Source organism: Uloborus diversus, chromosome 10 (genome assembly GCF_026930045.1).
Source record: "Uloborus diversus isolate 005 chromosome 10, Udiv.v.3.1, whole genome shotgun sequence".
Classification (NCBI taxonomy): Eukaryota; Metazoa; Arthropoda; class Arachnida; order Araneae; family Uloboridae; genus Uloborus; species Uloborus diversus.
In genome coordinates, this window is record NC_072740.1 from 39,492,189 (window position 1) to 39,636,367 (window position 144,179).

The window sequence follows — 144,179 nt, forward strand, 5'->3', positions numbered from 1 at the left end:
ATTAACTATGAAATTTCAGAATGAAATTAAATTATTTTGCTCATTTAGATAGAAATCTTCGTTAAAGAAGCGCAATAATACTATAACTAAAAGATTGTAGAAAACTCTGAATGTCGGAGAAGAATTTAAATAAAATTCAAATGAAAAAAAAACGCAATTACCTTCTTAAAATTAATTATATTTATTTGCGAAACTTAAATGCAATAAAAAAGATAAAAACGAGTAATATATCTTCTAAAAAGCATGCAATTAGTTTAAATTTTTTAGTCTATAAAAATTTCTTATGCATTGTAAATCGTCAAGTAAAAAATGAGCTGACTTTAAATTGAGCATATAAAATAGCAAGATTTCATAACGTACTAAAACAAAAAATTTTGCAGTAAAGAAAAGATTTAAAGATTTGAGCACTTCAACTATATAAAAACGTTGGCCAAAACACGCCAGGCATTAAAATTCAATATTTCTTCCCCTCAAAGACAAGTCAGCCACCTTTCTGAGGAATAGTGTGCTTATTATTTCTTTTTAAAGTACAAAAATTAGAAAATTCTTACATACATGCGTTTTGGATTTCAAAACACGGGTATAATGTTTTGATTATGTTAATATAACCTTTACTTTTCCACAGGTCATTATTTCATTGAAATAATCATTCACTTTATAATTAACACCAGAGCTTAAGTACCACATAAGTTTTTGCTGACTTTGGGAAAATGGCTAAAAGTTCTAACATTTTTGCATCACTTGGTATCAAAGACATAACTAGGTTCCACCCGCCCCCCCCCCCCCCCAAAGCCGTGAAAATACGCGAAGGCATCTTTTAGAAAGGTGAAATTCATTTCGGAAGAATGAACTGCGCGAAATCAATGAAGGACCATAATAGTGAACAATGTCATTTTTAAAAAAAAAAGAAAACTACATTTCTAAGAATAAAGTGGAATGAGAAAGAGAAAAAAAGATCCTAATGGTTTCGTTTTTAACACTTTGAATATACATGATATTTTGTGTTTACTATTATTATTTTCTTTTTTGAATTACCAAAACATTCCAATGTAATATTTTAACAATTGCAATAAAATGTTTTTTTTTTCTATTTTCTCCCATGCTAAATTTTTATTCAAAATACAAAGCGTAAAAATACACATAGCTAACTTTTTAGGCACATTTCCAACTTTCTATGAGTGAAATAAACTTGTAGTGATGTTAAAATGTCTATTTCGTATTTCTGGATGAGTATCCCTATGGTTAACAACAGAGGGATAAACTCTCATGTGCTCATGTTAATGATGATCAGACCTACCTAAGTGCTGCTGTTACTGTACAGCCATTCACATCATTCTACATGAATTTCTTTGTAATTCAGAATATTGTAGAAGTCATTGAATGTTCAAGTTCCTCCACTTTTTCAAACTACACTGCGTTTCGAAATGACAGGTCTACCTTTAATTAATTTATTTTTTACTTTTGGAGTGTAAAACTTTTTGGGAAGAAATAATTTTAAAGTCATCCTGGTAACGCAATTTCTGGAAACAAAAAAACTAACTTTTATTTTGTGCGTTTCAAAATGGCCGGTCCATTAAAAGAAACTTTTGCCAATTAGTTTTTTTGCTGTAGATGTACATAAATGTCGTAAATTAGTCTAACTAAGTCATTTCAAAGTTTTTCCATTCGTTGATTACTCTCTTTTCTTCTCAAGCTCAGCATTTATTTTCTTCGTCAGGCAATGGAAAATAGCACCGACGACTCATTTTGTTCGTTAAAACTTGCTGCTGAAATTTGTTTAAAAACAAGAAAGCGGCCAGATTAATTTTGCAGTTATATTAAACTATACTATTTATGAAATTTAGAGCAAATAAACCTATTAGCGCAAGAGATTATTTTCATAATTAATTGTAATGAGGATTATGAAATGTGTGTGTGTGTGTGATTTCTGTTAGAAAAAAATGGGTTCTTGTTCTCAGTCAGATGCCACGAAAAAATGCGAAGTGCATATCATTCTGAAACGCAGTGTAACCACAATAAATACTGGGTTTTTATAAAGTTTTGCGCTGATAAAGAAAATTTTATTAAAAAACTAATTAAGATTTATTTATAATTATTTTTTTAATACTTATCTTTTCAAGTTTTTCCCCTTTAGTACAATATTTGTTTTATTTTACCTTATTATTATTATTATTATTATTAATGAAAGTTCTTTTATCAGTGCATGATTTTATAAACATGTATAACTGCACCTTTTATATAGGTCAATGAGCAGAGAAACACAAATTTAGATTTCGTAGCTAAAACTATCCTTTTTAGTAATTTCTATATGTTTTTTGAAATGCGATGTAGAAGTCCGTTTTTCACTCCAGGTCAAAAAACGAAATTAATGTTTTTATGGTTTGTTCAACTACGAATAAATCTCTCACTTCTCAAGCGTTACAAGGGGAAATTGCAAACACTTCGCATGTGCGATCGATAAAAGGAAGTTCATCGACCAAAGATACGGTTCTAATAGTGGAAAAAGTTTCTTACTGATATTCGGAGCTTCAAAATACATTTTATTTTCGATTATATTAATGAATGGGCGTAAAGAAAAAAAAAAGAAAAAAAAAGTCACTATAAATGATCGACAATAAATTTCAATCAAAAATAGAGACAAAGGAATTTTTAGTGATTCTATTTTAAATGGTTTTTTTTCCTAACGTGTGAATGGATTTGTACATAGGACGTTGAAGATAGCCTGTTCTCAATTCTATACGACTTTAATTAGCAGAGATGTCAATTAAAACATCAATTAACTCCCTTCAACTTACATGAACCGCCTAAAGCGGCAAGGGAGTGAAGTCCCCTGAGTACACTATTGAAAGTGGTGCATTTCGTGTGAACAGGGGTGTATACCGAGAAACAAGAACGGGAACAAGGAAGCAAGTTTTTTTTACCGGGAACAAGTATTTTTGCGAAAACGCTTCCTGGATCGCTACAAGTTCCATGAGTGCTGTTTTCACACTTTGATTGAAAACATTTTTGATTATTAATGTAAAACTATATTCAGCTTCTTTATTACGTGGTACGCCTTCACTTTAGTTGTTGTCCATTTTTCACGAGAAGGCACTTCGCCACGCTTCCTCGAACGCAGAGTTCCATTTTACGCGGGGGTGATCGTTAAGCAATCCACGCGCTTCTAAAGGAGACAAACCCAGACATCCTTAACTTGGGCGTGCATTTTTAATGTGCAAAAAAGTCTTAGTGTCCTTTACATCACTTGCTTCGCTTGTCTGTTGTCATTTAAGTTATTCTTTCATTTTAAAAACTGCTGCTTTTACAACAAAATGCTATGATCCGAATATACCTTCTGCCGAAAACAGTGAAATAGAATCATCGGATACCACGTGACGAGAGAGGAGTCAAGTGCCTTCTCGTAGAAAACAGACAATACTGCCCCTCCGTATTGACAAAGCCCCAAACAAGACTGAAATGCAGTCTCTAGATATTTTAGTTTTGAAGGAATTGCAAGCAAATAAGATGTTCTGCATTTGCTTGCAATTCTATCTTAGCTTCGTCCGTATTTGCTGTAGGAGCATTCCTGGTAAATCAGGAAAACTCCATGATATTACTAAAAACATATATAAGTTTTTATTGAAGGTTCCTGAGTAATGACAGAGACATGACTGACATTGATTGGGAAGGTTTCTGAATTCTTCAGAAAAGCTCCAGTTTTTTGTCAGACATTTTATTGGTAGATATTAGGCACATTAGCTGCCCATAGTTTTTCAGGAACGTTTCGGAATTTTTTTCAGTGTTTGATCTTATTTTTCAGTTGCTTTCAAGTGCATTAAAGTCCGTTCAAACAAGTCTTAATTGAAAGACCTGTACTTTATAGATATTACTTATATCGTAATGTAATAGAATGTTTTATAATTCAGTAAATACATCCATTTTTCTCATACCACAGTATAAGCATATTTGAACTGGTTTACTTTTACATATTACGTTCTCCACATAAAACTCTTTTTTAAGCCATTCCCCCTCTCCCCCATCCCTTTCAAGGAATATAAAAGTTTAATTTTTTCCCACTAATTTACTCCTTGGTAGTAGCTATCGCAAAAATAGCTTAAAATTTGCAAAAACGATACTGAAACCGACAATTAAGCGGCAGAAATATCTGATGAAAGCGTCGAATAGCCTTATCACCTAAAATAACTATGATGTGGTTTGAATTGGGCTATCAAATTTATCTTGCTTTTAATTTTTACTTTACTTTTTTCCCCATTGATCTCTCATGTCAAAGAGTCAACACAAACAATTGAAATAGATAGCAGTGTAGCAAAAATTTAAGAATATGGTGAATATGTCACAACCCTCCGAAACACAAAGATATAAGAAGTGACAGATAATGCTATCTGTGCTTTATATTTCTTTTATCACAGGAAAAAGTGAATAGTAATGGTTGGGTGGTGAAGGCAGTAGAACGACTGAAATGGGTGTTACTGAAGAAAAGAAGAGTCTTCTTGTGCCAAGCAAAGACGATCCAAAAACTGGATATGGATCTATTCCTAACAAAGAAGCTGGTGTATCAGGATACCAAACAAAGCCCAAGTAATTAAATTTTTGGTGTTAATACCTATATAAGATTATACTGTATCAAATATATACGGGTTAAGTATACGGGAGGAAATAACACAGGCCTGCTAAATTAAAGATTTCGAAAAAATACATAATAAGTTTTCGCTGATATTTATGGTATTCGGTATGCTGATATCCAAAACGACCTCCATTTTTCGCCACCCACGTCAGGACTTTTTGTAAAATTGATTTCTATTTTTTCTGAAGTCCTCCATCAAAAAGAATTTACTTGAACAATTTTGCACGTATTATCTGGCATATGTGGCTTTTTTTCGTTCAAATATGTGGAAAATAATCTGTTCTGAGAGATATACATTGATTCTTCAGCAATGAAATATTTTGTATCGGTTTAGTTTATTTATGAGTTATATTTTTGTATTTATTTACTTAATAGACTTTGCGAAATATTCTTCACTTGTTGAAGGGTCAGACTCGTAACTGGAGGGTCCCGGGTTGAATGCCAGCCGATCGAAGATCGTTCGTGTTCACTAATGGTGACTGGAGCACGTTAAATAGTTCTTGGTTACAAAGGTCCCATTCCTAACCAATGCCCTTGGGGGTGCTGGATTAGGACTTGCTCGGCTCCTGAAAAGGATCAAGAAACGGAGCTCTTTTCGGGACCTCATCCAACTTGTTTAACCACGTGTAGAGATTGGTACGAGAGATTCTGGAGTGTAGTGTACAGCATCGGGGGGGGGGGACATGGTGGCCTGATTCTGAGTTCGATGCCAGCCGGTCGATGATCCTCCGTGTTCGTTAATGGTGGCTGAATCACGTTAAATATATTCGTGGTCACAAAATCCTCCAAGTCCCCATTCCAAATCAATACCTCTGGGGTGCTGGGTCAGGAGTTGGTCGGATCCTGTCCGAGATTTAAAAAAAAAAGAACAGAGCTGTCTTCAGATCCCGATCCAACCGGTTAATCCACGTATAGTGGTAGGTACGAAGGACCCTGGAGTATAAAGTGTACAGCGTCAGAAATGCGTCAAAGAGGGGTATTCTCTAAGTTTCAGCACTGTAGAAAAATTACCGGGCAGAAAGGGAAGAAATTCAACGCCGAAAAAAAAAATATGGGGTAAATTAAAATACACGTAAGGTTGAATTTTTCAAGAAAATCTGAGAGAGAGAGAAGTGATAGAAATATTTCATTACTTTTCCCGAAATCATCACCAATATCCATATAAAATTCAGCTATTACTTCGCTTGTATTTTTTTCATTCCTGGAATGTGTAATCTGGGCAATATCCAAGAGTCAAGAATTACGTAATAATATATAAACAACAAACTAAAGCCTTAAAATGCTCCCCCTTTGTAACAAATTTTCAGGGAGATAGCTAAAATCGCAATTAAATTATGCTTTTGTTTAGAAAAATCCTGCGTCCTCGCTGGCCTGTACGTTTAGCTTTCAAACATAATCAAATCAGAATTTCAAACTAGCATTTTTTAAGAAAATTTTGGAAACGATACTGTTTTCTTTCCTTTTCTTTTTTTTTCTTTATACTAGTATGCTTTTTATTTCTCACCTAGAGTTACTCGGAAGCACATTCTAATTCGTTAAACATTTCTGCTGGCTGGTACACGTAAAGCATGATCGCATGTTTTAGTTGAGCTATAGATTACTTGATAAATTATTTGGAACTTGACTCTTTATATAGTACATAATACCTCCAAACTCTTTAGCACTCCATCCATCTATGGGAACTACTCATGCTTGAGATTTCCCATCATACGTGTCCCGGTTGATTTTTCCTCTTTCACTTATTAATTTGTTTCTATATGAGAAAAAACGCAATCAAAAAGTATATTTTGGTTGAAGATTTTCTCTGACGCTAGCAAGAATTTATTACTAGTAAATGAAGGAAAATATTGTCAAGGTAGACAAATATTTAAAAAAAGACCTAATTTAAACTTTAAAATTTAACCAAAAACAGAAACGAATCGCGAAGAAATAATTCAACGATGATGCATGATACATTAAGTACTTTCAGTGCGATTTTTTGAAAAAATAGTCACAGCTCATAAGGCGCAACATTAATATATCGATTCGTCTACGTTCGTGTTTCGACACAACAAAATTCGTTTACTAATTTTGATTTAACGGTGACTTTAACTACATAAATACACTTTATTTCCACTGCTGCTTCGGATAGATAAAAAAAAATTTGTGGGGATTGAAATTGAAACCTTATTTTTTCTCCTATATCGCCATGTTTTACTGTGTAAACTAAGAATAGAAATAGCCTTAATTTGAATTGCTAAAACAAAACAATTTGAGCTTTACCTTTAAAAAAGCTTAAATTTAATTCATACTGATAAATCCATAATTTTAATTTTTACAAACTCTGATGAATTTTATTTTTTAAACTAAATAGCATGGTAAAACCAAATTTACAGTTTTTGATTTTAAAGTTTAGAACTTAAGTGATATTGAATCATTTCAATTAATAATAACTAGCGTTTGGAATCCTTTCGTACGGATGCAGGTCCGGATCTGCGTACTCGCAGACCCAGAACTGCGGGGAGGGGGGGGACATCCACGTCCTTAAGGGGCCCAACGGTCTACGAAATTTCAAAAAGAAAATGAAAAAAAAACAAGGAAATTTGAATTTTGGACATTTTCAATTCAAATTATGTTTTTCGCAATCACGAACGAGTGTGTCTTTGTGTATGCGTGTACGTGTGCTTGTGTATGTACGTGCGCGTTTGTGTGTGTATGTGCGCGAGTATGTGTGTGTAGGCGTTCGTGTATTGGCGTAACTGTATATGTAGGCGTATGTGTGTATATGTATGCGACAGAGTGTAGGCATTCATGTATGTAGGAATGCGCGCGTGTGTGTGTGTGTAGGATATGGGCGCAATCTGGAGACTTTGCTCGCTTGAGGAGCAGCATCGGGAGTTGCCGTTCGACGGTGATGCTGCAGAGGAAGGCGGGGGGGGGGAGGGGAAATAAAATCATAGGAACGTCATTCAAAGGTTAAATGAGAACAATAAGCAATCGTTATTGCTCAAAAAACTAGCACTAAGACTTATTAACGTTGCAAACATACATTACTGGCCTCTGGGGAGAGACCCTACAGATTTTGTTGCAGAGAGCAGGGGACCCAAAATTTAAAGATCCGGGCCTGACCGGTGCATTTCAAAAGTTACCTTCAAATGTCTTACCTACCTTCAAATGTCCTAAATTGAAGTTACCTTCAATTCTCTTGACTTCGTCTCAAGATATTTTTCACCATCACCGGGTGCCTCTAAGGGTTTCAAAAGTTTTTTACTTGCTCTTAATGGCTTTGTCTGCATAGACAACCATAATTTTTAATCAGGAAGCTTTCAGGCAACAATTAAAGTTTGGCCAGAAATATTATAAATACTTTCCAAATTGCATTGAGCTTAGGAGTTTTATTTACTTTTTATGAGGGAATTGATTAATGCTTAGTATTCGCATCAAAAAAACTTTTACATGCAAAAACCTGTAAATAAAAAAACTCACGTATTATCTCACTACCCGAAAGAAAATGCCAAATTTTGTTTAATTGTAAATGCACTGATAAACGTACTTAAGAGACTTTTTCTGCTATTCCAGATTTCTTTCCAATCAGGTCACCGCGTTATTACTGCTAAATGTAACCGAAATCCCCATGAGTCTATGTAGGGGATTGCGTGGGGCAAAGTGAAATAGTAAAGATGACTTAACTTTTTCAAAGTGAACAAATCGGAATTTTATCTTGGAAATTACAGTACATAACGAAAGAATAATGTATTTCTTACAAAACGTTCATTGAAGCATTATTTTTTGATTTTGCCAGAAAAAATGTGCCTTCAAAAAAAAAAAAAAAAATGGGGAAGATCTTCACTTCTTTTTTCGCGGGGCAAAGTGAAAAATGAAATATTTCTCGAATGAAATCTTTTATGTTCTACTGCAAAAAATACTTTTGGGAAACAAAGGAATGAGTAAATAAACGGATAGTTGAACAAATGAAAAGATAATTAAACAATTAGCTAATTAATTAATTAATTAATATATGAGGAAAAATAGGTGAGTGAATAAAATAGTAAATGAATAACAGAATAAGTGAAAAAATTAATAAGTAAATTATTAAACGAAAAATGCAAATAAATTAGTTAAGTAATGAATACGTAAGTGATTTAGTTAGATTGAATTAGTGAACGAAGTGAACCATTTCACTTTGCGCCTTCCACTTGGCCCCGCATTTATTTGACTAATCGTGAAAATTATTAAAAATACAAATTAGCTTAATATTAATCAAATAAATACTGTACCAAGTATTAAAAAGTCCCAATTAATACATAAAATGTTAATAACAAGCAATTTGTCACTTGATAATATCAAGAATAAGTTTTGACCTTCAATAAAATATTACAATTTGAGTATCGATTTCTGAAAATTGCTTGATTATCATATGCTTTAATCTTCAGAGGTTATTTTGTCCCGACTGTGGAATAGACTACATTGGTTACTACATAGTTAAAATATTTGAAGATAGAGATAGCGCAAAAAGAAAAGTAAATACTCTGTTTCACTTTGCTCCGCTATTTAACCTTGACCCACGTTCCCCTACTTCTATTTATATTATACTTCATGAATCTATAAACTTATTGTTTAGAAATATTCCAAAGAGTTCGGTATTTTAAAATTTTAGAAGCATTCATTCAGTTTTGCATAGAAGCTAATGAGGAAACAGCGTGGCATTCTCCTACATAACCTCTCTGCATCAAACACCAGTAGAGTGAGTTCCGCCTCCACAGTAAATTCATAAGAAATAATATATGCGAATCGTAATATACATGTACTTCAAAACAGAAATTTAGCAGATTTCTGCTAATAATAATAATTTTTAATAATGTTAGGGAATTAAAAATTGTCCGCATTAGAGGGGTGTCCGTTAGGGGGGGGGGGTTTACTGTATATATATATATATATATATATATATATATATATATATATATATATATATATATATATATATATATATATATAATGTTTTTTTAAACCGAAATATTGTTTTTTTTTTCTTACTTTGAAGAAAAGTCAAATCATACTACGATTGGACAATTGTCTTTCATAATAGTAAATTTACCGACACTAATAAAAACAATGCTATTTGGCAAATATTGTTTGACTGCACTAGCGGAGGGGAGAGGCTAACAAGAATGAAAAACGGGAAAAACTGCAGTCGAGGTTTCTTGGTCGACGAAAAATGAGATAAGACTTTAAAACATAAAACAAAGTTAAAATTGTATAAAAATTAAAAACATGTAGAGGAGAAGTATGGATACAGTGAGAGAGGGAGAACAGTGGGACAGCAGCAATTTATTTTCTGTTCGGATTTCTCTAGCCTGGTGAAACACTTTTAAAAGGCCAGGTTACTGGACAGGCTATGATACTGTGAACAATATCATAGGAAAAAGTTTGTTTTCAAATACCAATTAAGGAAAATAACTATGTCATCATAGTTTGAACCCAACGAAGTAAAATACCACCATTGTTTGTTGCACTGTTTTCTAAACTATTAGATACCTAAATTTTACAGACTGGTGTTATTTATGTTACATTAGCCTATTAACTAACGTTGATTTTAACAGTGCAATGATGTTGCTTATTTTCTTTGTCTGAGAATTGTAGCTTTTCAGTTTATATTTTGCAATGAGCGAACAGTGAGACACCATTAATTCGTTGCTCACTGCTCCCATGGCACTTTCACATTAAGTTTGAAAGCCTTGCATCAACAAATCCCGTTCAAGACAACGTATTCGCTTATTTGCTTCGATTGACGTTGTACTTATACAGTGGTGGACAAAATTATAGACTCAAATTTTTTTCATTTTGTTTCAATTACAACATGACTCAGTTTAAATTATTTTCATTGAAGTAAAGATGAATTGTTGAGGAAATGGTTCTAAAATTAGTACATCTCATCAATTAAATTAAAAAATTCATAAAGTTAGAAAATTTGCAAAATTAATATTTTATCATTACGTGAAACCTGGACAAAAATATAAACTCAAAGTTAAAAAATCCAGGATTACGAGAAAGTTTCGTTCGAAAATGTTAATTTAACGCCATAGAATGAATAAATGTTGCCATCAGTGATTGCTAAAAGTTTTGTTTTTGGAAATTTATGAGAAACATATGAATGCACCGCTGGACAAAATTATAAACTCATTTTTTTTTTCGTTTTTTCAATCATAATTTAATTCAGTTAAAAAAATTTCGTTCCAGTAAAGATAAATAACCCTCTCAGCATGGTAAAGCAGGATTGGCATTTCTTAATGGAAGATAGAGTGCTGAAGATTACCAATTAATACTGGAAGATCATCTCTTACCTTTTGCTCATCTGATTCCTGGAGGAAACTGGTTATTTCAGCCAGATAACGCGAGTGTACAAGCAGCGAAAAGTACAAAAGAATGGTTCAAGCGCTGGGGTATCAAAGTTATCAAATGGCCAGCTCGTAGTCCAGATCTTAATCCGATTGAAAATCTTTGGGGGACCAGGGTTCGCAAAGTTTATCATGATCGGCACCAGTACCAAACCACAGAGGAATTAAAAAGGGAAATACTTTCAGCATGGAACCATATGCCACTACAGCTGTTAGAAACTCTTGTGAAATCTACATGCCCAGCCGCATATTCGAGGTAATTCAGAAAACTGGGGGCCCAACTCGTTTTTAAAAGTTTGTAGTTTACACTAATGGCTAGATTTAATGCAGTGTTAATTTTTAAAACATTTCAAATCTTGATTTTTTTTTTCAATTTATCCATGTTAATAGCAAAATTACATTTTCCTAAATCTATGCTTTTGTTTTACTGAAGTAATTGCAAATATAATTTAATTAAACTCAAAAAAAAAAAAAAATTGTCAGCTTATAATTGTGTTTATGCAGTATTGTAAGTTTGTAATTTTGTAATTCAGCATTGGTTCATTTTTGGTTGTTAAATGATTAAGCATTTAAATAAAATTCTACCAAACTTAAGAGTTTCTTATTTTTGAGTTGATACTTTTGTCCAGGTTTCATGTATTATAAAGATATTAAAGTTGAGATTTTTTTAATTAAATTATTTATTTTATAAAGTTTATGAGTTATACTGAATTTAGGACTATTTAGTCAGTTATTTATTTTTACTGGAACAAAAAGTTTTTTAACTGAGTTAAATTATGATTGAAAAAACGAAAAAAAATGAGTTTATAATTTTGTCCAGCGGTGCATTTATATGTTTCTCATAAATTTCCAAAAACAAAACTTTTAGCAATCACTGATGGCAACATTTATTCATTCTATGGCGTTGAATTAACATTTTCGAACGAAACTTTCTCGTAATCCTGGATTTTTTAACTTTGAGTTTATATTTTTGTCCAGGTTTCACGTAATGATAAAATATTAAATTTGCAAATTTTCTAACTTTATGAATTTTTTAATTTAATTGATAAGATGTACTAATTTTAGAACTATTTCTTCAACTATTCATCTTTACTTCAATGAAAATAATTTAAACTGAGTTATGTTGTAATTGAAACAAAAGAAAAAAAAAATTGAGTCTATAATTTTGTCCACCACTGTAGTAACATTTTCAACGCAAAGTATTAGATTTTAATGCTTTGCTGCTTTACAAATGTGTCATACCAAATTATATGTGTAAACCTAAAGTAACTTTTGAGGACATTATTCAATAACTAAAGGCAAAAAGAATATTTTACATGCAAATCAAAAATTGGGGCATTTCCAGCAATTATACAAAGTTTTGAAAAATATTGTAATATCTTTTGATAAAGAAGTTCAGCGTAATTTTTTGCTCAGAAAGCGATACATATATATTTTCTATGACAAAAACCATGGTACAGAATGTTGTCGGATTGATTGAAAACGGACCCGAGATCGACCAGTCGATCGCGATCGACGGGTTGCCTACCGCTGCGCTACTCGATCCCGAGTTTTCGACGAGGTCAGCGTGGAGACCGACGAGGGATTGTGAGAGATCTAGCATGGCACTCGATTATCCCCATTGAAGAGAAATCTTTATCTTTATTATAGTAGTCTTGGGCCAGTGAGGCTGGCAATTTGATGTGCACTGCTTCACTTTTCCAACTGTATCGTAATTTGGTGTGAAGTCTAACTTCTACAGTACACACATGCCATAAGGACCCGTTCACAGGGTAGACAATCATTCACAGCACAAATTCACACAAAGAAGGACAAGAAGAGAGAGAAAGTACATCCATTTCCGGGGGGGGGGGAGGGGCAGGATTCAACCCCAGAACATCCCTTTCACAGTCAGAACTTTATCATTATGATACGCAAATTACTTTCCTTCAATTATTTCATTTCGATTCTTGTTTATTCAATGTTTTTACCGATTAAATTATTTGCATTATTTTTACGCATATCATTATTTTTATTGCAAGTTAAATATATCTACGTAAATGATGATGATAATTCTGTATCGCCTTAGTTTTCTTCTTTTTCTTTTAAATCTTTCACAAAAATTATTTATCCATCTACCTTTGTTACAATCGGGTCACCCCAGTAATAGAATGCGGAAATTAGAATGAAAGTAATTTTCTGCAATGTTAAGTTTAAATATCTTTTATATGGAGTATTTAATACTAAATTTTCTTGCTTGCTCATTTGTTGAATATTTAATTTTCGAATGTAAATCATAGACTTATGTTAATATTTTTTACAAAAATTTTGTATGAAATTTAAACATTAATATCAGTTATTGCTTCTTTACTATACAAAAAACTTTTATTTAGGTCCTTGCTATAATGTTATTCTGTTAATTGGTTCATCATAAAGTTTTCCATACAAATAAGTTATCCACAGAGATAGCTACAAGGGAGGGGCATGGGGGGGGGCAATTGCCCCCTGTCGGAAACGTCTTGCTCCCCCCCCCCCCCCGTCGGGGAAAATTTAGTACATCGTCTGGGAATCTGTTTGCTTTGGCATTATCGTAAATGATAAAAATTTTCTCAGAAGTGAACTCGAAAAAAAATTAGTAGAACAAAGTAGAAGTATCTTATATATAAAAAACGGAAACAAAAAATCAGTCCCTTTTGAGGCCACCCACCTTGCAATTTAGATCGAGTCCGTTATAAGCGTCGTCCAGATGGTGACAAAAAAGGTATACACTGGTGTGCAAAAATTAAGGACGAGACGGTTTTTTCAATATAACTTTGTACAAAAACTTTCCAAATCAACACATTTAATACCGTAAGATCCCCAATACGTAAGGACACGTATTGGGGTCAAGTATTGTAAGCAAAACTTACTAAAAGAGAAATCAGAGGGATACAAAGAAGCTTTATTGAAAAAGTAGCATGGAGCGCAATGTGACTGAAGGCCGAAACATCCCTGTGATGGGTGTCCAGCAAGAAACATCCGGTCTTTAATAGGGGATATGATCTCCCCCGACTGCTAGGCAGGTTTCACAGCGTCTGCCCATGCTGAGAATGAGGGTGTCAATGAGTTGTTGAGGCATTGCTGCCCATTCGTCTTGCAGCGCCAATCGAAGCTCCCGAATCGTTACTAGTGGTAAGGTACGAGCTGCCAAGCGTCTGCCTAGAAAATCCCATACATTCTCGATGGGATTGAGATCCGGAGATCGTGCCGGCCAATCCATACGTTCAATATCCTCACTCTCTAAGAGCTGTTCGGCAGCTACTGTGCGATGACATGGTGCATTGTCGTCCATGAAAAGGAACTGCGGACCCATAGCGCCTCTAAAAAGACGCACATATGGATGAAGAATCTCGTTACAATAACGGGTCCCGTTGACTGAACTTGCGTCGAAGATGTGAAGGTCTGTACGACTACCAAGCATGATGCCTCCCCAAACGAGAACACCGCGACCTCCATACCTGTCCCTTTCAATGATGTTCGAGGGATGATTGCGGCTTCCCCGCTCTCTCCAGATAAGTATGCGATGAGAATCGCTACTCAGACTGAATCTACTCTCATCTGTAAAGAGTACTCGTCCCCATTCATTGTCTCTCCAATTCCGGTGTTCCCGGCACCACAGAGAACGCCTTCTCCGATGGGCAGGCGTTAGAGGTACACACCGTATAGGGCGTCGTGCAAACAGACCACCACCGTGCAGTCTTCTGGCCGCGGTAAAACGCGATATCGGTCGTCCAGTCGCCTGTGTCGTGTGTCTAGCGATTTCTCCCGCTGTCTGCCGCCTGTTTCTCCTGGCCTGTAAGACAATATACCGGTCATCTGCGAGTGTGGTTCCTCGTGGACGACCACTACTGAACCCCTGGATAGCTTTTCTGTAGTTTGAAATTGTCTCCAAAGTCGTGAAACGATGCTGTGAGCAATTCCGAACTCTGCAGCCACACTTGTCACACTGCGGCCTTCCTCCAACTTCCCAATGATTCGACCTCGGGTAAAAGCATCCAGATGTCGTCTAACAGATTGATTATTCGCCATTTCTCGCTGAGGCAGCAACTCGGTGTGATTTTAACTGCTATACGGCGTGCAATCTCTTTGCCAGAAATACTGATCTTACACCGACAACATGCTTAATACTACTCAGACACTCCCCCATTACGTCTGCCTGCATATCTGCGCTTGTGCTACCGTACATCACCTTACTTAATCTCCTGATTGGTCTTTCTGTCCGCTCTGCCTCTTCGTTCAGCTGATATGCTAATTTTTCGATTTCGTGCTTAATTTTTGCATACCAGTGTATATTAAGCTACGGGGGAAATGGTGTATTTTCATCCTTGAAATTTCTGTTTGTCGATGAGCTGGTTTTGACACCTCAGGAGTCTGTCCATCCCCATGCCTGCCTACAGTAGTGGTGATTACCGGTCAGACCTAAGGCGTCGTAATCTGGTTATCGGGTTACGAGACAGATATGTACCGAATGACAATAGCCAGGGGAGAGACGGAGAGACGAGAGGGGGGGGGAGTAATCGGAGAAAAAACATGCATCCGAGATTTTTCCTTTTCTATCACATTCTGCTAAACAGCTTCAGCATGTCAAAAGTACTTTTTTATGTAAATAACAGCAACATTATCTTTTATTTTTACTCAGAAGTTACAAGTAAGTTATTACTATAGTTAGTTACAATTAATCTGATTATTGTTGGATTATTCTGGAGCAAAACATATCGAGGAGAAACGATCCTTTTACCTTATCTAAGGAAGTGTACAAATGTAGATTTAATGTTTTAATTTTTTGGTGTAATGATGTCATGTCGGGAAATGCTAAACGCAGGAAAAGACTTCTGAAGACTAATATAATAAAAGCAAATAGATGTTTAAAATCTTAAATACATTTTTCTCAAAAGCTCATGTTGATCTTGTTTGCAAACTGCATAATAGTTTTTCTGGAACTGGAATTGAAGCAGAATGAGAATGAATTACTAAACATCGGATTTGGCACAGCTAAGCAATCATTGGATATACTAAATATCGGGTTGGTAATCCATCGGGTTAGGGCTCTTTTTGAAACAAATGTCTGGGGAAGGAGGGGGGGAGCGAACCTTTTGCAAAGATTATAATTAAACAAATGAATAAATCATGTGTTAAAAGCAATTGAAAAAATAGCATTTTGCTTCCAAGACCAAGATGTTATTATGCAGTCGAAACTCATGTTTCTAACTTACAGTACAGTGCAGCCTGCAAAAGCTGCGCTTAGGCCAGACCGTTGTAATCATTTGATCGGACCAAGTCTAGTTTAAAAGTCAACATTGCTCTTTCGAACCAACAAAAGTCAATATTCGAATCAACTTACAGACTGGTACCAGACTCAATCTTGTTTAAGTTTATTTATTTAATTTTTTTTTTTTTTTTTTTTTTTTTTTTTTTTTTTTTTTGTAGCTGCAAGCTATGTTCTTCTTTTTCTTCTTTTTTTTTTATTTAAATATGCTTTTTTGCAAGTATGAAAATTGTAAAAACATCAGGGCTGTGGAGTCGGATTGATTTTGGGGAAAAGGAGTCTGAGTCGGAATTCGAAGGTTAAAAATTCCAAGAGTCGGTGCCGGAGTCATTTTAGCCTTAAAGTCCGTAACACTGCCAGTGATTAAGGAGTTGGAATCAGACTGAGGTTAAGGGAGTAAGTAGTAGTGTAAAGGAGTCGGAGTCGAATGCTCTAAAATTTCTGAAGTTGGAGTCGGCCATTTTCCCTTTGACTCCGCAGATCTACAAAAAATGTCCATGCAGAGAAATTTTATAGTATAAGACCTAGATTTCACATTTTCCCTCTCGGTCTGGAAAGTGAATTAAAACTTAACTTTTCATAGTATGATGGATTTCAACTGGCATGTTCAATAAAAAGTTTGAAACTAATGGTTATGCTTTTTCGAAATGCTTCAAAAAAATCCTCGTATATATAATAGCCGATGATCGAGTAACCCGCGTGTTTCAACAATGAAAATCGCGCCACGGCATGATAATTTGATAATATGTTTTGGTAATGTTTAACATGCAGGGCAATACTTTATTGTGACAAGGCTGAACTCGATCCGGTAACTTAACTTTTTTACTGGTAGGACAGACATTTTAGAGAAATAATAAATCAAAAAAGTGGTTGAAAATTAACGCTATCCTCTGGAGTTTAGGGTTAATCCACTGGAGTTAGGGTTAAAATTTCAATTGTACAAATATCATCAAACAGGCAATTGCTTCGTTCAAATGTAGAGGAGTAAAAGTTATTTTCACCCGCGTCCTACCTTGACGGGTGACTTTCTAGTTTTAGAATTAAAAAAGGTAGGTAAACAGCTAATTAAAAAAAAAAAAAAAAAACCCTTACACAAGAGAAATTGGTATGCAATTAATGTTGCACTTTGATTCTTAATAAGTTTGTTTATGGCGTGATATCGTCGGCACCATACTGAACTAACGAATGTGAAAATTTGCTCTTTTCTTAAGATCCAAAACAAATATTTTTGTCCACCAGACGCGTTAGTTATTTTCAATGTTATAATTTTTATCGATAACTTTAAGGGTACAACTTATTGTTTGAAGTATAGTTATAGACAGTAATACCCCTTTTTGAGTATAACGGCAAACCATTGAATTTGAAAAACGCGATTTGCGATTTCTCATTCTTTTTTTTCCCCTCCATATTCGGTAATTTAGCAAGTTTAGCATGGTGGTGCCGACCATATTATCAAGTTTCGTTTTTTTTTTTTTTTTTTTGACTACACAAAACACACACGCATTACTTTCGTTTCGTACATTCAAACACTTAGATCCAGGGCTGTGGAGTTGGAGTCGGACTGATTTTTTGAGGCAAAGAAGTCGGAGTCGGGAGTGGGTGGTTTAAAAATTCAAGAATCGGAGTTAATCAGTTTTCCTTTTAAAGTCTGCAACACTGCCAGTTCTTGAGAAATCGGAGTCAAAGGCTGTAAAATTCCCAAAGTCGGACTCAGTCATTTTTCTTCCGACTCCTGCTCAGAACTACTGGCGTGGCTATTCATTAAAGTAATTTAAATTTCGCTCACTGCATTTTAACTTTTTTTTTCTATTTCAAACATGCTTCGGCGGCCCACACATTTTCCTCCACATAGCTGTGAATTGCACGATGATATTTTTAAAAAACTAGGAATGAAGTATCTCAGTACTTCGGCGTCCCTCCCCTATGAAACTATCATGATTATTTATCTGATCAAAAGAAAAAAAAGAAATGAAAAAATCATAGATTTATTTTTATGCCATTTTAATACCATGGATTTATTTTTAATTTTAAATTTTAAAAGCGGCCCACCGGGAAAATGCCTGGCTGCTCGCCGACTTCATCCACCACCGGCTAGGCCTCATCTTTGTAGATCTTTTATTACCATAGAAAATAATTAAAAACTGTAAAAATTTGCATCTTTTCCAATTTTTTAGCTCAATTTTTTTATCCGTTTCCAGTTTCTGTTTGTTATCAAATAAAATATTTGTAAATAGTTGTAGCAAGCAAGACTTTTGAAAAGATTTTCAATTTTTTCTCTTAATTCTGCTTTTGCACTAGCAAAACTTAGTAGTTGTGATTATCTTCCCTTTTCCGTGCTTTCCAAAGTTATCTCGAAAAATAAAATAATGAAATAAAATATGAATAAATATATTTAATTTTATACGCATTCTGACCAGCAAACTAAAATTTGGCTATGTCCCCCTGTCGGACAAGCTTGCCCCCTTGTCGGGGATTTCCTAGCGCCACCACTGGTTATCCATGAAACTTTTAAAAAAATTGTCAATATATCGATTGTTATATCAATAATACTTAGTTTTCCCCTCTTTTGGGAATTTTTGCTGAACAATGGAACAACATTGTTTTTGTTTTCAATTTCGATTTCGATTCCGAGTCACAACTGACTACTACTGTATTTATGTCGAGGACTGCATACTAAGTGCCTTGCCTCCATTATTTTTTTATACCGATAGATGACAGCACCATCACCGGATCGAACAGTTAATGAGAATTTAGAACTAGACCAGGAGCTAATAGCTACCTGGTGCTAGCAAACCCAGAGGTATCGTTTCACTTGGAGGACATTGAGACCACGAGCATATTTATCGTCGCCCAGTCCCCTTTAATGACGACGGTGGATCTTCGACAATCGAGGTTCGAACTCAGGACCCTCCGGCCCCGAATCCGACACCGGGCTACCACGGCCCTGTTTTTTTTTTTTTTTTTTTTTTTTTTTTTTCAGTTTTTGTAAACATAGCTAAACTACGATGTTATTCAGAAAATAGGTTAACCGCAATATTTTTCAAATACTATAAAGATCTATACATAAATTTACAAACATCCAGATAATAATCTAAATCAATCATTTGATTTCGCAGATGAAATGATCGCTTCACAAAAAAATAAATATATAAATAAAAGAAATAGAAGCCTTGGATTTAAGACGAAAAACTAACGCAGGATGAAACTGAAAACATTCTATGTATCTTGAATGTGCTTTCATGGTAAAACTGACTCCATGTTTTCAATTTGTTAGATAATACATTTCAAAACCTTCGTTTTTATAGCGGCCGTTGAATTTCATTGCCAAATTCCTGCCATGGAGGTTTTTCCCCTTCCTTTTACTCCCTGGTATACTTAACAAATATTACTCTTAAACTGGCATCACTGATAAGGTGGCACTTTTTGAAAACAAACAAATGCTGTGGACGAAAAATTTCTTTTTGTTTAGGCTATAGGCTTTAAAGTTTCTTTTGTATTTCTCCTAAATATTTGTTATTCTGCATTTATGTGATTTTTTTATGTATGTTTTTTTTTTCCTCGAAGAAACTTTCAATGTAAAGAAAAACCGTTCTCGGAGTTTTCGTCTGCTTTTAATGGACAAAAATTCAGAAACAGTACTTATAATCTATTTTTTTCCGCTGAAACCTTGGCAGATTGAAAAAATTATTTAAATTATGAAATAATAAATTATATTGAATTTCATTGTGAAAAAAAAGGGTGAGTAAAATAGTAGAAATAATGAATCTAAATTTAGTCAATGAAAATACAACTGGAGGTATGCTGTTGAAGGGCAATTTGTATTCAGGGGGATTGAAACGGGAACGAAAAAAAATATTTTCGGTTGCAGAAAGGGACAGAATTAGGAAAACATTAATTCGTGTTATTAAGCAGTATGATGAACCAGTGACGACAATTCATTCAGGTGGATGGGGTTCTATTACAAGTTTAGGAGAAGTAAGGACACGTTAAGAGCATCCTACTGAAACATAAAACAATTTGGTGAGTTTAGTTATTTAGCTTATTATTTATATTTTAAGAGAAAGTCAAAGCTGGGATAATAGAATGAGGACAAGTACTTTCTGGGAGTATCGATTTCTTTGTAATTTTGTATTCTGCCCTATTAATAGTTCGAAGCTATATATATTTTTTTTTCTCTCTAAGAAGAAACTTTAAACTTAAAAAAAAAAAAAGCCAGTTGAAGTAAGAGCTAGCTATACATATATGCTCTTTCCTCTAGCAATATGGATTAATACAAAGGGGAAAAAAGTTAGTAACAATTTTGTTCTTTATTCATTGTTATGTTCTAATGCTGACAATTCAATATTGGATGTTTGTAATATATAGTGCTGTCATTTTTGTGCATAATTTGATATTTTAGTATTTGTTGACAGTTTAATTTTTGTTGTGCTTAAACTTGTGACTTGTGTTGGAGTTTTTGTATGTTCCATGCATTAGTCATCACCATTAGTGGGAAGGGGGGGACACCTCCAAGAGTAATATGCATTTTCTTGAGTTGGTGACATAAATGGGTTGTATATCCCGTTCCTGGAGTGGTTTTTGTAGCACCAAAAATGAAAAAAGAACCCCACTAAACAGGAGTTAATATCAGATTTTTTCCTGAATGATTCATTGCAAATTACATTTTTTTTTTTAAATCAAAAGCAGTGTTATGCTCTCTGTAGATATAATTGGCGATTCATTCAAGGTTTGGGAACAGAAAGTTGTAAGCCATTAAATTTGGAAAAATAGCCAAGAAAATCCAAAATCCTTTGCAGACAATGCTCTGCAGTGTTTTGTGGGAAATCACATCCAAATTTTCTTTTAATAAATGGTGGAGTGTTTTTTTCCTGTAAGTTTTATTGGTTCAGTTGCAAAAATGGCCAGCTAGCATTCAGGGATCATCCAAATATAAATTGTTGGGAGTGGGAAATTTTTCAGTTTGCTACATGGAACTCCAAGTTGCACCAAATGGTAAAATATGGCCAAATTTGCCAAATTATCAAACAAAACTTGCCAAGTAAGGACATTTTTAGGAGGTCACAGTGATTCCCTGCTATTATCAGGGTTGGTGTTTTGTCCACTATTTTGTAAAAAGCCTGGGATGCTGCAAGAAAATGGGCGAAATTTTTAAAAATAAATGAAAAATATGCTGATTTTCCACATGTGGGCAGTTCTTAAAAGGTGGGAGCAAACACAGACCTCAACTTTGAAGCTTTAACACCAAATAATTTTCATTTTAATTAACTCAAAAAATTTTGAGTTAAATTATAATATTGTATAGAGACAAGATTTGACATAAATGATAGAAAAAATGCTTTTCAAATACCCTTAAAAAAATGTTTTCTTTGCTTAGTGGCACAATTTTTTTTGGACATTCAAAACGTTGACTAAGCAAATGAACCATAAAAAAAAAATTTTTTTTTATTATTTCCCTATGTTTCAAAAAAAAAAAAAAAAAATTAAGGGTATGAATCCCTATTTGAATAACTTTTTGATAATATTTTCCACAAATTAAAAAAGTAAGGACATATTATTTATTTTGTAAACGATTTTAGAAAAAAAGGAAGTTTGATGTATGTCCAAAAGTTACGATCTGTACAATGCTACTATTTGAGAACTAAATATATGATTAATATGTTTAAAGGTATTTTTTGATGATCAAAATCAATTTTTGATTATTTTGAAGTGTTTTCATATGTTTTTATGCAATATCTTTAAAGCAAAATCATTTTTCTTAAACATATATGTGAGATGTCCAAATTGTGCGTTACGATCTGGGCGCCGATCATTCTGTCCATTTATTCATTTTTATAAATGATCCTCTGTCTTGTAACCTTAATAAAAAAGGCTATTATAATGTCAATTTCTTTAATCCATTGGTATTTTGCACAATTAATACGTTATGCATTGAACATTACATAAATAACAGTAGAAACACAAGCTTTGATTGTAACGAATGCATTCAAGTAAACAAAACGGCAGCAGCTCATAACTCTGCTACATTTAGAACATAATTATCTGTTATTTTGCATAAAATGTTTTCAAATTATGACAAAAAATCGATATCTAAACAGCAATTATTTTATAAATAATTTTTCAATGTTCTAATATTTAGATATTTCTCTCTTTGCACAAAAATCCCCAAGCAAACCCCAATTGGCGACAACTCACAGCATACGATAAGCAAAGGGTTACCAGCGGGGAATTCCGGTTTTCACCAACAGCGTCAGTTTTGGCAACTTTATCACCTGCGCTGGCAAAATGGATGGGGTTTTTTTTTTCGGATTCTACGAAACCATAACAAAATTTTATTATTTAAAGACCAGTATATAAAGTCATTCAAGTACTTTAAATCCTCTATTTTTCATTGCAGAATTTAAGAATAAATAAAATTTTCATTGGAAAAGTTCAAAAACTGTGTAACTTACATTATGATGTCCAAAATCTGTTACCTTTTCTACAACTATGTCCAAAATCTGTTACCTACAGACCGATCATTAAATTTGCTATTTATTAATTTTTATAAATACCTGCTGTTTTGTTATGTTTGTAGGATATGCTGTTCTAGGTATACATACTATGCAATTAAAACAAAATTGATGTCAAATTTCAAAAATTTAAAAATTGCTCAGAATTGACTTTTTTGTTCCCACCTTTTGAGAACTAACCATGTTAATTAGGTTAAATTGTTACTGTGATGCAATAAAATCATTACATAATTAAATTGTAATCTTGGTATTTATTAATTATAAAATATGTTTTTAACTAATCATATAATAAAACAAAATAATTCCATATTAATCATAATCTAATAAATACAAAAAAAATGTTAATTACACTTTTGTGCAACTTATTTTTTACTGTAAAAGTAATCAAATTCAACAAAATGAAACATTTAAACATAGTTGCATTACAATATTATTGCATAATACAAGAAAACGGAAGGATTAATTTCGCATGGTATTTATAAATATTTGTAAATAAAGTATAAACCCCGATTTAACGATTGTCAAGGGACTGGAAAAAGTTGTTGTTGAATCAAGGATATCATTAAAATGTGGAGCATAGACATTCAATGCAGTCAACTCCGGATCAGTGAAATATATCATTAATTGAGGAAATTGTTAAATCGGATATTGTTAAATTGAAGTTATACTGTATATAAATAACGCTAATGAATTTATTGTTTTCAAATTATTAACAATTTTTTCAGGGTGAAGTTGTATTTTTAATACAGAGACAATTTTAATTAAAGAAAATGTATTCAGTAATTTACCGCCCTATAACCAAAGCTAAGGCAGAAATACATGAAATACACCGCCAGCTCAGTCGATTCTAGCCGAGGACTGCAGTTTTGTGCTTATTAGCACCCATCAGTCCAGCATAGGAAGTGACTGAACTGGTCATTTCATGTAAAGAAAATGCGTTATTTTGAGTATTAAATTCATGACAAATGACACATTTTCATAAAAATTTTAAGTAGTTATTTAATTTGAGTCTTTTCTGCTATATATTCAACAGGGTGGCGACAGATCAGGGAGATCAGGGAAAAGTCAGGGAACTTTATTAATCAGGGAAATATCAGGGAATTTTGAAAAAAATACAAAAAATCAGGGAAAATTGATTTTATGAAGAAAAAAATTTTTTTTTTGCTTTACAAAATTAAGTACTTTAATTCCCTACGAATTTTCCGCCAATTATCTGTTCAAAAAAAAAAAAAGTAAAATTAATGAGGTGCGATTGTAAACTGCCGCATTTGTGCATCTTTTTTCCTCAACGTCAAAGTATTGAATCTTACTTATTAACCACAGGATGAACTTCCTAAGATTGCTTCTGTGTCTGTTAGGTTGTTTATTATACCTAGCTTGTAATTTCCTTTTACGCTTTCAATGCTACGTAAAATAAACAACCATACAGGCAAAGAGGAAGCCTTCATTAATGCCTTAGCTCCTTGACTTTATTCCATTGTCCAGTGTCTTTCGTCCATAAACTCATAACGTTTTGCATTGAGAAAGGCGTTCCCTGAAACGCCAAAACACGTGTCTGCTGAAATCGGCAATTTGTGCTTTTTTGACGTTTTTTTTTCTTACTTTAAATATCTTTATTTTTTATTGTTAAAATGCTGTATTCATTCATTAAAACCTATGTTCTTGATTAGAGAAAAGCTTCCTATTAATGGATGTCAAAAGGTTTCATCTGTTTTGCATAAATATGTCTATTAATTATATAAGAATAACTACATTACTTCTATTCTTTCACTATTACTTGTTATTATTGCAACAACTATTATACTGTTTGGAAACTTAGTTCAAAATAATTTCAATTACTTTTTAGTTCTATCATAAATACACATGTTTTTAAGAGTAATTTTAATAGTTTCTTAAAATTCTTATGCTAAATGGTTTCTGGAAGTAAAGTTTTTTTTTTTTTTAATTTTCTCTAATCTTTCCATGTAGAAAAATTTAATATACTGTTTCGTAGGGTTTTTTTTTTTCAAAAAAATTGACTTGATATGTTTACAATACTGCATTTTATACAAACATACAATGGATTTCAAGTAGAGCAAAGAAAGAAAACCATTATTATTGGTAATGTAAATCAGGGAAATTTGGTGAACTTAATCAGGGAAAAGTCAGGGAACTTTTTTTCACAGTTCCTGTCGCCACCCTGTTCAACATTTTGACTCGAACTTATACATAAATGTATATAACATACCATACCATTACATTTCATTTATTTATTTTTGTAGAAAACGGGTTGAAGCCAAACCTAAGTCAGAGGCTGAAAGTAGACCAACAGTATCGATTTGGAAACTAGTAAGACTTTCTGAAATTTTAATCCAGTATTAATTGTTTTCAAATTGAAATATTGATGTTATAAAATCCAAATTATATTTTCTCTTTTGTACATACATACAGATGGACAAAATATAGAAGCTTTTGTCAAATGCTTACCTTTGTTTACTTGTTTTCGGAAACAAGCTTTATATATATATATATATATATATATATATATATACAGTAGAAGACCGTTATAACGCACACCTTGGGACCAGAGCTTTTGCATTATACAGGTTTTTGCGTTATATAGATCATTTCAGAATTTTAAAACTAATATTCAGAATATATCTATACATTAGCACTTCAGAATGAGTTTTATCTTTAATGAGTATTAAAGCACTAATATTACAATTAGTTATTCACAAATAAATATGTTTCACAATCAAAATCCTGCACTTCTGCTAGCTTCATGGTTTACATAACAGCTGCATTTTCAAGAGCCATCTGGTATTTTCTGTTTACTATGAGTACTAATTTTCAATTTAAAAGCTTTGATATAAGATAGAAAGATGAAAAACTTTCAAAATTCAATTTGCCTAACAATTTTTATTTTTGCAAAGCAAAACAGAGGGCTTTTTTAAACTTCAAAACCTATTGTTTACTTCTTAAAAGTAGTGCGGTTTATAGAGAATTGCGTTATACAGGTTGGCGTTATAACGGTCTTCTACTGTATATCTTCCCTTTCTTACCAACAAAATGAAGCAGCTGAACATAGTTGCATTACAATGTTAAATTGTTCATTAAAAAAGAAAGAAAGGATCAATTTCTCATGGTATAAATATTTGAATATAAATAAATAAAATTTATAAGTTTATTTATTGTGTGAAACAAATAATCTCACATTAGTTTTTATGAATCATAATGCAATCTAATGTAATATTAATAAATGTCTGTATCATTGTAATTTTTAGTTAAAATATTTGTTAGAATTTAAAAAATATTGACTTTGAAAATAAAAGCTTTGACTTATTGGCATTCAAATTTCAATCCAAACTGTTGAGTCCATAACAAGGACCAAACTATAGTCTCTGGTTGTCATAACCGGGTGATTGGTATTTTGCGTGTAGTTTTGCCTTAGCCCTGGCTTTAGTATGGTTAGCTTACTGCTTTGTTAATCTTGATTGACTGATTAATCGCGGTAATTTATAATATGCTGAGACGAAAACGTACTATGTTGAATTCAGAGCCTATTAGTTGCTTAATATTTTTGTATTGTGTTAATGTCGAGTCTCTAAATATTCAGTTTAAAAAAGAGTTTTTTAACACTTCAGCGTCATTTAGATCAGGGGTCTCCAACCTTTTTTGCTCAAGAGCCACATTGTAAATTGTTGGAGGCAAGGCGAGCAACAATCAAACAATATTTCAATTCAGATGATTTAATGAACACTCGCTCCCCACCCCCATCACCCGCGTTTAAAAAAAAAAATTATTTTAATAAGCACTCAGTGGCATGAGTGTAGCCATGATTCACGTTAGGGACAGGCAAGCCAAGGTGCAACTAGATGGTGGTTTTTTCTATCCCCTTTGCCCAATGCCAGTTTTTGAGGTCAGGCAATAACTTTATACTGCTGCCCTTACCCATCTCGCTTCAATTTCCTATACTGAATTTTATTTTATAAAAAATAAATGAGTGAATTTATAAAATGTATTTGCTTTGAAGAAAGAATTGACACCAAAAGTTATAAGTCCTAAAACGTTTTATTCTGCCTTTGAATAAGACAAAGGACGGAGATTAGGGGATCTGATAAAGATCAAACCATTAGTTATTTTTTGACTTACATCTTGTTTTGTTTAAAAAGTAACATGGAGTTAATTGTTGATAATAAGTACAAATAGCAAGAAAACCGGATTGATCGTTGTTGCCATTCCCACTCAATAAAAATCCCTTTGTAGACTCCCACTGATCATCCTTAATGGACATACGTTAAAAAGATCGAGAAATTTTCCATCTCAGATTTTTCTATTTTTCATATTTCTTTGAAGATTGTAGCCAATATAAATGGAATGGGGAATGATAATTTCAACTGCCATCTTATTATCGATCTACAGAAGGAGCTAAGAATTTAGTCATAAAGAAACAGGATTAAAAGATTGAGAATAACTTTATTTATTTGGGTTTACTAAGCTCTCAAAAACCTTTTGGAACTTTGAGTTTATCTTTTGCTCCTAGATTGCAAAAAACGAAATATATTTTATAACCCATTTTGTGTTGAAGCTGCACCAAAAGTTTTTTGTCAGCAAAATTGCCATTTTTCTTTTGGAGGCATTGATGCATTTTTTTTATAAAGATTGGGAGAATTTCAGTGTCATACCATTTGGTAATTGTTTGATTTAAAAAAAGGAATCATGGCTACATAGGAAAAATTAAGAGATTTTAATGTTAATTTTTTAAAAAAATAGTCTGTCTCTAAAATAGTAAGGTGCATTTATTATAAAAGACTGGAAGATTTGATGTTTTTACTATTAAAAATGATTTTTACTACATTAGCTGCATGATAAGCAAATATTTCGTTCAAATGAATATTTATTTAATATGTTCAAGGAATAAAAAAAAACTTCCCAATTCAATTTGAAAAATTCTACTTTCAATTTTGGTCCGACTGGCAGATCCCACTTTACTTTTTTCTCTAGTATGAACCTTGGTTTTTAGTATTTAAATCTAATATAGGTCTTAATGAGATTAAATAAACGCAGTTTTAAGGTTCTATTAATAGTAATTTTCATTAATTAATTAATTTTATTTTTCTTGTTTTTAAAATGTTATTATTCCAATTTCAATAGACACCTAATGCTATGATGTTTTATATTCAGTTTAGTAAGTCAGTTGCCATAATTTATTGTAATGACAAATTACTATAAATTCTGACAACAAGTTCAAATAAGCTCTGGCAACAATAAATTCTGGTTTTGTTGCAAATTTCCAAAATAAGAGTGAGCAGTAATTTTTTGAAAAATTTAAAGTCATCTAAACAATCAAAGAATGAATAATTTCCTTTTCTCACTTTTTTTTTCCAGTAGTTGATTTTCGCTAAGAAAAAAGCAAAACTGTTAAAATATATCAAAAATAGAATTGACACAGAGTAATGTAAATGAAAAAAAATATTTTAGCATTAAAATGAATAGGAACATGTAACTGAAACATAGATTATTTGGGAGAGATATACAGTAAAATCTTAATTTGCATGAGGAAAAAATTCCATGACCCCACACAAAGTTAAAATTTCATGTTATGAAGTAGGTTACATATTCAACTTTTTGAAACTGCATCCGCAACTACTTAGACCCTTATTATTCCTCAAACTCTTTTAAACCATTTCCTAACTATTTATTAACATTCTCCTCATAAAGTAACTCAGGGTTTGAAATAGAGTTCAATTTTGGGGGGGGGGATGTCCCCTTTTACTTCAGATTCCAGGGGGGATTTTTTGTATTTGAGGGAGAATTTTTATAAGTACTGAAAATTTGTTTAGAATTTTTTAATAATTCATTTTTATTTTATTTTTCTATTCATTTTTAAATTATAACTTTTTAGTGTAATATCAACCCCATTTTCAAATAATTATTCGGTAATTTTGCCATTTTATTTTATTATTTCATTTTTAATAAAATATTTTACATCTAAGTAACACATACACATGCACTCAATTATTTTTTTAAGTAGGCCATTTTCTGGATCTAATTATCCAAATGGGGTTCAGTCCCCATTGATTGGAATAATATTTCTACTGCACAAGGACTTTTTCTCTGACGATCAAAAAGTTAAAGTAAAAAATTGCCTATACCTATTGAAAATGAACTCGTTTCCAGCAGCTTTCGGATCGCATTTCAACCGGCGGATCGGAATCAGTTGATGCCGGTGAATCGGAAGTCGTCGATGTAACTTGAATTGCTACGAATCGACAGAAGCTTTATTAAAAATTTATCCTTCTTTCCAAAATGAAAAAAGAGCTATGGAGTTTGAAATTTTTAAAATACAACCTTTAAACTCGCAAAGACAAAATGGCGAAAAGGATTTGACGCATTTCAAAATGAGCCGAGCACTTAAAAAACGGTTTTAACCTATGACGTCTCTTATTTCTTTGTATGAAAGAATGGATGACATGGCATTTCCAGTAGGACTGCTCTCTCAGTTTGATGAGACAGGGAAATCCGGATTGCGCCGTTTTCACTGGTGTGTGGGGGCGGAAATCGTTCGCTCTTGGCGGCCAATACTACCGCATGGATGAAAAAAGTTTTTCTCTTCTCCACTCCCGCTTTCTAGGGTTCGTTATCAAGTTTAAGAATTTATGGGGAGGAAATCCTGCACCGGCCTTTGGATTGCGCCGGATTTGCCAATTTTGTGCGCGTTTCGCTCATTCCCATGCTCTATTTCAAACCCTGTAACTAATAAGTACTGTATGTAAAAAAAAAGTTGTATAATATTGTTGATGCACAAAATTAATGATCAGTATGAAAGCCAGAGATAAAATACAGTATTTTACATATAGTATGCAGTATTAATAAGAAAATGCATTAGTTTTATAATAAAACTAAATTGTACAGTAATAATAACTATGACTGAAAGATTAAAATGATGATTGGTGCTGTGCAGTTGATGATATCATGATTAGTGTTTTAACCAGTGAGAAGAGATAAAATAGAGGGAGTGAAGACATTCATTCATGAAGCAAAGCATTGGAAGAAATCAGGTTTCTTTTGTTAGTTTCATGCAAAACATGTCAACCATTTGTTGTTCTTGAGTTATGTGACTTTGGGTTGTTGCCTCAGCTTTTACTAAGCAAATGATTGCACTTGCTCCCTCCATTTACTAATTACTGCTCTAAGGTTTGATAATTCATACATAGCAGGCAGCTCTTCAAGAAGAAGAAGAAGAAGGAAGTGGCTACTGGCCAGTTGAACTGCTTTTTTGTTGAGATTTTCTTAGTGCATCAATCTTGTTTATCATAAAGGATGTTATTTTTGGTTATCGTAGTTCTTTGGGGATGAAAGTAGCCAATCTTGAGTTGCCAATCACAAAGCTGATGTTTTCCTCCATGCTTGTTTTATAACAAATCTCATGTTGCGGAATTGGAATTTATACTAACTCGGAGATACGTACGTTACTTGTGAAAAATTTGCATAGTATTAATTTCATGTAAGATAGATCCCGTTGTAGTGTGAGTGCACTGTACTTCCTCTTACTTTATTATTCTGTTTTCAAATGGACTTTAAGAAAGACATCAAAATCATGTCAAACACATTCTTCTAAAACTAAATGATTGTCTTTTTAAATTTATTAAATTCAGAGTGACAATTTCATTTCTTATGCAGCCCTTGTTTACTGAATCATTCATTGGTTGGGATGCTAAACGTTTACTTGAAATGTTAACTTATTATTCAAAATGGTTGTTTTCAAAGTTTATTCTACTGATACAAATATTGATTAGTTTAGAATGATTAATCTTGGTAGCTTCTTAGATTGAAAAAAAGTTATCTTCTCAAGAGCTGCCTTATACGTTTATACAAATTCATAGTAAAAAAATTGATTATATTGTATTATTTTCTCTCAACTGTAGGAATGCATTTAAATTTTTTGCTATTTAATGTGTATTGCAAAACATAAATAATTTTCATGAATATTTTATGTAGTTCAAATACAGTAAAAAGGTGGATGTCTTCTTGATGTGTTTTGGCTCTTTATTTGCTCTCATTAATGGGGCTGGATGGCCATTACTTGCTCTTGTGTTTGGAGAAATGACAAATAGCTTTCTTCTGCAAACACCGGTTCCTCAACAAAATGAAAGCATTTTTAACTATACATATGAAAGTGGGTGAATTTTGAAATTTTATTTAATTTGCTGTTCATGATTAATTATTGCTGTAAGATATTAATATACCTGACATAATTTAGAACTTTCTCTTTCATACCAAATTATTTTATTTTTATAGCTCCACTTCTCCAACAGAGTGCTTTTGACAATCTTCCACTTGACCTCTTTGAAGAATACATGACAACTTATGCATTATATTATGTATATATTGGAATAGCAGTATTTGTTGCTTCTGTGATGCAAGTAAGTCTTTTGTGCATGCTCATAGTGTGCTTATAAATCTGAATAAATTTGGATAATGTAATAATAATTGCTGTAAAAAATACTGATTGATAACGAAATAATACGAACTCCCATGGAAAAGGTATGGTCCATTTCAAAGAAGCAGAATGGGCAATTTAAATTCAAGTATGCCTCTTGGTGACTATGAAGGATATTGTATCAGTCATTCAACATTAGTCAGAGGTGTTGCATGAGTTAACCATACCTTCTAAAAAACTCAATAATGGTGAGATCTGAGATTGTTCAATGATTGAAAACACTAATTATTTAGGGCATCCAAATAGTATTGAGTCAGCATTTACAACAACCTACACAAAATGAGGCAATGTGTTATCTAAGAAGTTAGAGCAGTGAACGGAAAACAATGATTTCGGAGAAGGAAAAAAGAGAATGTTGACCCACATAATGGTCCAAAAACACAAGATTACTTTGCCCGAGATAAAGTCAGACATAAAAATTCATTTCCAGAATCCCACTTCAGCAAGAATTGTCCAAAGGAAACTTTTTGCTTTGAAAATTCATGGAAGAGTTGAATTTCATAAACCAGTAGTGGCAGCCTGTCTGTATATTGCATTGTATTACAATAAATTTTAATTTTTATGCAGATACTATGCTGGTCCTTAGCTTGTGAGAGACAAGTTTATATATTGAGACAGGAATTTTTCTATCAAGTTCTTAGACAAGAGATAGCATGGTTTGATAAGCAGCAAAGTGGAGAGCTAACAACCAAGCTAAATGAGTAGGTAACTTTTTTGCTTACATAATTTACCAAATTATTAACATATTTAAAAAATATTTCTTCATTCATTATTAAATAACTTAACATTTATTTTTTAATTTACATCTTAAAAACAACTTACGTTTATTAAAATCTTCCATTTAAAACTTATGCAGAAAAATGTAAATTTAGGAAGGGTTGCACTTTAAGAAAATTTTTAAATTGTTTTATTGAAAACAATTTTGAATTAAAGTAAATTTTACTGTAAATTTCCTTGGAAATTTGTTAACTTATTTTTTGACAAAAGGAGCATGTATGTATTTTTTTTTTTTTTTTTCAAGAAGATGGTCATTAGTAAGAAAATAAAGTCCTATTAGTATCTTGTTTGTTACTTGGGAAGTATAGATTTATCTTGTAAGTGCAATAATATGTAGATTTTTTTAGTGTCCTGCATAGGGTTAATTCCATCTGGAAATAAGCCATAAAACATAAAACTGAAAGTTATATGACTTAATAAGAATGCTACTTATTGAGACCTTGCACCAAGTGACTTCCATCTCTTTAGGCCTTAAAAGAAACACTTGGGAGGTCAGCAGTTCAGAGCCAATGAGCAGGCCACCTTGGTTTTGGTTAACATTCTTCATGATTACTTTCATGCTGACCTCCTGATGTTTCTTTAACGGTCCAAAGAGTTGGAAGTCACTTGGTGCAATGCATGCAATTTTTTTTTTTTTTTTTGTTTTGAGATTTGTTTTTCTGTCTTTATGTGGTTTCAATTAATCATGCAGTAAACTCTCGATTATCCTCAGGCGGCTTGTCCACAACCTTTCACAATTTCAAAAAAAGAATTTTTTCGGCAATGATTAATTGTGTGTGGATGTAGATAAATGCACTCATTTTAACTTAATAAGGGCACATACTATTTTTAGGCGCTCCTAATGCTGTCTTCCCTCCCCCCCCCTTTCCAATTGTATTAATCCTTTTAAAATCATCAAAGCCTGACTAGTTCAAATCTGATTTTCAAACCAACACTATTTACTGCTTTACATCTTCACTACTTACGTGAGCAAATAAGTGACCGGACGAGTCTTGAAAAAATTCCTCTCCCCTCCCCTTTACGTATTTGGTGTAACCTAGTTGATCTGTTGCAGTTAATCTGTGTGCATGGTTTGTTGCATATGCATAATCCTTTTACAATAATGAACAATCTTTTTCTAGCTTTTACATAAACTCATAGTTTTGCTACAGTTTAAATGTATGCATGTGTTATTGATCTTTTTGAGCTCTATTTGCATATACTACCATCCTTTCTACCTAATTTGCGGATTATCTGTGGTTACCATGCCACCTAATTCCGTGGATAATCATTAATTTACTATATGATAAAAAATATTTTATTTGCAGTGATCTTGAGAGAGTTAGAGAAGGGATTGGTGATAAATTCAGTATGCTCATACAGTTTGGCTCTACATTTGTAGCTGGTTTTGTTGTTGGTTTTGTAAAAGGATGGCAATTAACCTTAGTGATAATGGCTCTATCACCATTGATGGCTTTGTCTTCAGCATTTTTGGGAAAGGTATGAATCTTCTGCTTTCATTAATTCTTCATTGTAGGTTGTAGTGATTTTTTAACTCAAAGCTACATGTATGTGTAATACAAGGTGTATCAGTACAGCATTTACAAGCTTTCAGGACAGATAGAGTATACCTAGACAATGGGAAATCACATAGCAATGCTTGGTCGGAAAAGCTTTCCTGGCGTGGCAGTGACAACACAAAACACCAGAAAGGAAGGACATGTACAAGGTAAAACAACATTTTTATTGATCTTTGTACAGCAAGATATTAAGAAAAAAAGAAGCATAAGAGACAATGATCCTTAACCAAGTGGTAGGTGTTTAAAATTACGACCTCATGCTGTGATACAGGCCTCACATCTCCAACTTATCGAAGATCTAACTTAAGTGAGAATACTGGGTTAGTCTCTAGCAGCTGCTACAATGTATGCAACAAGGTCCTCAGTAGGACTGGACGATTTCAGAATTTTAATACTGCGATATATCACTCTCCAAATATGGATATTTTCGATATATCGATACATTCTTGGGGGGGAGGGGGTGCAAAGGATCAAAAAACATTTCCAAATATAATATTTCTCTAATTCAAAACTTTCCTGGAGGGGGGGGGGAGGGCGTGTTCAATGGTACAGCTCAATGCATGACAAAAATGCTTCGCAACGAAAAAGTTTTAAATATTCAATTCAATATTTTGTTTAAATCTTTCAATTTGAGCAGTCTCAATAATTTGAATGTACTTTGAACTATATTTCGTATTGATGTCTTAAATAATTTGTTTTTGGTCACTTAATAGCTTTTGCTTTAAGAATTTTTACTTTTTAGTTGAGTAAGATTAAGTAAAATACTAATAATAAATCTTTAAAGAATGCAGCAATAAATGCACTGCAATTTGAGATGTAACTTAAATATTTTCGGGGGGGGGGGGGGAATTAAAATTAAAAAGTTTATTTATTTTGAAAAAATCTGAATATTATCAGAATTAGGGCAGTAAACTTTTTTGGAGTTTTTAAATAAATTTTAAGACATTTTTTTATTTCTATGAAATTTTTCATAATTTTTAAAATCCACAAATTATGTATATTATTCATTTATGTTACATTAGTAAATTAAAAAAAAAATGCTTAAAAATTGTATCAGCTTTTTCAATTATGGTACTTGTTACTCTTCCGAAAATGCGTAGAACTTTAACAAAGAACCTATGCCTGTGAATGTAGAACTCAATTCCATCTTCGTTAATGCATACAACTTTCACAAACAACACTATGTCATGTATGCATTAACGTTAATGCGTACAACATTCACGAAAAACACTATGTCAGCGCATTAACGGTAATGTCAGGGTTGCCGGCGATAAGGCATTAAAATTGGATTACCGGTTCAAATTGTGCCTCGTGTTATGAACGGAATAAAAATTTTCTCTCTTATTATCAAAGATGAATGAAAATAGTTTATTTTCATTCAGCAATGAGTGGCTTAAGTGAGATATGACAGCTCGGATGGAAATGATTGAGCTTGCGGTGTATTTTATTCAATCTCATTAGGGTTTTTTTCGTTTTTCATTTCTTTTTTAATACAAACATTTCTGTTCAGTATATTTTGCAAGCCTTTTATTCAACGTAATGTCAATGGTTTACGTTTAATTAAAATTATGAACCATGTTGATACCTCCATTGGTTAATTTTTAATTGTTGCATTAAGATGCTTTTTTAACCAACACGCATTCACTTTTCACGGCCCACGAGAAGCCATATCAGCCTTGTCAGAAACTAGAGGCACGGTCCTTAGAAGGGTCCCGCTCTTGAAAACTTTTTAGGGGAATGGGATCTAGGGACCTATCTGACAATGGGTCCACCTTGAACTTCAGTGGCCCATTTAATTTTCCCTTGTACTATAATTAAAAATAAAATAACTGATTGAAGAATGCAGTTAATTTCTTGAAATTTCAAGCACTCATCCATCATACAGAGCTATAAAAAGTTATGTATTTTTGAGTCAGTATTTCAGTTTCTCCGTAATTATGTCCCGTATTTCCATTTCAACCGATATATCAGACAGATAGAAATCTAAATATCGCTACCGTGGTAATAGTTACATATCAATATCTGACGATATGTCGGTATATCGCCCAGCCCTAGTCCTCAGCATTGTTAACTGAAGTTTTGTTGGTACATGTAGCGACATCTGTTGCATGTTCCAACCACAGACTTCCCAGAATGTTTGCTATACTAACACAAATTAACATGTATTCTTAACCTGTACATGTCCTTCCTTTCTGATGCTTTGTATCTTCACTACTGCACAAGGAAAGCATTTCCAACCTTGCATTGCAGTGTGGTTTCCCATCATCTAGTTGTACTCTATCTCTCCTGAAGTTTTGTTAATGCTGTACCTTGTATAAACATAATTTTTTTTCCACAAAAAATATTTTTATGTGATTTTTCTTTTTTATTTGAAAGATTATAACTTTCAACTTTTGTACTAGCTATCTTAAAATTTGTCAAGTACAATCTATCTGAGACAACATTTCAATAGTTTAAATAATGATGCAATTTTCTAAAATAATTTTAGATGATTGCTACATCATCAGCTAGAGAGCAACAAAAATATGCAATTGCTGGAGGCATAGCTGAAGAAGTTCTTTCAAGTATGAGAACTGTCACAATATTTAATGGGCAAGAAAGAGAGGTAAAGAGGTACTCAAGCATGTTTATTTTGTTTTTTTGTTTCTTTTATTTTATTATGTTAATTAAAACAAAAATATAAAAGTTTTTAGTACTATTATTTCATTTTTAAATACATTTGGAAAAACTTTCAATGATTCAATCCTGTTTCTGTTATTAATTTTTGGATGAAATATTTTTATGTTCCTTTAATTTTGTATTTTTAAGTATTTTTTCTTTAATGTTTCAAGAATGTAAAATGAAAACGTAAAAAAAAAAAATCTAATCAGAAATTTTACTATGGTGAAAATATTTGACCTTTGTATACCATAGCTAAAAATATTAATAATAGTTATGGAGTGCAGTAATTCAATTCAACGTTATTATTTAGCCAACGTTATTATTCTTGCCATAACTAGAAGAACATGTGTTTGTGTTTATACCTTAATATATGAAGTTGAAACATATAATGTTGTATATGAGTGCATAAAATATTAATTTGTAAAACAACAAATTGAGTGTACCTGTTAATTTTTTGTTTATTAAGTACTATTATGTGTAAGATTGCTTAATTAAATCATGTTCATACTTGCTAGATTGAATTCATATGGAAAAAAAAAACACAATAAGGAATTGTTAATCATTTTTGATGCTAAAAATGTTGAAAATGATTGTATATAATATTTGAAATGATGATATGTTGGATGTTTGACTTTTTATTTGTAAATTATGAAGTAATATAAGTCTAATCTGTATTACAAAAAAAAAAAAAAAAAATAGGGGGGATCTAATGCAGTTCCTACAGGCAATCAGGTTCTACTGAATTATTTGACACAAATTGATGCAAGAAAACCAAGTTTTATCTTTCATTTTCTTGCTGTTATGACATATTCGTGTACTGCAACAGTTATGCAGCTATGGTGTGATTAAAAAAAAAGAACAATCCACAACTGTTTTTGTTCAACATGCTATCCAACTGGAACTTAATCTTCAAGATTAACCACTGATTCAACACCAAATATTTTTGTATATTTGGCAAAAAGCAAAAACAAGTCTTAAAGTACATTACATTTTTTTTTTTTTTTTGTGCATTATATACAGTGGCTCCCAAAAGTGTTCGTACACCTTGAAATTTTGTAGTAAAACCAAAATAACGCAAAACTGAATTCGAATATGAAGTCCAATTTTTTATCACACCATTCCTATACCATTCTGAATAAAACTCAGTAGTTTTTTTCAAAATATTGCCAGATTTTATTTTTAAAATTTGTCAAAAAACGAAGAGAAAGAGAAAAGATACGCCACAAAAGTCATCGTACACTGAAATATTTTCGAATAAATTCATAATTAAAATTATCATATGTGGTTTATTTATTATTTTTGCATTGTGTTGACTCTTAAAGGTCATTTGGCTTTAATTTTTTTGTGTATTTATTCCTTAATATTTTGCTTATTACTTTAAAATGGCTGGTATTCGAAAAAAACCACAAACACCATTCGAAAGTTGAATTTTTTCCCCACAGTAGCGGTAAATTGGTTTGAAATGTCTCTAAATTAGTTAATTTATTCCATTCTATAGTAAAGTGCTTGATAAAATGCTTTAAAGAAAGGAATCAGATCGAAAACAAGGTAAGAAAAGGTCAACTGGCAAAGTTAACAATGCGTGATCGGAGGTTTACAGTTAAAAAAATTATGAAAAATACACATTTGAGTGCTGAAAAAGTTTCTGCAGAATTGAATGAAACATTTTACGTTTAATTTTCACCTAAAATTGTTCGCCAAGTTCTCTGATTAGCTGGATGAAATGGGACCTCATCCCGCAGAAATTTTCTTGTTCGTGCGAAAACCAGTAAGCTTACGCTTTTCGTCGTAATATCAATGATAAATAAGCTCAAAACGTTTTGGAACAACGTCTTACTTATAGATGAAAATAAATTCAATATTTTGGGTTAAATTGTTGTATAATTGTAAATAGAAGAAAAAATGAGGAATTTAAACTTAGGAACATAGTTGGATCAGTAATCAGGACGGTGAAGGTGTTCTAGTGTAAGGGTGCATTACAGCATCAGGACTTGGAAATTTGGAATTTTTTGATGAAATAATGAATCATTCTGTTTATTTAAATATTTTAAAAAACAATTTTAAACTATTTGCCCAAAATTTGGTAATCGGAAACGACTTTGTTTTTTTATCAAGATAACGACAAGAAGCACGCGTTTGCGTTTGGTGCCTCAAAAATTGTCCTTAAGCTTAGAAATATCTCCTCAATCGCCAGATTTGAACTTAATGGAACATATTTGGAGATATCTGGTAGCTGGATTACGAAAATACACCATTGAAACGAAAAGCTAACTAGAAACAGTAAGACTCGAAGTACGTCTGAACACTTACTCAGAAATTACCCAAAAAAAGAAAGAAAAACACAATGAAATCTATTCCCATACGTTTAAAAGCTGTTGTTGATACTGTATGATATTCTACTAAATAATAACTTTGTAAAAAGTTAGATTATTTACTAATTTTTTGACATTTTTTCAAAGTGTACGAAGACTTTTGTGAGATAAAATTTCCGGCAATTTTTGGTTTTTGATTTTTTAAAAATTAGGTTTTCATGTTTTATTAAAAATTTTCATGTAGTTTTGTTAAGAATAGATCATAGATCTTATAATAAAATACCTATTCCGAAATATTAATTCTAACCAATGGATAATGGCCTATTTCATTGAAAGTCGTAGGTGTACGAACACTTTTGGGAGCCACTGTATGTGAGAAAGTAAATTTAAAAATGAGAAAGATATTGGATGGAATGTCTATCCCCTTATGCATATCGTGATAGACACAACATACTAGTTTAGCATGTTGGAAAAATTGAAAGTGGCACATTTATTTACTTTTCTGCTGATTGCGAGCACTCTTCCCGAAAAGTTTAGCCACATCTGGTTTAAAGTAAGATCAGTAAAAAATATATTTTGTGTGTCCTATGAGCTTCTGCATTTTCACTTCATGTTATCTCAGTTATTTCAATGATTCAGTTTTAGAATTTTTCCATAAGGAGCCCTGATTTTTCCTAAGATTAATTTATTCAGCAATAATTGTTGCTGCTGGCTCTGCTCAGGTTTTAAATGCAACATATCAATCAGAAGGAGTGCAAATAATCCAGGAAAGCACCTAAAACAGCCATAGCTGGTTATTTTCTCTCTCGCAGACCATACATGTGACAACTATTTCATATGGGCTGTGCATAGTACATGGCAGGGGTCTCCAATCTCTGCCCTTGGACCTGTATTTGTTATTGCCATTTATTTATTTATATGTATTTTGTAATTTGACTGTTTTCAACTTCTTTCAATCTCTTTATAGGTATAGGGAAGCTCTCATCCAAGGAATGCAAATTGCAATCCGAAAGTATTTCTTCATTGCTTTTGCTTTTGGATTTACATTTTTAGTTTTGTATGGATCATATGCAATTGCTTTCTGGTAAATTTTATTTCACTACTTTTTTGGTTAAACTAAAATAATTTATATTATTGAGTCATTTGATCTGTATTAAACCCTTAATGACCTTACTTTTTCTCCAGTGCACAACTATCAAAAATAGTGTGTAAACATGTTTAAATTACGTCCACCAAAAGTATTTCAGTGAAGTAATGTTATGGCTGCTTTTTGTCTTTAATAAGTATAAATAAGATTACTAATTAATATTTCCCCTCAGGTTTGGAGCAAATTTTGTTTTGGACAATAAAATGACACCAGGTGATGTTTTTTCAGTAAGTAAAATGTTGCATAAATTCCAAACTGCTTCTTACTGCATCTCAATTTTTCACCTTTTGAAATTTAAACGGTACCCAATGAAGATTATTTATCGTTTAGAATTTTTTTAGTAAGATAATTCTGATCTTCATTGTTGTTTCATAAAATACTTTTTTTTTAAAATATGTTTTCAATTTAATTTTACTTTGCAGATATTTCTATGAATTTGCAATGATAATTAAGTGCTTTGATGTGGATTTTAGCATTAAAAAAATACTTCATTTATTTAAAAAAATATTAGTTAAATCATCTTATTATAAATAACAACAGTTAGAAAGAAAGAACGAAACAAACATTTTCTTACTGCGCTTAAATTGTGTATTATAAACTGTTGAAAATATATTAAATTAAAAGTACTGTGGAAAATTAACAAGAATTTAAATCTACTAGTGCACAAAAAGTACTGTAGCTTTAGAAACGGTGTTTGTTTGAAAAATTAACCTATTTAAATCTGACTTTTGTCAAATAATGCCTAGAGCTTGGTTTTTTTCAATCTGCAGTAGCCATAATTAAGCATTATCTTATCAAGATATGATTATAGTTCAAGATCTGATTATTTCAGCAGCAGAAAAGTCTATTCCTGTGAAAAGGTGTGGGGCGCATCAAGTCTCTTGGTGGTCGATGGAGATTTCTTGCACGAGAAAACATCTAAACGCTGCTCTAAGAAAATTTCAAAGGGCAATAAAAAGATAAACCGCAGCTGCGTATAATCTGCGCCTCATAAACTTTGCCTTTCTTAGCAGATAATCCACGGATTATAGTCAGGAAAATACGGTAATCTTCAACCCTGGTCCCACCATTAGATTTCAATGGCCTGCCTAACGATTTAGTTTAAGTACTTTTTCACATATTTGCTTCCATTTCAAAAGCCTCTAGTGCGTCAGTTCCCAACCGGTGGTTTGCGAACCCCTGGGGGTTTGCAAGAGGTATGAAGGAGGTTCGCGAAAATAATATTGAAATGGCAGAATTTTAATATTTTTTGAGATATCTTAAGTTGAAGTGTTTTTTTTTTCATTTGTTTCTCTCACATTTGATACTCGCATGAAAATGTTATCATACTTGCTGACATATTTTACATTGAAAGAATTACGTCAGTCATAACAAGCAGCTGATATTCATTGATAGTGATAGGCTGCATTCATTGATATTATGGTATTTTCTGGGTATCGATCTGTGTTAGTTTAATAATAGTTAAGTACAGAGTAGACCCTCGTTTTACGTGGGTTTATTTTATGCTGTTTAAGATTTGGGACACCTTCATTTTATTTTATACGGATAAATTCCGGTTTTACGTGGATGCGACAGTGCAAACAGATAAAATTTTCTCCTCTTTCAAAATCTAAACTCCTTAAGGTTACGCATAATAAACTGCATTTTGGCATGCTAATAATTGAGCTTGGGCCAGTGGGGACATTTTATGCGATTGGTTCCAGCGCTCTTTCCAGAAGTAAAGTTATTAACTCACACTGTTCAGAACTCACGGGAAAAAGAGCTTTTTGGAGTGATAAAGGAGGACAAAACCAACGACATAGCTGACACACAACCAAAAACATTCACATTGAAAATTTTGAGCTGTTCCTAGACAATAGAAATGATCTTTGATTTGTTAGTGAAGGAAGAATTTATTATGGAAATGACGCAAGTGATCATGGATGCGTCAATGCTCTGCAAAGAACTACAGAGAAAAATTCTAATGCCTGCCAATCAATTGGTGACTATCATAGCCAGCTCCTTTTTATAAACAGAACACGAAATTAATTTATGTTTTGTTTATTCAGGTTGTGCATAGAAATCAATATAAGTACACATGAAACTTATTGCACAAGTAGTCATCACTAGAATGAAGTATTTTTTTGTATCAACGGAACCTAACCCCTATTTTAATGCTAAAATTAAGTCTTAATTAACATGGTTTTGATTTACGCGGCATTTCTGTGGAACGTAATCCCCGCGTAAAAGGAGGGTCTACTGTATCTAAAATAAAATTTATTACATAATGTATTGATGTTTCACAGAAGAATCAGTACTATTCATGATGTACCAAAGTTTCCACTCAGGTTTCTAAAGCCATTCTTTAAGCTTATCTATAAGCAGCTTTATCTGTTCTGTAAGCATTGGAATTGTCTTTTATTTCAACTTTCCTATTTCTAGGTATTTTTTGCCGTAATGATTGGATCTTTTTCTCTCGGTAATGCTATGCCTCATTTAACATCAGTGGCAACTGCAAAAGGATCTGCGGGTAGAATATTCCAAATCATGGGACAGGTAATGCATCATGTTAATTTTGTTAAGTTTTTGAAAACCATGAGTATATGTATTTTTTTGCATTTAAACAAAAGTCAGTAATAAAAATTACAAAAAAAAAAAAAAATTATCAAGTTCTTTAAACTCTATACTCATTTATTTGTTTCAGTATTTCTACAAGCTGTGTTGAACTGTAATTAACTTTATATTTTCACTATAGTTTAGAAAAATTCATAACATAAAACTTGTAGTCAGATAGTAGCAGATGAAGTTAAAGAAAAAAACAGATTTGTAGAAAGAGAGAAATTAGTACTAGGACTAAAATGCTTCAATTGTTTGTACCAATTCTTACATTAGCAAAACTGATAATTTTTAACGAACCCATTATAGTTATTGAGTTCTTTCTGTCAGTAAGATATGAGAATTAATGATGTGTACATGTAAATTAGTGCAAATTAGTTGAAATAATCAGTCTGCATGTGAAAGTTAATCGTCATGCTAATAGAAATATACCAAGGAATAATCATTAAGTTCAATTATATATATATATATATATATATATATATATTAGGGTGGTTCTTATTTTTGAAGTTGTAGATATTTTACACGACGCCCCCTCAATTTGTTCCATTATATAAATAAATGATCCATGCAAAATTTTAAGTCAATCCATGAATATTAACACGTGCCCCTAGGTCCCCTTTTTTGAGTTTCGGAGGAAAAATTGCGGATTTTCTCATTTTTATGTAAAACTAACCCTAGGTTTCATATTTAAAGTAATTTTGAACCTCAATAGATGTTGCTGCTTCCAGACCAACCATTCTCTCACTTTCATTCTGTAAAATTTTACATATTACATAGGGTATATGTACACCAATGGCTTTGGGACAGACATACCGCTATTCGTTTCAAACCAAGCGGCAGGAGAACATTTCTTTCCACCAAAATGGACACAAGGGATTCAAAAGCCATTAATGAAAGACCTAGGCCATTAATGAATGACCTAGGCCATTAATGAATGATTTTTGACAACAACAAATTGCCTCCTCCAGGCTTTGGGGGTGTTGATTTAGAAAATTTTCCGTGTATGTATTAGGTGTGGCAAATAGGGTCACTAGGTTTCCATGCTATAAATATAAATAATGACAATTATATTTTAATTCACTGTTCTTTAGTTTTATACTTAAATGTTTATGCATTCTTATAATATAAATATTGAAAAATCCTCGATTACCCTACCATAAAAATAATATCTAATCCATATCTAAAATATAAATTTTTAAAAATTCGAGATCGGAATAATGTAAAAATCTATACTTTAAACTCTCTTGTATTTCAGTACATAGTCCTTTATTATTATCAAATTCCTCTTGCAATTCACAAGATTTAGAAACCGAAATGGGTATCTATCCTAACCTGTTGAACCTTTTTTCTATATCTGGTCTACCACAACGCAAAAAAGCTTGACAACTATTGAGATTCGCTCGCATTTCATCAATGTTAGACAAATGCCATATTACGGACAAAGATGCTGCTCATTTGTTAACTGCCTATGTAGATGCAGTAAATTTAAATCCAAATAAGCTTATGATCAATCGTACATCCCTTAAGAGAGCAAGAGAAAATCTTCGAGAGGTAAAATCAGATTTCATGAATTTAAATTTAGATTTTTTAGTTATTCCCTGGGATACAAAGCTACATCCAGATGTAACCGGAAAAAAAACGGCCGATAGGCTTACCATGATAGCTTCAGGTCCCAATGTTGAACAGCTACTCAGAATTTCTGAGATATTTCTTCAGTTGTATATGATATCTTAGATGATTGCTCTTTATTGATAACTGTTCAAGCTGTAGTGTTTTATACAGCTGCTTACAATACCGGCCGTATAAATTGAGCATGTAATTTTTTAGAGTAAAAGTTGAACGGTGATATACTGCATTTGTATTGCTATCATCATGCACTTGAAATCGTACTGCAGAGTGTCTTTAAAGAAGTTCTTTCCTTTCTTAGTTCTCTAGACTCGATATTCCATTATTTAAGCGCTTCAAAATTCAAAAAGTACACATACCACTTAAATTCTAAAAGAAGAATTTGATGACATATTATTGTTCGTAGAAAGTGGAATTAAGAAATATTACAATGAATTCTCATAACGTGTAATAATATTTCTTGTTGAAGTCCTCCCTCCTACAGGGATATGTTTTCGGCAACCTGGAGCTTATCTGAGAGCCAGATGGGTGGCAAAAGGAATTTATTGTTTGAATATTTATGTATTTAGGAAACAATTTAAATTGACCTTACATGAAGAGAATGCCCGTAAATGCTGTTTTACAGTTAAATGTTGTATGAAGATATAGTTTTTCGCAGAAACCTATTCTAGGCCTTTTAAATTAATATAAAGTCTAGTGTCTAAAAAACCTGTAGCGTACAAAATGATGACAAACATGCAGCAGAAGCAGTGATTGAAAAATTCATAAATCATTTATGGTACTTAGGGGATGAACTAGTAGCTTTGTCCGTATTGGATGAAGGAATTAACTTTGAAGATAGGAAAAGACTACCTAAAAATGCTTGCTGAATAGGAAGACGTGTCTGATGACTATAAAAAATTTCAGATAACAGTAGATGATTTGGAATACTTTCTTAGTAAAGATCTTCCTATTTATAGAATCAATTACAAGTCAATAAAACTGTTTGATAAGTTACAAACACCAAAAGAAGTTTTCCTATTTGATCCTGCTTCATGGCAAAATGAAGGAAACTATTTAAAGGGATATCGTTAAAATGCTGAAAGTTGTGAATGATACAACTGAAAGAGGAGCACAATTAATCGAAGAATTTCACAATCAATTTACCAAATATGAGTCACAGAAGCAATTTAGTATTTTACAGACAGTTCAAGACTATCGAAAAAAAAAATGCACACGATTGAGATACATTGAGAAAAGCGTACGATTAAGGTAAAGTTTCTAAAGCACTATTTCATTCTTATTCAATGTAAAATCTTTAGACGATATGAAGTAATTAAAAAGATTAATTTTAGTGATACCTCAACGTAAAAATATTTTGCAAACATAGGAGAAACGACGTACGGGGTCTGAAGTAAAAACTCGAAGGTTTGTGAGAAAATTATCAAAAGTGTTAAAGTTTAACGTCCTAGGGGCACGTGTTATTATTGACCGATCGAGTTCAAATTTTGCACCGATTACTTTTTATTATAGTGTCACAAAACTAGGGGGCGTCACTTGTTGAAATCCGAAAAAAAAATTTTTCCCATATAAATAAGGACCACCCTAATATATATATATATATATATATATATATATATATATATATATATATATATATATATTTCAAACATACAAGCTGATTTTAAAGTTTCTGAGTTTAAGTTTCTTATGCTGTTACACCATGTTCCGTAGCACTCTTTTTTTTAAACCTTTTTTTTTTTGTTTGTGATTGTTTTATAGCCTCTGATTCTTTGTCCATGTGCTGATTTTGGAACCAAACAGCAATTTTGATGTATTACTCCCTATTCAGAGCATCCACATAACTGTATAATTAGTCGCATAAACTGTTTTTAAACTATGAACGAAATAATGTGATTACAATAAGTAAGCACTTTTATAGTGCTATTTGATCATCTTTAAAAGAACTGCAGTACAAACAGGAATTGCTTTTCAGTGATTGACAGCCGACCATTAACATCACACTAGTGATCACACAAATCATTCACATTGTTTTGCATGCTGTTCGATTGTTTTATGCATTACATCAAGATTTATTTTAACTAAAATAATAGTTCTGTTGCATGTGCTATAAATAATGAAATCATAGTAGAAAAAGTTGACAAATTGTGTGTCGATTGGTGCCAATAAAAAAAAAAAGCATTATTCTTACTATTTCACAGGAAGTTGAAATGTTAAAAGAACTTCATTAAGTCTCATCAATAAAGTAATTACCAGAGTTTTTGGGATCAGTAATCAAACTGTATGATATATGAAGTAACAGGAAAATAATATTGGACTTATATACGAATTTGGATTCTTCCAAAGAAATGTAAAATCTTAAAAGATTGGCATGCAGCTCAAACAGATCACTTAGATGCCATTTTGTTTGAATAGTTTGAGTAAAGATGCTCCTAAACTATTCCCACAACTAGGCAAATATTGTATCAAAAAGGAAGAAGCTGCATAAAGAACTGAATGTTGAAACAAATTGTGATTAGTACACTGGTTGGCTAACTAGATTTGAAAACCGCCATTCATGAATTAGTTCAATTAGAATTTGCTGTTCAAAAGTTATAGATGAACAAAAGAGTAAAACATCAAGTTCAAAAGGGGACAAAAAAAGGGGGGTCACTGTACTTGTGTGCAGCAATAAAGCAGGAACATAGAAATGTAACACTTTTGATGTTGTTAACATGCTTTTTACCTAAAAGGCATTAATAGGCTACCTGTAATTCAGAAGAATAATAAAAGATCTTGGATCATTCATGATTTCTTCACTGAACTGTATGAGTAGACAGCTTCTTTAGAAATTGTCTATACTCACTGAAAGATGTCTTATAAATATTGAGAGAAGCATGGGATTCTTTAACTCAAGAAATGCTTATCAATGTGTGGCACAAAGTCTGGTCAGAAGCCGGTTTCCTAGCTCTAGCAAGGAAGAAAAAAAATAAAAAATATGTGCTCTAAAATCAAAAGTCCTCAAGCAAACAGTTATTGACAATTTGTTTAAAAAGCAGTTATAAGCTAGTGCTTTTGATCTTCTGATTGCTAATAACTTGTTATAAGTTTTTGAATGCTACTAAATTGTATGATTTGTATTGCTCTATTCATACTATGAAATTTATGTAAGCATATTATAAGTTTCCAATATCAAACTTGACCATGTATGTAAAGCTAGTTAATTTAGGAAATGATCTATAATATATAATGCAAAAACCTTTAAAACTTGTAATGCCTAGTTCTAAAGTGTATTTAATGGTCTTATATTCTAACAGTAATTTTAATATTTTTGTGCTGTCCTGTGTTTTCCACTGTTATCACAACACATGGTTTTTCATTGCTATCATAGACTATTTCTCGGTTATTAATTCTTTGAGAAAATATAGTTTTATCTTGCTTTATTTTTTGTCACTAAACACTTTTTATGCAAGGTTTAATGTTGAGTTTTTATGTTGATGACAGTATTGAGTTTTGATGAAATATATTTATTAATTAAATGTGTTCTGAAATTATTTGATTATTTTAATTGTAAAAAGCAAATGTATTTCTAGAAACCGAAAATTGACCCTTATTCCAATGAAGGTTTGCAGCCCAGTGAATTCTCAACAAATATTGTTTTCCAAAATGTGAACTTTTTTTATCCAACACGAAAAACTGTTCAGGTTTGTTACTTCTTTGAACCTCATTTTAAAAATTTGTCCAATGAATATTTGTTGCATAATGCTAATAGCTAAAGTTCACAGAATTGAAGTTTAACTAATTGAACATTGTCCAAAATTCTAAAATATTAAACACTTAAGTAACAATATTATCAGCTAAATTTTAGATTTTGAGAGAAAATAAAGATTATTGTTTATTTTTAAGCAACTAGTTTAAAGATATGCATACAGACTATTGTTCATGTATTGATCGTAATTTTGATTGGAGAGAGTAAATCTGTTGAGTCTGTTCATTTATTTTATAAGGTAATGTTTTCTGTTCTTACAAATTGCTATGTACGAGTTAAAAATTCTGCTACTTTTTCCCACATATGTAATTTAGATAAAAACTAATTGAACTCTCTTTAAGTCTTTAAAGTTGTCTTTAAACTTGTGGCATAAAATGCTCAGTAATAATATGAAGGAGAAGGTTCTCAAAAAGATTCTTGTGAAGGAGAATTTTTGAGACATCTTTTTTTTAAAGTTACTTGTAGTCACAACAATTGGACAACATTGAATGTGAAGGAATGGTTTTGAAAAAAAAAAAAAAAATACAAAATAAGCACTAACTTAAGGGTGTTAATAATAAAAATGCTATTTTGAAGATTTTCTGCTAGCAAAAGTAGCAATTCAAACAATTGAAACTAAATATTTGCACTATTTTGTTTGAGAACAATCAAAATTGTTCTTGAATATGCTAGAATGTGCAAAATTGGTCTCAAAGTAAGTGTAAAGTTTAGCTTTTACAGGATGTCTTTTCATCCAAAAACTTAAAACACCTGTATACAGTAATTTGCTAATTTTGTGCATCAAAACGTTGATGATTGACAGAATTGAGTTACATTTCTTCACAGAGGTATCTATTTATTTATTAGTATAAATTGTTATTAAAAGAACTTTTGACAGCTTTTTTTTTTCATTACATTTTATTTGGAAATGAAATTTTAAATGAGAGTATTAGTAAAAAATATCCAGATTTACATTAATACTTATTGTGTTTAACAAAACTTTTTTTACAGAAATTTGAATATTGGAATTAAATATATATATTAAAAAAAATTATAGCAATATATTACAACTTTTACGTGTGTTTTCCATAATATGTGTATAAAATTTTAATTTATTTTTAAAAATATCTTTATCCGACACTTTCAAAAAAACTTTTATGGCAATATGTTACATCTCTTACGTCCCCACCCCCATAATATATGTGCAAAATATTAAGTCATTTTTAAAATACCTTTAATTAACACTTTCAAATGATTATTGGTTGAAAAATTTTCCAGAATGGCATTATTGTAATACTTCATAAATGGGGCATTTTTCTGGTGGTGAATATTATAATATTCTTCAGGTTGTAACTGGTTTGAGAAAATAAATTTAATTGGTCTTTTTTGAGACAGGATGGGGAATATTCTTCTGATTTTAAAAACTGAAGTATTCAATGGTGAATGAAATATCCTTGAAAAGATGTTATCTAATCCAAAGGTTTAAAAAATGAATGTATTTAGGCATTTGAAATTGATATTGATGCATGGTAACTTTACTTCTCACAACTTAAGAAGCTGTTAATATACCATTTGTAATTAGATACAATCACATTTAGAGTCTCATCTGTGAGTTCTATGTTCTATATTGATTATTATTCATTTGTAAATGTATGTAGAAAATGATGCCAAAGTAATTTTAAATTAAAAAAACTAAGTCAACAAATTTAGCTTTGGAGCATTCATTATTAAAGTCAGAAGTTGTAAAAATCTTATTTACATATATTTGTGAACATTTTGTGTGATGAAATACTGGATGGTTCAAAAGTCATGCAACCTGTTATAAAATATTTTATTTAAAAAATAACTCTTCATTTTAAATGCAAGCTGTTTTACTTGTTGACTATATTTCAAAATGACAGGCAATCTTTATTTCTACTTTCCATGCACACTGACACTTTTAGTAGCTTTTTGCATATAGCATGATCAAGATAGATTTTCCTCTGAATTCGAAATTTTTGTCGAATGCAAAATCTTTTCATGATTAATGTGTGGATTTTCAGTGGATCAGTTCTTGTATTGGAACTACCATTAGAGCTTGTGAGGAGAAACAAGAAACAACCAGGCTTCATTTGTCAAGAGCACATGATCAACTTTTCAATTACATTTCCTTGACTTTTGACAATAACTTAATTGTTTAATTTCATCTGGAGTTTTCAATTCTTGAATGATACTAACATAATAAGTGTAAAGTTCTCAATTTCTTCTGAGCTCTGTGAAAAGCTTCATGTGATAAATACATCTGCAAGGCCAGTTTTCTGAGACCCTTTGAATTCAAGTTCAACATTTTGCTTTTCACCTTGTCTGTTTGTTCTGGCCTAGTAGAGATGGGCGTCAACTTCTCCGGTTCCAGTTTCCCAAAAACTAGGTATTTACTGAGTGATTTGTGTCTTTGGTGTAGAATTACTCATAAATTAGTGAAAGGATCAACCAATGACTTCAAATGAATGAGTTGGAAATTATTGCTCAATATTTTTTAAAAAATCGACAAAACGACGTACTAAAAGCTTCTGAAAGTGTCAGTGCACATAGAGTATGAAACTAAAAATGGTGTGTTATACCAAAATTACGGTATTGCCAGCAAGCAAAATAATATGGATTTAAATTTAATGTTATTTTTTAAATAAAATATTTTACAACAGGCTGCGTGACTTTTGGATCATTCTGTAGATGATAATTTTTATATAATGCAAAATTGGTTGAAAAAGAGTTAACATTTACATAATTTGTAAACATATTTTTATTTGTTAAATGGGGTGTAAAAATAGGGAAGTTTTTGATTTTTCAATTTTATTTTTATATGATAGAATAACATGTATGAACATCATCGGTGAAAATTTTTTTGCAATAAGATAATTTTTTTTTTCAAAATAATTTTTTAAGTTCAAGCGAATGTGACGTCAAATGGGCTAAGGAAGTGACGTCATCCGCTCTTTCGCCGCCCATCAGCGGACAAGGAGAAGCCAAGGAAAGTGCAGTGGCTTCGTTTAAGACGCACTTTCATCTCGTTTCTGGAACATTAAATCTCTTATCCTCTTTGAAATATTCAAACACCATCATTGATGTTACTTGAGGAAGATTATTAGACTGTGCTTTAACGAATCCGGCCTCCATAGTGTGTTGAAAAGGATTGTTAAATTTCTTGAAAATAAAAATAGCGACGTGCTCAAAATGTCCGCAGCGAAAATAGGGGATCTTCAGCTGAAGACTGCCCCCTAGAGCCCTGTGACGTAAGCTCATGACGTTTCAAAAGAGCGCACTTTTGTGCGTGGATTTTTAAAAAATTCATGAAAAATCAATCATGGTGTTTTAAAATTCGGTGATGGTGAATTTTTTGAGTTTTGAGGATCAATTAACAATATTGGATAGTCAAAATAGGAATATTTAACAGGTTGCAACTTCCCTATTATAGCTATTTTGCTCCCTTTTGATTCAGCTCTTAATTGCAGCTTTTTATTTTGCTTTTTCAATCCATTTTTATTACAAAAACATTACTATATTGACCCGTCTTTTACATAATTCCGAGAAAATTCTCTGAAACGAAATGATCATTTTGAGGGCTAAATAAAACCCAAAATCATTTTACTTGTAGGATTTGACCTTGATAATTGAATATTATTTTACATTATTATGGATGGTTGACTTTTAAGAAGGAAGGAATTTTCTCGCATGATCTCCAAATTTCACCTCCAGAAGAATGTTCTCATGAAAAAAGTTCTGGAGTTTAATTTCTACTTTTAGCTAATATATTACTTCAAACTCTCTTCAGTTGATCTCTTTCACTGTTAAATGTGTTACATTTTTCTCTAATTATACTAAAGTTTGTAAAATACTATTATTTGCAGGTTTTAAAAAACTTTACACTACGCATAAAGGAGGGACAAATTGTGGCATTATGCGGTGCTAGTGGAAGTGGCAAATCCACCATTGTGAACTTGATTTTGAGATTTTATGACCCAGCTAAAGGAATCGTAAGTAGTGTTATTCTGCAAATATCCTGCTTTCATTTCAAATAACTGCTACTCATAATAATGATCTTTTTTTAAATTTATTATTATTTTTTATTTTTTGATTGTACTCTGCAACAACAATTTCAAAACTGGGCTATCTTACTTAATTTAAAATCCGAATGAGATAAAAACCCCAAATTTTAAATTTCAACCAGCACCATATTGTGAAGTTGTTTTTTAGAATTAAATGGATGCTGAAATATTTTCATATTCACATTCCTTCAGTAGAAGGAAATGAAGCCTACTTCTGGTGTACACGTGTTTTGCTGTGTGTTGTCGAAGAAAGATGTAACCAATGTCTTTGTTAAAGCTTCCATAGAGATGGCAGATGAGCTTGAAACAGAAACATCATTTTATCATTTGTAGTAGTTTGTTAGTTATTATTTTGTAATAGATAGGGTCAGCAAGAACCCACTTTTACCACTTGGCACCTTCTAACTGATTCTACCTATTACAAGGCATGTTTTTAAAGTAAGGTCCGTTTAGAAATAAAAAAAGAACGAGTATAGATAGAGCAAAGACATTTATTGCACAAAAATCTACCACCCTTATGCTATATTTTTACACTGCTCCAGTGATTTTCCAAGCATTTGTCATAGCGTGGTACAGGTTTTTGTATACCTATTCATACGATGTTGCCGCCTGTGTAAACTATGAGGACTCTTACAGGGCTTTGGCTGGGACGTTTCTGAACATCCTCTGGTTCTGCCCCCACCTCGCTCGCAGCAACTTTCATTTGTTTCGGCATCTAAAGTCCTTCCTAGGTGGTCTGTGGCACAACAGCAATAATGAGCTCAGAGAACATGTTACCCCATGGTTGACTACACAGGCGGCAATTTTTTACGAATAGGTATACAAAAACCTGTACCACGCTATGACAAATGCTTGGAAAAATCACGGGAGCAGTGTCGAACTGTAGCGTATGGGTGGTAGATTTTTTTTGCTATAAATATCTTTGCTTTATCTGTTCTCGTTCTTTTTTTATTTCAAAATAGACCTTACTTTAAAAATGTCCCTCGTGCAAATGTTTCCTCTTCAAGGTCATCTGCCATCTCTCAGTGGTCAAGCTTTACTTGATTGTTCTTCCTTCTTATCTTAAGATTCATAAGCAAAACAATGTAAGTTCAAGCATAAGATTCTTCTGCAGACCTGCAGTTTTCCTTTTTTTTTTTTGAAACTTTACGTTTTTTTCTTGAATTTGGCTATTTTCTAATGTTTTTCCTGCGATTTTTTTGAAATAAAGTCCATAAAGTTGTTAATCTATCCCATGGCTAGACTGATGTTGAAAGAGGGATTTAACAAATAAATTTGAGACAGGAACTATAAAAAAAGACTTAGTAACTCGAATTGTTTTTATTTTATATGGGTAGGAGCAATGCACAAACATTTTTACTTTAAGTATTGTTTGTTTTGAAAAATTAACCATTGTCACTTTGTTACCACTCAACTAAAACTAAAATGTAGTTCTGTTTATAACTTTAAATCTTATTTAAAGCATTAGCTCATCCTAAGGCCAATATTAAAAAAATCCATTTTTTCTGCCAAATTGCGAGAGATTGATGGGGATTTTTGGCATTTTATTTATAATGATGTATTTAAAGTTTGTACTGGTTTTCAGCTATATGCAAAATTTTCCAAACACAAATGTCTGTCCTAACCCAGCTATTTAGTCTGATAAAGAACTAAGACTAACAAGAACTAAATCTAGTCAACTCCCGATTATCCGCAGGCGGCTTATCCTGGCCTTTCACAGTAAAAAATAATAATTAAAATTCAGCGATGATTAACTAAATGCAGACATGCACACATTTTCATTTAACAAGTAAAAAATCTCTTTCGAGACATTCCCATTTCTTTCTTCCCCTTCCGTTCCAAAGACATCAAACCTTCCATGGTCACGGAAACCTGTACTTGAAGTGTGATTTTTAAATATACCCTAGTGCTTACTGAATTTTAATTCTACACGACTAACTTGCGTAATTGAGTGACCGGTCCATTCTTGTCTACCCCCCCCCCCCCCTCTTCCTCTATGCATTTTCTGTGTAACCCAGCTTGACCTGTTTCAGTTAATCTGTTATGAACCATTTGCTCGCTTATCTATGTTATCCATTTGCAATAATGAGCGATCCTTGTTTAGCTTTTACTAACATTTTTTATTCACTGTTATCATTTTACCTATATTTTAAATGTACAACAGTGTTATTAATTCTTCTAAAGCTATTGGATACACTAGTATCGTTTTTTACTTACTTTGCAGATTATTCGCAAATTCGGTAATCTGCGGTGACCATGCCCCTCTATTCCACAAATAGTCGGGAGTTTACTGTATTTTAAAGTTATGTTTTAATCTTGTAAGTTCCTTGATGAATTGTAATGCTGATATATTTTTTTCTTTAGATTACATTAGGTGGGCACAGTTTGAAGTCTTTGAATGTTCACTGGCTGCGATCAAAAATTGGTATTGTTAGCCAAGAGCCTGTTTTATTTAGTGGTACAATAGCGAATAACATTGAATATGGGCATCAAGGAGTTTCACTAACTGATATCATTACTGCTGCAAAAATGGCTAATGCTCATGATTTTATCGTTCAACTGCCTAAGGTATCTATGCACTTTTATGTCCGAATGAAAGTATTAAACATAAAATGTCGTTTTGAATTATTATTTTTTTTTTGTTATAAATTTAGTTAAATTTTAATGTATTCATTTTTTCCCCTAATAACTGATAATTGCTTTAACTTTTGGTCTTAATATTTGGAAGGAAACTTATTATTTGTAGATTTCCTTGTTTTTGGTTAGATATCTGATGTACTATGAATGATTCATGATAATGCCTTTAACTGTATTTAGTTTGAAATAGAGGAAAACTTTAAATTTCTTTAAAAAACAGAAAAACATTCAGCATCTATCCATTATGAATTAATTGAATACTTTTTTGTTAGTAAGGAGAAAATGGCACTGCTTTTAGACTGTGTTATTTTTAAGTAAAAAAAGAATTCAATTGAAATACATTTTAATTTTCAAAATAATTTTGTACAACTTCTAGTATTGGTTTTAATTTTCTAGGGTTATGATACTTTGGTTGGGGAAAGAGGAGCACAATTATCTGGTGGTCAAAAGCAAAGAATTGCCATTGCAAGAGCTTTAGTACGTGATCCACGAATACTTCTTTTAGATGAAGCAACTTCTGCTTTAGATTCTGAAAGTGAAGCTATTGTCCAGCAAGCTCTTGATAAGGTATGTTTTAATTATCATTGTTTTTCATACATTAATGTATTTGTATGGTATTAGCAGTAGTTGTTATTTGTTTACCAAGAGATACTGCTACCAGTTCTCTCCATATTTTATTCCCCAAGCCTAAAAAGGAGGACAATGTTCTCCAGTCTCCATACTCATGGTAACTGCTATGACTGACAACAGGATTTTCAAGCTGATTTAATGATCTTATACCCTACAGATACTGAAATGAGTTTTATTTTATCTCTTTCATTGAACCCAGGACTCTCTGATCCTAAGTTTGATGCCATAACTACAATTATTTTACTTGCAGAATGTATGTTCATTTAATTTAGTTTGGTAGCCAAATTTCAAAATTATTATTCAAAAGAATTTTTGTGTCACTATTTCCTTCTGTAGAGTCATGAGATGATTTGGTTCATTTTATTTTACCAGCTTTCCAAAGTTCATAGGCACTGTAGTTTGGAATTCAGTAACGCTCTTGTAAGCAGTTAAAAATGAAAAAAAAAAAAAAAAAAAAAAAATGAGGCTGGATATACCTTGATATTTAGGATATTTAGTAAGTATCAGTGAAGATTTGAATCTTTTGATACCCATTTCTCATACCATTCCTTCCAAGGAATCAACAGTAGGATTTAGTGTGTGGGATTATCTTGAATACAGTTTAGCAGGAACTGGTGTTTCATTTCTAAAGACTAAAAGGAAACTTTGTTTCTATTAAAATATATGTTTGTTCTTTTTTTGAAATCAGATTATTTTTACTTCCTTTTACAAAAAAGGAAGTATTGTATTCGCGAAAAAATTTTCACTCAAAAATCGCCCTTAATTTCCATTTTGCTCACCCCCAAATGAATGTTGAGTTTTTTTTTCGATTCGACCACATGCGGAAAAGTGCCTAAGAATGTATATACACGCGAAATATCCATTTTGACCATCACCGAGGTAATTACAACGACTTTTCTCGTGACGTCTGTATGTATGTGTGTATGTGCGTATGTGCGTATGTATCTCGCATAACTCAAAAATGGTATGTCCTAGAAAGTTGAAATTTGGTACATAGACTCGTAGTGGGGTCTAGTTGTGCACCTCCCCTTTTGGTTGCTTTCGGATGTTCCTAAGGGGGTCTTTTGCACCTTTTTGGGGGGAAATCATTGTTAATTTCGATGTAAACTCAAGTGGCGTTATAATTTGTCGGACACTTGGCGATATATCGCCAGTCTTTTGGTCGCCAAGTTTTGTCGCCAACTTGGCGACAAATTTGGCGGAGTTTTTTTTTTTTTTTTTTGGTTTCAATTTGGCCATTGTTGGTGATATTTAGAGAATAAATATTGAATCACATTAAAATAGCGAATAATGGGGAAATGACATTAAATTGGAGTAAAAGGAAGTCATGTGATGCACACATCAGCTCGTTAATGTCCAATTACATACAAAGCAACAACCATCATAAATTATCTGCTAGCATTTTCTTTTGATATGCTGAACAAAATCTTTTTCTTTCTCAAGATTGGGAATGCTAATCAGACAACTTTTTACAATAATTCAAAGCTACGTTGACTTCATTCATTGTAGCACCTTCTTCTCATTTATCTCTTTCAGTGGCGGCTCGTGGGAGGGGCCAGAGGGGGCCTGGGCCCCCTCACTTTTTTCAAATAATAATTTGTAACTTTTATTTATTTTCCTTTTTGTGTGTACTACTTGCTTGAAATAAAAAAAATGGATTGTACCGTATTTTCATGCGTATTATCTGTCAAAAAAGTGTAAGATCAATGAGGTGTGGATTATACGCTGCCACGGAATATCTGTGTTTTTTTCCTCTCAACACCAATGCAGTGAACTTCAATAATTACAGTGAGATTCACAGAGACAGTTACCCACCAATATGTTGTTTATTTAGCATAGCTTACTGGTTCTTCCGCGATTCAGGCTATTTAAATTAAACAACATACAGTAAAGGAAGAAGCCTTCATTTGCACAATATTAGACCGTTTGCTCCTTTCTTGACTCGCTGTCTTCAAGTAATTAGTGTAACTACTATGATGACAATTTAGAGGAGAAATCATTATTTTTCATATTAATTTTGAATGTGCCTTTAAAGTTATTACTTCTTCACGTTTTTAATTTAGTTGCTAAAATTGTATGCTAAATCAACGCTTTATTCTTTTGCATCGTGTTATCCGTGGATTATACGAAGATTTTTTTTTCTTCAGGTCGATTTCAGGACTTCAATTTTGAAAAAAATTCCACAGGAAAGCTTCAGAACCTTGCCCCCCCCCTCAACTGGTTTTGGGGGGCTCACTTTTCTGGCCCCCTCACTTTTTCAAGGTACCAGCCGCCACTGATCTCTTTGTTTGGGTTTCTATGAAGCAGACATAGTAAATGTGGCACATTGGTAAAATTTGACACATCAAAACATTTCCTATCACGTTAAAATTTCAAAATGTTGATAATACTAAATAACACATTAATTAGTTGCATATTCTTGCAATAACAGAAAACAATGTTTTGGCTGCTTATGGAATTTGAAACAGCTTCCCCGTGAAGGACTCAGCATTATATATTAAGTATTATCTAACAGGAGACAAGACACTGGCCTGATATTAAAAATTTTGCCGATAACATGAAGCAGAAAACTTCTTTTAGATCAGTAAAATAGTTGATTTGAATTATAAATATTAATCAAAATTACTTGAATTGTAGTTAAAATAACATATATTTTGCAACATTTAAAAAGCAACTGTTGAATTAATAGTATATATTATCTTTCGAGAATTCAAAACGAGTATATCATGATTCATTTTTCTTCCTGTGTAATGTTATTCTAGAGCAATGCATTAGAATGAGCTACAATGTTCTTGTGAGTGTTTTTTGTATATCTATTTAACACTGTAAGTTGATGCATATTTATGCCTAATTCATGTTCTTTAATTAGGCACAAAAAGGTAGGACTACAATAGTTGTAGCTCATCGCCTTTCTACAATTAAAACTGCTGATGTTATTTGTGCAATGGAAAATGGTATGATAAAAGAACAAGGAACTCATGATGAATTAATGAAAAAACATGGCTTATATTATCAATTAGTAACGAACCAGATGTTCATTGATGAAGGTCATGAAGATCAAGAATGCTTTTCTGATGAAGGTTATCATTTTTATAATACTTTATGTGAAAAGAAATTGTATGTTTTATAAGCATTTAATTGACAAGCTATGTATGATCTCTAATTTAAATATAATTTTCAAGTATGTTTTCTTTAAATTACTAACTTTTAACACTGTTTATGTTTTCAGTGAGTAAAAGTGGGTCTGAAATAGTTGAAAGTCTCAAACTAGCAAAAAGATCTAGATCTAGATCAAGATCTTTAATTCATGAAAATCACAGACTATTAAGTCGACTTGAAAGTGAAGTAGAAGAGGTAAATATTTTTTTTCTACATTGTAATGATATTTTAGTTTCTTTGTTGTTAAGATGCATTAAGCTTCTAATTAATGTAGTGTTATTTTCTATTAGATGAAGTATTTTGGAAGTTTTCCTTAGAGAGCAGTAAAAATACTTTGTGTATTATTAATGTTTACTTTGCTTTGTTCTATGAGAAATTAGTCAAATTAAAAAAGAAAAAGTCGGTTGTCACATTTGTGTTAATGAGGCATCTGAACTTACTTTAATGAGATATCAAAACTATTTTCCAGCTTTATTGATACCATTAGTATGTTATATTAAGTATTGTGAGTATTTCCATTTTTGTTTTATCATTCATAAACATTTTTTTCCTTAAGTTTAAAAATCCATTTCTTTATTTTGTTAATTTTTCAATACTGAAAAGAGTTTCATGCTTATAAGATAAATTTAGAGGAGTGAAACACAACTGTTTCTTTAGTGCATGAACTAGTAGCCATGTGTAACATGGAATTCTGAGTAGCAATTAGCTTTTATTTACTACACCTAAATAGCAGACTTTGTTCGTGAAACAGATATATGAAATTCTTAGTGTCTCATTGTGTCATGTGTCTAATTGTAGCTCACCCAACCTTCTTAATATTTTCCATATTTCTTCTTTTAGCTTTTGAAAATAGTCTTGTTGAATCATGTTTAATGATAGAAATGTATTAACTTCTTATTCAAAGAATTCTTGACATGATTAATAAATGCTAATATTTATGTAGGAAGATATTGAAATTCCATCTGGATGGCGCATTTTAAAAGAAAGCAAGAAAGAGTGGAAAGAAGTTATTGTGGGATCTATAGCATCTATTGTTGTTGGAATAGTTATGCCCACATTTGCCATTTTTTATAGTGAGATATTTAATGTAGGTATTTTTTACCTTCTTGTAGCTATTTTTACCTTGAAAAGTTCCCCTTTATGTAATAATATATGATATGTTTATTTATTTTTTAGACTTTTACTTTAACTGGAAATGCTTTGAGAGAATCTGCCTTTTTTTGGTCAATGATGTTTTTAGCCTTAGCAGTTGCCACAGCTTTGGGACACATTTTTCGAGTTAGTTTTACTTTTTCTTCTCAAACTCTTTACCAACCAAATTGTGTTCTAAATTTCAATATAACTAACAAACAATTAAAAAGTAATTAAATGAAATTTAAGGAATATATTTTTGTACTCTCTCTGCAAAGGAAACTGAAAAAATCTATGAAAAACAAAAGATACTATTGTAAGCCTAAAAAGTAGTTAATTTGTACAAAATGTGTGAATATCCACTTTTGATTTCATTTATGAGATATAAAATATTTGCAAATAAAACAGATGAGTTACTGGAAATCAAGTGTTGCAATCCGAGCAAAATTGTGTCTGATAAAAGCAAACGCTGCTTGATGATGAGCTATACTCTAAAAACTGACCAAGAAAATTTTTAAGATTATAATTTTTGTATTTTTTTATTCCATTGTGTTTGATAAATATATGGAGACTTAAAATCCTGTTTAATCTTTCATAAATGGAATGTGTTCTTGACAATCCCAAATAATTTAATAATTGTAGTGTCAGGACTCAAGCTGCTACACATTTTAATTGCAATAACCTATGAAAGCACTTTTTTTACTGTGTGCTCCAAATTTAAAATTTTTATACTTGAATACTCAATTAATGCTTCTAAGTAAAATGTCTTTTATTAATGTATGTCTCATTGTTTGAAAACTTGGCAGAAATACGCAGCAGTTTTTCCAGAACAGTCATAGTGTCTGGTAATTTAATGGTATACTTTCTGTGAGTATCATCTTTGCCATGTTTAAGATCTGTGTTATGTAATTAGGTATTTAAATAATTTCTTTAACTATGAGCATGTAGTTTGAATAATACTCTTATGACTTGGCAAAGTCTTTATTTGGTATTTAGGTTTAAAAACAGCAGTTTGTATTATTATATCTAGACCCAGAGCCGTGTCCAAGGGGAGGGTTTTAGGGGTTAAACCCCTCCCATTGGTGAAAAATGATAAGGGAAAAGAAGAAAATATATGTTTTTTTTTTCTTTTTTGGCTTAAATTAATTTTAATGTAAAGTTTGTGTTCAGCGGGGGTTTTTTTTTTCTTAACTTTCTCTCTTTTCTTAAGTTTTTCTGCAATTTACAACTGTTAAAGCTTGATCAACTGAAATAATATTTTGGAAAAACTAAGGTGGAAGAACTGCTGAATGATCTATCAATGCAAAGCATTAGTATTGCTTATTGTAAGGAGGTTATGATGAATTTAGCATATGTGCTAGCAATGAAAATGCATTAGTGATGGTGTTTGGTAATGTAATTTGCATCTGCAATAACCTCTTTCTTCTTTAGTTTATTAAGCATTATTTCAGTTATTTAGAACATAAAACCTGGTATCAGTGGTTGGAAGTTGCGCGCTACAAGTAGCGACTCTACTGTAGTAGCTACATTTTTGAGTAGTTTGTAGTGTAGCGCACTACTTTTTAAAAAAAGTAGTGTAGTGAGTAGTTAACTACAAAAAATAGTAGTTTGTAGCGATTTCTGGAAACTACTTTTAAATAAATTAAACAAACAAAAAAAAAAGGTTCAAACGAATTTGACTGGCACAAATTTTACACAAGTACATCAGCGGAGGCAATTAGAAACAAGACTCATAAAAATACGAGCTGACCTCAGGCATTTCATTTTTACATCATACGTTATATCTGTTTGACGCCATTAGTTTGTTTGCCGTCGTAATTTTCATATTTCACCAATATTTATATTGAAAAATGCATTTATTTTCGCAAAAATGAAGATATTGGTGATTTTGCGAGTTGAAAATATTTGTGAATTTTGTATGAACAGACCGAAGATTGAAAAACAAAAATATTTTAGCAAGGCTCAAGTTTTCTATAGTATTCACCAAATAAAAAGAAGCTACTGAGAATGTTATAGAAAAGGATGAAATTGGACTGTTCTGGAAGACTTACAATACTTACGAGCATTAGAGTGTTTGAGAGTATGATAACGGATATTTTTCTTAGTGTCTTCTGATGAGCTAATTTATCAATTTTTTTTTTGTTCAATCCTCTTACGGTGTGTGTGTGTATTAAGGTGTACCCCCCTCCCCCCCCCCAAATAGAAAGTTGAATTTTCAAGTCACACACTCTCTTACATTTTATCCTTTTTCGTCAAAAAAAAAAAAAAAAATCATTTAATTTGAACAACAGCAACAAGTGCCGATTATATCTGAAAGTGCGAACCAGCGCTTGTGTAATGCTAACTACCAAACGGCACGACCTTGAGGGTCACGGATTTGGACAAAATTCTAGATATAGCTTTATTCCAATTAGATATGAGCCCAGGTATAGCGGTTTGACTGCATAGGCCATAGTTCGGCTGCAACGAGGGTCCAAAGTTGATAATTTGGACCCAGAATTGCAATGGTATTTCCTGTAAAATTACCATTTTTATCGCTTTTTCTGCTATTGTACTGCAGAAGGAGCCGTTTGCATGCTTATATTTGAATTAATTAAGTTGAATACTAGTTTTTAATAAGCAGTTCTCAAATTCAAATTGGCTCTTACTTTTAATTTCAATAACTTGAATGCCGAAATAATATAGTAACAGGATATTTATCGTTTGCAAATGAAAAACTAATTATTTTCATTTTATATTAATCATCTGCTATTAACAAGTATTTATCGTTTGCTAATAAAAACATTTACTTTAACTGGATATTTATTGTCTGCTATCAAAGATATCCCACATTGATAAGCCAAAAAATGGGAGAAGAGAAAACACTCTGATTTATTGCACATGGCACACAAAAGAACAAAATTACAAGATTGTTTCGACTTTTAAACTAACTTAGATCATGGCCATAAATAAATACGTGTCCTCCCTTATACACAATATATTTACAAAAGATGAAAAAGATGTTGGGAGATCGAACATAGTAACAAATTAAGAAATTCCAATGAAAACGCCATTGCATTTCTGGGGCCAAACTAGCAACTTTGGACCCTCGTTGCAGAGAAATTAGGGCCTATGCAGTCAAACCGCTTTACCTGCGCTCATATCTAGTGGGAATGGACCTATAGCTAGAATTTTGTCAAAATCCGTGACCCTCAAGGTCGTGCCGTTTGGTCGTAAGCCAAATTAAAATAAAATGTTTTTTTAGAAACTCAAAATTTCTGTTGATAAAACGCTGCTCCTATATGCGCCACATATGCACCACAAAAACATTTATTCAAATTAAAAACTATTTAGATATCCCACACGAGGCCTAACATTTATAATTTTCTTGAAAAAAATAAATTTTTGATACATATTTTCAGAAATGTAAGATTTTACGAAATTATCAGCTGAAAAATATAAACAGTGAAGTAGAAAAGTAGGTAATTAGCGTTAAATAGAAATTTTTGTTTCCTGCATTTTTTAAGTCTCCCACATAGTACTCAAAGATATGGATTTTTTCCAGGTTGAGTTAAAGTTCTCATTTAAAAAATATTATTTTTTTATTATTCGTTTGTTGTTGATCTGTAAATGTGTTCGCCAGTAATTTTTTAACTTGATATTCTATTTAAATTTATATGTAATTTTTTAAAAGATAACTGAAAAAAATCAATTTTTTAAATATAATTATAAATTTTAGGTCAAGTATGGCATATCTAAATGTTTTTTAATTTGAATAAATCTTCTTGTGGTTCATGTGGGGTGTTGGATACAGGGGCAAAGTTTTATCAACAAAAATTTCGAGTTTCTAAAAAAAGTCTTTTTTTTTTCGATTTGGCCTCGCATACAAGTACTGTTTTACACTTTCATGTGCAAGTCGGCACGGGTTGCTGTTGTGCAAATCATATGAAACTTTTTTTCACGATTGTTTTGACACAAGAGGAAAAATACAAGAGTGTATACGACTTGAAAAATTGACTTTCATTTTTTGAGGGACAACCTATTGTGTATGCTTTTTATTTACTTATTTTTTTGGAAAGTAGCGAAGTAGCGACTACATTTCAAAAGTAGTTTGTAGTTGCTACATTTAAAAAAAAGTAGTTGTAGCTGTAGTTAACTACATTTGTAACGAAGTAGTTGTAGTTGTAGTTCGCTACAAAAAAAATGTAGTTTTTCCAACCACTGCCTGGTATACATTCTACATTATAAAAAAAATTGTGGAGAAATTTTAATATTTATTGCAATGTACCGCGTAGTAAGCAGGTTTAATTAAAAAGAAACAAGCAAGATTTGATTAAAGTGAACCTGTGAAATGAAGGATTACTTTGGTCACCTACGCAGCCAAAAGTGTCCCTCAAAAAAAAGGGGGTGGGGCTTCAGCAGCCCTTCCAGGTGTAAGAACGCCATACTGGGATCGGCAATTTGTCGTAAACTAAAGGTTGCGGAGGGTTCAATTCCCCCTCCCGCAGGTAAGATTAAAACCCCTCCCTTTATGAAAGTCTGGACACGGGCCTGTCTAGACCTAAACCTATTAATTGTGCTACCTGTTTGGAAAGCCTTCAAAAAATAAATGAGTAAAATCATAGTAATAGTGATTATAATAATAATAATTTATGACTATGAGATCTCATCTCTTTCATATTGGCATCATCGGTTTCTCAGATTGCACTCTTTAATTCTCACTAGCCTATAACAACCAAATATTTGGACGGATGCCTGGAGCATAGCCAGAGAAAAAGTTTTGTTAGGGGGATATGGTTAGTTTTATTTTTTCTATGGTCTAAAACGAAAAATTTCTGCTTTTTGAAGGGGATAATCCCCAAATGACTCCTTGAATATGCCACTGACATATGCTCTACACTAAGTGGTATTAGTTGCATTGTTGAGAAATACTGGAAAGCTCTTATACTGATTGCAAAAGTGCTAATTTGTGTGTGACTTTGGTTAGATAAATAACAGTAATAATAATAAATACTTTACTATATATCTAATTTAGTACTTATCTAACAAATTTGTGGGTTTGCTAAAATTATAGGGTATATTTAGTTAAGTTATAATATCATTTGTAGCCCTATTATCTCTACATGCTGGCTAATGAAAATAAACATGTAATGCACAAACTGTAAACTGTGTAAAATATTTAATGACCACCTGATATCTAAGGAGCTTTTCGTGCAAAGGTTTTTAAATGCATGCCAGAACTGTTTAAAAAACTGTGATTGAAATCGTTATGCGCTTTTTTTTTTTGAGAATTTCCTTCTTTTCCGAGGGGGTACCATGAATAGTGCTAGTTTGTTACATTTGAAAGTACATAGTTAAACATTTTCCTGATTCAGTAAGTCATGAAAAAAAGTAATTAAATGCTTAACTATTGATTTTCAAATCAACTTGTTTACTTCCACTAACTGCAATTTGTTTAAGATGTTCACTTTTTACAAATATACAATTACGAATTAAATTTATTTTTTGCTTAATGTTACAGACAATAGGCTATAGCATAGCTGGAGAAAGATTGACAAAAAATTTGAGAGAACAAGCATTTAAAAATATTTTACGCCAGGACATAAGTTGGTTTGATGATGACCGGCATACAACTGGTAAAATTACTACGAGGCTTTCTACTGATGTTCCCATGGTAAAAAGTGTAAGTTTTACTCTTATTAATATTTTCTTAAAAGGTGTCTTAGCACACACGCACACACACAAAGCTTTTGAAATGTGGTAAAGTGCTCAGATTAATGAATATCTCAAAGGTAATTTTCTTACCATTGCACTTTTTATTATATTGATTGTAAATATATTTTGTGGCAAATTTTTGTTTCACAGTTTTAAAATCATATTTTATTTTCAGGCAGCAGGAATTCGCATTGGTACTGTTATTTCTGCGGTTGTTACATTACTTGCTAGTCTTGCCATTGCTTTTGTGTTTGGATGGAAATTAGCACTGGGCCTTATTGTTGTTGTGCCCATTCTACTGGTTGCTGGTGGCATACAACTTAAAATTTTGAAGGGAAATCAAAAGCGAGATGCTGAATTGATGTCTGATGCAGGAGATGTAAGTTTTGGTTCCATTTTTCATGAAAATATTTTGTGTTTTTGACTAAGATATAATTTACTTAAATATAAGTTCATATTTCATTGACCTATTTTGATGAATAATTTCAGCAAATTAATTTCTTTATTGCTTAGTATGACTCAGAAAAGAAGATTGTTTCAAACAAAATAAATTTCCCTTTTTTTGTTTTTATGTTTTATTCTCTGGCATTTAAATTGGAAATAAATTCTTTTTTTCTTGATGAGGGTAAGGGAGGGAAAGAATAAGGTAAATTTCATTAATCTTTATGTGTTTTAAACAACAAATTGGCAAGATTGTCATATACAGTTAATTTACTTCATTTTCGTTCATTTTTTTATGCAGTTAAGTTTACATTTATGATATTTAATTTTTATTTAGCTGCGTTTCAAAAAGAAATATGTTTTTCAAGTCATTTATTCATTTTATGTTCTAACATAGGTTGCTTGTGAAGGTCTCGAGAACATCAAAACCGTTCAGGGTCTGACTCTCGAAGCTGCTTTTTATGAAAGATATGTTGGTCATCTTCTTTTGCCTTACATGTAAGTATCAGGATAAGTTAGGGTTTTTTATTATTAATAATAAAATTGATGTACTTGTCATAAACATGGAAGTTTGTATTAGGCGCTTATCGCGGGAAAATAGCCGGAACAAGAATGATGAAATTTAGTGTACAGGTGTAGTTTTTGCTGAAATTGTGCTCCTCATTGCCCAATTCTTAATAAATTATTTAAAGAAAAGTTATTTTTTGTTTTTCTGATTTGTTAGTATCTTTTAATCTCAAGACCCTAAACTAATGGACCCTACCCGTAGTGCAGCAACGGTCCATTTAACTGCTCTTCTGTGGGTATTTTGATTCAGTGTTAGCAGTGCTATCAGACATGTGAATTTTCAGTCTTTTTACTGATTTCAGTATTATTTGAGAGAACAAAATACTGTATGCAGAAAAAAAGAAGGGGCTTTAGAAGTTAAATTCAACATGTTTCAGTAAATTTAATGCATCCAATAAAATAATCTGCTATATAGATGCAAAAGTAAGTGGGAGAGCTTCCAGTTGTTGTAAAATATACTAAGTGTAGTGTTAGTTCGCACAGCCATGCAATTTCAGTATTTTTCATCCTGTTTATGTCACATGTCTGTGCTATAGAAAACCATTTTATATAATAATCACAAAACTTTATATGCATGACCAAAACGTGCAGGGCTTAAACAAACTTAGGATTGCTTAAGAAATGCTGAGAAAAGGGATAAATATTGGGATGCTGAATAAGTTCTTGCTGTTTTGTGGTACAATTAACGCTTTATTTTAACACTTGAGGTCTGTGCCTGAGCATCACTCGGGTTGCCGTTTTTGGTGAAATTAACGAAGCCCGAGTGTCTCTCGGGTTCCAATATTTACTCTCTTAGCTATAAAAGTACGAGTCATATACGTTTTTAGCCTTATTAGAAATTATTTTTAAAAACAATTAACTAAAATTTCAAATGATGTGGAATCATTGTAAAATCAAGAAAGAGAGAAAACTGTGAAACGGTAAAACAATATATTTCAAGAAAAAGAAAGCATAAGACAACACATTTAAAAAATGCCTGCCTCTGTTTGATAATTAAATGCAATTTAAATTGCTGAAGGAAAATTGTAGAGAAGAATTTCTATATCTTTCATAAAGTCAACCCAATTTTGTATCAGTAAACCTCCAGAGGATGTCTCCCAGTGCATGTGCTCCCCCCCCCCCCCTTTCATAGTGATGAAATTGCGTTTCATAGAGGAAATATATTTTTAATTATTGGCGGACATTTTCTGAATTGAAGGTATTTATATTTTTCAAAACTCGTAAATCCACTTTGGGTGTCAACCCCCCCCCAGACAGGTGACATCCGTGTCGAACTGCCCCCCTGTATCGACGCCACTGATTATTCTGTTTGTGTTCTCAATCATTTTCATATTATATATGTATTCATAGTACTGATATTTATTGGTATAAATTCTTACTTTATAATGTTACAAACAACATTTCATTTTAGGGAGAACAAAAAGAATGCTAAAGTATATGCATTTGCGTACGCATTTTCTCAAGCTATCATGTTTTTTACATATGCAGCTGCTTTCCGCCTTGGGGCATACTTGGTTTCATTAGGTGATATGGAGCCAGTAAATGTGTACAGGTATTTTAAATTTTGTATTCTTAATGAGCTATTTAAATTTTTGTACATTTACTTCATGTGCTGTATTTATTATTTTGTTTTCTTTGCGTGTGTTTGTGTTTGAACATTTTTAACTCATTAAAACTGCAGTTTTTTCAAAATATTTTATGTAATCGTTTGCTGTTGAAATATGGCAACTGGTAATGCTTCAAATTTGTTAGGATTTTTCTCTCTGAAAAATCCAGATGATGTGCTTGTCACTGTTTCATATTCCCTTCACTGTGTTAGCATTCCTTATTCATCTTTGTTACCTGAATCACCTCAAAAATAATATTTATCATGCTATTAATATGTGATAGCTATCAAGTATGAAGGAGGGAATTGATTTCGATGTATTAAAAAGAAATCTATTGGGGACAGTCTCTGAGTTCCATCACTTACCCTAACATCAATAAATATAGCCTGTAATTGCATTGATAAGGCTTCAATCTCTAGAAATTTCCGCTGAGATTGCTGTACTACTCACCCCCCCCCCCCCCCAATATGAGCAAAGAAAGTATAAAATTGCGTTTTTAAAACCAAAAGTTTTAAAATTTTTAAAAACACCCAGACCCCCTCTCTTCTATCAGATTTAAAAATAGTTTCAAATTGGAATTTGTTTTCAATTTGCCTCTCCCCCTCTCAAAAAAAAGGAAAAAAAATTCTGGTTGTGCCACTGTACCAGGTGTATCTTGAACACATCCTGCTACCACAATGATTCTTCCCACCAAGTTTTCCAGCTTTGCAACAGGTATTTCATACACGGGTCTTTTTAAAAAGTCCCCACTAGCAAAGATCCAGTGGAGACAAAATTCGTGATCATGGTGGCTATCCAATTAGCCCTCCGCGACTGTGGCTCTAGCGCCCTCTACAAGCATTTATGACCCTGCGTTCCTATGCAACTGCTGATCCTTGTTGTATGACAAATCTGCCATATTATTTTTTCCACCGTTTTTTGAATCGCTCTGTTTACTGTGTAGTGTACAAAGTGACTTATACATCTGTCAACGCTCATAGTAAAAACAGATAGTCAATGGTCCCTGATTAATTTGATAATTCAAATAAAAACAAAAACTAATTTTAAAAAATTATTATTTGCTTTTTTTATTAAATAAAATGCTGTTTATTGATTTTAAAAGTATTTAATTAAAAATGAATATGAGGGTTTTTTTTTTTTATTGGAGAGGCGCAGTCTTCTCTGGATGCCTGTGAGCCAAATTTTATTCCCAGTCCAACCCTGACTAATATTGTTATTTTTTGCTTTTAAAAAAGATAAAGTAAAAGTGCAAACTGCTTTGGAAGAAAAATGTTAATATTTTCTTTTGTTTATGATGGAAAAAATAATAAATCTTCAGGAAAAATTAATATTATTTTTGACACTATTTGATTAAAAACTCCTTTATAAATGGGTTTCTTGCTTTATTTTATTTTTCATTTCAAAGTTATTCTATTCAGAAGTTTTATTCTAGATACAGATTTTTCTTTTTAAAATTTATTTACAAAATTTGTTTTTGCTATTTCTGTCCATTTCCATTTTGAGGAGGGAAAAAAAAGAAACGAAAAAAATCTTGAATTTGAAATATTCTTGTTCAAAAAATTTTTTTTAAGTGTTTAAATTTTTTGGAACACGATATCAGTTTAAATTAATTTTTAAATTAACTTGCTTTCTTTTCACACCAGTCATGTTTTGTTTACAAAATTTGCTTTAGCTCTTTAAGAGGTATATTTGGATAAAGGTATATTGGAGCCTCAAGCAATCAACAAAGAGGTGTGGCTGCTGTTAGAAAACTAATGTTTACCTATGGGAAAATAGGCTTGTTTAGTTTTGGCCGATCTTCTTCTTTTTTGTATTACTATAGCACCAATGTTTTATGTACATTTGTTGATATGGCTTCTAAGATTTAAAAAATAAATAAACTTTCTTAGCCATTATTATATAAGTACAGTCAATTCACGATAACTCGAATCTAGCAGGACCGCAGGAAAACTTCGACTTATCGGAAGTTCGACTTACCGCTAGCTTCAGTTTTCGACATTTTGATATTAAAAACCATTGAATATTTTAATTAGTATGTGCATATAACAGACAAAATTACAGAACTTAAAAGTTTTTAAGCACAATATGCACAGTTAAATATTGAGAGAAAAAAAAAATCAAAAGCATGGTTTTGATTTCGATACTGCTAGAACCACTTGAATAGAGCTGATTCTACTTCACGAAAGGTGCACATCTTCATTCGTTTCAAATTCGGATTCATGTATTTTATTCAGATTCACGTATTCTACCGCTTTAGAAGTTTCTCTTTTTCTTTTAATATCATTGACAGAGTACTTGCTTAGACATCTTTAATAGTAAAGAAAATTCACTCTGTCTCTCAAATTATCAACAAATGATCGAACTAAAGAATGAAGAGGAGCGCATCTTAACTAAGGTCAGCCTTTGAATAAAGGTGCAATCAGTTGACTTGACAGCTTAAAAGTAAATTCGTAGTCCAGCAACATGTCAAAGTGTAAACAGTACAGTACAACAAAAGCAAACAAGCTAACTCATTTCCGCACGTGTAACTCCTTTGCTCAACAGGTACTCTTCGTGCTTTAGAGGTCTATTCTGCAGGAATTGCCAGTGAACGTGAATTAATTTTTCTCTCATTGTCAATTGTGTCTTTCTTTTTCGTTCTTTCAAAGTAAATTTCGCGTCAACTTTGAAAAAACTTCAAATTAAAGGAAGTTAACTTCAAGATATTGAGAATAATTAGCATATAATTTAAGAAAAAGGGGTCAAGACTTGATAAAAACTTCGAGTTATAGTAATATTTGAGTTATCAGACTTCGAGTTATCTCGAATTGACTGTATCTAACTATGCCTTACTTTAGCTTATTAATGTTGGTAATATTCTTCCTTTTTTATTTTTCAGAGTATTTTTTGCTATGGCATTCAGTGCAGTTTCTGTTGGTCAGTGGTCATCTTATTTGCCAGATTACACTAAAGCAAAATTATCTGCTGGACTTGTTTTTCATCTTATAAATACAGTACCAAAAATTGACAGCAGCAGCAAAGGAGGAATTAAACCCGTACGATTTTAATTTAATGCACTATTTTGTTAGCTATTAGAAAGAGCTAGATTCAATACTTAATAGCTATGTGTGTTTATGGTATGTGTATTTAAATGTGTACTACTTATAATTATTTAATTTTCAAAACTTTTAATCTTCATCTCTGAACTTGAACAAAGATGAATTTCTTAACTTCGTGTCACATAATAATGCTCCAAATGTTTATGCTAATTGTCCATTTTTTAAATCCATATTATCACAAAACGTCTTTACTCTGAATTCATGTTAATTTAATACCTTTCCCCTGAAATAATGTATAGTAAATGTGAATTTTTTCATCTTACAGATTTCATAGTTAATTTTTTAAGAGGTCATGTCTCCATTTACCCCACCACGTCCACTCGATAGACCAGCCCAAGTATACTCGGATTTACTACGAGTAATTTTAAACTGGAGCTAATTTCGTTAATACTAAATTTGTTAAAAGTATTGCTTCATATTAATTTTCTCTGCAATATAATTATTTTTATTTTCGCTGCTCTTCTATAATTTTTACAAATATTTATTTTAAGAAGGTTTTTTTCCTCTGCCATACCTTTATTCCTCAAAATTCAGTAATATGAATTATGCAAGAACTGCTTAGCAGTCAATGTAAGTTTTTCTTTATTAGATTAAAGTTTTTTCTTTAGTCCTGAGTATGGTCTCTACCTTATTTAACCTGTTACATTTTCAAAGAAATAATTCATAAGTTTTTAATAATAGTTTTTATACTAATGTACTTTTTTAAACAACAGTTTTTGTGCTAATCTTTTGTGAAATTTCTTCTCTATGTTAGTTTTTAATAACACTTGGTCAACTACTTCATTACATTAGCATAAAGTATTTTATTTGGTATTATCTATGAAAAATATTTAATCCTTTATGTGAATTATATATCAACCTCAACACAATTTTATTTTAAAAGCATTATTTAAAAGAACCAGTAGGAACGGGTAGTTGAATTTTTCCTTATTTGGTAATCTGTCTTACCTATCCACTCAGGCATGTTTTGCTGTCAAATGATTCAGAGCAGTAGAAATTATAAAAACTGTGTTTAATTATAACATTGCTCAAATTTGTATCAATTGTTTACTTCTAGGATGTCTCTGGAACCATAACCTTTAAAGATGTGTTTTTTCGCTATCCAAATCGAAGAAATGTCCTGGTTCTTCAAGGTATTAATCTTACTGTAAAATTTGGGGAAACTGTAGCGTTAGTTGGACCTAGTGGTTGTGGAAAAAGTACAATAATCTCTCTTATTGAGCGTTTTTATGATCCAGAGAGAGGGCAGGTGGTAAGTTGATGATGCTATTTTTTTAATAATATTTTTAGCATTTAAATGATCTTTAAAATGAACTTGATTGTAATCATTCTAATCAACATTCTTTTGCAGTTAATTGATGATTTTGACATAAAAACTTTGAATCTAAAATACATGAGAAGTTTCATATCTGTAGTTAGTCAAGAACCAGTGCTGTTCAACTGCTCAATAAAAGAAAATATTATTTATGGCATTGAAGGGAAAGTAACGCAACTTGACATTGAAAAAGCAGCTCAAGTTGCCAATATTCATGAATTTATTGCACAACTTCCACAGGTGAGAGCTTTTCTTCTTTAAATATGTGTTTATGTTTATCATCAGGTTACATGTTGCTATCATTAAAATATACAACCTAAACTATGCCTAGATATTGCTAAACTCAACATTATTCAATGACTAGAAATATATATGAAGTGTGTGGATTATTCAAGCAGAAGTTACTTGTAAGAAATATGCTAGAAAATTTCCTGTTTTAAATGCAATGATTCCAATATTTTCATGGACATTTTCAGGTCTAGTTATTGCAGTTTCAATATCTTCAATTAAATATTGATAATTTCATATGCTAGGATATTAGTATTGCTAGTTTAACTGTGGAAGAGGACATAAGATTCAGGTGAGAAATTTATAAAAGATGAGACATTTACAATTTAATTGTCAGAGATAATAATTCAAACTTCAAATACCAAGGGAGAAGATATTCTCATGGTTTTGCTACCCATTTCAATACATCATAAAATCATTTACATTTCACCCAGTTCAGATGCTGGTTCTTTGCCAAAATTCAATTTTGTAAAATGTCTGTCCCTTCTTTCATAGTTTAATGCGTTTTGTAATATACGATTTATCTTCTAATCTGTCTAAAAAGTTACATGCTGTCACCTTAATTTATTCAGTGAATTTTGTAATAAATGAATAGGGGTCACAAAATTTTTTCAAATAATATCCACAACTTTGATTTTTATTTATCAATTTCAATATTTTCAATCAGTTTATCTAACATGTTTTTATTGAATCTTCATTTATCAGTGTACAATAGCATATCAATGGTTTCTATATAAGTAATTTATGAAGAAAGAAATTTTTTTTTTGTCCAGTTTGTGTAACAGAGTAGACAAAAGCCTTGAAAAATTCTAATCATAAAGAAAAAACACAATCATAGAACAAGCATAAAATAAATTAGTGATTCTAAAGTATTATTCTGGTTGCAGTTTTAAGATAAAAACTTTTTTTGAATTATTATTACAAATTGTAACTGAGTAGACATTCAACAATTTAAATTAACTATGAGAGAAACGAATAAGACTTGTCTTGTTTGTTAGCCATAGAATTCAAAGTGACTAACTAGGCACAGAAGTTATACTACTTAAACCTCTTTAAAATATTACCAGGATTATTGTAATTGTTTATTTTATTTTCAAAATAGAAAATTTAAGGACATATAAGGTCTGTTAGAAAAGTATCTGACTTGTTTTGTGAAAATCTGATGCACATGAATCAAGCAAGCTTGCATGAGCTGACCTTGAAGCTTCGCTTTTGTGTGAATTTTTCCACAGGTCCATTGCATCAATTGCTGGCAAACTGTTTGACTGAGGTAATGTGTAGTGCTCTCGTCATTTTTTTTACTATTATTTCAAGAAAAATAACTGAATGACCAGAACAGTGCTACTAGATCTAATTTTGCCTGAAACTGAACAATAGTCAATAGGAAACCTTTTGGAAGATGAAGATGGCTTTTGGTGATGATTTGGCTCAGACATCTTTGAACTTTGAGAAAAACTCCTCTGGTTCAGCAAACTCGATATTTTATATTGTTGCATTTCATCGTGATTTCATATCATATTTTAACTGCTAATGATTTGTTGCTGAGACACCTAATATTCTCTTTCTTTATCGAAAACTAAATATTTTTAACTCTTCATAAATTACATATGTAAAAACATTAATACTTGATTAAGTAGAATTAAACGAAAACTCAGTAAAAAATATGATTTATTGGTGGTAATTGAAGAAATTAATTAAAGGAATTCAAAAGTGTTGGCATGATTTGTAATTTTTTTTGTGAGCATGACCCACTCTTGTTTTACTTATTTCAATCATGGTATCGTAAATGCTTACCAATACTAACCATTATATTAGCATTTGTGCAATAAATTTATCTTACTAAGCTGATATAGTAGCTGTGAAATGTTAAGAAAGAAATGAAATTTCCCAACCCTATATAGCGAGGGTGGAGAACCATTTTTGCTCATTTTGCCACAATTTGGGTGGCATCATCCGACTGAAATGAATAAAAGTAAAGGCGTCTCTTGTGAAGTGGATAAGCTTTCATTGGCTATGATAAGCAATAATTTCTTTCCCATAATATTTGGTGTGTGTACATATGTCTGTTTGCATAAAGTGTTAAATAAATTAGTTGTTTCTTTAACGGATAGAAAATTTTTCAACTGGGCCCCTGAACAGTTATGAGAATTCACCTAAAGACGGTGAAAGATCAGTGATTTGTAAATAATGTTATGGTGTTTTTTTATGAGTATATTCATAATGAATTTATTTAATATTTACCACACACAAAATAGAACAACAGTACCAGCAGTTATTTTGTAGCAGCTGCTGAAAACTAAGGATCTAGGGGGACTACCTGTAAATGCTAAACTGAACTAAAATAGTGAAGGAACTGAATTTTTAACAGTGACGGCGACTCGGGGGGGGGGGGGGGGGGCGTCTGCCCCCGCACTTTATTCATCATCAAAGATCACCTAAACGTTAAGATTTTTATTTCAAAACGTTCTCTGTGAGATCACCGGAACTGTAACGTCAGCTAATATACTTTAAAATTTCAATTTTACTACTTCAATTTTGAACATTTTCCGCTGGAGATCTCCAAACGCTCTCCCTCCTACTTTTAATTTGAAAGACGACCTAAATTTTTGTTACTACGACTCCGGTTTCAGAAAGAAAAAAAATTAGGAAGAAAATTCTCCTCACCCTTAGAACAGTAAAGATAGCGTAAAACTACATTTTTAAGACTCCAGAAGAAAAAAAAATCTGGAGATCTTTCTCTGGAACCCCAAAGGAAGTTCAAGACTGAGTTCTGAGGATTTCTTCAGTTCAAAAAAAAAAAAAATACTGAGAGAACCTCTAAACCGTTTCGTTCCTCCTTAAGTCAATAAAAGAGAAATCTGAAATGATGTTTTGAAAGACATTTGAAAAACATTTTAATCTTTGCAAAATTTCTGGAAGAGAACCCCAAACCCCTTGATCTGATGGCTTTAACTTGCGTATTTAAGACGAGTCAAAAAAAAAAATCCGGGAAGAGCCTTCCTTACCCTTACATTACCAAAAACAGTCCAGACTTCTTCAGGTTTTTAAAAAATATTCGTATTTTTTTTATTATACTTTATTTCCAAAAAAATTATGGGGGACAACCTTCGAAACTCCTCTCCATTTCCCAAACGTTTACAAAACTATACTAAAACAGCATTTTTAAAACTACAGTTCCAAAACTCTTATGCAGGAATAAAACAGAAGCCCCCCCCCCCCCTTAGTCTCTCAAAATATCATAAAATAGTCTTTAACTTCCAAAAAAATTTTGCCCCTGCACTTATGAGCCCCAGTCGCCGCCTCTGATTTTTAACAACTTGAAACTATCTTCTTAAAATTACTTATGATTTTTTTTTTTAATCACTGATTGTACTCTACACATATCTTTATTTATTTATTTATTTTTAGATTAATGTTATACTTATATTGTTACTTTAGGTCAGTTATTGTCAATCTGATTGTTACTGCCTGCTCACTATTAAAGATTGATTTTTATTTGAATTGCTCTACCTTTTTGTTCTGGAATAATGCTCTTTGATACTTAAAAAATGTTAAATTTAAATCTCACATTAAATTTGACATTATAATATATTTACTGCCGTAATGTAATTTTTAAGATATGAATTAAAATTAAGCGTGAGTTTGCAGTGTTCATTGAAAGTTTTAAGAATCATCATGGTTCAATTAGTTGTTGTCAAGCTTTTAATTAGTTTCTCAAAATGCTTTTTTTTTAGTTCTTTTTATATGTGCTTTTACTTCTTTGAAGGGTTATAATACAGTTGTAGGAGAGAGAGGGACTCAACTTTCAGGCGGTCAGAAGCAACGAATAGCTATTGCAAGAGCTTTAGTGAGGAAACCAAAAATTCTTTTGTTGGATGAAGCAACCTCTGCCCTTGATACTGAAAGTGAAAAAGTAAGTACATTCCCAAAACTCCTTTAAAAAATAACACTTAATGACTCAAAAAATGAATAAGTATTCATGAATCAATATTTTAAATTTTAAGTGTGTGTTTGAAGTTTAAATTATTTATTGTCAACTATGATTTTTTTCTGTATATCAGTACATGTCTTTGTATTGCTAAATCATGTTCAAAAGCTTTAAATTAGTAAACATATGCCATTTGCATGGCATGGTATATTATTTGAAATTGTTCTTTTTTTTTAAAAAAGCTTTTTGAAAATGTATTATGTGTACTTAATATTATTATTTTCAGCTTTAGTTTGTCTTTGCATCTAATAATATTCTACCTGTGAGATTGTTAATCGTTTTGCAACACAAATCTAATTAAACAACACTAAATTTTAAATACTTCAGTTAAAAAAAGCTCTGTTAGAGTTTCCATTTCAATTTGCTTGCTTTTTTATTTCTCCCATAGAAAGTGTCTACATTGCTGTTAAAATATACCTTTTTTTTGGAATCTCTCCAATAAATTTCTTTATTTTTTACACAACTTTTTCGTTTCATGTTATTATTTTGCTCTTTGAAAAACTAAATGCTTTGAACTAATTACTTATGTATAAGTATAACTAAGCAAAATTACACTTTTGCTTACTGTAACTACTGCCAATGTGCAATGAACTACTCTGTTTTCGGAAAGAACAACTAGAACTAAACCCTAGCATATGCTGTTATATGTTCCCATACTTACTTTCTTTTCTATTGATTAACTTTGATTAAAACTTTACTATGCTTATGGTCATTTTCTTTTCTTACCCTTGCTCAAAACCAGTTTTTTAGAGGGAGACTGTCTCTTTTCAATTCATGTCTTTATGAAGAAATTATTTCTATTTTCTTTAATTTGGTCTTGAAGTAGTAACAGTACAAAAAATACCTTATTATTCTTATTGATTTTTCCCTCTGTTTTATTTTTTGATTCTTAGTCTCTTATTAATAGGTATTTGCCTATAATTTTGTTTCTTACTAATAGGAATAATTCCACGTGATTAAGTGGTTCTGTATATTAGAAGTTTTATCTTTAAGGTTGAAATCTTATTTAAAATGTTCTTCAGTAGAGCAATGTATTTTTTTCTCAAAAATATGCATGAACGACTACATTTCAAGAATTAGTATTCTCAATTTAAGTTTGTTGATGAATGGAACATTTTCTCTGATTAAAATTTTCCTCTTTAAAGTTAAATTTAGTTTTCTTCTTATGCTAAACATATATAATAACAGCATCAGTCAATTATTACAGTAATCATGCAATGATAGGTGTATTGATGTTAAACATAATATTACAATGTTATGTATTATCTATATGACGTCTTATTATTAATATAATGTCATTTATTTGAAAAGTATATATGTTCTCATAGTTATCAGGTGTTTGAATTATAGTTTGAGTAGTAATAGCTAGTGCATTCCCTCTTCTTGAGTTATCTTGAAGCAGTTTTGTCATTCATATTTTTCAGTATTCTAATATTGTATTTCATTTGTAGCTGGTACAAGATGCATTAGATCAAGCAAGAAAAGGTAGAACATGCATTATTATAGCTCATCGGTTGTCTACTATACAAAATGCTGATTGCATAGCAGTTGTAGATCATGGAAAAATTGTTGAAAAAGGAACCCACGAGGAATTGATGAATCTTAAAGGAACATACTACAACTTGGTCAAAAAGCAGTGCATGTGACTTTAAAAGAATTTTCTCTTCTGTTGATAAGCTAAATGCAGTATAACTATAGGTTTATACTGTGAACCATTCTCAGAAAAACATTAAAATTATTTCTTATTAAAGTACTCAATTAGTTAATTTTTTAAATTCTGAAATTGTGAGGAAAACAACCACATCTATAATGATCTTTTACTTTATTGCCGTACAATTGTAGCTTCAATATTTTTGTGCTTAAATTATTAAGAAATATAAATAACATTTTCTAAAAATACATTTGAGGCAGTGAGAAACAAAGGGATGTAAGTGATAAAATTAAAAATTTGGAGATAACCAGTACAAAAAGTAGGTGAATCTTTCCTCTGTTTCGGAGCAAGAGATAGTGCTAGTAGTCCTAGTAGGTGCTGCTGTATAGCACAATTTAGAAAAAATTCAATGATAGCCTACCTAGGACTGCAACTTTAAACATGTTTTACTCAACACTTGAAAATGTCCACTTGCATCTCCACTGCATCATTTGTTACCATTTTATGTCTGAAAATTAAGATGGAAGTGCATTTTTTTGGTATTATTGATTTGAATGCTCAGGTTTTTCATATGAAATCTACATGTAATATTGATGTGCAGTCACTTTTGAAAGAGTTTTGTCGCAGCTCTTCTTTGTTTTTTACTCTGATGTTCTTACAAATGTGATCTATATTTATTTACATTTTTATATGAAACTCACCTCATCTTGACATTGTATTATAGCATTTTATATGTGATGTATTGTTTATGATATTTGTTATGCTATGACATTTACTTTGGCTTAATTTAATGTATTACTACACATTTTATAGAATGAAAAAATATCTTTTTACTGAATATTATTTCAATCAAAATTTTGAAAGCATTGTTTAAGTAAGCTTTTGAATGCAATCACTTTTATAATGTTAAGAATTTTTACCATCAATTGTTTGACTTATAAATTTTATTTTAATAAATAATGTTTCTGCAAAACATATTATTTACTAAAGCTAAGCAATAAAGATTCTCTGCAGTTCAGATTATTCCTTTAATTTATAAATGTAAACTAGGTTCAAGAACCTTTCTTGTTAAGTTCAGAGAACCATTTTTAACGCAATATTAAACCAACACAATATTTTACAGCATTGAAAATAATTTGTAACAGAGAACAAGTAGTATAATAATATTTGAGCTTTGAAATCTATTTATTTGTTTACTTTTAAATTTAGAGGTAAGTACATGCTCTAGTTTTATGATAATTCTCAATATTACTATTCTACGTATATGTGTAATCTTATGCTTAATAATTACATCTTATACTACAATATACAGTTGATTCCGGTTAATAGGACCACATTGAGAAGGGACCATTTTGGTTCTAAGAACCAGCTGGTCCAATTAAGCAAACAGGATCTGCATAGCTTGACTGAACATGCTGTACACAAAACATATAAATTCCCTTATGATTATTGTGAGCTCCATATGTATAGTAAACATACAAAAAAGAAAAATTGCTGTTTACAAAATTTTTCTATTGAAAAATAAATTAAAATAAAGGGAGTAACCTTTTTACACTCATTCCAGACCAATACGGTTTTAGTTATTCCTTCCAGTCAATAATGATTCAATTCAACAACCAGAAGTAACTAAAAATGTGAATGTGAAAACATAAGTACTAAAAAATACTAATCGGTCATTAAAAATTTCCAATGAAATGCAAATGACGTATTTTATAACTAAATTGAAGTATTTTAAAATTTCACTGAAATTTTGATTTCTGCTGGAGCAGTTCCGCCATGAAATGGAAGTTACGTTAACCACAGGATTGCCACACACCTGGAAAATATGGAAAACCTGGAATTGTCAGGAAAATAAAAATCACCTAAAATGATCAGGGAAATGTCAGGCAAAATCAAATTATTGAAATTTCTGGAAATGTCAGTGAATTCCTTCCCAAATTTTCCATCTGATGGGCGAAACTACTTTACCCCTTGTGCAAAAATGCGGAAGTGCAGTGCCGCATTCTGTACATGCATATTTTCCTAATAATTGAGCAGAAGAAAATCAAGCTCATTTTTAAATACTAAATGTAATAAGGCTGCAATAAAGTCTCAAAATTTTAGCTTTTTCATGTTCACTTATAATTTTGGAAACATTTCAACATTGGATGTGGCTTTGTCGAAAATTGATTTAAATGTGTTTAAGATTTCAGTCAACTTTTCCATTACTTCAATGGTTGGAAGTTATTTTAGTAAAATCTGGATTAGAATGGCTTTTTTTTAAATTAATTTTTGCGAACTTTAACTCTTACGAGTTAATAACTAATTTCATATAATTTCATACTTATTTCTGAAAATACTAAATTGTAAAAAAATAGCATTTAATTTTTTTAGTTCTTTGTTTGTTTTTAAATCTAAGGATCTGTAAAAAATCTTTTGAAATAATAAAAATAGTTCTATATGAGTAGTGTAATAATTTGCTTTTTTCTATAGTATAAAGAATTTAAATTTTAAATTTAATCACTATTAAAAAATATTTAGCACATGTTTTTATTTTTGAGAAACTGAATGAACTGTGATTTCTATGGATCCTTAGTTGCAGACATGTTAGGATTTTTTCCCTTTATCACAATTTTGATAACTGTTTCACACATTTATGTTTCAGTTGAGAGTAGTGGTGTTACACTGATGTTGCAGTTTTGGAAACTTCAAGGTTTTTTTTAAAACATCCATGTTTTAATTTTGAGCATCTATTTTTTTTAGCATCAATGTTTTTTTTTTTTTTTTTTGATGTTGTGCTACTAGTTGAGATTGTAGTATCAAAAATGGAATATTGGTCAAAAATTTGCAAGAAAAGGCAAGCATTAAGAACTGACAGAAAGCAGCAAGGGGGAAGTGAACTTGATTTGATTGAGATTTATATCAATATGCTCAGTTGTGCGATAATGGTTCCCAGCACATATTATCTTGCCATAGAAAAGGTTGCAAAGTAAAAAAAAAAAAAGTAAAAATGTGCTCAGAACAAGTTTTGAGTAAAATAAAATGTTTGCATTGAAAGGGAAACAAACTTTTGGACAACACAATGCGGAGATTAAGGGGGGGGGGGGGGAAGTATCAATTGGAAATTGCTGTTATTTCAAAGCATTTGTAATCAATGTAATTAAATTTTAAATTTGTCTTAAGTCAAATATTGATAACAATTATTGATAATTTTTAAAGCATTATTTGGTCAATAAATTAATTTTATTTACAATAAAAATTATATTGTATTGATTTTAAATAACATATGTCAAAGTTCATTAACCTAGAATTTTTCCTAAAATCAACTGGGAATGTTAGGGAATTTCATTCTTGAACTTTTGTGGAAACCCTGTAACCATTTTTTCCTGTAAATATTGCTGGGTTTAATTGAAAGTTACAAGGAACTTTTATTAATTTTTATTGCACTAACTATTAAGTTTGTGGACCCACTTGAAACTCGCTTCAAGTGGGCGATTTTTGATTTTTTTTCCAATTTGTTATCTTGTTCCTTTGTCCGATTAAACATATTTTTGGTCCCAATAAGCGAATAATATTAGACTTATGTAATGGGAATTGTTTTGATTCTTAAAGATTTGGTCCAAATAAGTGGCAATTTCCATCAACAGTTGGTGAATTAAGAGGGTATTCTAGTCGGCTTATTTTTAAGGTGATTTTACAGTCGTAATAGAAAAAAAAAAAACAGCAGCTAATTTCACTATCCATTTTTATCAGTTTTTATTAAACTTTAAAAGTATAAAAATGCATGATAGTTGAAAAAAAAATCAAAATTGTAGTTGGAGGAGGCTGGCAAAGTGGGGACTCTAAAAAAAGAGGAGTCTCCTGGTTGACGTGATTTCAATCCTCCAGGTGATCTGAAACATAAAGCCAAGAAAAATTCTTTTTAAACAAGGATGTAGAATTTCCTGGACGTAGCCGATTTGAAAATATTTTTTTTTCACAAAATGGCGTCTTTTTGAAAAAAAAAGATCATTTTTGGCTCCTTTTTTAAACTTTGGTATTTTTTTAAAAGCAATAAAAATCAAAAATTTCTTAAACCCCCTACATGGGGACAATTTTGATAGTACTAAGAAAGTCTGTACCAAATTTCAAGTAAATTGGTGTATAAGAACTTAAGATATCTTATCAACCGTATCGAAAAAACTAGTTTCGAGAAAAACGCTTTTCAAGTTTGCAGTCTCATTTCAGCAAAAGAGTTTATTTCAACAAAATTAAGTGTAACCCAAAAAATAATTTGAATTTCTATAAATCCTCTTAGAAACTTATTCTGAAAGGTCTAAACTCAGAGAATATGAAGGAAAAAAAAATTCGATTTTTTTGAACTTTTAGACTAGAATACCCCCTTAAGGGGATTCCACTGTACTCTCAAACTCAATATAACGCCACCACGCAATCTGTTCTGACAGTGGCTTTATATAAGAATTGTTAGGGCGTCCCAATAAAGTGAATGTTAAAATTTTCATTGTATAACCTTTTATTTTTTTCCTTATATGTATAAAACAATTTTAAAAAAATCATGTAATTTGCATAACCGCAACTTGTGGCAACTTACGTCTGAAAATATGAATGGGCACTTGTGTACTTGGCCAAGTAAAAGTTTTTTTTTTTTTTTCGGAATTTTGAAATTTTAAGTTGATGAAAACTTGCCCCTATATCCCTATTTGTACCACAAAAACATTTACCGGATTAAATAAATATTATGTATCCAGCAGGAGGTATAAAATTTATGATTTTCTTCAAAAAATTTATTTTTTTCTACTTATTTTTTAAAAATACAAATAAATTAAAAGAAAATATCAAGTTCAAAATAGCAAATGAATATTAAAAAATAATGTGTTAAGAAGGAAAATTTTAACTTAACCAGGGTTGTAGTTGTCCTAATTTTCCTCAAATTGTTATTTTTTTTAAAATTTATCCTAATATTTTAAATTTTCTCCTAAAAATTTTTAATATTATTTGCCATATTTTTAAAAAACAATTCAAACTTTTTCTAATTCTCTTGTTCACTTATTGCTTAAATCTCACAATTCCATTTGAAGTACATACACACTTGTGTGCAGAGGCAAGCTCAGAGCTCAAGTATTGGGGGTACCACTATACGAGGGAGCTTGGGGATTTAGATACCACCAGAAAAGGGGTACAGGGTAGCGAGGAGACAAAATTAGGTGAGTGTAGGACATTGGTGGCATCTGAATTTTTTCAAAGGGGGATTTTCGAAATGGAGTCAGTGAATCAAAACTAAAACTGAGAATTATAAATATGAACCTAATCGGAAGCATAATGTTCACTCTGGAATGAGGGTTCATGGTTTTCTCCCCCGAGGATTTTTTGAAATTTTAGTCTTTAAAAATGCATTTTAGATTATCTTTGGTAATGTTAAGGGAAAAAGGTTCAGCGACGCTTCCCCCATCCATTTTTCAAAATTGAAACTTTTAAAAACGCAACCCTCTTTGGGAAATTTTTCGAAGTCAGGTTTTTAAAGCTCAATTTTTGGAAGATTTTTGGTAATGTTAGTGGATGAGAAAGTTCTTGAGTCGCCTCGGTATTTTCCATAATTGAAATTAAATAAATGCAATTTAGATGATCTTCAATGATATTATCAGGGAGTTTGGGTATGCTCCTCCGGAATTTTTTTTGAAATTGAAGCTCTAAATTATAAATGTTAGATGATCTTTGATGATATTAAGTTGAGGGCGGTACGGGGATTGCCGGAAAATTTTACAGATTGAGGTCCTGAAAACGAAATTTTAGACAATCATTAATGGTGAATAGGGTGATGTGTTTCTCTGGAATTCAGTGGGAATCTTAGAAGCTTTTTCAGAATTGATGTCCTAAATATCGTCCCCTCAGAGCAACAGTAAGATATCTAATCCCAGAAATAACACTAAGATATGTTACTGTTGCTCTAAGGCAACGATATAGTATAAAAGCCATTTCTGATGCCAATAGTGGAACGGATGGGGTTTGGGAACTCTCCCCCAACATTCTTTTAAAATCAAAGTTTCAAAGACGCTTGAGTGTTTTTTCATTATAAATAATGAAATTTTCATTTTCCGTCTGATATTCTTATTTGTTTGAAATACAAATTTGTGCGGTTTCAGTAAAAATACTTTTAACATTTTAGACTGTTGTGATACCTTTTAGTAATACACGAGTGGCTCTTCCCCAGAGTGCAACAGGAAGTGGAACCGTAATTTGTCAAGATTATTTCGAAAAAGTATTATGAGGATTACTTAAATGTTTTTTTTCGAAGAAAATTTGTTACAATAGAGCTTGAAGAAAAAAAATAAACACTCACTAACCCCCCCCCCCCCCTAAAGGGAAGAATTTTGCATGCATGGCTTATCTCCTGGGTCTACTTAATAGTTGTACATTGTAGTGACGTAACTGGAAGTGATGAGGGACGACTTTCCGCCCCGAATAATCTCTCACTTTCGAAAATGGGAGGAGGGAGGGCATTTTTAACTCTCAGTGTTGAAAGAAATGTTTTGAAACATTATTTAAATAAAATACAATGTATATTACACATTAAAAGGGGAGCAAACTCCTCCCAGAAATATTACGAGCCAGTTTTATAAGAACCGGGCAGAAATGGGGTGTTCGGATATGCACCATTTTTGATTTTGCTCAAATTTTTATGGTGGATTCGTTTAAAGATTTTAGAAAGCACATATTTTTTCTTTTCTTCCAAAAAATTTTTTGATGACCTGTAAAACTTTGTAAAGTGGAGCCCAACGTTGAAGTTTTTACAAATCAGCATTTTTTAAAATGTTGTTATTTCTGTGTATTAAGCATCAGCCAAAAAATTTCTTGTGTTGACAATATGATATTTAGTACCTAAATTGAAATATATCGTAAATTTTGTGGCTGACCTTCAGTGCAGCCTTTCAGGGGTCGCCAAACTTTGTCGGAAAAAAATGAAAAAGTGCCATGTTTGAGGCCCTCTGGTTCCCTGCATTCAGGGTCAACCATGGTTTTTGTAACGTAATTTGTGTAAGAACATATATAAATTATTCAATACCCTCATTAGCTGCCCTCTGCGCTGCTAGTCACAGAACTATGGGCAAATTCATTTCAAGAACACAATACGAATTTCAGAACAGTAGAATGAACTATTCAGTTTTCAATTCAGTCAACATATTCAGGTTTAAACTTTCCTCCAGGACTTTCAGATACTATTTAAAAAACTAGTAGGGTCAAAAACTTACTATAAAAGAGTTATAAACTTGCAAATAGACTGATTATGCTTACTTTCATTCTTTATAATGTGATAACTAGAAGCAAATTGAAAGAAAAACATCAAAATATGATGCAAAATGTACTTTTTAGGGGCCTGTATCTCAGTGCTCTGTGGGTTATTATAGAACATGATGCCTATATTTCAAACTAGAGTGTATGTCTTTGTACAAATAAGACTACTATGGACAATGGTTCTGCAGGCTCATAAAATGCACTTCAAGGTGAGGAAATTGCATAAGAGTTAACAACACATTCAGTTTGTTGTACTCAAGCTACAATGCTTTGTCTTGCATTTTTTTATTGTTCCACTTGTCAGTTAGGCAACTATACCCTTGTTTTATAATGTCATTTTATTGCTTTTATCATAAGTAATAAAATATGACTTAGTAATTGTGTTTGCTATCATGGTAATTTAGTTCAGAGAAAATAATTTTTGTCACTATAATGTATAGTACAACCAGAAAAAAGCTATCTTACTTAAAATAACTTAAAAAATACCTGAAAAAAACCTTCAAAAAAGTGTTACAAATAACTTTCATTTTTACCGCAACAATAACCTTTTTTTTTTTTTTCACTTTGCTTCCAGTTATTATATTATAAAGTATGCGAGTAAGCATAATCAGTCTATTTGCAAGCCTGTAACTCTTTTATGGTAAGTTTTTGATCATACTAGTTTTTTAAATAGTATCTGGAAGTCCCTGGAGGAAAGTTTAAACCCGGATATGTTGATTTAATTGAAAACCAAATAGTTCATTTTACTGTTTTGAAATACGTATTGTGTTCTTGAAAAGAATTTGCCCATAGTTCTGTCATTTGATTGTGAAGATACACCATACTCTAGTTTGAAATGCAGGCAGTAAGTTCTATACTGACCCTCAGTGCATTGAGATACAGGCCCCTAAAAAGAACTTTTTATCATATTTTAATGACAAAACTGCTATTTTTTGCAGCAGTGAGCATTATTCATGCATTTAATGAGCCTATTTAATAATTTATATATATATCATCACACCAATTGCTCGCAAAAACTATGGTTGAACCTCAGTGCATGGAACTAGGAAGCCTCAAACAGGACACATTTTCACTTTCTTCGGCACAGTTTAGCCACCCCTGCCAGAGTCCACTGAAGGTCAGTTATAAAATTTGATATATTTCATTTGAGGCACTAAATATCATGTTGTAATCACAAAGATACTTACGCAGAGATAATTGAATATTAAAAAATGTCGATGTGAGAAAAACCCTAAGTTGGGACCAACTTTCGGAATTTTTGTGAGTGACTAGAGATGAAAACAGTCGGGGAAAAAAAACGGAAAATTTCCGAAAAAAACGGAAAAAAACCTTTTTTTCCGAAGGAATAAATTTCCACTTTGGAAAAATTGAGAAACAAAAAAAAAAGAGCTTTTTCAACCTTTCAGGGTTTTAATTGAAATTTTCAGCAAAAAGTGACTAGAAATTTCTTACGCTTAAATTCTGAAGCAAATTCCTCCCTCCTCCCGTTTTATGTTAAAATACTGTGTAACGTTAATGCAAGTTGTTGTGTGACAATATAATTTGCATATAGATCAAAAAATGTTTAATAATACTTTTTACAAAAAAACTTAAACCAATAACCTTAGTGAGGAATTTATTTTCCTTCTTCATAAAACAAACAAGCATAACTTTAATCACAAAACTATATTTCTGCTGACTGCGAACCAAATGTACAGGGTGCGGCAAAAAAACCCGGGCAAGCAATTTTCCAAGAAACTTTATTAAAAATAAATAAACTAACAGAACACAAAAAATAATATGAGAAGACCTTTAGCAATCATTAAATTTAATTGGTTTCAAACTAGCAGCCTCTTGCAGTAATACAGAGATGCAACTGCTTATTGAAATTTTCATTCAAGGGCAGCAAGTCCTTTTATCAATACTATTCCTTATAAAGCAATTGGTTTAGAGAGTTCAATTTTATGTGCAGTTTAGGGTAGACCTTTGACTCTAAAATAGGCCAAGCAGTGTAATAAATGGGATTGAGGTCGAGCGAGTAGAGCGTCCACTCAAAAGATGATATCTTGTCAAAAACAATGCGCTTTGCACCACTCTTGTCTTTTTAGCCATATGAATCGGTTTGGAGTTAAAGGAAAATGTCCAGTCTACAATGCTAAAGTGCTCTTAGGCCCACAGAAGTACAGTAACTTCTAAAATGTCCTTCTGGTTCACTTTTTGATCTATTTTACGGCCCTCATCCACAAAAACTAGAGATTTTTTGTCGCTTGTCCTGATTCCATCTCAGACCAAGTCTGACTTCGGATTTCGGCGATATCTAACTCTTTCTAAGGTGCTTGGAGTGTCTACCAAGAGCGCCCATATGCAAAATTTTAAGGGGGGGGGGCTGATATTTTCCCCATGGTTTAGCAGGATATTTTCCCCATGAAAACCGACTTTAGTACAGATTAGAGCTAATAAAATTTAACATTTTTGATAACTAATTCATTAATGGCTAGAGAAAAAATGTTTTTACATTTTTACAAAGAAAAAAGCATTAAAAGGAAGAGGAAATTCTCATTTCCAAAGGAGGGCAGGGCTGGAGCCCCCACTTTCTCCCCTATATGGGAGCCTATGCTGTCTACAGACCAAATCCTATGGTTCTGGGAGATATGAACCGGTTGAACGGTAAATCAGTGAAAGGTATCTCTTCCAGCATGGACTTGCGGGCCCGTCTCAACAGTTTCTGGCATCTTTAGAGTCATACAAATGCCTAAATTTTTGGAACTTGCAAAACTTCTGTTTGAGCTGTTTTTCCCCTAAGTCGCACTTATCGGTCACAAATTCCCACAATCGACTGCTCTCGCGCAAACTCGAGGATTTGATTGAACTCACTTTTGGATGACCTGACGATTAACTGAAATGTTCACAGTTCGTTTTTGTACACTTTCCGGCATTGACTATCATTTCCAAGCCACTTGAAACGGCATGCCGTTTCAAATACTGTTTGTGAAGGCCCAACAAGCAAACGACTGTCGTTCTACTTGGTTAAACAACTTAAAATAGCAGGTATTTCGCTTGTAAGAAAACCGAGAAACAATACATAAACTAGGTAATATATTGTAAATTATTTCCTAATAAAGTGAGAAACAAAAATAAATTATGTACTCATTAAAATTAAATTACCTTTCTTCCATTCGATAATTTTTGTCTGGTATTTTTTTTTACCGCACCCTGTATATTGCCGTGCTAAGCAAAAAAGGGGACTCAAGCTGAGATATTGTATTTTAAAGTGTGGCTCTTCCATATATTTGATTTAGATTTCTTTTTTTAAAGAATTTTTCAAAACAATAGCTCTTGATCAAATGACCCTAAAACATTTTATTTATTAAGTAAAATACGAAACAGAACAACTTGGTTATAATAACTCAAATTTGTTCAAATGGGCTGGTATGACTACTTTTACTACTGTGCTTAGCACGGCCGTATGAATAAACTTAAACTTCAGTTTAATTTTGGTTCAGCTTAAGAAAAAACAATTTAGTTTTGATTTGGACTTAGACTGGATTGGAAAAAATTAAAACTCAATAGTTTTCATTTTCAGACTGTAACATTGTATTATTTTTCTTCCAAAAAAAAATCAGTCATGTTTGAAAGTCGAAGATTTCAGAAGTTTCAAAGCCAATCTAAAATAGAAAATGTAATTGTTATGATTAGACACACATTACCCAATATTATTGGTTGAGTGACGACTTGACTTATTTCTGGGTTTGACCATGAAAGCCTTCTACTCAGATGTAAAACAAAAAGGTTTTTTCTTCTAATTAATCTTATCTTTATGTGTATTTCTGTCAAGCAGAAAAAGAAGATGTGTGGATAGCATATATTTTTTAATGCTTAACCCCTTATATGTTACCAGAAACACAGAGCTATTAAGAAACACAAATTTTATTCTTAAAGAAATCAAATTTTCCAATTTTTCCCGAAAAAAACCGGTTTTTTTTTTCCACCACTTCAAAATTTCCGGAAATTTTACATCTCTATGAGTGACAAAAAAATTTTTTGGAAAAAAAGAAAAAAATATGTGTCTTCTAAAATCATTCAAAGAAACCGCTGTAAAATTTTTAGCGAAATCAAAAATGGCATGTATCTGACCTGCCTGACTCTTATAAAAACTTGCTCTTACAAAAGATGAGATTAAACCTGCGTTTTTAAAGCAAAAAGTTTTTCTCGTTCATTCAAGATCGTCTTAAATTTTGACTTCAATTTCGTAAACGTTCCGAGTGAGAGTCTCCGAAATCTCTCCTCCCCTAACATTATCGAAGGTCGGCTAAAACAGGATTTCTGTAGCTCCACTCCAATTTTGAAAAGTTTCCAGAGAGGACTTTGAAGCTCTCCTCTCTCTAACGTCAACTGAAATCGTTTAAAACTACATTTCTCGAACTATAACTTCGAAAATTACAGCGAGAGAACCCTTGTAGCCCTCCCCCACTTTAAAATTGTCGAAGGTAATCTACAATTACATTTTTAAAAATTCAATTGCAAAATTTACCGGGGGAGGGAACCCGAATCTCTCCCCTCCCGAGACCTAACACTATCAAAAATCATCTGAAACTGAGTTTTTACTACTACTGCAATTTGGAGACTTTTCGAAATGAATCCCCTTACTTCTGCGTGGATATTTTACTTACGATTAGGTTCTTATAATTTCATAATGAATTGCTAATGTTATTTTCAAATGAATTTCTATGAAACAGTATGGAGGGAGGATGCTATTCTTTAAGTCACCAAGGACGCTTTAGACCACATAAGTACGCCACTGAGCACCTTAAATTTTCACACGAGCAACTTTATTCTTCTTTCATGAAAAGCATGATATTCGTTGATATTTTTACTGTGCTAAAATGTTTTGAACTTCTTTCGTGTAAAAAGGGGGTAAAAATTCGTTTGAAGGGTGTCAGAAAGAGCTCCCCCTATTCAAATTTAGAACCTGACTTGATTTCGTGAAACATTAGTTCTTCCTGATGAATAAAATATGACAACGTGTATAAGTAGAAATTGAGAATGAAAAAAGGTTAAAAAACCAGCAAACAGCTGTTTCGGCACTCTAAAATACAAGTGCCATCATCAGTGCATTAAAAACGAAGACAGGTTCGACCCGACTAAAGTTATCTTCCGCCAAAGTTATTCACGAGTGTTCGTCCATTCATGATTTAGATTTTTGGGAGTCATATTACATATGGAAAAATGCCAATTTAATCGTCAATGATTTGTCTAGCACTCCCCCCTTTTCCTATTGCTTGGAAGTCTGTTATTTGATTTATTTTTTGTCCGTGACGTTTCTCCTGAGTGCAACTGTCCTTTTGAGTTCTGACGTAACCTTGACGTCATCGTTTCCGGCACTGCTCTCATATCTTTTACAACTCGTCTCTCATTCCATTGTTCGCCTCGACTGTGTTTTAGTCGGGTCGAACCTGTCTTCGTTTTTAATGCACTGATGATGGCACTTGTATTTTAGAGTGCCGAAACAGATGTTTGCTGGTTTTTTAACCTTTTTTCATTCTCAATTTGTACTTATACACGTTGTCATATTTTATTCACTATGCAGTACAAAGTTTTCGACTACTTTTTATGTATTAGTTCTTCCTCTTTGCATCTGTTGCACCGTTTCATGAAAACATTTTTTTTTTGAGTAATCACGATTGCTTATTGTTCTCACTTGACTGTTTTTGGCGTCCTATCATTTTATTTTCCCACCGCCACCCTCCGCACCATCACCGTCGACCGGCTCCTCACGATGCTGCTCCTATAGCGAAGCCGTCTCCAGGTTGCATCCATGTCCTACACACACACGCATACATACACAACTGCACACACACGCACACACCTACACACACACAAACACACAACTACCCACACATTCATGCCTGCACACAGACACAAACACATATGCCTACATACACATACCCCCCCCCCACACACATTGATACACACAACTACCCACACACTTATGCCAGCACACACACAAACACACATGCCTACACATACATACACATACCCCCTACACACAATCACACATACCCCCCACACACAAACACACATGCCTACATACACACACTCGTGATTGCGAAAAACATAATTTGAATTCAAGATGTCAAAATTCAAATTAATTTTTCTTTTTTAAACTATCATAGCATCAATGAAATGCATACAAGAAGAAGAAATGATGAAAGCTATGTGTGTGTGATGTAGAAGCTGGTTAAGAGTAGCTTCTTTGCCAGTCAACCACAGCAAAACATTATGGTGCTCTAAATTTTTAACCTCTTCGATTTTCTTTTGAGCTAATGCGAGTACCACGGTACCCCTGGTGACCCACGTGCGCACGCCTCTGCTTGTGTGTGACAAATTTGTCTGTCAAAATCTCCTTCCACATGTTACGATGTCACTCCCTGGACATTCGAAATGGCAAATGGTTGGCTGAAAATTCTGCTTTTAGTTAACAGCCAATGCTCAATTGACTTTTAAACCGCATGTTTTCTGAGAATTAGCCACTTTATTCAGGATATACTCTTTTTAACGAAAACGATGAGGTAATCTTTAGGCACTAAACGATTTGGTTTGGAGAAAAGTATGGTGTATGAGACCCATTACTACATTGTATGCATACTATAAAATGGTAAAAGGAAATTTACAAATTCATAATGTGTATAAAAGTTTTCTACTCGGAATATTTCCCCAATAGGCATGGAGAGCTTAGGGACTAATTGGTTTCTCTTTTTCGAAACTTCCTACTGTAAAAATGTTTATTTTTTCAACTTTTATTGAAATAACTTTATTTTAATTTGTTTTATTTTTTGATGTATTTTTACAAGATATTAAGCTTATAGTTTTTTTAGAGGGAATATGGGTAACTGTGTGATTTTAAGTGGATTTTAATTCCTTAAAATATAAATCTATTCTAACCCTATGATGATTCATAAAATGTGGAGTGGAGGGCGCGTTTATAATCACATTGATGGCATTTAGTTGGGTTACTATCTCAATGCAACTATGAAGGTAACGAAAGGAAGGTAATGCAGCTCCAAACACAATTCCATTTTCCAAAAAATCCCCATAAAAAGGTATTCTTTCTTTTCAAATTGTGTTATCACACATGGTCCTCTACCTATACACCGTGAAAAAGTTTAAATTTAGAAAAGTACTTCCCTGAAGCTCGTGTAGTTAAGAATTATTGTTGAAGGGGGAAGGGAAGCAAAGGGTATATAGTCAATGTGTATCAAAGGGTATGTAGCACGAGAAACAGCAAGAGGGGTGTCAAATGCATTTTCTAAGTTTTTTTTTTTTTTTTTTTTGCCACGCAGTAAGCTACAGAGTCATAAGAAGAAAGTCAGAGCAACCCTAAGGTTAATTTCCTAATATCCCTCCCATTTATGATTCAATTGGCTCCAAATTTTGTACACTCATCAGCCGACGCATAAAATATTAGAAAAAAAAAAGTTTTATGTTAAATTTTAATTTTCAGCAGTTTTAGCAAAGAAAGACGATTTGGCTTTATTAGGAGTACGGGCCTCCATAAGGCTAACTAAAGGAAAAGATTACCTCATGCAGAGTTGAAGACTAGAAAAAAGAAATGCCTAAAAGTGACATTGAACTAAAAAAAAAATGATAAGTTCTTGAATGTCAAGATAAAAACATATTAAACCACATGTGGTAAACTTTACAACATTACTTAAAACACTGCATGTTTATTGTTTACTTCAATTGAAAGGAGAAAGAAAAATCAATCGTGAAATTCGGGGCTCTGGTAATTCGTTATTTCTTGTTTTTTGTTCTTCAATTTTTATGCTTTGTGCGCATTTTGTACATTCATATTATCGTATTACTTATGATAAGGGCTGAGAGCAGATTTTTCTCTTGTGCTATTTAAGCAACAAAGCAGAAGAAGAGAGAGACAAAACCTTCAAAAGCAGATGCTGATATTGTCCTTTGTTACTTAATCTAACTTTTTATTGCATCTTGCTTAAAATATCTTTGTCTATATTTCATACTTGCCAACTGTACTGTTTTTAAACTGGAGACTCCCGTTTTTTGCGTCCATCTCCGATTTCCCGTTTTTTACGATTTTCTCCAGTTTTTTCAGTCAATCATCGAAAACTTTCACTTTCTTCTCAACAGATAACGCCACTATGCCAGGGAATAAGAATTTTTCATATTAATAACTCATTTAGTAAAAATTTATTTTTTTGGAAACTTTCCACATTGCTTGTTCATTGCAGGTATTCGACTACTCCAATATCAAGCATCTTAAAAAATATTATTTTTTAAGATGCTTGATACTGGAGTAGTCGAATGCCACAGCCACAGCTTTTAAGGAAGATGGTATTGAAATTGACACGGGGTTTTCAGTGTCAAGTATTATGTTTTTAATCCTAAAAACGTTGTTTGAATCACGTGTTCTAACACAGTAAATAGCTGGTACGCAATTTTATGTTTTGGCGTAGGTAGGCTACGGTTTTGGGGATGTCCCTAAATTTCCACTCACAAGCAATTTGTGAGGTGCTGCCATCTATGCGTGGAAAGGGTATCTAATAACTCACCCGAGGCAAAACCTTATAACCTTTTACCGAAACCATGTGATCATTAACTCACTCACGAAAAACTCACTCTTTTCTAAAAAGTCTTTATGATTGACTACATTCCTTTAGTTTTTAGTGCGCGAATAGATCGTATATTTTCGTTAAATTAATCAAAAATTCGATTTTTTCACCATTTTTTTTTCTTACGCAAATTGCGATAATTCTCCTCTTATGATCCAGAAAGAATTTTCTTCTCAATAAATATGCACTATGCATCTATCTCTTTGATGGAAATGCAAATATATTTTACTGCATAACAACCGAGAACCCAAGACAAGGAGGCTGCACTTCATGCTCCACTCTGCCCTTCCCGTCCACCCAACCAAGAAGGTTAGTCATTTAAAGGACTTGGCTTTACACTTCCTATACGATTTTAAACGAATTTCAATATTTGGACCAGGATTTGAAGTTAGAGTTATGATTTAGTTTTGGCATTATGATCGTAAGTATAAAATTGCTCTAATAAATCCGTCTCTTGAGCTTTCTGAGGAGCGGCAACGAAACTTGAACGCGTTTTCCCAATAAGTAAATCATGCTTTTGATCTTTTTTTGGAGTCAAAAAAAAAAGGGTCTTTTAATTCTAAGGTTGTGCTACGTCTACGATAATAAAATTACTCAAATACAAAACATGCGTTGTTCTTGTGGACATCTCAGCATTACCGGGGCGCCGACTTGCAAAAATCATTGGGGGGGCTGGCCCAGTCATCACCGGGGCTTTAGGGGGTTATGTAATCCCATGGAGGTTCCCCCACCAAATGAAGGTCGATTGTTGTGCCTTGAAACTGCCAATTTACATATTTTCTGGTGTGTATAATTTAAAAAACAAACAGTATGTGGCATGGCGTTTTCAAAGTAAAACAATCCAAAAATTGGTATACAAATTTTTCTGGTTCAACTAGATCATGTCACTTGTCTTAGTAAGAGACATTTTTTTGTTCTATTTTATGGGGAGTCATGCAGTGCCGTAGCTAGGCATGGAAAAGGTAGGGCGCTTGACTTGCATTGAAGGGCACTGCCAGAGACGCCGACTTAAAAAATATCGGGGGAAAGGGGGTATGCCGCAGGAAATTTTCTAAATTTGAGATGAAAAATAGTGAGTTTTAAAGTTTTTTTTAAATCATATAATCAACATTAGAACCTCAAAAACTCGACAAGCCCGACACATATTTTTTGGCTTCGAAAAACGGAAGAAATAAATACAAACACAAACAGTATTTTTGTAAAAAGGAAATTTAATTTACGCATGCTTTTTAAGACCATTTGTTTTTACATTAGTGACATCGGCTAAATATTCAAGTGTAAACGCAGTCTCTCAATGTCTAGGTCATTTTTGAAAAACTCAGTTGATTTTTCAAAATGTTCTCTTCTCTTTCACCTCTGTTTAATAAAAGCAAGCACTCTTGTTCAACTGCAATGACCTGTGTGCGTCCAGTTGATGTAAATCGCCCAATAATGCAAAATTGCACCATTTTACAAACCTCAATGTATATTGCCTTGTAGTACAGTCAACTCCCGTCTTACGCGAGGGATGCATTCCAAGACCTCTCGCGTAGGTCGAATTTTCGCGTTGTGGAAAAGGGTATGTGTAAAATTTTTTATAAACGTACCCAATTATTTTAGACACTTGTAAACACCCCCTCAAACTGTTAAAAACCATTTCTTAACTAACTGTACATTACTGTCTCTTACATAAAGAACTGAATGTTTACTTGTATTTAAAAAAAAACGTTTTATTCAACATAAAATACTGCTACGATGTACAAAATCAATGATTAATGGGAAAGAAAGAAAAAATAAACCGGTATACGGTAGACACAGTATATAGTAAGAAAAGCAAATGCATCTTTAGTTGTACTGTACAGTCGATCAATTAATGATATTCGTACACAATACATGAGCAGTTTCCATTTTCATAAATTTTTGCAAGACACTACTCGGTAAATTTTTACGGATTTCCTTTTCTTGACTTATAATTGTATGTACGGAAGAATCACTCATACCTAATTCTCGTGCTACCTTCAACGCATTTTTTAGTTGACCATCAGCTTTTCAAGAAGCTCTAGCTTTTCTTTAATTGTCATGAAACTTTCTCTTTTCATCTTCACAAACTTTAGACGAAACAACGCTCTTAGGTGTCATTATATTTCATTAACTTTCGCATTTAAAATGAAAAGGGAACTTCTACTCTCAACGATGGTAAAAGGACAAAGATACATTCATGAAAAATTATTTTTTAGTAGCCAATAACAAAGCTCTTACGAACACACCACGATTCCCTTCCGAGAATTTTCGTGTTGCGGTGAGGAATTCGCGTTAGGTCTGAATACTGGAGAAAAAATCATGTTATAGCTATTTCGCATAAGTAGCGCGAGTCAAATGTTTTCCTTTGAGATTTTGAAAGTGTGCGGTGAGCTGCCTTCATTGTTTTCATACTTCTTTGGTACACGTCGATTCCGAGGAAGGGAAGGATCATCGTTTTGTGAAGGTTTTCTTTTAAACACGATTTCCAAAAGTATTCAAAACTATCAAGCCTCCCATTTTATATACAAATCAAACTCTCATATATATTTTTCCAGATCAGCAACACTTAGGTGAGCGCGCCGCAGCGCTGCCCACCGGCAACAGACTTGACCCGTAAGTTCGCGCACTGGGACAAATTTTTACAGTACTCGCAGCACTGTAACACTATCATCATTCGCACCACTCGTTTTCAGTTAACCTGCTTACACAACCGTAATAATTATTTGTTTTAACTCATTACTGAATATATTTTACAAGGTAAACTATCTTCAAACAAGGAAAATAAAAGATAAATTTATGAGTTTAGAAAGCATAATGTAACTTATAATTTTCTTGATTTATTGGGGGGGGCTCTGCCCCCTCAAAAATATTTTTGAGGGGGCTCGGGCCCCCTCAAGCCCCATGGAGTCGGCGCCACTGCAGCATTATATTGTTTGTTTTTTCTCTTCCTTCGTCTGAAGCTACAGACTGAGGGCGGTGTCACATTTTTCGGGAAGAGCAACCGGAAAAGCCTTCCTATCCCTTAACGTCACCAATCAGCCTAAAAGTGCAGTTTTAGCCTTGAGTCTCGAAACGTTTCTAAAGGATAACGCCCACCCCATACCTTTGCATCTCATCTTTCAGCCTAATATTGGAGTTTTGAAATTTCAATACCAACAAATTCCTGAGGGCGGTCAAGCCCTGACCCTTCCTTTAACGTGGATAAAGGTAGTCTAATATGTGTATTAAGGACATCAACTTCGAACTTTAAAATCCCTATTGCATCCAATGTCTCCAAAAATAGCTTAACGTTGGATTTTTGGAACTTAAATTTCAGAAAAATTCTAAGGTAGTGACCCCAAATGTTGCTCGAACCTAACGTCATCACAGTTGGCTCCAAATTTCTTTTTTAGAAATTTCTAAGGGAAGATCGCAAAGCCTTCTTTTCTCAGTGATGAAGAGCTTAAAATGAGCAACAGTTTCGAAAAAGATTTCGGGTGGGAAACCCCCCTCCGAACTCTCTCTCTCTCATGACGTTGTCCGTCAAACAACGGCTAAAATCGCGTTTTTAAGACGTCATTTTCAAAAACTTTCATAGAGAGAGGGGGAAAACCATCTGACTTCCTAACATTTTTGGAAATAGTTGGAAACTTATGCCGTCAAAGATAGCCTACAATTCTGTTTTTGAAACTTCGGCATCGGAAAATTTCACGAGAGCTCGCGTATTTTCCCTATTCTCTTTAACGTCATCAAAGATAGACTGAAATTGATTTCAAGTTTGAAAATATTTCGGGAGAAAAATCACGTCTTTGTTGGAGTTAGGGGAGGCCCTTACACCACAAGATACCGCCTACATTTACTTGCTTATCAATTTAGTTGAAAAGCTTTCCGGACAGCGCCGCCGAACCTTTCTCAATGTCTTCACGTATCCAAAGATAGCCTAAAGTTGCTTTTTTAAGACTTCTATTTCCGGAAAATTTCCTTGAAAACTCCCAATTCCCCTAACGTCGCCAAAGAAAGCGTAAAACTGATTTTAATTTTGAAAAAAAAAAAAAAAAAAATCTGGAGGGTGCTCAAAGATTCTTTTTTATAAACCGTTACCAAAATTTGCTTAAAATTCCGAATTTTGACTTAATTTTTAGAATTTTTCGGTGGAGCTCTGAATTCCCCCTTTTTTTCTGTAAGAAAAATAAGAAGGAAAAAAAATTGTTGTTGTTTTTTTCTTTATTAAAGTCTAATTAAAACGCTTTTGACTCTTTAATGTATTAACTATTTCCCATCGAAAGGGCGGCAAATTGAGGAATCGCCCCGGGCGGCAGAAAGCGTAGCTACGCCACTGCTCTTGCGTCTACCTAATATTTTGCCTCGTATTCCTTTCTATGATTCAACTGCTCTATATTTTGGCTGTCGCCTACTACAATGACAAAAAACAAGATCTCCAAATTGGCATAGTAGCCATTTTTTTTGGCTGACCAGATCCACGATGTTTAGGAGATCATCAGACAAAAATTGCTTGCACATATATGCAACTTTCAATAATTGTACAAGTCAATGTTTCACTGAGTTTTTCATTTTAATTTTTGTTATATGGCACGATATGAAGAGTAATATTAGGTATGACTTAAGAATATCTTTATATTGTTAACAGTTCGTGATACAACTTCAAACTTTTTTGAAATGACGACACAGTTCTTGAGAAAACACAGGAGATTTATTTGCAGCTATGTACAGGAAGCGTAGTTACAACTGCTAAATCAATCACCAGCAACTAAGCAACTATCAATTAACACCGTAAACTCAACGGTACACGTATTTATATCCAAATACGCAAAAAACCAACGCAAAATGCCTCACAATAAACAGAGCTAATACACATTCTCAGCGCAACCGCGCTCAGCCGAGACTGACTTTTTATAATGTGGCACGGTTATTTATAGACATCGAAAGAGAGCTTCTCAGATATTCCAGAAAATCCTACACCGTTCTACCACTTTCTTATTTCTTTCCATTCACAAATTTTATCATTCAGAAATGAGGGGGCCGTATACTTCAGCCGAATGTACGGGGGCTGTATATTCATTACAAGAAACTTTTTACGGGTTACATTACTACAATAATTTCAGATGAAAGATAATTTAATAAACGCCAAATTTAGCTAGATTACGACAAAATAATCACAAAAATAAGTACTATTTATAGAATTTGTGACAATATCTTATTAGTTCAGCTTAAAAAATGCTCAGCTCTGTTACTCCATTAGCTCACGCAAAGAACGCCGATGAGTGAAATGTCATGAATTTTTTACAGCAAGATCAGGGTGACATTTTCTTTCTGTATTACAATGACAATATCCATCAAGTAGAGTTGATGATAACATAAAAACAGTTGAAGCTTTATCAAAGATTCAACAAATATTCTCCTTTCACACTCCGGCAGCTGACAGGGTTATGAAACTGGTTAAAGAGTAGGTAGATTGGTATTTAGAGACGATAAAAGATATGTATTTATAAGAAAAACATTGTACTCGTGATTATCAATTTTAAAACTGACTCTAAAGTCTAGTTTCAAACATGTACTCAAAAGTGGAAACGTGTTTAAAGTCACATAGTAATTGTAAATACGTAAACTTATAACTTGGCTGGGTGGATGGGAATAGCAGAATGGAACACGAAATGCAGCCACCCTCCTTGTGGTGGTTTCAGGATTGTTAATGTACTTGAAATATAATTGCATTTCCAACAAAGAACTACATAGTACACATTTACTGAGAACAAAATTATTAATGGACTAAAAAAATATTGCCATGTGCGGAAAAGGCTAAAAAATTGATTTTTGGTTAATTTCACGAAACATATTAGCTTATGTGCGAACTAAAACCTGTTAAGGAATAGAATTTTAGTCATAAAGACACACAAAAAGAGTTTTTATGAGAAAACATTTGAATGGTATTAGAACAAACAATTTATGTATTTGTGTTTTATGAATTTGTAGCTAAAATTGCATAATGCACATTTATTGCGAAAAAGATATTACTGGACCATAAAAGGAGAAATATTGCAGTGTACAAAAAATGGTTTAAAAAAATCGCATTTTGGTTAATTTCACGAAAATGTACCTCTTATTCGCGCACTAAAAACTGTAAAGGAATGTAGTTAATCATAAAGACATGTGAAAAGAGTTAAAAAGAAGCATTTGAATGGTTTTAGTACAAGAAATTTTAACATTTCTATTTTCATATTTTTTGGAAATTGGCCACTTTTTATCTTTTTTCAGACCTTTAAACTCGTTTCCCGATAGCTAAACCTTAATATTTTTCAAAAATACTACTAAAAATTAATTTCTCGGGTGCAGATACAATAGCTCTCAAATTCGCAAAGCAAAGTTTAAAACGTATTTTTTTATGACATACCCTAGTGATCATTCCCACGATGCCCAGAAGTTTGGGGCCCGAAATAAAAACTTTCGGAGGGAGAAATTTTCAATTTACTGAATGAAATGGTGAGTTTTACCAGACATTCAAATGCGGTCACACATATGTGTACCTAAATGAAATAAAATGGGACATGAAGCATAATTAAAAAAAAAAAAAAAATCCCAATTTGCGAATCGTCAATCAAAATTTGCCGAAAATCTTTTGAGAGGTCACAATGACCTCCTATCGGGTTGCTTCTGTTTAGGCACAGTAGTAGATGTTAGGGGGAGCGCAGGGACACGCACCACTCAAAAAGAAATAAAATTGTTAACCTATCCCAGTGGTGCCCAACTTACACGAGGAACTTGCGTAACTCATTGGTTTCGAGTTCAAGAATAAAAACTATTGCGATTCGACCATTAATTTTGTTTTGATCGGATCAAGATCAATAATAAACATTTTAAAAAATGAAAAAAGTTGTATGTGCACTAAGAGGGGTCATTTCAATTCGGACTATTTAGAAAAACTAGCTATCTCTCTGTATTAGCTTCTTTTTCATCATGAAAGACATGAAAAGTGAAAGAAACAACACGGTATGAATTTTCCAGGGAAACCCATAATATTAAAGGAAATTGTGTACATCAAAATGCAATCTGAACTGCATCTTATGCAATCAAAACTACAATGGCTTCAATATTCGCTAAGAAATATAGTTTCTGAATACTGTAATAAAACTTGTTGCTTTGAATCTACTACTTCCATAATTACGTAACATTTTTAGTCTAATAAAGCCAACGCGGTGCACTAACGGATGGGGGGGGGGGGGGGGGCGGGGGGGATCATAACTCTCCTCGTGAATGGGAAAAAACATAAATATTTACATTGATAAAAACTCAACAGAGGATGCTATGGGTCTGCTTAACAGGCCCGGATCTATGAATTTTGGGCTACCCTGCAACAAAATCTGTATTGCTTCTTCCCAAAGGCTAGCAGTGTATATTTGCAACGTTAATAAGTCTAGTGCTAGTTTTTATCATTTTTTAAAAAATTTCTTGGGCCGCTGGGTCCCTTAAGAACGTTCCCTCCCCCTCACCTGCATTGTGAGGTGTGCGTGCTTAATTATCTAATCCTCGGGTCATAATCTTCATACAAATGTTTCTAATTACAACCGCTCATTTTTTGGGAATTGGGTGCAGGCAAGTCATTTAGAAGGGTCAAGGCGTCAATCTCCCCCCCCCCCCCCCAGCTTTGGTAAATCAATATATTTACGTGAAAGTTTGAGTGGTTTTTACTGGTTTTTGTTTTATTTACATTGAGTATATACCCTTTCCCCCCTCCCCCTAGAAATGTTCGAAATGACGGTCTTGTTTGGAGGAAATTATACGTTGGGTTCAGTATTAAATTGGTTTAAGTCGGAAAAGATATATCACGTTCGCATTAGAATAAATTAGCACTTGATATTTCTGTACTTCAAATCAGAGAGTTATTTGCTATGTATAAGGAATCCTAAGAACAGCTGTGCCCCCTCCCACTTCAAAACAAAGAACGAACCTTTCTCAAAATGAGATCAAAACTCCTCTTTATTCAACCCAACTAAAAATTACAACGGCGCTGTTCGTGTCACCAACTTTCCCTTTTGAAACCCCTACAAAAATAAATAAATAAATAAATAAAATAAAAGACCTCCTGAAAACTTTGTCATGAAAATTTTAACACTTTTCACTATTTGGTATCCCCTCCAAAAGCTATTTCTGTTATCCGACCCTGGTCAGGCCCATCATTTGGATACGGCCAACAGGAGACTATGTCAGCCTAATCAGAAACTATGGGCTCGGTTGTCGGTTCGAAAGGGGGGTAGTGAAAGTTTTAATAGTTTTATGGCGAAGGGGGGAGAGGGGGTCCACGGTCAAAAATGACAAGAGCCCGCCATGGCTCTCGGCGGCCCCTGCATTTGGGGAATTAGGGGCTCAGTCAGGCGCACCCCCCTGGATTTTAGAAATAAAATGCAATTATATGCCTTTGTGGATATATTTCGTTACTTTTTCCTTTTTTAAATGTATTATACCCTCTTGGAACATTTTGAATGAACGTGCCTGGGTTTGGTACCTGAAAGAAGTGTTGCAGAATTTGTGGCTCTAGTAGTAAGCTTTATTTTGATATAAAATGAATTTTCAGAGTTCAAGAACTGAAACTGCATTTTTTTGAAGAAACAATTTTTTTAATTTGCGTTTTTTCTTTCTTTTTTTCAATCATTCATAAGCGATGGTTTCTAGTATGAGCTGCCATCTAGTGACAGATATTCTAGTATGAGCTGCCATCTAGTAACAATTATATTAAATATTCATATTTAAACATTGAGATAATATTTGCAAAAGTTTTTATATGTATATGATGCTGTGGTTGAAAGCGCACTACTTTAAAAAAAAAAAAAAAAAAAGAGTAGCGAGTAGTTCGATACAAAAAAAAGTAATTTGTAGCGATTTCTGGAAACTACTTTTAAATAAAGTAAAAAATAAAAAATAAATAAAATAAAATTAGTGTTAAAAAAATTAATTAGTGTTATAGAAATGCATGACAACGGAAATTTTTCCGTTTCATGCAAACTTTGCCTGCTAAGCAAAAACTTTCGGTATCAATGTCATCTGCAGAAACAGTTGACTCTCAACTAATGCGAGGGATGCGTTCCAAGACTTCTCGCATAAGTTGAAATTTCGCGCTGTGGAAAAGGGTACGTATACGATTTCTTATGAACATACCAATTATTTTAGACAGTTAAAAACACCCCTCAAACGGGTTTAGCCCATATTTCTTATCTTCACATTACCAAATTCGAACATAGAGAACCAATTTTACTGTACTTAAAAAAAAAGAAAAAAAAAACCGTGTTATTGAATAAAAATACTGTTAGGAAGCACAAAATTAATAGGATAGAATGGCATAAAGTAATAATAAAATGCAGCACTACAATAGTACTGTACAGTAGATATAGCAATTATATTGACGCACCTTATAGTTCGAACATATCGAAAATCTTGACATTTCTTTAGTAGTCAGAAATTTTCTGTTTTACCTTCCATTTTCAAACTTTAGGTAAACTGCTTGCTTATGTGAAATTATGTTTCTTGAACTTCATATTTAGAATGAAAAAGATGCGGAGTGGTGATTTGTACTCGTACATTAACAATGCGATGTTCTTTCGATAAGTACGGTGTGAGGAATTTTTCTGATTTCAGTGAATCTCGTAAAATGCAAAAGGGAAAGTAAATTCACGAAATTAATGTTTAGTACCCAATAAAGAAGGTGATACTTAAGCCCTGCGATTCCGTTCCGAAAATTTTCGTGTAGCAGGTGAGGAATTCGCATCAGCTCCTAAATTCGTTACTCGAGAAAAACGCGCTATCTATCCATTTCGCGTAAATTGAATCACGTTGTAGCCCGAGTCCACTGTTGTTTAAAATTGCACATTGAAGTAAAGTAAGCATCTTTATTTAAGTTTCATCTTTCGGATAATTATTAATATTTCATTATTAATACTAGTACTGTTTGGGATATTTTTCCTATTTCTTAATTTCTTCTTTATTACTGATTGATTGTTAATACATTAACTTAACCCAAATCAATTATTAAATATTGTAAGTTGTTGAGGTTATTCGGTAAATTTGAAAAATGCGTTTATTTCATTTTATCAGTAGCGTAAGAAAGGAGATGGTGTCCAAGTCCGGACCCCTAGCTTGAAGCTCAAAATCAATTAATTAGTTCATACAAATGATAAGTTCCTATAATAATTAACTCCTGAAAATTAAAGTTTTTCTCTTTGGTATAAAAGATATTTTTCATCATCTAAATCAATTATATGTATGTGTTATGTATATGTATGTCTATGTAACATGTAGATCAAAATATGACTGCATCTGTCTACTTTTTCAAGTAGACGAGTTGCACTTCTTGAATTAAATATTCACTGTCAGGAAAGAATAAAAAATTTGAAGGTTGAATTCTTTCAACTTTTAAGTCCTTCCTTTTAGTGGATATTCGAAAAAATCGTAAAAAATGTTTGAAATGACAAATTGGCTCAGTGAAGGAACGAAAGAATAAATAATTCCTAGTAATATTTCATGTTTAAATGAGCCAATTAATAAATTTTTCAAAAAGTAGCGAAGTAGTGACTACATTTGAAAAGTAGTTTGTAGTTGCTACATTTTGAAAAAAGTAGTTGTAGTTGTAGTTAACTACATATGTGCTAAAGTAGTTGTAGTTGTAGTTCGCTACAAAAAATGTAGTTTTTCCAACCACTAGTATGATGTATCGTGCATAAAACATTTTATGCACAAAATAGAGGCTTTTTGAAACAGCAATTGAAACTGGACATTATTTCATGTCTTTAGAGACATTTCTGGGACCAACTTTAGACACATTAAGCACTTAGAAATTTTCCATAGTTAGTCTTTAGTTTCAGATTCTGTCTTGTTTTCTAGCAAAGAGCAGTTATCATTTGAAAATTATCAACTTCTTTTTTTCTATCCTTTAATTTTGGACCATCCTGCCTTCTTCCCCCTCATAAAAAGAGGAGACAAACTGAACTTTTCTCAGAAAATCCAACAGAGTACCGCAGAGCCCGCTTGACGCCTCCACACTGCTTAGTTTACGATACATCTTCTATTAATTAGCTACTCTTTATATTTGAAAAATATTTAATACCTGCGACGTAGGGGAAAATAAATATCAGTTAGTAATAAGAAAAGCACGTCCTCGTGGAAAATAAAAGTTTACGGATGTTTTGCTTTGAAAAATAGTAAAAGTGTACAGAGTAAAATTTGTCGCCCCCCCCCCCCCCACAAGAAAAACAAATGTTAACTTAGGCAGCTGCGTACTTTGCAGTAACCGCCTCAGCCTTTATATCACTTTGAGTGATAAATGTTAAAATATTTATCACTCAACGTAAAAAAACGCACACATAAAAAAGTATAGAAAATGTTTTCAGTAAGTTACTGCCCAATAGCCAGGGCTAAGGCAGAATACTGACTGAGCTGTCGGTGTATTTCATGTATAGAAAATGTGGTTAAGAATTATGTTAATAATTTTATTCTTGAGAAAATTAGTGTCTCCTGGCAAAGTGACACTAAAATAATGGTATTCTAAATCAGAACAAGGAAAGTTGAAGTGAGAAATTGATAATCTCACGTGAAGAAACAGTGTTTGAGGAATTTAGCAGTATGTTTACTAATTTTCTACTCTGAAAATAATAAAAAAATAGGGATATTTCTCGATGCGCAAAAAATTTTCTTTCCATATAATGTTATTTCCATTTGCATCTAAACATGCTACAAATGCAAATCTGTCTGTGAAATGCACTGTTTTTTTTTTTTTTTTTTTTTTTTTTTTCAGTACCGTCATCTACTAACAAGAAAATTATCTAATACTGTGTAGTATTGACACATTTTATTTTCCTTTGCGGCATTTTCTTGTAAATGTTGTTCAGTGTCTCCTACAAGTGAAGCCGAGAATGCGGAGATTATTGAAAATTTTGTATTGCTACTGGGCAAACAGGAGTAATCAAAAGTATTAATTTGTATTGCTTCTCTGTATATACTCTGATCATTTCAACTTTGTTTGACCGAAATTTTATAGTCAAAAACGCGTTTTTATTCATGTGATATCATAATTGGTCGCAAAAAAATTCATTCCAGCTTGGTACTTTTATTTATATCTTGGTAAACATAAATGTCTTACAAGCCTCAAATTTTGATACGAGGCTGTGAGTAGCAAAGGGATGTAAGTGGACAGGTTAAAATTTTGATTAAAACGCGTTTAAAGTTCAGATCCTAGGAAGACTTCCATTGATTTTTTTTTTTTTTTTTGAATCTTGCTGTATAGCAACATCTACCAGAGATACTAGTAACATTTCTTGTCCCATAACAGAGAAGAGGTTCTCCTAACATTTGCATTTGTTGTCTCGAAATTTTTAGTTTTGGCACTTACATCCCTTTGCTTTTGCATGCTGAAAGATCATGGGACCCAGATTTTATGAATGTGTTCAATAAATATAGGTGTATCTCACCATCCTAACAATTTCTTCCTAGTCAATGTAAACTCATTTTGAAAGGTAAATACTTTAAGCCAGAGGTTCCCAAGCTTTTGTGTTCTGTAGAGACCTTACCGATATTTTCTGCTTTCCGGTGGACACCCTTACCTAATTCCAAAGTTAATCAGGCAATGTAACTTCAGCGTTCCAAAACAGAGTGAATCAAATGCCTAAATTTTCTCTTCAGTGTTCTAAAATCATCAGATGAAAGCAGAATGTATGAAAATGTTACGGGATGAATCAGAAATTTATCCCAATAATCAGAAATTTAGAATATTTATCCCGAAAGTTTATGATAAAGATTTTGTAATGCTGTATTAATATTAAATTGAGCAATGAGTAACTTCATTCACATTTTTGATTACTGGCTGAGAGACTACTTGTTTCTGCAAAAGAGATAACTTGCTTGATCATATTTGTTCTTCAAAAAAAAGTTATGGTTAAAGAGATAAAATTTAATGTAATTTACCTATCAAATGGTTAAATATAAAACCCATTGTTAAAAAAAAGTGGTTGCCATGAAACAATACTATTAATAGTAATCACAATGCGAATTGTGTTTGAAGGCTTTTCTGAAGCAAATATGAAATTCCTTTTACGATCATCGCTCTAGTGGTATTTTTATCTTCATCTATGCCAATAATAGATAGCGGGGCCAAGTAAAAAAGGGACTTGATTTTTATCACGAGTAACTTATATTATTTCAGAACATAAATAAGTTTGGAAAACCGTTAATATTTAAATGGTTCTGATTAAATTTGTTCACAGATGAATTCCAGAGAGGAAAAAGAATATTGCCAAGCGCTTAAAATTTCAGACGCGGTTTTTTTTTTTTTTTTTTTTTTGTAATGGAGCATTTGTATGAAAAATTAAGGTGAAGCTTTGTTATGGTTAATATTATTCTATTTCTGAAACATATTTACAATTAACAGTATATAATAGGAAGATTAAGAAAAATAAAAATATAGAACCGACTTGCTGTAGAAAGTAAAAAATATCTAGTTTTATTTGAACACCATTGATAATAAAAAAAAATCTTTTTTTTAAATCGGTGCAAAAAACACAGGGCTGCGGAGTGGGAGGGAAGATGGCCGACTCCTGGATTTTGAAACGTCCGATTCTGACTTCAACTCCGAATCCCTTTTTCTTTTCAATCCCCCCTCCCTCGTCCTTCATGGGAAGGGGAAGAAATCCCTAAACAGTGATTGACATATTAGTTACTTTTTATGAATTTTTCGCGTCGCGTTTTATTGCAGACCTAAGATGTTTTATTGCAAAGTTGAAAATTTAATTTGAAAATCAAATTTTTCAATAGTTGTGATTTTTAAAGTAAGATTGCTCAAAACTTCATTTTTTTAAAAGAATGAGAAGGATTAATTTGCTCTCCTTTTAATGTTTAACAAATTAAAGTTGATCAAATCGTGTGAATTAAATTTTTGAAAGCTGCAACTTTAGAGAAAGCAACTTTCTTGCAAAGCTCCCGGGTGACAACCATCTGGGGAGGGGAGGGGGTACCCCAAGTTAGTTAAAGAGTTTGTAAAGAATTATACGTACTTTAATTCTGAAATTTCCCCCCAATAAATCTTAAATTATACTATTTCCTCTATAATATTTCAATAAAAATAGGATACTTAGTTCTTGGGAGAGGAGGGCACATATTCGTCTGGAACAAATTCTACATAGAATGCGGCGGTACGAATAGCTTTGAAACTAAACCTATATTTCTTCTTCTCTTATTTTTGAATTTAAATTTCATTGGCTGCTTTGGAATTAACCTTAATATAAAGCTTTTTAAGATTAACTTCTTAGCGTTGCAATTAAGAAATCATATACTGATTTTATTTCTTACCTTTTAATGATAATCAAGTTTATAGAATAGTCTTGAGATTTAAAAAACATTTGTTATATTTTATTGGATCTTTTGAATTAGTGCTTTCGCGACAAAACTTATTTGAGTTTGCCGCCCCTCAGAAGTTTCCACCCCAGACTATGGGCCTCACCTTGCTCCAAGGATACATTTCTTTTATTATTTTATAACTGAAATCAAAGTAAAAAAAAACTATATTTTTTAATGGCTATTACTTCTGATTCAAAAACTGCATCTACTTACAAAATATTAGGGAACAAAACTTTTACTGACAGTTACTATTAGTTAAATAAAGTTATAAAAACAAGTAGGATTGGGAGGGCCTAGTTGAGCATAGGGGCGCGTTGAGCAATCGGTATATCCCGAAAACTATTCATCATACGTGTAGGCACCAAGTGGCGGAAAGAAAGGGTTGTGGGAGGGGAACTCATCGCGCGATCTTCAATTGCAGTTCGACAAATGAGTGAAGTATGCGTGTACATTATTTATTTAGGGACAAAAAAGTAAAAAAACTCATTTGCCGCAAGTTTTTGCTTGTATTAGTCCAATGTTATCTGTTTTCTGTCAGGCAAATTTTATTCTTTCATAAATTGATGTACTTTTGATAAAATACTTTTGTACTTTTGCTATATTTTTAAACTTTTGATATGTGCTGTACTTTTGATATGTATAGAGATTCTGGGTATAATTCATACCGCTTTTTCGTAATCGCACTTTTATTTTAAGACTTTGATTTGGGATTAGTTGAGCAAGTATTGCTTAACTGACCCCCGCGACTTAAAACAAAAATAGTAATATATTTTTTTGCTTTTGTTAGGATGCGGACTTATAAAAGGAAAACTACACGATGTTTTTACACTACTCATGACTTGAATAATGCAGCAAAGGCTTTCAATTATGAGGGGAAAAGTGTGACTGCCGTCGCAAAATAATTCGGTATCAAACGGATTACATGACTTTGACAAGATTTTTGAAGACATTGAAAAGTGATGATTCATCCATGGGTTATGCAAAACCGAGGCAAGTTTTTTCTTCTCAACAAGAGGACTGACTCTATAAAAGAAATGCTTGCTGCAAATGGCATCAATCTATTTTGTATATTCCTCAAAAGACGTTCGTCGCCTTGCCTACGGATGTGCTGTTAAATTTAGCATTAAAATTCCATCCGCGTAGACTCCAAATGGGATCGCCGAAAAAAATTGGCTTACAGAGTTTTTAAGGCGAAATCTGGAACTATTCATCCGAAAACCAGAACCATTTCAGTAAATTCGAAAAAATATACTTTTATTTTGTTAATTTGTCACTGAAAGACAATAAATAAAGAGTTGATTGTCAAACAGAAATTTTATTTCATCTCCAGGTATTTATCCTATGGTTTGGCTAGACATTGTAAGTGCTCAACTTGTCCCATACCCTTGCTTAACGTACCTCATCTATGGGGTACGTTGAGCAAGTTTGACTTTTTGCATTCCGACAGCTGTAGCTCTTAAACATGTGCTACTAGCTACAAATTACTATGGATACTTTTGAAAAGGGATTACTAATCCATCAGGTTACATAACAATTGATTGAAACTTATCGCTGAATAGTTATATCTGCTCAAGTGAAAAATTGCTCAACTAGCTCCGCCCTACACTAAAGTAGCGGGTCGGCGGAGGTAGCCATTACAAAAAGTGAAAGTTCGATAAATAAAGATGCCAGCTAGTTGCCAATAGCAGTTGTTGTCTTATTAGTAGGTCTTCATACATAAATCGAACCGATTTTTAGTCAGTTTTTTTTTCTAAAAATATAAGGGAGAGTCAGTGAAAATTAGAAGAAAAAAAAGGTCGGCATATTTTCCAACGACTCCGACTCCTTTACCCCGAAATCCCGATTCTGCAGACGTGGCAAAAGCAACAGATAAAACCATACGTAACAATAATTATACCACAGATATCTATCTTATTTGATCCAAGTTTTTCAATAGCATTCGTAGGTATTACATTGATATCAACATATTTGTGTGACGATACATGTTTCGTTCCTAATTTTGAGTGATTTTTTTTGAAAAGTATAAACGAAATCGGTTACATATCATTTTATACCCATATTTTGGCCGACTTCAAAAGGTATGTTTGATGCTGTTGAAAGAATAAGATTATTTTCTACTTTATGGAGCAACTTCCAACAAGCTTTGAAGTCGGTTCTTTTTTTTTTTTTTTCTTTTGAAAATAATTCTTACATTCTTAATTAACGTTCCTGCCAGTGCTTTCATTTTACATTTTAAATGCTATTGAGTTATGAAGAAAAAAAAAATTGCTGGTATTAATTAAGTCTGGTGGGTGCGTCAAAGAAGACCATGTAGACCAATAAAGCAAACCCCCATTTTTGTGTGTGGGATACCAAAAATTTGCCAGATCGTGATTTATCGTAATCTGAAAGCCTGACTGATGATAAAGCGTTATGAACAAGCAGTGTGCTATCAACAGGCAAAAGTCTAGCAATATTTCTTGCAAAAAAGTATTGTCACAAATTACCTGAGCTTATTTTACATGAAACTTTATTTTCTCATAGTTCACTGTAGTTTAGTAGTATTAAGAAAAATGTTAATTGTTCTAGATGGCCTAATTTATGTAGTTGACGAATTCAAGGAGAAAAAAATCTGTGTAACGTCAGTTTTTCCTGTGAGTTGGTGATATATTGAGCTTGTTTCTGAAACAATTGTTCTTAAAAATAAATATAAATAATAGACCACAAAAGTACAAGTACTCACTTTTAAATACTATTTAATTTTTTTAGTGTGTATACCAATCTGCTCTTGATTTCTTTCTTCCTACTTAGGCTGATCGTCTCAAGCGACTTCGCGAATTTGCCGAACCAAGTCCGAAATCAAGAAAAGATCGGACATTGGCCGGAAGTTCACAGCAAAGTTGACCAAAACGCGAATCGACTGGACAATTCGCGAGCTGGCCAATTTTGGGCTTTGACCGTAACATATACATAGATATGGTCTGTTTTTATGGTTATAGATTATGATTTTTGTGTAATAGGTCGATTACTGACAAAATCTCTTATTTTAATTACTAGCCGCCTTCGGCGACCAGCTGGTCCGCCTTTTTACGCCAGGGTTGCCGCCTTCGGCGGCTGCATAGACAATTTAGCGACAGTATTAATCAATGTTTTTCTCTATATATCAATATTATCATCTGCCTTTTTACGCCAATGTTGCCGTCTTCGGCGGCTGCTTAAATAAGTTTCGTGGCGGCATCAATCGATCTATATCTATATCATTATTAATTTAAATAAAATATTTTCTAGATCTATCTCCAGTTCCGTCGTTTGGAATATTTTTAAAGGAGGGGGAGGGGAGACACAAACTACTTGCACTTCATGCAAATTCTGTCAAAAAATAACGAAAAACACTTCCACTTTTACTTGAAAGCATTGTTTTTTCAAAATCATGGTGTGTGTGTGGCGGGGGGGGGGGGGAATTGACACCCCGTTGAAGTTCCTTAAATAACGGGCATGGCTCTTTCTTGCTCTTCATCTACTATATCGACCTCTGCATTCGTCTATCTATCTATCTATCAATACGATCGATGCGTAGCTACCTCCGACAGTAATTAACAATGTTTTCAAATCGCAGCGGCGCCCCCCCCCCAACCCCCGTTGTTGTTCTTTAAATAACGGGGTCTGTCTATCTCTCACTGTACATCGACCTGTAGATTTATCTTTCTCTAGATCCATGGAAATTTACCTCTGATAGTAATTAACAATCTTTGAATCTTTTTTCAAAGAAAAAAAATATTAATTCGAGAACAAAATTAAAAAAAAAAAAAAAACATGTTTTGTACACTCAATGTATATCTATCTACCTATTCGATCCATCTCTAAATTTTCTCATCTATATTTATTTTGATCTAACCTCCAATCTTATTCCTTAACAAAAAGAAAATCATGCAAAAAAAGCGCGCTTACTTATTTATTAAAATGCACAAAAAATTTATGTCTTTGTGGTACCCGGAGTTTGCCAAAGTATAAAAATCATTGTTTTTATTGAAATTCAAAAAAAAAAAAAAAAAGTGACTGGGACCAAAACGATCCGATGTGGTCCGTCTGATTAACCGAAATCGAATGTTTAGCAAAACATCGGGGGGGGGGGGGGGGGGGGGGGGGGGGGGGGGGGGGGGGGGGGGGGGAGAAACAAATGAAATACATGGAAAGAAAAAAAAAGCAAATGAATCCTTCGAAAGGAAGAAAAGAAAAAAGCAAGTTACGCACTTCAGTTAGATCACGTGGTTGCGTTACGTCATATTCGCAGCAGTCAGCGGACAGCAGATTTCGGTGAAGCGATAGCTCATATCTTCGTTCTGCCTTTAAAAAATTGTAAAAAAAAAACTTTTGAATATTTTTGAAAACTTTTTTTTCCTGTAGAGGGCGAAATGTTCTGGCTACTACATAGTAAAATTGTAGGAAAGCGGTTATTATATTTTTCACGGGATGCGTTTAGAAAAAAATTAAACCCAGAAAAAAATGCAAAATAAAGGTTTTTTCAAAAATTCATAAAAAATACAAAAATTGCTCTATCTTCAAAATTTTTTTGTTCATCATATTTAAAATTAAATTTCGGACACTATAGTGCAAAAAATATTTGTCTGGCGCGATTGGTTCGGGGTCTGTGAGGTTAAAAGTACTAAAAAGTGCTAAAAATCACATAAAACATTAAAAAACTTTTTTTCTAATTAAAATATCAAAAATCGAAGCCCGAGGTGCACATTTTCAGCAAAAACTGCACCTGTGTACCAAATTTCATCTTTCTAGGCCTTACCGTTTTCCCGGGATGCGCGCCACAAACACACACACACACACACAAACATCTTGTTTTATTATATGTATAGATTATACTTTTGAAAATATTTTGAAAAATAGTAAATGAAAAAGAAAAGTGATTAGGTATTGTTAATCCCCATATTATTGTTTACACCGGACGTTTGCCAAATTCGGCACAGAGATTCTTTGACGCTCAGGAATTCCCATACGGTGTTTTCGCCAGAAAACTCCCTACGTGAATAGGGGTGAGGTCACCCCCTTAGAAGGGTTTTCGCCAGAAAATCCGTGAAACGGAATGTTTAAGCCTATTTTTCGACAATTTTTGTTTTTGTAACTTTAAGTTAAATAGACAAACTCTCACTTTGCCAAAAAAAAAAAAAAAAACTCACTTTTTTCTTGAACTGAACGGCGTTGGCTCAAATTCGTACAAAAGGTGTATGTAGGATTTTTTTAAAGAAAACTCGTTTTGCTATTTTTGACAATAAATATGATTAGCTTGTTTTAATTTTTCATTAATTAGAGAACATGCGTTTTATTAATAATTAAAATGATAATTTTATAGCAAATTTTCTTAAACCCTCAAAAAAAAAAAAAATAATAATAATAATAGTAATAAATAAATAAATAAATAAATAAAATAAAATAAAATAAAATAAAAATAAATTTAAAATAATAATAATAATAATAAAAATAAACTGCCTAGGACCTTTTTTTTGTATCGCACTGCTGACTACACTATTTTTCCCAAAATTAGTGTGCTACGCTACAGACTACGCGAAAAATGTAGCGATTACACTAGTTATGCTACTTGTAATGCGCTGCTTTTAACCACCAGCATGGACACACTGCACAAAATTTTATCTCTCAGTTCATCCAAAACGAATTGAAGAATCTAAAGTTGAAACCCATGATTTTCTATTTAAATTTACCCCAATCAACCGTACTGAAATTTGAAATAACACACTATCTGATAAAAGGTGAGCATTTTAAATAAATTTTTACTGCTCATGCATGAAAGATAACAATTCTTATACTTCATAATATCGTGACTAATAACATAATATATCGTGACTAGCATACACAGTAACATAAACAAAATACCGGTTGCATATCGTAAGAAAATTTGCGAATTTTATTTCAGTACTTTTTGGAAAGGAGATTTATCATAAAAAGGGATAATTTTCAAATTGATCTCACTTGTTGCCCCATTCAGTTTAGCTGTCCTGTGACTTGTGATAATAAACGGTTATTTATTAACAATGACTTACTACAGATCTCCTTTCCAAAAATCATGGAATTTATATCCAAAATCTTTTACTGTGTTTTTTTTACTTGCAGTTCTTAGTTTTAAAATTTTCTACTAATTTAAAGCATCTAACACGTACTTAAACGCAAAAGTTTTTGCTTAAAATACAGTTTTTTGTTACTGGAAAAGATTATTATTTTTTTTTTTAAAGTTATTACCTTTAAAACTTATTTCGTGATTTCCATTGATATGGATTATCAAATTTCGCGAAATTTACTACCACTCTTAATAGTGTATTTTAATTTAACGTTTATTTTTCCAATTTACACGAAAAACATTTTTCTGCGTGGACTTATTTCCATCTTAATTACTGTCGCGAAGAAATGTCCTTTTGAAACCCTTTTCTACGTCTCATAAACTGATCTAAAAACCATACCAGTCAAACCAAATGAAAGTGCTGTAACATGAAGTTTAATATGATGAAATCCGTTGAAGCAAGCACTGTGTAATCCTATTTCTAATTCAAATACCCACCATTAAGCTTTTATTCTGATTGTTTAATTTTACGATTCAGTATAATAACAAAACTAAATAAAGCATCCACAAATCTTATGACACTTTAAGATAAAAGAAGAATAAAGTACAAAAATAAATCCAACAGGATGCAGTTTTAAGATGGCCTATTTTACATTAGATTTAAGCAATCGCATAGCTTCGCGGATTCCAAAAAAATTCTCAGTTTGCTAATTATTGAAGCATTTGAACGTAAAGTAATTAAAGAAAATATAGCGCGGGGTTTATTGAAGAGCGAATAATCTGTCTGAATCATTCCATTTTTAACTAATTAGCATATTAATACTTATTTCATTAACCTAATTAACATGTTTATTAACTCAGTTCTCATCCATGCTCATTTTTTCATCTTTCTTAAAATTCAGGACTGGCTACCAAACGTAAAACAAGAGAATCATAAACATATTAAAAATATCCATTTCACTTGTCGAATCTCACGACTTCCGAAGAACAAAGGATTTCTAAATGAGTGTGTAGCTCAAAGGGGCACAAATGTTATTTCTGTAAAGCATACTTTGATATGCATCTACAACGATTTAATCACATTTCGGACAACTATTGGATATAAAAATAAAATGAAAGTCATTTTTAAAGCTGTGATTCAGTAAAAATTACCACCCGCGTAGCAATAGCTTGGGATGACGATAATAAACTTGATAGTCACGACTTCCTTAAATTTCATTATGAGTAATGGATTTTAAATTAGAAAAACGGACTTGATTTTTACTCAATAAGTGATAAGTTTTAATTTTACTGTTAATTTCTGCAGTCTTTTTTATCGATTTCGCTCAAAATTTTATCGTTAGCTTCACTAATGTAAGCTTATCAAAACAGGATAATTATTAAACAGACAACTAATGATGTTTTAAATGTCATATTTTTGAACGGAATTCTTCCATTTTGTTTAATTAAGTTGTATAATTAAAGTTCAATATAGTAGCAGAATTCTCACCGCTGTACGTTTCAACTTTATTTCTAAAATTCCTTTTACTGTGTGAGTAACATAACAAGATTTGTTTTTATCTGTGGTTCAGAGCAATTTGATTAGTAAACACAAGTTCAAATGAAAATTACAAAACTTTGAAGCTTAACAGCGCCGTAGTATCCAAGTTTTGAGTGTCATTTAAGATAATTGAATCTACAGATGATTAATTCAATAATTCGCACCAAACATTTTCTTTTCCTTAAGTTAGAGTTATGGCTTTAACAAATGCAAAGAAGCGCAACACAGCTCAAAACCTATTTTTTTTATTTGCATTAATTTCTATGTCATAGAAATGCATTTGATCAAATTCATATACTTGAAAAGTAGCAAAAGGTTTGTCTATAAATATCAGGCATAAATCAGAAAACGGAAGATCAAATTTATCTCTGTGTAGCCTACAAGCAAATATGTCGTACGCCTATCAATCCCCCCCCCCCAAAAAAAAAAAAAGAAGAAGCAAAGCTCATATCTAGACTCAGAAAACCCACTAAAACATTTAAAAGAAGTATTGCCAATATTTAAAAATCTTACTAATGCAGAAGTACTGACTTATTAAATTGTTTTATACGTGTTTATGGTGATGAAGGGACAAATAACAGTCGACGACACATTAAAAAATGCCTATTTCGTAGGAGCATTTAAAAACTTTCATGAGATAATAAATAAATATCACTTAATGAAAAGAAAATATCTTATCAATGAAAATAAAAGTAGAGAAGATGGGGTCTCAACGGGACAAAAGAAATATTTCCTATAATTCGGATACTAAAATTTCAAAAAGTAAACCATATCTTAGTTAACCTGTATGGCAACATCGTGCAGACTAATTACTGCCAAGGCCAATTTCATCTTGTAGCGAAACTTTAGCTCTTTTTATTTTGTTAGTTTTGCTGTATTTCTGCTAAGTTTTTTTTTGGAATATAAGGTATTTATTATCATTCAATAATCAATATCAATGCATTAACTTAAAGCTGAAACTCTTTTAGATGCACGCATACAATGTTCTCTATTTAGGTAATAACTTTAGAGCATCTTTTGACTATTAACTTAAAAATAGGGGGGCTTTTAGGGTAGTGGGACTTGCGTTTCGAATGTGAAAGTGTATTATTCTACCTCCAAAATTCCCTATAAAGTGAACATTTTAGAATAATGCAAAGTAAATACTGTCAGAACATCAAGATTTTAAATTAAATTATTAATGGACCTAGTAGATTTTACTCAAATTTTTTTTTAAATATTTTCAACGGCATTTATGTGCATCTAAAGATTGCATTTACTAATTTACTAGCGCATTTATCTGCTCATACTATTATATTATTACTGATGAATATTTCTCATGAATGTAATCTAATTACATTATTCTAAGTTTTTTGTTTCAAAACATGTTAGAACACTAAAACTATCAAAACCAGTGGCTTGTGGCAGTGCAAAAACAATATATTTTCTTGACAATGTTTTTCTACTTTAAAATGAAACTTAATGATATTTTACATTCTAAAATTAATTTTCTTATCCTTTAACAAAAACTGCTTTCATATGTTTTGTGAACTATGTATATCTCAACCTATATTTAATAACAATATATTGTTATAATATAGCATATTTTTTATACACCTTTCTCAACCTCCCACTGTGCCCCAACGACACAATGGGACAACTTGAGAATTTTTTGAAAATTCCTTTTTCAAAAGAAGATAATGCGAATAAATTTTGAAGAAAAAATACCGGGAGAGCGTAGAAGTTCTATAATCATGTTCCGCAATCAAAATTTCTTTAAAGCTAAAAATAAAGAAATTATAACAAGCAAACAAAAAGGAAGAAAATAAAACTCTTACTATGCTCCCACTCCATCCGCCATGATGTTTCTTCCATGACGCTCCATGACGTTTCTTCTAATAATTTAATGTCCACTCGTTATTAAGCAATCAGGTTACTAAGTAAACTATTTTAAACTTCATGCAATGTTTTAAACCTGCTCAAACACTTTATTTCGCAAGTGAAAATCTGCAATTTTAAAATAAAGTTTCACACCACAGAATTGGTAACTTTTGAAATAGAGATGGCATGAGCAAAGCTAATTAGTTTAAATGTCTTAGTTACTGAAATCAGGAAACTTCTCATGTATTTCAGAGAATTAATAAAATCATTACTTTATTTTTCTGTCAATAAATTGCAATCTAAGGTGATTTCCTAATAAACAGAATACCAGGAGATAAGTTTGTTAATTAAATTTTTTTACGTATTTTGAAGGGATTGTAGCGAAATAAACTTCACTTACGACAGTCAAATTATGTTAGGTATGCAAATTTAAACATCTTAAGCAACAGTGGTAAGTATGATAATAAAAGCTTAGACTACATTTTTAGATTAGATACCTTTTCAAACTTCGAAGATTTACGTTTTTGCCCAATTTTGATTATTAATTCGAGATCGTAATGGTTTTCTATTGATATTTCACTACGCGTTGAACGAAGAAACTTTCCTCAGTAGTTATTTTGAAGTGGTTTTAAAAATTGTCCCTTTGTTATTAACAAATATTCATTACACAAAATTTATAAAACTGCATTAAACTATTAACGTAACTAAAACAAAAATGTGTATGTTGCACTTAAAATTGGTGTTAATTTGTTAGTTACATGGAATGGGGTTTAATTTTACACTGATTTCTTGAAGCATACGCAAGTACGCACCGAAATGTAGTAAAATCAAGCACCATATTTTCAGCCAGCAAATTTAAGCCATCTTTTGGGTGGAACATATCACCAAATAATTTACGATGGTGTATAGTTCCTTTAAAAGTATAATTCCTTGTAACTTGATAAAATACGTGTACTAAACAGTCGGGTTAGTTGGTAAACTAGCACATCCTTACTTCTAAACAGTAAAATATTTCGCAAATGAAAAATCGCGATTTGCGAATTAAGTATTGAGTTTAGTAAAACCGTTTAGTAGTTTACCGATATAGCATCTTTTGAAATAGAGAAAATATGAGTTGAATGAACACGAAACTGAAAAGTTCAAATGCTATAGGGCCATTCCACCGTCACATGTGGGACAATAGGACTGGATAATATCACTAACACTTTGTTACAGATCTTAATATTTCAGTTAAGATATCCGACTAGGTTGAAAAGACGATTTTTGACCAAAATTCAGTTTCCCTCAAAGTGATCTCATTGAACATCCCTTTTTTTTAAGATTATAAATATTTTTGGATTTTTAATCTACGTGAATTAGAACATAAATTATAAGCATTTGAAGACAAACAAGTAAAATTTACGCCATTCAGAATCGTTTGAACAATTTTTTTTTTAAGTTTATTTAAAAGTAGTTTCTTGAAATCGCTACAAACAGCTATTTCTTGTATTGAACTACTCACTACACTACTTTTTAAAAAATGTAGTGCGCTAAACCAGAAATTACGAAAAGATGTAGACTGTAGCGTCGCTACTTGCAGCGCACTACTTCCAACCACTGAATGGTCCTATAGCTGATATAAATCAGGAGACGTATCTTGAATTTCAGTGAATCAACAGAAACAACGTTGATATAAACTAGAAGGGAAATTGGGGGCTGCATCTTCTGTCCTTTATTATTTTAACTCAAACGTCCCCCTAATGCTTAATGTCAATATCTTTTTTGATAACCCTTATGTTAAAATCTATAATCGTCCCTCCCACCTCTTTTTCCAGGCACCGCAGCAAACATTTTTTTTATCAATTAGGCTACCAATTGAAAATGAAATATCTGGAACCCAATATAAGACTTAAAGTATGCCAAGTTCGGTCACAGATATTGATTGCAATACCGGTATACCGAAACCGGTATTTCGAGCAATTTTGCAATTTCGAAATACCGGTATTTGCTGAGGTAAATACCGGTATTTTCGGTATTAGCTGAAAATAATAAATACTTTTATTAAAGAATTTTTCAATTTAACTTGTGCATTTATTTTTCCATGATACACACAGAACCAAAGTCAATCTATTGATGTAAAAATTTGGTTTCAAAAGCACGAACTAATAAAATATCATTAAACAGAAGTAGCGGAAAAATTCCAAAATGATATTGTCATCACTAGATGGTGAGATGAATCGCATTTTCGTGCGCTTTGGTGCACCATGTTTTTATTTTTTCCATTTCCCTGATCGCCCACTTTCCCTTTTGTGAAAGTTAATTTCGAGTGTAATTTTGAATGCATTTGTCCGATGAAGAATTTATTCAAACCATCAATAGCAGTTGACTGGAATACTTTATGATTTTTTCTTAAATATTGCAGGAATACTTTATGATTTTTTCTTAAGTATTTGTCTCTCAACTCTGTGCTAAATTTTAACATTAACCATTTCTTGTTAGCATTACAAATAGCAATTTATTGGCACCAGTATTGGTTTATTGTGCTGTCTTGCTATTTGGCTTCATACTTGGCAAGATAATATTAAGAAATTATATAGTGCCTTGAAAATTTACATAGAGGAAAAGCATAAATATGTTGCATGAATTGAAAGATATTTTCATAATTATAATTGTAAATAATTTTGAAAAGAAAATGAAAACAAATAAACCAAAAGCTAACACAAACTTCTCTTGCTCAAGATAAAACGATGTTAGTATTGAAAAAGTATCGTGTGTCGGAAAGAAATTACAACTAACTTTAAATTAAAAAAATAATAGTGTAATACACACAATACAAAAAAAAAATAAATAAATAAAATAAATAAATAAATAAATAAAATACACACGCACCCACACACACAAAAGGGTTTATCCAAAAATGACACGCAACATACCGAATTATTTGAAGATGAAGGATTTCTAGACAGTTAGAGGAAGTTGTTAACAGTATCACCGACCTGCGTGAATTAAGAAAGAATATTTTCAACTGCAGGAGAGTTGAGCACTAAAATGAGCTACAATCTTAGAGACAATCACTAGATGAATTATGTTTTTTGCTATTATTGCTTTTTTATTATGACATTTGTTCCTTCATTTTATATTTGTTCACAATACGCGCGTTTTCAGAAGTAATAAAATTGTTGTACAAAATTATGAAATGTGGCAGCGAAACAATATGTTTTCAATCAATTTTTTGAGAAATTTCAAATACCGGTACCAATACCGATATTCCCGCATCATGTTTTAAAAATACCGAATACCGGTATTGAATTTTTGGTCCGGTATTGCAATCCCTAGTCACAGAGCTACAGAATGAAGCATTACAAAATACGAAGTATTTTGAACTCATAACCTCAAAACCATAGTGAAGATACCAACATAAGACTTTCATCAGGAGTAAGATTTTTCTTAGAGAATACGAGCAGAAAATCGAATCTGAAACTGAAGAAACAGAAAATGCAGTTGATAAAAACCAGAAAACTAATTTTGAATTTCATCCAAACCAATAAAATCAAAAAATTTTAACTGGTCTCTCAAGTTACCAATTCGAGATGTGTTACACTGGGGAACAAGTTGTAATATAACTTCTGTTGAGTTCAAATTTGGAGCTTCTTATATAAGAGTAAAGCCGATTTCAAAATTGTATTAATTTTCTTTTATCATGTCAGGTTTTATCTTTACATCGTATGTAAATGTGGCCACTTTCCGCTGGAAAGGGCGTATCACAGGAAGCCCAACTGATCTTCTATTGGTTAACATAAACCTTTTACAATTGAAATTATGTGTCTATTTTCTGAAATATTGTTATTATTATTATTTGTGAGACATTTTAATTCACTTATAATCACGGCAAAAAAAAAAAAAAAAAAAAGAAAGAGAAATCAGTACTGTTGTTCACGTGTATAATATTTCCGTGGTCCTTTTGTATTGCATATGCAATGTATGTAATTGTTGCGTATCTATGTTTTTTGTCCTGTATTTTTTCTAAAACTCATCTTAAATTTTATGAATCTGCCGCTTTGATCAATATGCAGCTATTTGAAGTGATAAAATAAAACTGAGATCATGTTTGGATTTGTCGGCCTTAAGTTGGTCAAAAACAAGTCACAGATCTTTGACAACCGAAAAAACTGTTCTTCAGAGTTATGTTTGAACGCCAATTTCAGACTAAAAGAATAATGAATTTCAATACATATCTATAGTGTGAGGCATAATAAAAAAAATAACACATGTTAGTTTTAAGCTGTTTAAGAGAGTGTTAATGTAGAGACCTCCACACCTGAGACTTCAACCTCGAATAAGATTTATCTTTAAGAGAAACCGAGAAGAACAAAGCTAAAGGATCAGAAAGTACACCTGATGAAAATCAGGAAACTTATCTCGAAATTCAGAGTACCAATAAAATTCATTGAAACTGCTTAAGATGAAATTATTTCAAATCCTCAACAGATAATTGATTCTCGAAGTCTTTATTCTCCTCTCGTCCTTTCTCCGTCCTTTTCCTTTCACAGTCCGTTAAGTACCGTTCTTCCACCAGTTAAATCTCCCGTCTCCGTAACTTTTGGACCTTCCCACAGTCAGAATCAAAGGCAAAGAGATAAAAAAAATTGGGAGAAAAAAGAGCCCGCGCCGAATCTGGTTGGGCATTCGAGAGAACTTGATACTTCGCAGGAATCCTCAATTGCTGAAGGGATGTGTGCTCGGGTCAGCAGAGCTCCCATCCATCAATGTCAAAAAGAGGCTGGCTGCCAGAACGTATCGAAGCCCGCAATTATTCTCTCCAAATCCCTTTAGTAGATGAACTACATGACACTCTTTACAACTTTACTTTTTAAACTTTCCAACAGATTACCAGGACTCGGAGATGATGATGCCATCAATAATTCGCTCACTACCCGGGATATGTTTTCGATTCCAGCTCCCAAGGAGCTCTTTTTCATAGAGAATGCTTTTTCCAGTGATTTTTTTCACGTCTTTGAATTTTCGGAGAATCTACTTAGGAACGGCATGGGTTATTTAGAATTCAAATTTTCATGTTCTTCTAGGGTACAACTCTTCGTCAAACTGCTTAGCTACAAAGAACTGGTATTAAAATCTTCCATAAAACTTTGCTTTTGAGAGCCCGCTAACAGTTGTTATCAAAGAGTCTTATTTCTTCGCATATAATACATTCAAATAAAAACGTCGACTTGTCGAAAAAAAGCTGCAAAAGTTTTTGCTCGATAATTTATGTGCTAGTACATACATTAAAAATCCATTTTGTTTTTTCTTTTTTTGAAGTTAAGTTTTAATTCTTATGTTTTGAATTCAACAACAAAACTAAAATAACTGAAAAAAAATAGCATTTCTGTACATTGCCCTCAAGTACAAAACTAAAATAATTCCAAAAAATTAGTATTTATATGCTTCAGCAAGTTGTTTTTTCACCTTAAATTTTGTAAGGTACTGAATTTGGAATATAATTTGTAGATTATTTATAATTTAAAATGTTTGACATTTTCCAACATCATTTAACTGTAAATTGAGTGATCTTGTTCATTGGACATGTTTTGATTTTAAACGTTTAACTCAATTTGTCAAGGTCAAGTGGGGCAAAGTGAAGTAGTTCATTTCGCTTACTTAATCGTTATTTATTGAATCACTAACGTATTCAATTATTATAATTAAATTATCTATGTTCTCTTATTTATTAATTCCCTTTTTTACTCCTTTATTCTCCTATTATACTATTCATTCATTTTTTTGCTCACTAATTTATCAATGAGTCAATCTACTGATGTTTCTCGTGCAATAATTATTTTATTTATTTATTTATTCGTTTATTGTTTCAATATTTATTCATTTAATAATTTATTCGTTTACTTATTCATTCATGTGTTAAACATTCTTTAATAATGAAATAGAAAATAAATCGTTAGAAAATTTTTTTTTTTTACCCCTTTGTCCCATGCATACGGGGTCAAGTAGTGATTACAATATCGGTATACCGGTATACTGAATACCGGTATTTCGAGCTATTTTGAAATTCTTAACACCAGTATTTGCTGAGGTAAAATACCGGTATTTGCGGCATTAGCTGAAAACAAGAAAAAAAGTTTTAATTAAAGAGTTTTCTCAGTTTAACTTATTAGATATCTACTTTTATTTTAAATGTTCATTTCTTTTCCATGATACAGTACCAAAATCAATCTATTGATGTAGAAATTTGACTTCAAAAGAATGAGCTAATAGAATATCATTAAATAAAAGTAGCAGAAAGATTGCAAAGTGATATTTACATTTATAGATGGTGTGATGAATCGCCAATTCGTTTGCTTATATGCATCATTTTTTTAATTTTTTTAATTTCTCTCATTTCCCTGATCACTCACTTTCCCTTTTGTGAAAGTTAATTTCAAATGTAGTTTCGAATGTGTTTGTCCTATGAATAATTTATTCCTACCATCAATTGTCAATTGCAATAGTACTTTACGATACATTTTTAAAAATATTTGTATCAACTGTACTGAATTTTGACAAAACCTTTTGCTTGTTGGTATAACAAATGGTAATTTGTTGTCACTGGTATTGGTTTGTTGTCCTGTCGTTACTTAACTTGATACTTGGCAAGACACTATTTAGTACTTATATACTTCCTTGAAAATTGGCATAGATGCAAGGGATAAGCAACTGGATCATATTTTCAGATATTTACATAATTATAGTTGCAACGAATTTTGAAAAGAAAGCGAAAAATAATAAGAGAACACAAGGTCAAATTTAGTGAAGTCCATCGTAAATTTCAAACCAAAGGGCTAATAAAAATCAAACTCGAAACTATCTTGATCAAGAAGAAATCATTGAATACACTGTTAATATTTGGAAAATATCGTCTTTCGAAAAAAAAATTACAAATATCTATAAATTCAAGAAAGAAAATAATAATACAAGCATACAAAAGAAAACACGTACACACACAAAGGATTTACCCGAAAATAACAGGCAAGAGACCGAGTTATTTGAAAATAAAGTACTTCGAGGCAATTAGAGGAGCAATATCTCGCTGTGTTAACATTAGGACCGTCCTGCGTGAAATCAGAAAAGGTATTTTCATCTGCTAGAAATTTGTGCACAAAACTTAGTTCCAAACTTAGTGGCAATGCAATAGATGCATTATGTTTTTCTCTTTTATCAATTTTGTTCCTTCATTTTATATTTGTTCACGATATGTTTCCAAAGATACTGCACTTTTTGCACAAAATGATGGTATACAGCAACAAAACAATATGTTTTTCGTCATTTTTTGAGTAATTTCTGATATTGGTATTCCGGTATCACGTTTTAAAAAATACCGAATACCGGTATTGCAATAACTACGGCCAAGTGAAAAGTTTCCACTTTTTTTAAGATACAAATTTCTATCAAAAGTGAAAAATAACATGTCAATGCAAGTTTTATTACAAAATATATTGTTTTTTATTCATGAACTGAAATATTCAAAACAGATTTCCTGCTCGTTCATATCGATGAACATGGGTTATCTTAACAGTTTAACTTTGCCCCAGTTTCCTCTACTATTTAGGTTCAAATTGATCTGTTAAAACAGACGGTACACTTTGAAGATATTAGCAGTATTATGAATTTTAATTTCACGCTTTGGTTAGATATTCGATGAAATTGATCGATTCTTGCCCAATTTGTATATCAAGCAGAACAAGATCTAAAAAAAAAAAAAGCAGTCACATCTTCTAACACACGAAACACATAGACTAGTTAGAATGATTGTGGTGTGAATTTAAAATTTTATAATTTGAGTTAAGCACAGATTTGTGTAGGTGGGGCGGGAGAGGGGATTGCATGTTTATTTTATCTATTAAGTTCACCGATTACGCGAAACAAATACGAAAGCAAATTGGCCACGTGGTGAGTACAAAAATTGTCCACAAACCGAAATTGCTGCTCAGATCAAAACGATAGTGGAGTAAGTCCGTTTCTATGCCACTGGTTGGGCCAAAAGTTAAAATTTTCAACCAGGAGGAGTGGGGTTAGTTCATTCTTGAGTCTTAACAAATATTTTTCTTTCAGTAAATAACATGGTGTACGAAAACATCATGCAGAATGACTGGTATAAGTCTTTTAAAGTTGCTTTAAAACCAGTTACATGTAATTTTTGATGAACTTTGATAAAAAAAAAAGTACTCATGTTTTAATACGGATTTTTCTCTTGAAGTCAAACTTCACGATTTGATTTTTTTGCAGTTATTTTACGAAACTTGCAATTTTTGTAACTGTGTTTGGACGACTTACATCCACACCATATCAAAAGCTCAATTACAGCCCAAGTATCATAAGCCAGTGTACACAACAATTTATTTGAAATATATTCTTGCTGTAGAAAGTGACTTATGCATTAATTTAATATGCATTTATGTACCACAATTTTTAAAAACTGACGTTGGTTGCATTGAAGCACAGAGCAGGTTAATTGAAATATCGGCCAAGAGCGGAAAGGTGTGGCGAACGATGCTTAAAAGCCTCCAGTAACACAAGTTCAACCAGCAATTAGAGAGACCCGTAATTTTCTTCGATCTGGGTGTTCTCATGCAGCTTACAGATACACCCAAAAAATGTAATCTAATGAGTTATAATTTCTTCATTCAGGAGATTTTGTTTTTATCTTAACTATATTTTATTCTAAAGTAAAATGTAGCGTGTCCAATATGGGAGGCTAGATTTCCACACATTTTGTACTAAATACACCCATATGTTGGGGAGAAACGGGCACAGAGGGACAGGTTTCATTTTTTTTAAATTGTAATTTCTTTCATTTTTAACTAAAAAGAAAATTTAAATACGGCGTATTATTTTGACAACTTTCGGCTTTCATTGCAATTTTTTTTCGAAGTTTTTCTTATTATCTTTTTTCAAATTAGTTACTTTTTAAAAAGCTCTCAAGTTGTCCCACTGTGTCCCAAGAGAGGACACAGTGGGACAGAGCATAGGGCAAAATAGGATATTGAGAAATAAACATAAAAATTAACTATATTATGACAACATATAGTTATATATAAACTGGCAATTCTACGGGTAACTGACTGACATTTTTGAAGCAAAACAGTGCGTATTTTGTAACATTCAACGCAAAATATATGTTGTGCAAGCAATCTTTTGCCCTGGAATATTGTATTTTTTGATAATCGTTTTTGAAGGACAATACTTAAAAATTGGAATGATAACAAAGTGCGTTTGAGTGTTGAAAAATTTATTGCAAATTAATGTTAAATGTGTTGAAACTAATAAAGTTGCATTAAATCAATCATTGAAGGATATTGAAAAATAAGAAGGATAGAATGTAAAACATAATAAAAAAAATAATTTTAATCTAGGTAAAACATTGAAGAGCTTCCGAAAATGACAAGTATTTCTTTGTTGTTTTTGAACCTTCCCAAGTCATAGAGTTTGTCAATTTCAGATTATTATTGCATGCTTGAATATAGAAAAAATCGGAATAAAGTATTCATATTAAGATCCTCGTATATATAATAGCCAATGATCGAGTAATGCTCCTGACGTCATCAACCATGAAACTCGCGCCACGGCATGATAATTTGATAATATGTTATGGTAAAGTGTAATATGTAGGGAAAGACTTTATTGTGACAAGGCAGAACTGGATCCGGTACTAACTTAACTGTTTCACTGGTAAGACTGTCATTTCAGGGGAATGAAGAAAGAAAAAAGTGGTCAACAATGAACGCTATCTATTGGAGTTTAGGGTTAATCCACTGGAGATAGGGCTAAAATTTCACCTATCAAAATATCACCGAACATGCAATTGCTTCGTTCAAATGTAGAAGCAATTTTCACCCGTTACATCTTGACGGGCGATTTTCTGATTCATAAGAAACATTAAACTGAAAATATAATAATAGGAGCACATAATTAGACTATTAAATGCATTCTTTAAATACAGTAAAACCTGTGAAGTTGACCACCCTTAATTGACCACCTCTCTAAGTTGACCGCTTTTTTCAGGCACGGAATTAGCCTTAATATAAATCAACCTTTGTAAGTTGACCAGCCAACCTGTTTAAGTTGACCACTAAAGTAGCGTACCGCAAGTTGTCAACTTACACAGGTTTCACTGTATACGTAAATGTGATTGAAAGCAGTTTCAATAAACCTACCTAAAATCAATTTCTATTATCTGTTTAATATTAAATTTTGACCTTCTGAAACATATTTACTTTGCCTTATTCTAAAATATGTTTACTTTATACTGAGCAGGGTTGAGGGAGGTATAATAAGACACTATCCCACTGAACCCCCATCAACATGTCCCATTGTACTCCCAAAGCAGGATTTTTAAATCAAAGATCCGCAACATTTACAAATGAGGTATTGAATATTACATACATGCAGTAAAGTTTCAGCTATAAATAAATTCATCAATATTTATTATTGAATAACTGTTTGTTCTTCAAATTCGAGAAGGTAAAGATGCTTTTTTCATAGTAAAAATGTGATAGTAAAAATACAAAGAGTTGCAGTTTCCCTACTAAATGAAATATGTGAGTGGCTAGTTTCTACGTTGTTTTCGTACAGGTTAACTAAAATGTAGCTCGCTTTCTAAATTTTTAGTATTTAATTCACACTAGAGATTGCATTTGTCTCATTGTACCTCTCTTCCTCTAAATGAAAGTAATTTGTTGCATTGAAATCTTCACTTTTGCTTGATTTTTTTTTTCAGTGTCATTATTATCAAGAATGACAGTGAAAACCATTATCTTGCTGTTTAAGTCGAATTTAAGTTTATCTAAATTTAATTCGTATTTCTAAACCCTTGAATCTATTGAATATTCATTTTTGCTTCTGATTTAGGTGAGTTTAGGTTTGAAATAGCACAAATCCACTTCACTCTTATGATTTTGTTTCCAGAATTCTCAATGCTACCAAAACCAGATTTATGTATCAAATTCGAAGGGTACTTGAAAATACCAATGCACATTTTCCAGTGTTTATGTAATTTTAGCTAGATTACATAAACACTGGAAATTAAGTTGCAAAACAGTATTTCTGAACTTTTCTATGCGTTTAGAACCAATTAATACAAACGTTTTTTATGTAGGGGAGATTAGGGATTCTTGATCCCTAGGGATATATGATCCCATAGCCAAAAATGTACCAAAATCATTTAAAGATTTGAAACCTGACAATTATGTTAAAGTTATACTTGTACATAAAAACTGGCTACTTTTTTTTTTCAGCCATTTCGTTTTAGCTCAAGAAATGATCGTCTGAATGTGACAAGGGAAACTTTTTTTTAGGAAAGCATTCCGAAGTTTACATTATCCGTTAAATGCAACTTTAAAAAAAATTCCGAAGTATAATGTTAAAAGTATAGATAGTCTTTAATAATTAAGACATATTTTTAGTAAATTGCCACTGATTGTTAATAATAGAACAAGTATGTTTGTAATAATCGCATATTAGGGATACTTGATACCTTCGTTTAGACGGATACATGATCCCAGGGATCAAGTATCCATGTGACAATATAAATACAATGAAAACAATATAAATGTTGTTCACTTAGTTGACATTAAATTTAAACATTCAAAACCATGTTAACATGATAAAATTTATCATAGTTTGAGTGATAGATTTAAACAATCACTACTGTACATATGCTAAACAATTGAAACATTAGTTCGCACTTGTAACCCACATAACACCTCAGACATCTAAACATGCACTAACTCTACTGATAAATTATAAACTAATCAGCCAAAAATCTTAAACAAGTTGAAATAGATGTCAAATCTTTGTTTGAAAAAATAAATAAATGATTGTGCTATAGTTAGATTTACAACAAAAAGAAGTTGCCCATTATGTTGACCCATTAGCGGATAGAATGCGAAGTTGGATTTCTAGAGTTTGAAATAAGTTTTCTCTGAAGCAAAAAGGTGATATGTTTAATCAATCTATTTTTCCTGAAAAACTGACAAGATGTGTTAAACTGCACACATTCAGTTGGGTTGAGCGGAACTTTAAGAATTACAACAAACGAATTGTATGCATTTGACTTTTCAGGTTTTGAAAGCATATAAGCTAGGCTTTCTTTTCTATGAGTACACTGATAGTTTTCTTCCTTTTTTCTAAAAATTAATTCAATTGATGAAACTCTTAATTTTATTATTGCAAGACAAGAAGCAAATAAGATGATTTTCGTGCTTGTCATCCTATTTTTTTTATTTGTCGTAATTTTAGCTTCATTACGCTATTTTAAAAAAAAAAATGTTAGTTTTATTTATAAAATATAGTTTTTTTTTTTTTTTTTTTTTTTTTTGTTCACAACTGTATTGGATACTAAGTAACTGATCAAAAACATCTTAAGTTCATGAAAGTTGTGTACATTTTTTTTACAAATGTCTAGTGTAATTTGAAACTATGTTATTTCGTGTTCACATTATTATAATCTAATAAAGAAAATTAGAGATGGTGTTATTTTTTAGAAATATTATGTAGAAAACTAAAAAGCAATAAATAATTTGCCGATCTAATGATAAATTTATGTATTTTCTCATTGGGATCAAGTATCCCCCATGAAGATGAAGGGATCATGTATCCCTTGATGTGGGGATACATGATCCTTTTATGAAATTTTTGAAAAAAAAATGATTTTACTAAAACTATCTGTTTAATTTCAACTAAAAAAATTCTGTCAGATAGAGGGAGAAAAAACCTTTTGTTCACGTACTTTAAAAAAAAAAAACTGATAATTGCAGCAGAGAAAAAAAATGAAAACTAAAGTGGGGATCAAGTATCCCCAGTCTCCCCTATTAATAAAAATAACTTTATCATTTAATAATAATAAAAATAATTTTGGACTTGCAACAAAATATTAAAATATGAGTATCAGTTTTTCAAAATTGCTTGTATTTTCATATTCCTTGATTTTCAGGGGCAATTGTTCTAGATTGGAATAGACTACATGTGTTACTACATAGTTAGAATATTACTAGGCAGGTGAAGCTTAAAGCAGAGTAAATATTTGAACATTTCACTTTGCCCCATATTCCCCTACAACTTCCCAAGACCTCCCAATGTGAACTGTGAAACGAAATAATTTACGTTTGGGCCGTGATATCAAGCAATAGGTACTTTTCAAAAAATAGGAAATCATGATAAGTGAAAATTTGAGTATTAAACTATTGTATGGCATAGAATTAACTGTAATGCAAATAGATCATTGCATTTATTACTTATTGAACGAGTTTTCATGGACATTAATTCATAATTTAACTACACGCGTCAATTTTTTATTCATTACAATTTTTTGTACAAAAAAACCATGCATCATAAAAGAAATTGATCGATTCACTAAGAAGCTCACCTAATTTATCCTCCCCTCTCCCAGAAAAAAGGGAAATTGGACGACAGGAAAAAAGTAGGCATTTTTTCTACACATTAATCGTTCACTTAAATAAAAATTAGCCGCATTTTTACCGACACTTACATTTGCTAATTTACATCACGCTTCAAGTACTTTCTCTCAGAGCTTTTAAGTCATGAACTGTAAACTAAATTAGACAACTCGCTGAAATGAACACTTTAAAATCATAATGAAAAACGAAATCAAAACAAGGGAAAACTTCTGTGATTTTGAGCATTTAACAATCATGAACTTCGAGCGGATTTTCATTCAACGTTTAGCGTCATTTATTTTTAACTATTTTATCACCTCGAAATCCTAGCACAGTAAACGTAATTGAAGGGCTCATGAACATCTTCTGATTGATTCTAAATTAAGAATGCGTTACAAAGGTAAAACAAAAGTATTCATCTGCATACTAGTCACTCGCTAAAGTGAGCTCTAGAAATCTTTTTTTAAAGAAATAGTAAATCTTGTATGCAGTCGTATGCAGTTGCGTACCTAGTATGGGTGACACCCGGGGCGGTTATTTGTTTTGTCACACACCCTCCCCCTAAACACGCAAAAAAATAATAATAAAAAAAATAAAATAAAATAAACTTAAAAAATAAATAAATAAATAAAATAAAATTTTATTTGAAAACATGAAATTCATGCAATATTCAGAAACAACTACATTTGTGTGAAAAGAAATTTTAAGTGGGCTAATGCCCCCCCCCCAAAAAAAAATAATAAAAATGTTGGTCCAGGGGTTTACCCCCGGAAAATTTTTAAATTTTTAATTTTACAAATGCATTTTAGTTTTATATTTTTCAAAAACTTGCAATTCCACTTTGGGTGTCATCTACCAGACGGATGACAACCGGGGTGGACCGCCCCTTCATCCCCCCTCTTCGTATTGACGCCATTGGTCGTATGTGTATAACTTAAACTGTTATTATGGTACTTTTGAAACACGTTTCAAAACGAGAACATTATTAATTGCTGACAAAAATTCCTAGCATGAGCAAGGCACTAATGATGCCTCAATCCACTCGAGCTCAAAATGTCAAATTTAAATACAGTAAACTTCCAATTGTCCTCGGAATACGGTGGCACGGTAATCGCTGATAAGTGAAAACCGCGGATAATTCGACCTCCGATAATCACTGTAGTAAGTAAATGAATTTGAAGGTGATTTTTTTAATTAGAAAGTCAATGGAAAATTCACCCTTTTTTAACATAAAATTTTAAACACTTTTAATTCATTTTATGTAGTGTGTTAACATTTACTTATTTATTTATTGGAGTTTTGTTACATTTTCAAGATTTCTGATTAGTTTTGCATGCGCTTCTGAGCAAGTTTGTCTAATGTTCCGTTTAAATTATGTTTCTTCCCTTGAATTTCTGGTAAAATCTGAAATCATCATTGTCGAATTTTAAGAGGTTCTTAGATTTAACGTATCTCATGTTTTTTTTTTTTTATTTTAATATATAGATTTAACTGAATTAAACTATTTATTTGTTCTTTTTTTTTTTTTCTTTTTTGGTAACTATAATACTTTTTTCAAATTCATCTGATTGGCTTGTTTTTGGAATTATAACTTTTTTCCCTGCTTCATATTGGCCAATTGTTCTACATCTGCCCGGCAGGCAGTTGAGATTTGTTTAAATAGCTCTTAGATCTGACTTTGTTTTGTTTCACAGTAAAATCACTGGAAGTATTAACAGAAAAAAAAGAAGAAAAAGCAAAGAAACATACGAAAACAAAACACTACTTGTTTTGCTAAATATGAATAGTTTGCATGCAGGAGGGATTTTGTGCATATTTTTAACGCATATATTTTCCTCATGTGTGCGTACGTTGAAAACTTTCTATTCAATTCTTAAATGTATAATACATTAAAAAATACTTCATGTTTGCTTCAGATACTTATTTTATAGCGTCGGCTTTTTTCTACATTATAGCTGAAATATTTCTAATAGTTAAGCAAAATAAAAGAGTGCTAGAAGCCTTTCGATTAAACAGATTTTTGGATAGCCGGAATTATGCACACACACACACACACACACACACACACACATATATATATATATATATATATATATTCCTCTCAAGGATTTTATTACTACGATGGTAGTGATCTATAGTTGCAACAAAATATTTCTTGTCCGTTTTGTTGGGCGGAATCCAACTTTTTCCAAAGCAGTATTTCACCTCTTTTATGAATATTCAGCGCAAAACTGTGCAAGAAGAAAAATAATGAGGGAGTAGTTTGCAGTATTTTTCTTTTTTCTCCCCAACAAAAGTGTCATTAGAGTATTATTCCACTATTGGGCACAGTTTCATTGTTGAAGCAGTATGGGGCTAGTGAAGTCATTATTCATTTCTTACTTCAGACCTAGAAAGAAGTTCTACGAATGAGAGGAAAAAAAATGAGGATAAAATCAACATTGATTCTGTTTCGCGCATGTTTGTTCTTCATGGGGGAACTGTTAAAATATTTTTGTAGGATTAATTATGAGGGGTTTTTTTAATCTCACGAACTTATTCTCGCTACAGTGATTAAGTAAAATATTTTTCAAAGAATTATTCGGTTAATTAACATAGCCATCTGGTAATAAAACTTTAATACAATAGTTTAAAAGCGTAATATGATTCGTGCTTTTTTTTCTAATATTGCTCAAAAAATAGTTGATTCAAATAATTATTTAATCAACTATAAAAAAAGCTTACCATGTAAGAAATAGTGTGCGAAATATAGCAGAGAAATAATAAATTATACTTGAAGATAGTAAAAAAAAAATGTTAAAGAGAGCACTGTTTAACCGGCTATTTTTGAAAGTTACTATTGAATAAGTTGATGTATTTCAAATGCTCTCGTTTTAAGTATTTTCACAGTAAACTCACAACGTATACTATATAAGTAGTTTAGTGGTTTATTGCAAGATTTATTGCAGTCACCAGTTAGTGATGTTTGCAGTTATCGCAACAGGTTAGATTTGAAATTGAAACTGCCAGTCTGTACAATATCTTTCAGTAAGTAACCGTCCTATAACCAGGGCTAAGGCAGAAATACATGGTGTGTATGGGCGATGTATTTCATGTACAACTATGTTGTTATTTTTTTTAGAGATTTTACGAAATAAATTGAGAAAACTAATTGTCCAGGCAAAAGAGAACATATCCCTACCTAGTTCAAGTAAAAAAAAAAAACTAGTTCAAGCAAAATAACACATCCAATATTTAACGCTAAATAATTAAATAATTATTAGCATATTTCTATCGAAACATGATGTAAAATAATAACACCAGGTACAAACTAAACAGTATTTAAAACTTTTTGTTGGTGTAAAGTCCCTCATTAAATAAATAATAGTTTTTTGTATTTTTCCGAAATTTTTTTTAAAGCGGACTTGTTTGCTTTTGCATGGCACCTCCTCAAATGTGACAGAGAAAAGGAAAAAAAAATCAATAAAAAATTATTAAATTTTAAAGAGTAAAGTACCGTTATCTAGCTGTCATTTGGAACACAACAGTGCGAAAGGTTGTGAATGAGTGAGCTAATGGTGTTCTTTATTAAGAAAAAAACTCAAGAGAACTGTTCTCTGATAAATTATTCACAGAAACACGTCTCAAAAGCAGCAAAGAAACGAAAAGTAAAGCAGCACTAACCCAGTTATTGACATCATAAAACTAATCAAAGTAATTCACACCGAGGAATAAAGGAATTACACACTCAGGGGAGAATGTAACTTTACGTCATAGTTGTTATAGTGTGGCTAGATTGTTCAATTTCCCATCCTAATTTGTCAAAAACGTTTTTTCACTTAAACATCAAGAAATCTGAATGGGAGGTTGTTATGTTATTTTATGTATGCAAAACATGACAAAAGCAGTGCAATTAATACACAAATTAACTGAGACATCATTACATGTCTTTTGGTGCCGCAAGGTACTCCTTTAGTAATACAGAATTAGTTTTGAGCTCGTGACAGTAGTCACACATTCCTACACTATCGATGTATGAAGTATCCAGAAAGTAACCTTTAAATTGCATAAAGTATTTCAAAGCGTTCTGTTTCCAGTTATGGAATTTTATGTATGCAAAACATGACAAAAGCATCGCAATTAATGTACAAATTAGCTGAGATATCATACAAGTCCTTTGGTGCCTCAAGGTACTCCTTTAGTAATACAGAATAAGTTTTGAGCTAGAGACAGTAGTCACAACATTCCTACATCATCGACGAATGAAGATTAAGAAAGTAGCCTTTAAACTGCAAATAGTGTTTCAAAGCGTTTCGTTTCCAGTTATGTAGTTTTATGTATGCAAAACGTGACAAAAACAATGCAATTAATGCACAAATTAGCTGAGATATCATATATGTCTCTCAATGCCACAAGGTATACTCCTTTAGTAATACAGAATAAGTTTTGAGCTAAAGACAGTAGTCACAACATTCCTACACAATCGATGTATGAAGTATCCAGAAAGTAGCCTTTAAATTGCATGTAGTGTTTCAAAACGTTCAGAACTTCAAAATTTATCTTTTAGAAGTAAAACTAAAACACTTTTTGTCTTTTAAACCATTTAAAAGTTATCAACTTGACAAAATATTATAGTACCTACTTTTACTCAATACCCTTTAAATATAGGCAATATAAAAATGAATTTGAAAAGTCAAAAAAGTCCTATTTTTAAATTCAATGAATCAGTTTTTAATCGATGGTACTATCGATAACTTCACATAAAATTCGATAGTTGAAGCGACTGACGGATTAATCGTGCTATTGATACTTTAACACCACTAATTCTGTTACAACAATATTAGAAATATTTATTGAACTAAAAATATGTTTTTTTAATAGTATTTTATGTGGTATAAATTTATATATTTTATATAAAGAATCGAACTCAAGCTATAAAATCAAATTACGAGATCCAAAACTAAATATTTTCTTCCCCTTAAATTGTATTTCGGTAGAAAACATGAAATAGAAAATATAAGTGATAGAGTTTTACTTAAAATTATTATTTCTCAAATAAAATGGCTACGTTTGAAAACAAAAAACACAATTCAGTTTTTTCCTCTTCCCTGTGCTGTGAAGAAAAAAAAAGGTTGAGTTTTTTTCTTTAAAGAGGATGCTTAATTAATTTTTAAAATCCTCTAATGCGGGATGACCTAATATGGCTGTATTAATTGCAGTTTAAAGTACTTTTTTTTCAGCAACGAGTGAAATTAACAAGAGTTTTTGAAGTTTCTGTATTTTTTTCTTAATAACCATTCTTAAACATTTACATAAAATAAAAACAACACCACATATACATAACGTTTCACTAGTATTTCATTAATCACGTATTTTCACTTTATGCATAACTTTTCTCTAAAGATATTTTTAAAAACTTTTTATTGAATAATCGTTTTTTGCTAACACGCTTTTTCATCGGGTTCATAAATTAGTTTAAAACTAGAAACCGTTGAATAGTGGTAAAAAATAAAATATGGTAAACTTGATGAATTGTTAAGGGTAAAACGCATACTGTGAGAACAGATTCTTAATTTATCATTATATTATGATGTTAAATTGAAAATGAGAAATATTTTACTGCTGAAATAGTTAACGTAACTCTTTAGTAAAACATTCGAGAATTTTAGAAAGGGTAAATATTCTGAAAATTGTACTTAGCGGAACAGTTTTTATAGCTAGTGTTTGAAAATTTTGACCGAGAATACATTTTATATTTTAATTTTTGATACACTTCAGTTGAATATTAAAATGCTGGTTTTTATCATACTAGCTTAAAAGTGATTTTGACTCCTCTGGCTCAGTTTTGCAGAATGGGGTGGGGACACAATTAATTTCCTCCAACCTCAGGTTGCTGGTTATTCGGCTTTTGATAACTGGAAAGGCCAACATTTATTTTTTTTTTAATCTTAAAATTTGCACTACAATATAATTTTTTAAGCTTGAAACTTTTCAAATGTTACATGAATAGTGACTTGGAAGCTAGTACTCAGCAATAATGAAAAAAAGAACTCACTGGAGTCTGCTAGAGCTCCTATCAAATTAGTTGAGATAATGAGAAGCAAAGGGATGTAAGTGGATATTTTCAGGTTTTGAGTAAAACACGTTTAAAGATAACATCCTAGTAGACTTTCATTGAATTTTTTTTCTAAATTATGCTGTACAGCAGCACCTACCAGAGCTACTAGTACTATCTCTTGCCCCAAGAAAGAGGAGAGGTTCCCCTATCATGTGCACTGGTTATCTCCAAATTTCAAAATTAGACACTTGCATCCATTTGCTTCTAACTGCCTCAAATTTGTAATACCCTTGGAGCAGGAATTAGTAAATGGAGGGAGCAAGTCCAATCATTGGCTCAGATCCCAAGCCAAGTGACTCAACAACGGCGAATGGCTGGTACGTTTTGCGTGAAACAAGCGAAAGAAACCTGATTTCTCTCTGTCAATGTGTTGCTTTAAAATCTGTCACGTGACTTGAGGTCTTGGCTTCACGAATGACCATCCATTTCATTTTAGACTTTCTACTTACTAGTAATATTTCCACTTATTAATTTGAAATATCGTCTCTGTGACTTGAGGTCTTGGCTTCACGAATGAAGGTCTTCACTCCCTCCATCTTATCTCTTTTCAATGGTAATACCTGTTCGTTGAAGCTTGCATTCAACAACATTGGCTGGTCGCTAGTTTTGCTCACTACTACTACTCACTACTACTACTTGCTAGTTTTGCTCACTACTACTACTCATTACTACTACTTGCTAGTTTTGCTCACTACTACTACTCACTACTACTACTTGCTAGTTTTGCTCACTACTACTACTCACTACTACTACTTGCTAGTTTTGCTCACTACTACTACTCACTACTACTACTTGCTAGTTTTGCTCACTACTACTACTCACTACTACTACTTGCTAGTTTTGCTCACTACTACTACTCACTACTACTACTTGCTAGTTTTGCTCACTACTACTACTCACTACTACTACTTGCTACTACTACTACTACTACTACTACTACTACTACTACTACTACTACTACTACTACTACTACTACTACTACTACTACTCACTACTACTACTACTACTACTCCTACTACTACTACTACTACTACTACTACTACTACTACTACTACTACTACTACTACTACTACTAACTACTACTACTACTACTACTACTACTACTACTACTACTACTACTACTACTACTACTAACTACTACTACTACTAGAAAATTTCAAATGAGGAACTTATACACAGAGTGTAAATATATGTGATTTTTTCAGGTAAAATGCTATTTTCAAAAAATTCTTTCAAAATAATTTTAATAAAAGTACGCGTTAATTTTAGCAGGGAAAAAAACTTTTTCTTAAAAACAAAACTAATTGTTCGAGACCATGGTTTAAATTATACCAACCATGAAGGTCAACCAACAAAATAACCATTGGCAATCATGCTAGCTTCTATGTTGAGAATAGCAAAAGGTCAAATCAAACGGTATAATAATTTGTTAAAAATAACTAAACTGCCTTGAATCAGTTATATTTTTTTTAATTTCATATAAATCTTGTGTATGCGTGTGTGTACATTTTTCAATCAACAGAAATAAACGGGAGTTCATGGGTTCGAATCCCGGCTCGGGCATGCATGTACTTTCTCTCTCCTGTCCTTTTCTTTTCTTTATGTGATTGTGTTGTGCTGTGAATGGTTGCCTACCCTATAAACGGTTCCTTTTGGCATATGTGTACAGTGGAAGTCAACAGCTCAAAGGAGATTAAAGCTGCTGCAGTACTTGCAAAGACAATAATAAACGTTTTAAACTCAGCTGAATCCTGGCAACAATTACATAGCGTTAAAATTTTTAGGGTTTACGTCACTGCGTTTAAGACCTACGTAGTCGAATGTGTGCGGTACAGTAGGCCGTGGGTTCGATTACCGCAGGTGCCCTGGATTTGATGTTTTCTGTTTGAATTGCTGCCTCCGCGTAAAACCGAAGCTCATCCGCGTAAAATAAAACAAAGGTGTCAATTCTTAAACCGAATATAATCGAAACCACGTAAAATAAACCCGTGTAAAACGAGGGTTTACTCTATTCAGAAACAAAGCTGTTCTACCGAAATCACCAGAAAAATATCCATGATGATCCGCACTTTAAACAGCCACGCGGTGTAACCGGTAAACTGTTTCCGAACACAGCCCTAATTTAACTTGAACATGTCAGTGCGTTTGGGTCGTGGTAGCCCGATCGGTAGAGTGTCGGATTCGGGGGCCGGAGGGTCCTGGGTTCGAACCTCGATGATCGAAAACCCACCGTCGTCATTAAAGGGGACTGGTCGACGTTAAATATGCTCGTGGTCTCAATGTCCTCCAAGTGAAACGATACCTCTGGGGGGTGCTAGCACCAGTTAGCTATTAGCTCCTGGACTAGTTCTAAATTCTCATAAACTGTTCGATCCAGTGATGGTACTGCCATCTATCGGTATATAAAATAATGGAGGCAAGGCACTTAGTATGCAGTCCTCGACATAAATACAGTTGTACTCAGTTGTGACTTGGAATAGGAATGTCAGTGCGTTTGAATGGGACTCTGTAGCGCAGTAGGTGGTGTGCCTGTTTCATAATTTCATGTGATACGGCTGTCACATTAGCCACAAGTATGACTTATTTTTAACTGATTCAACGTCGACATCATACTAAAAATACAGTATTCTACAGATTAATATTGAAATTTGTGAATTAAAACATCAACATCAAAATGATGTTTGTTACTTCTAGGATTGATAACATACACATAATTTACAGCTATTTTCAATTCCCGGAGTTTAGTAAATGTGTACTCGAGAAAAATTTTAAGCAACTGAAATAAATCTATGTATGGAAAGCTTCAACAGAAATTGATACCATGAAATCAGGTAAGAACCTTCATGATTTTTACATTAACCACTGTTTCAAGAAGTTATTCTTTCCGGATAAAAAGGGAACTACATTTTGGAATTATGTACGACTAACAAACATATTTTATAGTCCTTAATCTATAGGTGACTGCATTGTAGTGAAAAGCAAGATAATTATGAATTAGTATGGCGACTGCTGCTCGTAGTAAAGATGCAGTTTCCGACAATTCTTTCAGTTTAAGTATGATTTTCAAAGCTAAAGAAATATGTTTCGAAGCTCATATTTACGCAAATGCATACTACTAATATGGTCTTAGCATTCAATTAAATTATTTGTATGCGAAGAGATAAATTATCTCAGTTGCATTTTAATAGTAGAAATTTTATTGGTTACAAACAGCTTAGCTACTATAAAGTTTATAAAAATGAAAGAAAGTTCAGCAAGTATACATTTTGATGGAGTAGTATGGCGTAGAAAATGAGCTCTGCTTTGAATATAGGTGTGCCCTGAGTGTAATACATTTTTTTATAAACAGAAACCGCGATTTCTTTGTATTTTAATTCAAAATGCTTTGTTTACTAAATCTAATCCATATTCATATGTTTGAATAGCTCCCCTTGTCTTTTATCTTTATGCAACAATTTTTTTAAATTTAGAAAATTAGGTAAATGCTCCGATAATAGCATGATCGGGCATCAGAAATTAAGAACAAGATTTGTTAGCGGAGAGGACAGTTATTATTTTTATTTTAGATAATTTTTATTCTTTTTTCAAACCATGAATTGAACCAGCTGAATCGAGTTTAAAATAGTGTTTGTTCAAGGGAAGGGGGGGGGGGGGGGGTATGAGTCTTAAAATTTTCCAGGGAAATCTAGAAAATTTAAAGAAGTATCTGATATTTTTTTTCTTTGTTTAGACGAGGGAGGGGATAAGTGAATGAAGGAGGGTGGTACAATACATACTTTCTTTCATCAAAATTGATGTTACAAAATGGAAAATTATTCATTCAGCATGCAATAAATGGGGAGAGTTTGTCGCTAAATATTATTTTACCCCTTCAAAACTAGTTATTGAGAATTTAAGGTACAGATGTGATATACCCCCCCCATTTGGCGACATTCGATTTTTTTGCACAAAATTAAAATATTTTTCTCGCCAATGAGGCGATAATTTTTATGCATGGCATCCCTGGCCAAACTAACCTGTGTTTAGCAACCCGAAGGCAATCTTACAGATCTGTTCAAACTTGTTTACTTGGGTTGTTTGGGTTTCACGCAGGAGAGATACGTGGTGTTGTTTCGTGCAATATACCTTACAGGAATGCTTATTTTGTGTTAGTTTAAATTCAGTAGTTGTGTTTTGAAGTAAAAACATTAGAAAATGCCAGTTTCTTCAAACTTGAAGGTTAATTAAAAGTTAACTCCAACGTGGTGTGTATCTGTAACGTGCCATTGTCATATGATGTATTGTTTTAGACTGAGTGTGAATATTTATACCATATAAAAAGGTAAGTTCTTTATTTTAGAATTCAAAAAAAAACCTCTTACTTCCAAAATTCTTTGTTTTTACAAATCCTTGAGGGGTTCTTTTAGTTTTTAACTTTATTTTTACTGTATGTAAATTAATTTTACAGAAATAGTACGGTTATTTTGTTCTAAAAGTTAACTCTTATCGATGCCACGAATTATTTAGACATTCTATTAACGTGCCTCCTTTAGGTACTGAATTTTATGTTAACAATTGAAAGTTCTTTCGGTTGTACTCTTAAAAATGCTGAATTTTATTAATAAATCTGCACAATAATGGTGCATATTTCACACTCATAACTGTGTCATTATTGTACACTGAACGGAAGGAGCCACCCTTGGGTGTCTCCATGAAAATATACATAACTGTGACCATACTCCGACTGTAATGTATATTAACAGTCGGAGGGATAACGGACCGAGCGGAGCGAGGTCCTGGCGAGCCAGAGGTCTCATAGTACTTTCGTAATGAGACCGAGGCAGGGCCGGCGAGCCGAGGTCTCATTACGAAAGTACTATGAGACCGAGGGCTCGTATCCCGGAGAAATGATGAAAAAAAAATTAATGCATTAATTTCGACTTGTAATTAATACAATAATTTATTTCATTGTATTTTAATATGTTTACAAAAAACCCCGGCCCTGTACATTTTTGAAGTATATATTCGTGATGTTTTTTGTTGTGCTTTTATGCTATTTTTATATATATTGTGTTCTGAAGTGCTTTGATCATGTTTTTTATCTGATTTTTTTCCTGTTGGCGCTAAAAAAAGCATCGCTAAGAACGATGTATGACATATGTCGTCATACATCGTTTTCTTGGCGACGCTTTCTTGGCGCCAACAGGAAAAAGTCGCCAAGGGTGGGGTATATCACATCAGTTCCGAATTTAATATATTTTCTGCTTAACTATGTAATTTTGTTTAGCTCTTATCAAAAGAATTAAGTTTTAGAAATCTTTTCTTTTCCTCTCAAGACGCACATGATGTGTGTGTGTGCGTGTGGTGTATGTTAAAGATCGGAAGGAATAAGGCAATCATTTTAAACATTTCATTGTAAGGAATATGTTAAAATATTTGCACGCTTGCAAAAAAAAGTTTTTTTTTTTTTTTTTTTTTTTTCAAAGTTTTAGCAACACGGAACCGTCATCATAAGTTGTTTCATCGCAGTAATATTTACTGTAGCAAAAACTGATTAAATGCGGAAATTTCTGTACTGTTAGTTGTTGAGAGAGCGTTATACAGGAATTATTTATGGTTGAGTTTTTGCGAATTACCTATTTCAATGTGTTTGCATTTAGGCAACGTTCAAAATGTTGTCCCTTATTTATGAATTTTTCTCTTTGCCTACAATTTCAAGTAATATGCAATGAAGCGTTGATTACACATAGTAGGAAAAACAGCAGGTCTTTCTGTTTTCTGCGCGAGTGTGTATAACCTTCCGCACACACACAGGTGTTTTCTTTGCCGCTTAATTTGCAAGTTCAAGTTTTATATTTGCAACTCTCTGCTGGTTTGAAAACAAATCAATGCAAAGCATGTATTTGAAAAGCTGTTTCTTTGTTAATTTTCATTGTTTGCTGTACTCACTAGCGCAGCCAGATATACCTTCTGGATTGGGTTTTTTTCTTTGAAAATATTTTCTGCAGGAGCTTTTTGATCTAAAATAACTTCTGTATGGGGATTTATGATCAAAAACCTACTGGAGGGGATTTTTTGATCAAAAAAAACCTACTGGAGGGGTTTTTTTCGATCAAAAATACCTACTGGAGAGGGTTTTTTGATCAAAACAGTCCTTTCATTTGTATAAACTAATGTATTAAAATTCGCATTTATGTTAAAACCAATGCCTCGGGGGGGGGGGGGATTACCCCCCCAACTCCGATTTTTTCCTTTTTTTGACCTTGGCAAAGGATTAAGAAATACTGGAACCCTTCCTAAATGTCACCATATCCTCCTCAGCAGGCCCGTCATTTCGAAATTTTCCACTAATATGTATTTACATAAATTTCTAAAAGTCAGGGGGGGGGGGGGCAATTTGCCCCTTCTAACCCCTCTAATGACAGGCCTGCTGTTGCGAATATATTTCTACCTCCGTCAGTCTCTCTCCATCCAAAAAAAAGATTAATTTTTGTAGGAATAGGAGTAAAAGTGTAGTTTCTTTTACTTCTCAATTATTCGAACTTACAGCTGGCACAATATGATTCATCTATTATTTCTCAGAGATGATCATAGATGGCGTTACTATAGTTAATACTTCTTTCGCTTCTATCTTTTGTTTTCTCATGCGAAAAATCAGAAAGTATTTGGAGGTGATTTTCAAACGATTTTCCTTTTGTTTATGCTTTTGCCGCATCTTCATTGAAGGAGGGAAGAAACTGGACTGATCAACTGCATCCTCCGCTTAATTCAAAAAAATAGAAAACACTTATTGGAATAATAAGGCGCTCATCTTTTCAAGATCAACGGTATAACCCTTCTCAAAAGCTACGGAGCACCCCTCTTAAGAACGATATCCCTAAGAAAAACCAATGCAGCTAAACACTCCTTAAAAAATTTATCTGCGCCAAGACCTTCCTTGTGGTTACTCATGGAAATGGACAAATAAAAGCGATCCTAAAACAATCTTAAGCGGAA

General features: G+C 32.3%; 1 protein-coding gene across 1 annotated transcript; it reads left to right on the forward strand.

Moving 5' to 3' along the window:
* Positions 1-4,459: 4,459 nt before the first annotated feature.
* On the forward strand, positions 4,460-79,060 carry LOC129231724 (ATP-dependent translocase ABCB1-like). The gene is made up of 27 exons (XM_054866086.1): positions 4,460-4,578; positions 25,053-25,119; positions 30,772-30,949; positions 31,072-31,196; positions 31,841-31,974; positions 33,358-33,529; positions 36,098-36,222; positions 39,550-39,666; positions 39,902-39,956; positions 42,151-42,264; positions 47,526-47,636; positions 51,565-51,690; positions 54,127-54,330; positions 54,796-54,966; positions 57,899-58,109; positions 58,259-58,383; positions 59,132-59,275; positions 59,365-59,466; positions 64,820-64,981; positions 65,189-65,392; positions 65,852-65,952; positions 67,433-67,573; positions 70,507-70,663; positions 71,784-71,978; positions 72,078-72,281; positions 76,096-76,242; positions 77,769-79,060. The coding sequence occupies exons 1-27, from the start codon at positions 4,460-4,462 to the stop codon at positions 77,961-77,963; spliced, it is 3,906 nt and encodes a 1,301-aa protein (XP_054722061.1). The 3' UTR covers positions 77,964-79,060.
* Positions 79,061-144,179: the final 65,119 nt, after the last annotated feature.

Coding starts and splice junctions, on each gene's coding strand:
- LOC129231724 (XM_054866086.1), top strand. CDS start 4,460: ATGGGTGTTACTGAAGAAAAGAAGAGTCTTCTTGTGCCAAGCAAAGAC. Junction 36,223..39,549: donor CAAGAAAGAGAGGTAAAGAG/GTACTCAAGCAT, acceptor ATCTCTTTATAG/GTATAGGGAAGCTCTCATCC. Junction 42,265..47,525: donor TATTCCAAATCATGGGACAG/GTAATGCATCAT, acceptor ATGTATTTCTAG/AAACCGAAAATTGACCCTTA.